The sequence below is a fragment of the Pongo pygmaeus genome, chromosome 1, assembly GCF_028885625.2.
Source record: "Pongo pygmaeus isolate AG05252 chromosome 1, NHGRI_mPonPyg2-v2.0_pri, whole genome shotgun sequence".
Classification (NCBI taxonomy): domain Eukaryota; kingdom Metazoa; phylum Chordata; class Mammalia; order Primates; family Hominidae; genus Pongo; species Pongo pygmaeus.
In genome coordinates this window covers 97,708,595-97,852,773 of record NC_072373.2, presented here as the reverse complement: position 1 = coordinate 97,852,773, position 144,179 = coordinate 97,708,595, and the positions used below count along the sequence as shown (strand labels likewise).

The window sequence follows — 144,179 nt, the reverse complement described above, 5'->3', positions numbered from 1 at the left end:
CTCCATCCTCTTTGGTCTCATTCTTTTCGATATTCTGATTCTCTACACCACCCTCAACAGAAAATGTGGGCTCCAGGGTCAAATCACTCCTCCCACAGTGTCATCCAAGAAAAGTCAGGCCTTTTTTAAGAGATTTTCACCAACCTGTCTCAACACCTCCCCTTTCTCCTACACTTCTATCCTCAAATCTCCCACAGGGACCCCCTCCATGAAGAAAAATCTGACCCTTTAATTTTCCAGCCACAAGCCAGTAGTATTCTGGATGCAGGGTGTGCTAGACCTTCAGGAGCTGAGGGAGGGGAGACCCACTGAGCAGCCTTCTGTGGAGCAGAGTGAAAGACAAGTGAGATACAGGTGCTGTTCAGAAGCTTTATTTCTCTGCATAATCAGACACAAGTGATAACATTGTCAGGAGGAAAGGAGGCTTCCACGATCTTGGAAAACACATGGGTGGAGACTTTTGGAAAAAGCACAATTCTTCCCCATGAGCGAATGATTAATTAGGATGTCTAAGAAAGGATCCATCAAGTTGGGACTTTTCCTTGGTCCTTGAGATACTTGTTTCCTCTAAAGTCACTTGTCTCAGCATCAGGAATTAGGTCAGCAGCAGCCTCCAGAGCCACAGCCACAGCCGGAGGCGCCGTCTTGCTGACCACTGGCCCTGTCACAGGAGTTGGAGCTCTGGCGCCGGCATCGGTGGGACCTGTGGCGTCTGTGGTGGCTCAGGCAGCAGCCGCCCTCAGAGCTGGGGCCACCGCAGCCCCCAGGGCTTGGAGCACAACAGGAGGAGGCTGGAGGCAGACACTGTGCTGAGCTCTTTGGGGGGCACTTGGGTGAGGGGCACTTGGGGGGAGGCTGGCACTGCTGCTGGTTCTGCTGGCAGGACATCTTGGCAGGAGGTGAGAGCCTGGATAGATAAAAGGAAAAGGTCAACGCAAAAGCTCCAGGCTAATATCTCCTCTACGAATGGTTTTATGAAGCCCTTACTCCTAAGACCAGTTGCTTCCTGAGATATACACTTCAGAAATAAAAACAGAAACTGATCTCAAGTAAAACTGGCCTACTAAGACATTTCCTTCCACTTTTCCCTCTTCCAGAAAAGAATGCTGATGTCTTCTAACTGGGTCCCAAGTCCTCCCGTCTTCACAGAAACACTGATGCAAAAGCACCTAATTGAGTAATGATTCTCAAACAATATCACTGGGCATGTATGCATCTCCCAGGAAAAGGTGGAGAGAATGCTGAGAGCCAAGGCTCTGGTGTGTCACAGACTCCCATGCACCCCAAAGAGGTTTCTTGCTCACTGCCCCTTCCCCTACCTTCAGCCGCCCTCTGAAGTCCTCTTCCTGCTGTCTGTACATCTGACACCTCTGCTTCCCCCTTCCCTAGTAAAATCTGGGCTTATCTTCCCCAGACACCCCCAGCTGAGGGTCCCCTGCTAGATACTTGCCAGATACAGAAGATGCTGAAGAGGAGAAGGCTGTTCTCTAGGAGGCTGTGGATGAGGAGCCCAAGATAAGAGCCTTTTTATCTTGTGCAGGGTTAGTGATGCACAGCCCAGGCATTCTGCTTTCACAACAAAGGGAGGTGGCAGAGCCAAACACTCCCATCCCAGGCCTCCAGCATCTTGCTTCATGCTTGCCAAGATGCCTGGCAAGAGGGAACCAGGAAGTCTTGATGACAGATTTCCATGTGCGTTGGGGACCTGTCATTTCTTCTCTTTTCACTCATTCAGTTCAGATGCTTTAGTTTGAGCTCTGCCCCTTGCATTTTGAGGGAGAATGTAGAGATGCATATGACACATTTCCTGACCTTGAGCCTTTCAAAGTTAACTGGACTAACATCAGAGATGTAAACATATGTGTCTGATATGATACCATGTGATTCGTCCTGGGTATCCCAGGACATCTTTTTTTGGACATCACTTCCCTATTCCTCTGCATATTCCCCAGGGGCGTGCTTTGTTGAGATGTAATTGGCTCCTGACTCTTGGGGATGTTGGGTGGTCTGAGATTATTGGACCCTGGGAGTGAGATGTATTAGGTAATGAATGGAGGATGGGACACGGGCCCTGTCTGGGGCAATTGGGGCCCTTAAGAGAATTAAGGTAGGATTATATGAATAAGCAGACAAAATCATTAAGGAACATACAATAGTTGAGATCACAAGACTCTTACTTAATATGAAAAAAGTCAGTTTGCCCATATTTAGCTTCCCGTGGGATATATGATACTGATTATAAGCAAATAAAATGGTCCATGAGCATAAAATATGTAAGATAACTGGTGTGAGTCATGAACATGATTTGTTCAATGTATTGCTGATGATGAGGTTAGTGATGGTAGTAACATCATGTGCATCACATTTAATGGAACAAACCTTATAAATTCTAAGGTTTCTGTAGGATGACATATAAAGTCTGATGCATATTTTTCCCATTCGATTTTATAATAGTTTTAGACATGAATTTTTCACTGAATTCATCTCTATTATTATAATACCTGAACTTTGCTATTTGTTTCTAAAAAATTAAAGTCAGAAGTATAACAGAACATTAACTTAAATGGTAATTTTAAATAATACATGTTTATGGTAAATGCCTGTTATTGCTCCCTGTACTTGATAGTTTATGGCTTTTAGACAACAAACTCCTTATCAGAGTATGCACTTTACAACTTACCCTCTTTAAAAAATGGTGGGAGTAAACTATCGCAAGAACAAAAAACCAAACACCGCATATTCTCACTCATAGGTGGGAATTGAACAATGAGAACACATGGACACAGGAAGGGGAACATCACACTTCAGGGACTGTTGTGGGTTGGGGGGAGGGGGGAGGGATAACATTGGGAGATATACCTAATGCTAGATGACGAGTTGGTGGGTGCAGTGCACCAGCATGGCACATGTATACATATGTAACTTACTGCACATTGGGCACATGTACCATAAAACCTAAAGTATAAAAAAAAAAAAAAAAAAAAAAAAAAAAAAAAAAAAATGGTGGGAGTTGGGGGGCAGAATTCTATGATTTATTTTGAGATATTTAAGAGAAAGTGAATCGTCTCTAGGAATGTGGCTTGGGAATGGAGGAAGAGGAAAAGGATTAGACTTGTCGTTGACTCTCTGATATTCTTCTGTCTGCAGAGGCCTCTTGCTGAAGGGATATTTTTGGGCTTACGCTAGATTTCCATTTCTTTTACATTCTTTAGAACCCACCAATTGCTAGTGCATTGGAAGAAATTACTCATGATGGTTGAAATGGGTACTTTCTCATTCCATACTGGTGAAGCTGAAGAGTAACACAATCTGTTGAAAAATTCAGTTAAAAAATTACTGGGGTTTAGACTTTGCTGCAAATCTGAACATTTATTTTTCTTTATCTTGTGTTTATCATAAGCAAGCCTTGTCCTCCCAACAGAGCAAGCATGATAGCCATTTTCCTGCATGGGTTGCAACCCTGAGTCATTGGCAGCTGGGGGAGGTAGGAGGTGGAAGCATTAATTGAGAAAGAAACATAAATCACACATTTTCGGCAAGTTTCAAAGGAACAAGACATCCTTGCCAGTGACATTCAATATATCGTCTTACCTCTGTTTTATAAAACACAATGGATGACTGTTAGGCTTTCCTCCAGCCCCATTCTTGACTGTCTGTCTTGAAAGCCTCCTCACAAGACCTGGAGAGCTCAGTAATCTCCCTTCTACCTTAGTGATTGTTCCTGTCACTCACTATCCTCCCCCTGAAATCAGGTGTCCACAGTCCTCACACGCACAGGATTTGTCCCGTGATGACAAAGAGTAGCTATAAGATCATGATCTGGTCACTTCCCCTATAGCACAAGGGCACCTCCCTGAGAATCACTAGTCCCAGGAGTCCCATCCTGAGGAAACTTGTCTTCCTGTGGTCCAAAGACATCAAGGAAATACAGAGATTGCTCTGGCTGGATGAATCCAGGAAGAATTTCATGACTTAGTCATTCCAATTGGTACTATGGGAACAGGTACTGCAGGAGCTCAGATTTAGCTCCTTGGAGTGCATTTTGGACATTCCACATCAGCAATCAAGGATGAGTAAACAAACAGAATTCTTCTTCCTCTGCTTACAACTCACCATTCCTTCTCCATTCTGTTCCTGCCATGTCTGTGACAATCAAATTCCATGGCAAGCAGCTAAGTCATTCTTAAGGAAAATGGGAAGCAGTAGCCAGAAAGTGCCATATACTTCCAACATGCCTAAGTTTCTTATATGGATTTGAATTTTTCCCTCAGATTAAATGGTATTTTGAGATATTTACACCTCTCTATTCTCCTGAGAAAGCTCTGGTAGGACCCAGTGTGTAAGATGTTAGACTCAAATTTTCTTCTTGTATTAGGATGTTGGCTGAAGTCAAAAGATGAAAATAGTAGATGCCTCTTATCCCCACATACTAAAGTAACCTTAGGATAAGCTGCTGAAAATCTCTGCAAGACTTGCTAGGAAAAAAATAGAACTCTATTTCTCTGGTACCGCTATATATTTGGAAGGCTGAACTTTGGTGAGAATTTTTTAGATAGGGAAGTTATTATCCTAAAAGACAATGTTGTAGTCTCCCCCTAATCTTGTACAGGGGAGGGAAACTGGTTGTTCTCCTACAACAGAAGTCACTTGAAATGGCAGGATTCACAATGACAGCTTGTAGATGTTAGAGATTCCTTCAAGAAAGGAAGACAGCGTTTTTATCCCTCAGCAGAACGTCTGCTGTAGTAGTAGACTTGATGTTCTAACCTCTGAGCCTATTGTTGAACAAAGAAAAGGAACTGAAGGGATAGAACAGGACATTGAGACATAACAGCAGATGACATCTAAGAAGGAAGCCAGCTTCCACAGTCTTGCTAGTGTTGTGCTTAGGATGGTTTTCTGTTGGGCAGAGAGACCTCATTATCGAGAAGCTATGGCTGGTGCCAATGAAGTTAGGAGCTTAGGTAGTATCTGAAGGGTTAAATCTGACTGCTCATCCCATGTCTGGAAATCATGCTGTTAGGAAAATCCTTGACGATACTCCAGGACTCACAAAAGCACCCTATAAGACAGCCTTCCTGCAGAACCTGCCACACAGAGGGAGGAGAAACAGCCCTCCTGCAGAACCTGCCAACAGAGGAGGCTAGTGGTACAGTCACATGTGTAATGATTCCCCCTCCCCTTTTCCATCTCCCAATACAACGGAGGAGGAAGGGGTACTGAGGAAGAAGGTGGAGGGGTGGTAGTGAATGAGAGAAAGAGCCTATCATATTCCCCTTACAACTCCAGTCTCCTGGGAGATACCTGGGCAATGCTTGCGTGCGAGGGAGAATTTGAGTTTCAAGTTTTGTTCAGAATTAAATTTAGCTGGTCTGGACTTTAATATCCATAGAAGTGACTGACGAAATGTGGAATTTCCCTGAGGTATTTTCAAGAGAGATTCAACAGAGCATAGGAAAAGACAATGCTTCATGTTTTTATTGTACTGACTTTAGACTGTTCAATACATAACTTAGTAGGCTCTTAGGTTTTTACAAGATAGGGGCAGTTTTGGATTCTTCCACCCTTTCTAGCATCAATCAAATCAATAAATGCCAAGATTTCAGGCCCCGAGGACAAACCAGAAGCAAGTTCAGGAATGTTGGTGGAAGCTTCATAATGACCACACACAGGTACTGTAAAGGCAACTGGAAGTAGAAACTGGGTAGTTACTGGAGACACGATGGGGTTTGGAAGGTCAGGGAGGAAGTCTTTCATGGATAGGAGTATCTTAGGAGATCAAGAGGGAGGACAGGTGGTTGGGTGTTGGTTGGTGAAAATATTCATGTGCTACTTACCTGTAGTCCATGGGGAAAAAGGAAAACTCTCTGGGAGGCAATAGAAGACCCTGACCAATATGACCCTTGTCAAATTCCTTTTCTTCAACACCTGCCATCTCTCTTGCCAATTCTTTGCTACAATTATCTTTTACCATGTTTTCTTTCAACTTTCTGCCTATCCTGAATGTGGAGAGAGGAGTGGACATACTAGGGGCATGAAGGGGGTGTGCTAGGTCCCAGGCAGCTGCATCACTTTAGTGACAAATACTCTGTGCTCAATGAATATACTTTGGCACTGAGGGAGGTCTCATCTCCAGGGGGCTTGGAATGGACACAGTCTTGTTCATTGTGGGATGCAAAACTGCAGCAGAGTGGTTGGGGGAAAAGTGAATGGAAGCATTGAAAGAGCTCAATGATATTTGACAGAGAAAATCGGGAGTGGGCACCACAAGAGTGTTCTGACTGAAACTGCACCTGGGCATCCTGTTGAGTAAGGATCTTTCTGGTAATAAGACCTAAGAAGGGATTACTAAGACAAGGATACGCTGAGTTAGAAACCAAACATTTGTTGATGCAAATGGCTTTGAAACACAAAAGATTAGGATTTATAGTACATGCCCAATTCTCAGACTATTAAGAGTGAATTCTACAAGGACATTCCCACACTTATCATCTTTACTAATGTCCCATGGGACTTCTCCACCAAGGAGGAGCAGAGGTGAGGGAAAAGGAAAATCACCACACTGGGAAGAGGCTTCTCTCTTTGCTTCACTGGATCATCCAACCCTGCTCCACTGTGGTTTTCAGCGCCCTGGTCACTGCATGAGTGACAGCATCCAGAGGGCTGATTCTGTGCCTAGTGGGATGTGTAAAGCCTGTGATGGCTCAAACAGGAGGGTTCTCCAGAGCTGAGGCTATGGCAGCCCCTAGAACTGAGGCTAAGTGGGAAGAGACTGCAGTGGACACTGAGGAGCAGGTTTGAGTACCCACTTTGAGGGACATTTGGGAGAGGCTTGAAGCTCCTCCTAGTTTTACTTCTAGGACATCTTGGGAAAAGTATAGTGACTATAGATGAAGTAAAAAGAGAAATAATAATAGGTAATTGTATTAATTTTTAAAATTGGATCTTTTTATGTTTATTTCAAAGCATATGTGGCTTTGAATCCACAACTTAGGAAAAATTCCCGAGCAGAGGAGAGCAGGAAATAGAAAGTAACTTGGGTTGAGATATCCTGATTCCAGTGAGGACTGAGCAAACCTTAGAGCTCTTTTTCTATTTTGTTTTGCAGGCAAGAAATGGGTGGTGGGATTGGGAGGGGTGAGAATGTGAGTCTCGTTTAGGAGTCAGCTTCTTTGCCTCTGTAGCCCCAAGGCCTCTGCATCTCCATGGCAGGTGTCAAGAGTTTTGAGGGGAGTGGGGATTCAAGAAACCCAATGACTATTCACATATCTGTGCCTCAGTCTTTCTGTAGGTCTGCAATTCTTTATTTTTCATTCATTAACATCATTCCTTCTTTAAACAAATTACATTGAGATGGTGACACTCACTGTGCTGGGCAAAGCAGATACAAGACTGAAGAAGATACCATCCCTACCCTTAGGCTGATGGGGTAGTGAGACTGACAGATAAGTAGGAAACTAAGCCTGAGCCAGGAGAGGGTGCTGGGATACAGTGTGTGGAAGTCCCCATGCCTGAAGTCAGGGTTTTGGGGCATTAGTCCCTTTTGGTTCTGTACTGACTCTGAATAAATGATGAATCCAGATGGTGTCACCTGCTGTCACTTTGGATTGTTCATTGGATGAGTAAGATGTGGAGCCTGTATCCATCCAAGGGCAGTAAACCCAGGCATGGCAACTAAGAGAAATTTGTGGACCCAAGAAACATCAAGGAGGTGCCAAGGAGAAAGAGACAATGCTGAGGTCGAGGTAGAACAGGGCTGAGGGGAGCACTGGGGACATGTACAATCTCGAAGGCAGAGAAATTTTCTCATTAAGAGCATCTGTTTTGGAGACAGGAACTTCCAGGTTTTAATCTTTCCCTGCTTCTTCTAATAGCTGCATTAAGGTAGAGATGTCTGAGGCAAAACAAATCTGTTTATATGGAGGCAAAATGACCCAGGAATATCACAGGTAAATTCAGAGACAAGTATAAGAAATCTACAATGGCGTTGGTAATATGCATCACGGATTAACATACATTTAAGGAACGTTGTGTCAGGATCTTAGTGACTGTACTATTGATTCTTTTTTTTTTTTTTTTTTTTTTTCCTTTTTTTTTTTTTTTTTTCAAACAATCAGTACATTTATTAACTCACATAACAAGAAATCTGGGATAAGGCCATTCGAGAGTTGCATAATTCAGTAGTTCAATGATGATTTTAAGGACCTTGGTTTTTTCTAGTTTCTTAGTTTGTTGACTTTATTCCTTTGAATAATTAGAAACTTAGGATGATGTCTCTTTTACATTGTATTCAAAATAAGCTTGGTGCTATAATAATTTCATTTGATTAAGTAATGACACTTTTGCACCACTAAACTTAGATGATTACATTTGTAGAATAATCTCACACTGCTAATCAGTAGAAGTAGGAATTACATCTTTCAAAACTTTCAGCTATTGTGTCCAATACAAAAATATGACTTCATAATTCTTTTTTTTTTTTTTTTTTTTTCATTTTCTGGGAAAATAAAAATATTTTTTTTTTCTTTTATTATTATTATTATTATTATTATTATTATACTTTAGGTTTTATGGTACATGTGTGCAATGTGCAGGTAAGTTACATATGTATACATGTGCCATGCTGGTGCGCTGCACCCACTAACTCGTCATCTAGCATTAGGTATATCTCCCAATGCTATCCCTCCCCCCTCCCCCCACCCCACAACAGTCCCCAGAGTGTGATGTTCCCCTTCCTGTGTCCATGTGTTCTCATTGTTCAATTCCCACCTATGAGTGAGAATATGCGGTGTTTGGTTTTTTGTTCTTGCGATAGTTTACTGAGAATGATGATTTCCAATTTCATCCATGTCCCTACAAAGGACGTGAACTCATCATTTTTTATGGCTGCATAGTATTCCATGGTGTATATGTGCCACATTTTCTTAATCCAGTCTATCATTGTAGGACATTTGGGTTGGTTCCAAGTCTTTGCTATTGTGAATAATAAGAGACCCAGGGAAAAGAGTGATTCAAATTGGATGGGATGACTAAAAGAGATTTGTCCAAATAGAAATGGTAATTGATGGGTGTGATTATAGTGAGGTTAATATGATCACCATGAGCACCTGATACAAAGTGGACCAAGGTTGTAGAGAGAGCACTAAACTCTATAGTACTTTTCCAATGCATTTATTATAACAATAGATATATATTTTACCCTGAATCATGATATATTAAAAGTATGTAAAAATGGAATACACATGTAAGTTTCAAACATATCCTAAAATGACAAGGTTTTGATAAAACATTGTTATTCCATTGAATGTGTCTGAGTATCCTGATACAGGGAAGGGTATAGGTATGACCATTTTTTTTTTATTTGCTCCATACATTATAGCTAAGTACCAAACAGAAGCACTTTTAAGATACTTGGGTGAATGGGGTTGTTCACTGAGAACTGGGAAGTGAGAAAGGCACTGGGAAGGGACACGGACTTTTCAACTTTTAAACAAACATTTCACCATTGGAATCACCCACCCACCCCTTGCCTCACTAATCTCCTACCTTTGATGTGGAAGCAACCTGACATTGGATGTCCTTTTTGTATTCACCCAAAAAATGATATCCAGTTCTCAAAAGTTTGCCCATGATGGGCGCCCTCACTGGGTTTAGCCACCCTTTACCAGCATCTGTCAAGTGCTCCAGAGTGGGAATCCAACTGAATATAGAACCATCTTTCTCTAAATCTGCTGACAGGCCAGGAAACCAGAAGATGTCTCCAATGGACCCACTGAAACATAAGCTCCCTGAGAGGGGACTTCATCTTGTTTCACACTGATCTAAACACCTAGACCAGTGCCACATAACTACGTGTTAAGCAGATAAATTATGAGTGAATGGGTGTTGGACTTGGTCTAGAAGTCATAACACAACATTCTTTATGTCTCCTGGGCTGATTTTATTTAAGAATTTCTCAATTTTTGAGTAGCAAGTGGTTGTTTTAGTGAATCAAAAGTCTATATAATAGGCTTTTATAAGTCCTACAGCTATGGTAACTTCTTAAAGAAATCTTTCTTAGCTAGTTGAATGAGTAAATGATGAATCCAGCTGGAGTAAATGATGAATCCAGATGGTGTCACCTGCTGTCACCTGGAATGGTTGATGGGATGAGTAATATGTGGAGCCTGTATCCATCCAAGGGCAATAAACCCAGGCATTGCAACTAAGAAGAATTGAGCTGGGCGTCGATCTAAACTCATCAGAGCAGTTCTGACATCAACTTCCTCATAGGATCCCTTTGGGTACCTTTTTCATCCCAATGAGTTAAGAAAATAAATATCTATGAACACAGAAGAGGGGAATAATTTTCATTTCCCTATTTCCCAAGAGCTTGGAAAAAAAGCTTCTAAAATTTAATATATTCACCTATTACTGGATACATTAATTTCTCTGTTGTATCTAGCCCTAAACTACTCTTAAGATCTGCTCTTTCACTTTGGCTCAGAGTTTATGAGGCCTCCTTGGATTGCTAGTATTTTCCTGATGAGCACCAAGGCTTGAATTTTTACTGAGTCTTTCTCCAGTTCATTAACATTCTCAAAATTGGTAGTGAAAGTGAATTGTTCTTTTAGCACACATCAAAAATAATGATTTTAATCCTGTGGTGCAGCTGAATACTACACTCTGGGTCCAAACTCTGGGAAGCGAACTCCTTAAAAGTGTGATTCATATGGTTTGGCGGTTTAGTGCTGTATAATTCAAACAACAAAATACTGTGGACTAAAATAATTTCAAAACAAATCCATTGTTTACTCACATCTCTTAAAACATTTCAGAAGAACTCAGAACACCACAGTCATCAGGAGCATAGGCTTCTCAGCAAAACTGCCAAGGTTTGCATGGCAGCTGTTGGGAGACCCTGGACACTCATTCCATGATGATTCCCATCTGTAAAATGGGACAAGGGTTGTATGTAACTTGAAGGACTGCAGTGAGGATTAAATTATTAACTGTATGTCAAGCCACTGGCACATCATGAGTAGTATGCAAATCATTGACCCCACGAATATATCCAGTTTACAACTCCTGCAATGATCAGATTTTTATTTTTCTTACTTCCTCTAAGTTCCTCTCAGTGTATACCTACTCAGACATCTCCATTTCTCCCCTTGCACCCATCAACTATTCAGCTTTCAAGGATCCCTTCCTACCTCCTCAACACCCAGATCTTCCATATAGAAATAAGGTGAACATTCCTCCCTGCAGCCATGTGGCCTTCTGTAGCCTCTTTCTAGCAGCAATACATAAAGTCCTCATGGTCTCCGTATGAGTGGAGAGAAGTGTTGTCTTTCATTCTTCTCATCCTGTGAAGCATTCATCTGGGAGATAAGGAGTGCGAGAGCAATGGAGCAGCCTTGGGAGGGGCAATATAGAAATGTAGGTGGGAAAGGGAAACTTTATTTTGTACAGAGTGGGACATAAGTGCTGCTAAGCACTGACCAGAACATGGATGTGGAGACAACCATGAGGGACAACCAGGGAGACCACTGGAGATCATTGACAACCCTTGTCAGGATGAACTCAGGAGCTCAGACCATGGGCAGGAGGTTAGGAGCAGGTACATCAGACTGAGGTTAATCCTGGGCACTTAGGGTCTCTGATTCCTCTAAAACTGCTTATCTCAATGCACTGCCCAGGTCAGCAGCAGTGCCCAAAGCTCTGGCAACAGCTGCAGCTGCCAGTGGGTAAACTCACAACAGTCATGTCTCTAATGCCTTTGCCAGTGGAAGAGACAGCACCTGTGGTGGCCCAGGCAGCAGCCGCCCCCTAAGAGTTAAAGCAACCCCTGGAGCTGGAGCCATAGCAGGAGAAGACTGAAGGTAGACTAGACATGGGACTCAGACTGGGTGGGGAACTCCGGAAGCCTTTGGAGGCTATCCCTGCTGCTCGTTTTGCTGACACGAAATCTCAGAAAGCATCAATGACTCCAGAGAGCATACAATAATGCAAATGAATCTTTGTAATGTCTCTTCTCTGATGTGTGTACTTCTGCACTAAGAAATATAGGGAGGAGGGCCGAGCGCAGAGGCTCACGTCTGTAATCCCAGCACTTTGGGAGGCCGAGGTGGGCGGATCACGAGGTCAGGAGATCGAGTCCTTCCTGGCTAATACAGTGAAACCCCGTCTCTACTAAAAATATAAAAAATTAGCCGGGCGTGGTGGCAGGCGCCTGTAGTCCCAGCTACTCGGGAGGCTGAGGCAGGAGAATGGCGTGAACCTGGGAGGCGGAGCTGGCAGTGAGCCGAGATCGCGCCACTGCACTCCAGCCTGAGTGACAAAGCGAGACTCCATCTCAAAAAAAAAAAAAAGAAATATAGGGAGGAAATGAAAATCAATTTGGTGTTAGTTTATCCTGGAAAGATGTTCTTTTCTCTCTGGTCACCTGCTACAAAATGATACTGGGTCTTTTCTAATGGAGCACCTGAGGTGTCCTATCTCCATGTAATCACAGAGGAGAATAAACCTGTTTGGGTAAAGCTTCCTTGATGATGTCTGGTGAGATCAGTGCATCTCTCAGAACATATATAGGAAGAAGATGAGGGTGTGCTGAAGATTCATGACCTTCACAGTCACAGGACACCTGATAAATCCCAGGAGGGTGTCCATTAACCCCACACTCTTCCTGCTGCCTCCATCCCATACCCTCTGCTTCCTTCTCCCCTGATGGAATAAGCCTGGGCTTGTCTTCCTAGGTCTTCCAGCTCAGGTCCTGTCTCCAGCTAGACATTCATCTGATTTCGTGGCAGCAAGAGAAAGCTTATTCAAAAGAAGTCCATGGTCTGGGAAGCCCAGGACAGACGTGCTAGATTGTGAGGGGCAGCATGAATGGGTTGCTCGGGGAGATGACAGCACCAAACACCCCAGCCCAGATCCAGGCCTTCACCATCTTCCCAGGAACAGGATGGCATGTTTGACACCGGAAGCCCTGGTTCTCACTTGTACACCTTCCACCCAGGCCTACATGTGTGCTTAAAATATGTCGTGCTCCATGCATTGTGGTGGAAGGTAGAGTTCAATATGACACATCACCTGACCTATAGAAATTAACTATAGGAGTAATTACATAAATCAAGTAAATCAAGAAAATAGGGAGCCTGCTTCCATGAGATAAGTACTGCAATGTAAATGACTACCCACAAAGTCCATGGTTCTTTGCCCATCTACTTTTTTCTGTAATGTTCCCTTAGGAAAATCAAGCACCAGATGTGATCAGCACTTGCTGTTGGGGTGGTGACTGAGCTAAGGATGCTGGACATTCAGAATGGGCTGTGTGTAAAACAGATGGAAGCATAAAGTCAGCAGAGATGAGGACTCTTGAAAGAGCCTCACTGGTACCCAGGAGGTAACATAGGCCCCTGGGCAGGAGAGGAGGAGAGCCAAATGAATACCCAATTGAGGGTCAAATATGGAGAAGGAAAGTACAACAAGTGGAGTGCCAAGAGTCACAGTAAGCACATTAAAAAGGCATGGCCTTCCGTCAAAATCCAGGGAATGTGTGCTCTTTATTTGAAGACGACCATGAAAACATCGAGGGAGAAGTCCTTCATCTGCTTGGACTCGAAATAAAGTCCTGCAAGCATGCATGATAATGGAAGGGCTTGATGAAGATGACTTTGGTATGTGTTGCTGCTTTTGAGGTTGATGGTAGTGCTGGGTGCATCTCTTGTAATGAAGCTGACCTGATCGTGTCTATGTTTTGAGTATGCAGAATTGATGCAAACTGAATGCTATTTCCCTGTTAATTTCATTTTAATTTTAAATGAATTTATCATTCAATTAATCTCTAATATTAAAAGACCTTTTGCTAGATATTTTTCAAGATAAATCACAGTCAGGACTATAACCAAACTTTAGCCATATTAAAATTATAATTTTCAAAGAAAATTAAATTATGTTCATTATCAGTGGGTGTAATTTTTCTCTTGTTCCACCTAAGAGTTTGCCCCTTTAAGTACATAGTGATGCCTGTAGGAGCATAAATGCACTGGGCTGTAGGGAGGACAGTGGTTCTAAGTGTGGATGGGTAGAGGGTGGGTGCAGATTTTGATATCCTCAGCATCCTTTTCCTGCCTCCAGCCCATGGTCCCTGCCTCTGGCTGGAAGGTATTTTCAGAATCATCTCCGGAACTACTCCTGAGTGGCCGTTTTTCTCATGTTGTTTAGGGTTTCTTCAGTAGACCCTGGCCTGCAAAAAGGCATGTAAGAAAGATGGACCAAGTACTTTCTCATGGTACGTAGATTGTGAAGCTGAACAAAGCTGGGTGGCCACTTTTGCTTCTTAGGAGTAGAATCTCTAGTCTTTGGGATACAACAACAGAGGAGTAAGTTCTAAAGTTTCAAAACACCCCAGAACTGTAGTGGTGGCCCTCCTTCTGTGTCATGGAATGCAGTAGATGTCTGCATACGGGCCTCTCCACAGCCCCACCCCTGATGCCTGGCTTGGGAGGCTCCATACTTGTCCTGGTGAGGATGCCCATCAACCTTTCTTCTCCTCCACGAGGAACTCCCACTTTTTGGCCCCTCTGTTTGTTATCAGAGCAGGAGCTCTGTAGGTTCAAGGCTGAGCAGGTGTCCTGGGATGACTGAGGCTTGGCTGGAGGACCACTGCCCTGCCGCTTACCCAGAGCATGACATCAGCTCTGTGAGGGTAATCTCTACCAGGAGTACCACCCTTAGATCTCTGGCTTTCTAAGGTTCTGCGAGCTCAGATGACAAGAGAACCTGGCCTGCCTGGATATATCTGGATAATTTCATGACTTAGTAGTGCCAATGGGAATGACGGGCACAGGTGGTATAATGGCTCAGGTTTGGCTCTTTGGAGTGCATTTTAATCAGGCCATATAAAATACATGTAAATGACAATCTAAATAACAAAAAGATCTTCTTCATTCCCTGCAGAACACAGCTTCCTTTCAGTTTAGGACCTTCCCATCCCCAAACCATTAGCATGACCATGGCAAGCAGCTGAGACAATCTGGGTTCTCAGTGTTATCCTTGTGTCCCTAGTGGAGACACAGGTACCACAGAGAGATGTGAAGCCCTCCATGTTGTGGTGGTTGGGAGTACAAGGGGAATGGGAAGAGAGCCTTACTAATGGAAAGGATCCAGGAATCCCCCAAACTGTCCAAATATCTGTTCTTTAAATCTTCTGTAGGCCTACCATCTCTTATTTTTCTTTTTGTCCTTCCTCCCCTCATCCCTTCTCTTCTTCCTTCCTGCCCTTCTGTCCTTCTCTTTCCCTTCCTGCCCCCTCCCTCTCTATTCCTTCCCCATTCCCTTTCCCTTTCCCTACCTTTCCCTCCTTCTGTCATTCTTTCCCTCTTTACTTTGGAATATGTTGAGCTGAACAGCTGTAATCTCTATTACTATGCCCTCTATATCTTCTTGGGCGGATGCTAAGAGTTTTCTTGTGAGGGAAGTCACAGGACTCTTGAAATTCCTGGGGCCCAGCGTTCCTGTAGGCCTGTCATTTTAATTTTTTCTTTCATTCAGTCATCCATTTATTCAATTATTCAAATGAGATGTGTTGCACTGATATGGCACACCAGGCATTTTGCTATACACAGGAGAGTTATAAATGAATAGGATTTGTTCTCTGTTCTTGAGTAGCTCACAGTGCAGTGGGGTAGACAGACAAATAACAAAATAAGCATGATCCAGTGTGGCAAGTACAGTAATACAGGTGTGTGGAATGTCCTTGGGCTCAAGTTCAGACCCTTTGGGTGTCAAACCCCTTTTACTTGGAGTGACTCTGTGGGGGAAAATGTGTCTAGATGTTGCCACATGCTATCATTTGAGGACGAGATCACTGGCGTTTGACAATAGTATTTGTGCAAGTAGCAGGAGCAGAGGTATAAATCCTTGATCTGTCTGTGGGCAGCCAGCCAAGATGGTGATACCAAGAGGAGCTAACGGAACCCAGCTAATGGAACCTCACCAGGAGGAAGAGATAATGCTGGTGCTAAGGAGAAGGGAGCTGAGGGGGACCCTGGGGGATCTAAGACAAAGTGGAGGGGGCAGGATAATGGGCTTGTTCAGAGCATTCATTTTGGACTCAGACATTCCTGAGTTTGAATCCTGCTTCCCCAGGTAGCAGCTGGTATGGTGGTGGGGAGCTATAAAGTGATAGAGGCACAATGGACCAAAGATGTGAGGGGCAAAATCAGAGAAAGAGACAGAAAGTCTATAGAGGCTATGAGGACATGGTTTACAAATTAAAGTATATCTGAGGGCCATTGTATCAGTATCTTTGTGACTGTGGTATTTACTCTAAGAGCTCCAGAGTAGTTTCAGGGAGGGAGTGATCCACCTTAGCTGGGGTGGCTAAGGGAAATTAGCTGAGCTGTGAATAATACTTCATGGATGTGGTGATGATGAGGCCAACAATGGGGAAGCTTGTGAACACTGAATGGGCAGTGATTGAACAGGATTTTGCAAATTGCAATTACATAAGCTATGTAGTATTTGTTCCATTGCATTTTACTATAACATTAGAGATGCATTGCCTCTGAAACACCACATTTAAAAATGGGACAAATCTTTTAAATCAAAAACACAAATTAAAATGATCACAAAATGTTACTGTCTTTTATAAACATTGATGAAAACTTTGTGTCTGGTTATCCTGTTACAGGGAGGCGTATAAGTGATGAAATCTCCATTAGATGATGAAATAGTTAATATTCATGGGAGTAAAAGAGAACCTGTGAGAAGAGGTTTATTCACAGGGCTGTGGAGAGAGGTAGGGAGATGGGGAAGGGCATGAGGAGAGAGGCCTGCTTGTGCAATAACTTTGTCCCCTTGGTAGTCATGATTTATCCTTTCTTCTTTCTTGGCTGTTGTCTTTTGATGTGGAAGCTAGAAAACACTTGATGCCCTTTCCTTTTGTCACCACCAAAGCCACCGTCTCAGAGCCTCAATATTTTGCCTAGGCTGAGTGTCTTCTCTGGGTTTATTAAATAAACACCAGTGTCCACTTACCTCCAGAGGCTGAGAGGCCAACTGAGGAGAAGGCCACGGTGATTCACTCTGCGATGCATGCAAAATCGGGAACTGTCTCCTTTGGACCAATTTTCAATGTGAGTTCCCAAAAAACGGAAATTTGTCTCTCTGATTCCTTATTGTGTCCCTAGTGCCTACAATCAAGCACATAATCAATGCTCAATAAAAATGTGTCAAGTGAATAAATGGGTCCAGGGCTCAGGACTTGGTATTGCCCAGATGCAGTCTGGGGCTCTGTTTTTCTCCACTGCTGGAAACTCCCTTATTGGACTCCATTTTTGAGAGGTCTTTTTATACTTCTTTATAGATTCCCAGGATCTCATTGGTTTGCCAGCAATGTTGACTCTGCTCCGTTTTCTCTCCACTCAGATTCAATCCAACCATAGCCAGAACCCCGTCATTCTTCAGTGTAGTGGAATGAGGTGCTCTGGGCCTCCAACCTTGTTCTGCAGCCCCTGACAGGAGGCAGGCTCTAATTCTCCAGTTTTGTCCAGCTTGTGTCATGCTGCTTCCAGGTCTGCACAGAGATGCTGGGTCTGCATGTGGGTATCGCTCACATTCCAAGTGTGGAGCTTTGCAGGCTGTATCAGCCATGGCACACTCTTCCCTGGAGGCCGGGCCTTTCACCCCCTTCACTGTCCCTGGGTGAGAGCTCTCCAGTGATTTCAAACCAAACTTAAACCAAAGGCCCAAAGCTGTGCCTCCTGCTTCAATTTCAACAAATTTCTTTTTTTTTAAATACCGTTGGTGTATATCCGAATATCTGATATTAAACTTCTCTCAGGGTCTTTTTTATTTCTTATTTTTGGAGATGGAGTCTCACTCTCTCACCCAGGCTGGAGTGTAGTGGCACAATCAGCTCACTGCAACCTCTGACTCCTGGTTCAAGCAATTCTTCTGCCTCAGCCTCCTGAGTAGCTGTGATTACAGGTGTCCGCCACCACGCCCAGCTAATTTTTTGTATTTTTAGTAGAGATGGGGTTTCACCACATTGTCCAGGCTGGTCTTGAATGCCTGACCTCAAGTGACCCACCTGCCTCGGCCTCCCAAAATGCTGGGATTACAGGTGTGAGTCACCATGCTGGGCCTCAGGGTCTTTTTGATCCCTAAATTTTAAGAATTAATTTATAGGATTTGACAAAATCCTTTTTTAGTTCAATGGACTTATAAGGTTATCCATCTTTATTTTTAACACCCCCCCTCCACCTGCTCTACTTAGCCCTCACATCAACTTCTCTTAATATTTGTAATTTGACTGTAGTGCTATGTGACACTTCTCTGGCTTTCTGGTAGTCAAAGTGAGATGTTACTCTTAGTTCACATAAAAAAACATTCCTTCAACCCCAGGAGCATCTCAGTTTCACAATTTAGGCCAAAACATGTGACTCCATTGAAGTTGTAACTTCCATGTGTTGATGTCAAGGTCGTGTAGTTACAAAATTAATAATTTTTTGCTTCTTTGGTATATCTATTTATAATTCCAGGGACACTTCTCATTTTCTGCCTTTTTCTTTTTCCTAAAATTCTCATTTTGCACATTCCAATCATCTCATTGACTAAACTCCCAGCCACATCTCTGCTCCATTATCTCATTAATTTAAGCACCTCTCTCAGCTTTCATCCCTTTCCCTGGATTTTCAGTCACTGAGTTATACTTCTTCCCCAGGCTTACATCTCTTCCCTCCATCTTTTGATTCTGCTTCTCCTCTCCCTATTTTCTGTTTCTTTGCCTCTTGATTTCCTGTTTCTTAGTTAGCACCCCAGAAACAGCCCATCAAAACAAACTAGTGGTCTTCTGTCATACACTGGAAATTCCCCAATTGTATTAATGTCCTCTCAGATTTTACAGGAAAAGTCAATTTTTGCACTGATACCCTCTTTGAGTTTGAGGTTGAGTTTCAGGGCCTCAAACCAACACAGCCTGTATCGTTCTCTCCCTCCCACTACAACATAAAACTCTCCCCTTCCCTCCCATCAGTGGAGCGGGGTCGGATCCACTATGCTTTCCTGGTGCAGAGATAAGCTTTGGCTCCTGAGCTGGGTTGTACTGACCAAAGAGCTGTGGAGAGAGACTGTGAAATGCCCAGTGAGACGCCGGTGGTAATGAGGACAAAGAACTTTATTTTTTTGATGAGGTTGGGCACAAGCACTGCCAATCCTTGGCAGGTACACGGGTAGGGGGACATATGACATCCTGGACATAAAACAAGAAGTGCCTTCTGGGGAGAGCTCAGATCCCCCACAGGAAAACCCCCAGTTCAGCCTGTGAAAGTCAGAAGAGGGTATATGGGAAGGCATGCATCAGGATGGGGCTCTTCCTGGCCTCTTGGGATTCTTGTTTCCTCCAAAGATTGCTTGTCTCAGCATCAGGATCTGGATCAGCAGCAGCCCCCAGAACTGTGGCAGCAGCCAGAGCTCCCGCCTTGCTGACCACTGCCCCTGTCACAGGAGTTGGACCTCTGGCGCCGGCATCGGTGGTGGCGCCTGTGGTGGCTCAGGAAGCAGCCGCCCTCGGAGCTGGGGCCACAGCCCCCGGAGCTTGGGGCACAGCCAGAGGAAGCTGGAGGCAGACACTGTGCTGGGCTCTTTGGGGGACACTTGGGTGAGGGGCACTTGGATGGGGGTTGGCACTGCTGCTGGTTCTGCTGGCAGGACATCTTGGCAGGAGTTGAGATGTCCTGGACAAAACAAAGCCACTTGTTAGTTCAAAATCTACAGTCCAATGTCTCTAAGACCAGCTGCCTCCTGAGGCAAGAGCTGCAGGAGGGTGAGGGAAGCTGATGTGGAGTTGGTGAGACATGCCAGATACTTCTCACATTGCTCTCCACCAGGGACAGATTGCTGCGAGTCTAAGTGGGCACGTGTGTTTCTGTTTCTCCAAAGAACCCCTAGGGGATGCACCCTTTTGGGAAAAAGAATTCTGTAGAATGGATGTTACAGGAAATGTGCCTGCCTGGGTAGAAAGAGGATGGGAGGGAATTGTGAGCTCTGTGGCCTTTGCAGGTCATGGAATTGCTGTCAGTTCCTGCAGGGTCTCCCTCCTGCCACCTTCCCCCATTGCTGCCCTCTCACAGTCCTGTATCTGGGTCTTTGTTTCAAACCTCTCTGTTTCCATCTCTTCTGCTATGGCCTTAGCTTTCTGTTCTAACATCCCATATCAAGCCCTGTCCCCTGCTGAATACTTACCAGGTGCAGAGGAGGCAGGAGAAGGCTGTTCCTGAGGAGACTGCGGATGAGGAACCCAGGGCAGGAGTGCTTTTATCCTGTGCAGGGTGTGTGATGCACAGGCTGGGCATGCTGCTGCTTTCACAACCAGGGGAGGTGACAGCCAGGTACACCCTTGGGACTATCCATTCATCACCTTCCTTTGCACTCACCAAGATGCCTGATAAGAGGGAACCAGGAAGGTCTGACGCCTGTTTACCTTCATCTCATTCAGGCCTGCTGGGGTTTGCAATCCTACCTTCCTTGAAGCAATTGTTTTTATCACCACCCATTAGTAGTCACTCGTCATTCCACATTGCCCCTCTGGCAGCCAGTAATCAATTTTTTGCCTGTATGGACTTGCCTATTCTGGACACTTCATATAAATAGAATCATATAATGTATGGCATTTTGCATTAGCTTCTTTCACTTAATATATTGTTTAAGATTTATCCATGTTGTAGTATGTATCAGAACTCCATTCTTTATGGTTGAGTAATATTTCACTTTATGAATTTAGCACATTTTATTTAACCATTCATCAAGTGATGGACATTTGAGTTAGCTCCAATTTTTGTTATTGTGAATAATGCAGCTAGCTACGAACTTAATCTTTATTATTTCCTTCCTCCTGCTTTATGTTTAGTTTCTTCTTTTTTTCAGTGTTTTAAGGCAGAAGGTTAGGTAATTGATTTGAGATTTTTCTTCTTCCTTAATGTAGGCATTTGCAGTCATATATTTCCCTGTAAGCATTTCCTTTGCTGTATCCCATAATTTTTGGTATGTTGTATTTTTATTTTCTTTTATCTCAAAGTATTTTCTATGATTCTTTCTATGATTTCTCCTTATGATTTCTTTCTGAACTCATTGGTTGCTTAAGACATTTCTGAATTTTCCAGTTTTCCTTCTGTTATTGATTTCTAGTTTCATTCTACTGTGGTTACGGATGATACTTTGTATGGTTTCAGTGTTTTAAAATTTAATAACACTCCTTTTATGACCCAACAAATGGTCTACCCTGCAGAATGTTCCATGTGCAATTGAGAAAAATGTGTTTTCGGCTATTGTGGTTGGAGTGTTCAACAAGATGTCTGTTAGATCTAATTAGTTTATAGTGTTGTTAAAGTCTTCAGTTTCTTTGTTGATTTTCTTCCTAGTTGTTCTTCCATTAATGAAAGTGGAGTATGAAAGCTTCAACTATTATTGTTAAATTGTTTATGAGTTGTCTGTTTCTCCCTTCAATTTTGTTAGTTTTTGCTACATGTAATATGGGACTCCATTGTTAGGTGCATATAAATGTATAATAATTATTTCTTTAATAGATATGGATCCTTTTGTCATTATAAAATGTCCTGTTTGTCTCTGCTATTAATTTCGTCTTAAAGTCTATTTTGTCCAGTATTGTATAGCCACTCCAGATCTCTTGATTACCATTGCATGGTGTATGTTTTTCTACCTTTTACTTTGAATCTATTTTGTCTTTGAGCCTAAAATGTGTGTCTTATAGACAGCATATAGTTAGTTCATGCTATTTTATCTATTTTGCCAGTCTTAGTCTTTTGATTGGGGTATTTAATCTATTCACAATTAATGTAATTACTATTAAGGTAGAATTTATATCTACCATTTACTATTTATTTCCTATATATTTCATATGTTTCTTTGCCCCTCTTTTTCTTCACTATGGCTTTGTTTTTTGTTGAACAGCCATTTTCTAGTGTACCCTTTCAATTTCAATGTTATATATTTTAGTATATTTTTTGAGTTATTTTCTTAGTGGTTTCCTTGGGAGTTCTTATTAACATCTTAACTTACAGTGATTATAACTCAGATCAATACCAACTTAATTTTGATAGCATGCAAAGCTTTGCTCCTGTGTAGGTTTCTTCCCACCCCCTTCTGTATACTGTTATTGTCATATAAATCATATCTTTACATTAGAAGGCCATCAATGCAGCTCTATAAGCATTTCTTTATGCAGTTGTCTTTCAAATCAAATTGGAGAAAAAAGACTTAAAAGCACAAAATGCATTTATACTGTCTTTTATATTTACCATGTAGTTAACTTTACCAATGCTGTTCATTTCTTCATAAAAATTTCAAATACTGTCTAGTGTTATTTCATTTCAGACTGAATTAATCCTTTTAGTATTTTTTGTAGAGCAGGGTTTCTGGAAACAAATTTTCTCCATTTTTGTTTATCTTGGAATGTCTTAATTTTTGGAGAATAGTTTCGCTGGATATAGAACTCTTGGTTTACTTTTTTTTTTCTTTAGCACTTTGAATATGTTATCCAACTGGCTTCTGTCCTCCATGGTTTCTGATGAGAAACCAGCTCTTAATGTTATTATCAATTTTTTTTTGTATTTGATGGCTCTTTTCTCTTTTGCTGTTTAAAAATTCTTTGTCTTTTGACATTTGAACTATGGTGTGTTTAGATGTGGAGATCTTTGACTATACCCTGCTAGGAGTTTGCTGATCTTCTTAGATGTGTAGATTAATATTTTTCATCAAATTTGGTAAGTAATTAACTGTTATTCCTTTGAATGTTCTTTCTGTCTTTTTATTTCTCTCTTCTCCTTCTGGGATTATTATTATAAATATGTTGGTGTGCTTGATGGTTACCCACAGGCCTCTGAGGCTCTGTTAATTTTTATTTAATCTCATTTCTTTCTGTTCCTTAGGTTGGATAATCACAATTGACCTATCTTCAAGTTCACTGATTTGTTCTTCTAGTTCAAACCTGCTGTTGAGCCTTTCTAGTGAATTTTAAATTTCAGTTATTATATTTTTCAAGCCTCGAATTTCTATTTGTTTGTTTTAAGAAATTCTTTTTAATTCTTTATTGTTATTCTCTATTTGGCAAGACAACATTCTTATGTTTTCTCTTAATTCTTAAGACATAGTCTATTTTAGTACTTTTCACAATTGACCTATCTTCAAGTTCACTGATTTGTTCTTCTAGTTCAAACCTGCTGTTGAGCCTTTCTAGTGAATTTTAAATTTCAGTTATTATATTTTTCAAGCCTCGAATTTCTATTTGTTTGTTTTAAGAAATTCTTTTTAATTCTTTATTGTTATTCTCTATTTGGCAAGACAACATTCTTATGTTTTCTCTTAATTCTTAAGACATAGTTTATTTTAGTACTTTAAGCACGTTTAAAATAGTTGATTTTTATCTTTGTCTAGTAAGCCCAATGTTTAAACTTCTTCAGGGACAGTCTCTCTTGACTGCCTCCCTGGACCTTGCCCCTTGTGTATGCCATACTTTCTTGTTTATTTGTAGCTCTCTCTTTTTTTTGGTTAATAAGTGGACATTTAAAATGATATAAAATCCTGGAAATCAAATTTCCCAACCCTCTCTGGGGTTTGTTGCTGTTTGTTTTCACTGTCCATTTGCTTCATGACTTTCCTGACCAATTTTGTAAAATCTGTATTCTTTATTGTGTGTGGTCATTTAACTGTCTACTCAGTTAGCTTAGTAGACAGATATTTCCTTAAATGCCTTGAGTTAATGTCTTTCAACCTTTGCTGAGGACCTCTGTGTGTATGTTGGGGCATGTTTTCAAGACTTCAGAAGACAGTTTACAAGTCTGTCTTAGGTTTCATTTCCTGCTTGTATGGAACTTCAAGATCAGTCAAAGTTGAGATATTAGGGTCTTCCCAGGTCTTTTCTGCGCATTCACACACCCTGTAAGTCCACATAGTCTCCTAGATTTCCAGAAATATGTCATAGATTTTTAAAACTCTCTATAAGAATCTCATTCCTCAGATTTTCCATCTAAGTTTTTGGTCAACTTCCGGTTTGCTCAACTATTATCACCATCACAGGCAGCTGTGATGCTAAACATTTTTTACTGATTGTTTTTGGCAAACACCCTGGGGTAAAAGCTGTTTTCAGTGAGAGAGCTCTGAGTCAATTGGAATGAAAACAAGCTTGGCCAGTTGGGATTCCTAGGGGAAATGGGAATGGGATCTTCATTATGTGCCATACAGTCAGATAATGACATTTCTTTAGGGATGGGGTTTTTAGATAGTTTCAGATATGTTCTGTTACCTCCATGTGCTACTAGCATTTTAGATTTCAAGACTATGATGGCACTGGGAACAGGGAGATGATAATAGGGCAAGTTAAAATGTCACAAAGCTCACTGCTCTTACCCATATTCAACTGCTTTTCTTAAGTGAACACTCTAATATTTTTGCAAGCCTTTGGTAAATCTCCAGAGTTTTGCAAAAGTTGATTTTCACAATTTTTCATTTTCAAGGTGTTTTTAATGGACGAGCAGATTTTTGGAGATCCTTGCTCAATCTTTCCCAATCTTGTCTTCTTAAGTGAAACATGTGTCCCTAGTTTGTCATCTGGGTCACAAACTTCACATCCAATAAGCATTATTATTTTGAGATATACAGCTCTTCTCATCACCACAGAGTTGCTTCCATATAATATCCAGGTCATATATGAGAAAGTAAGATTAAGCTTTTCTTGTTTTATTGAGATTTGACAAAAATAACTGCCAACTTTTAAACAATAGGCACAAATAACTCTCCACCTTATAAAGAGGTTGGACGGAGCCCTGAAATGCTATCACTCTTCCCTTGTTATAGTGATGAGAAGTTTCCAAAACTGGATAGAGTGCTGTGGATTTTCCCCTTACATTTCACATGCGGAAGCAACAGGTTATTACTCTCACCCTCCACTAGAGGAAAAGTCATAGGAATTTCAAGGGGACAAATTGTAGAACTTATCAATGCCTAAAAAACAGAAAGACTTGGCCAGGAGCGGTGGCTCATGCCTGTAATCTCAGCACTTTGGGAGGTGAAGGTGGGTGGATCACTTGAGGTCAGGAGTTCAAGACCAGCCTTGCCAATGTGGTGAAACCCCATCTATACTAAAAATACAAAAATAGCTGGGTGTGTTGGCTGGTGCCTGTAATCCCAACTACCCAGGAGGCTGAGGCAGGAGAATCGCTTGAACCAGGGAGACGGAGGTTGCAGTGAGCTGAGATTGCGCCACTGCACTCCAGCCTGGGTGGCAGAGTGAGATTCCATCTCAAAACAAAACAAAACGAAACAATAAAACACACACACACACACACACACACACACACACACACGCAAAACCCAGGAAGACTAAAATTTCAGGTCTCAGCGTCATCATTGGACTTGCTGAACAGTTCTCTGGCTATTCTGGAGAGTGAAAAATAATTGGAAAGAGAAAATGGAAAGGAGAATGGGGAAAAGAGAAGCAGCCAGTCCCTTACTGCTTGACATGGCCAGAGTTCATGAGTTTCCCTGAGCCAGTGGACAGTTTGGAGGGCAGCTAGGCATAGCTGTACTGCCACAGTCCTGCTAGGAATGTGGCTAGCAAGGCAACAGGCCTGTACCAATGGGGCTAAGAGTGTAGGGGAGTGTCAAAACAGGCCAAATTTTTCACATCAGGTCACTGTGCTAAAGGTTCCTTAAAGAAATCAGTCATTTATCTGGTAACAGAGCCCTCATAGGTCAGCACAAAGAGGATGCAGCCACCGAGTGACACTAGCAGTACCAGCCAAATATGAGATATTTGCTTCGTCCCCCCTTTTCTCATTCCAGCCTCAAAACAGTGTAGAATAAAGGGAACCCACAGGGGAGAGGAGGAGGTGGACAATAAATGATGGCGCTGACCATGTGTCTTTTCCACACACTAGATGCCTGTTTTCCACACAGTCCTTTAGGAGACAGTTGGGCTGTGCTGGGTTGGAGAGGGAGGAGTTAATATTCTTATTCTGAGTTATATCCAACTGGACAGGATAGGATGCTCCCTGAATACCTGAAAAATGATTAGAAAGGCCTGAAACACACTTGAGATATTATCAAAGTAGAGTCAGTATAACATAGTAGAAGACAGAGACTGGAGGAAAAATAAATCCCTATTTATATCTGACACTGAGTTCAGACTGCTTAATAAACTTGCAGAGGCCCTTGGAAGATTTTCCTGCCAAGGATCTCTCTTGGTTCTTCCTCTCTTTCCAATATCAGTCAATAAAATAAATCAATACTCAATTTCATGAATTGCATAATATTTTTTAAACTGCATTTAGGAAAACATTCCTTCTTGGAGCTAATCATCACCGTAAAATCAAGGCTTTGTGGTGAAAAATATGAAAGACTTCAGATGTCAACAATGAAAAGTTTTGTCTCCAAACCCCATGTCACCCTCAAACCATTCAGTTTCTGTGAGCCATCCTGGGTGGTCTGTGACATGATCTTTCTTTACTCTTGAGCTGGGCTCCAATTTTCAGTACAGGTCATGGTGGGCCTGGAGTGCTGAGGAATGGGTCAGACCTCCAATCATCCAGGGGGCTTTGAGTTGCTAAAAGTGGTGTAGCGAAGGCAGATAAAGTTGAAGAAAGTTTTGTTATTTCACAAAGTCACATATAGAAAGAGGAGATGGGGGTGGGGGAGGTAGGGAGAAGATGGGTGCCAGGAGATCAGAGAGGGTGAAATTTCTGGAGAGAAAAGAGAACCCTCTACCTCAGAAGTTCTCAGCTTTGGCTGCACATTGGCATCATCTCGGAGGGATTTTTAAAAATACGAAGCTCTGTGTTTCATCCTTCAAGACACTGGTTGGCTTCACCTAGGCATCAGGGTTTTAGTATCTCCCAGGTGATTCTAATGCACAGTCAGGTTTGAGAGGATCAGATCACATGAGGTGGAAGAGAAAGAATTGGAGGTTGGAGAATGAGATCACCTGTGGGCTTACATGCATATGTACATATTGTCCACAAAACAAACAAAAAATTCTTTGGCTACAGTACTAGTCTCTGGCTGGTCAGGAACTGGCTGATTTCTCTAGTCTCAACTTCTACTATCCTCTTCTACTTCTTTACCTGTCTTTGTCACACCAAGGGGTCTGAGGCTTCTGCCTGGGCCTGAGCTGGGGGGCACCTTAGTGACTGATGCTTGGTGCTCAGAGAGTATCTGTCTGAACACCTTGAGGAAAGAGGCAGATGTCTCAGGAAGTTCTAGTTCATAGACTGTCTGGACAGGATCTTGTTACCAGGGTCTATGTTGCTTGCTTATAGGCTGCAGGGTCCTGGTAGTAGGCGGGGGGCGGGAGGTGTGGGGGAGGAAAGAGTAAGTTTTTCTAAGAGAAGGATCTGGGATGCCCCAAGACTATCTGGGTACCTATTTCTTAAGTTTGTTGTTGGTGTGTTTTCTTCTCTTTCTCCCATCCTCTTTTGCTCTCCCCCTCTCTTGACATTCCTTCTTTACTTTCTTCTATTCTCTAAAAAACAAACAGATATTACACAGTGGGCATGGTGATAGATATGCAATCCATTGGATGGTGGACACACCTAATCATAAATAAATGAGATGTGGTTCTGGTTGAGTAGCTTACTGTGTAGCAGGGCAGACAGACAGGTGATCAAATGACTATGACCCAAGATGATGAAAGCTACATAAAACATGTGTTGGGTCCTGAGGCTTAGGCAAGAGCTTTTGGTTATCAGTCTCCTGTCTCCTCAGTGTGCCCAGAGGTTGTCATTCGGTATCACTTGAGAGTGGTTGAGGTGAGGTCAGCAGCCTATAGGAGCTGAAGATGGGCATGGAGCAGGAACAAAGGGATAAGGAGTCTGACCTCCCATGCAGCTTCTGGTCAGAGAGACACAGAGAAACTCATGAAACCTAGGAGGCAGAGGTGTCCCTGCAGAGAGAAGGGGGATGGACAAAATTCCTGAGGACAGAATATGGTGGATACAAGCAGCCAGAATAATAGGTTCAATAAGAACATAGGTTGGGGAGTCAGATATTTCGGGCTTTGTTTTCTTATTTCTTCAGGTGATAGTTGTCATAAGGTAAAGGTGTTTGAAGAGAGAAAAAACTACAATGGAATGAAAGCACAGTGGACCACGGATGTTAGAGCTGCAACCAGAGATGGAGATAAGAAACTAACCTACATCTGATGAACGATGTGCCAGTAAGCCACTCACTTTGTAAGTTTCTGAGTTGCAGACATGGGTCAGAGAAGAAGGTGATTCACCCAGGCTGGGATAGCCAGGGAGAATTTATCTGAAAGGTAAATTATAATTAATTGAAGGTGAATAATTATAGATACATTTGGTAGTGTTATTATGTATACCTGATGTAATGCAATTGATGTGTGACTAATGCCTGTAAAAATTGCATTTGAATCAGCTCTGTAGAATTTTCCTATTGCATTTTATTATAACAATAAAGATGCATTTTCTTCTGAAATATAAGCATACTCAAGAATAAGACAAATCTTTTATATCACACATGTAATTAAAAATATGTATTTTTTTCAGACAAATACACTGGTGGTTCAGAATAGAAAGCCAAAAAATAAGGCCACACACCTACAACCATCTGGTATTCAACAAAGCTGACAAAAACAAGCAATGGAGAAAAGACTCCTAGTCCATACGTGGTGCTGGGATAACTGGCTAGCCGTATGCGGAAGATTGAAACTAGACTCCTTCCTTACACCATATACAAAAATCAACTTAAAATGGATCAAAGACTTAAATGTAAAACCCAAAATTATAAAAACCCTGGAAGACAACCGAGGCAATACCATTCCAGACATAGGAATGGACAAAGATTTTATGACAAAGATACCAAAATCAATTGCAAAAATTGACAAATGGGATCTAATTAAACTAAAGAGCTTCTGCACAGCAAAATAAGCTATCAATACAGTAAACAGACAACCTACAGGATGGGAGAAAATATCTGCAAACTATGCATCTGACAAAAGTCTAATATCCAGCATCTATAAGCAACTTAAGCAAATCTACAAGAAAAAAAAAACCCAATTAAAAAGCAAGCAAAGGACATGAACAGACACTTTTCAAAAGAAGAGGTGCATGCAGTCATTAAGCATATTTTTAAAAAGCCCAACATCCCACTGGTCATTAGAGAAATTCATATCAAAACCGCAATGAGGTATCATCTCAAACCAGTCAGAATGGCTGTCATTAAAAAGTCAAAAAATAGCAAGTGTTGTGAGGTTGCAGAGGAAAAGGAATGCTTATACATTGTTGATGTGAGTGTAAATTAGTTCAACCACTGTTGGAGACAGTGTGGCTATTCCTAAAAGACCTAAGGACCGAAATACCATTCAACACAGCAATCCATTACTGGGTATATACCCAAAATAATATAAATTGTTCTATCATAAAGACACATGCACACATATGTTTATTGCAGCACTATTCACAATAGCAAAAACATGGAATCAACCTAAATGCTCATCAAAGAGAGACTGGATAAAGAAAATGTGATACATATACACCATAGAATACTATGCAGCCATAAAAAAGAGTGAGATCATGTCCTTTGCAGGAACATAGATGGAGCTGGAGGCCATTATCTTTAGCAAAGTAAGATGAGAAAAGAAAACCAAATACTGCATGTTGTCATTTGTAAGTGGGAGGTAAATAATGAGAACACATGGACACATAGAGAGGACAACAGACACAGGGACGTACCAGAGGGCGGGGAATAGAAGGAGTGAGAGCACAAGGGAAAATGAGTAATGGGTCATTTTCCCTGGTCTTAATGGGCTTAATACCTGGGTGATAAAATAATCTGTACAACAAATCCCCATGACACAAATTTATCTGTATAATAAACCTGCACATGTAACCCTGAACTTCAAATAAAAGTTAAATAAAAATGCACAGCTTTTGAGAAAACATTATTAGTACAGTAAATGTGTCTGTTTATCCTACTACAGGAAAGCCTATAGTCGTGGCTACCCACTTTGAGATAAGGTCTAACAGGAGGAAAATGAGAGTACCTTCATACTACTGGTGCAAACATTATTTTTTCCACTGGCAAGGGTCTGAGAACAAGGCTTTCTTGTGCACTAATATTCATCCCATCACCACTAGCAACTCATCCCTTATTCTTACTTGATTACTGCCTGTGATATAAAAGTAAGGTGTTACTACATGAGTTTTTTGCAGTAGCAAAGCCAGTATATTTAATCATCAATGTTGTTCTCAGGCTAGTGTCTTTCATTGTGTTTATCAAAGCTACACTGCTGCCTCCTCAACCCAAAGATATGGGAAACCAACTGGATAGAGGGGTGTTGATACCTTACTTTGCTGTTTTACAAGCAAATCAGAGGACTGTCTTGAATGGACCCACTAGATTGGAAGTTCCCTGAGAACATCTTATTTTTTCATTTTCTCTAATGTATCTCCAGTATCTATAGTGGTGTCTGTATATAGTAGATGTTTAATAAATAGTTTTTAAATAATGAATGATTAATTATTAATTATTGAATCCTAGGCTGGGTTGAGGTGGTCTTTATTAGTGACCTGTTGGTGTCCACTTTTAGGAGCAGCGTCATGAACTGCATAACATCTGTCTTTGACTGTCTTGGTATTGCAGGTTCAAACTTCGTAAGTTGGTCCAACTCCTATTTCTTCTCCCTCCTGAGTGGACTCACAGTGTGTGTAAGAATTGGCAGACAATTTGACATCAAGAGCTTGACCTTGATAGATGCTTGGAGCCTCCAGTCCTCTTTCCATAGACTTTGACAGATGGCAGGCTTTATTTCTTCAAAGGCTGGATCTTTTCTCTTGCAGGTGATATGCAGTTAGGAATTTGTCTCATGAATTCTAGTCCTGCTCTAAACAGTGATCCTCAGTTTCTGGACTAGTGGAGTGGTTCTGGCTAGATCTGTGGGTTCCTTGGTGTGCAGTCCATGTGGCAAGGCCTCACACACAGGGTAGCAACTCCAACCTCCCAGCCAACCTTATGCATTCTCAATATTTTTGAGACATATTTGAATTATAACTTGACACTGTTTCTGTCCCATGGTGGAGTGCTACCCAAGGATGTCTCCAGTTTTGAGTAACAAGCAGCTTGTGGTGATGAATCAAACAGGACAGCTGTGGTTCCTACCTTCAGCAACTGTGCTGAGCTGGAGAGTAATCAGAACTGGTTAAAGTATTTCTCACATCAGACTCCTTGAGAGCCCTTTTCTTTACTAAATTCCAGAGATTTTAGAATTCCTGAGTTCTTAGACTTTGCAGTAAAAATAGATAGGCAGTTTGACATTTTCAGAAGAATATTTTTGATTCAATAAACTCCTAATGTGCAATCTATATTTATTTATTTTTGCTTGTTGTACCCAGCTCCACTCAGAGTTCTCCCACATTTTCAATTTGTAATTTAATTCATGTCCTATGGGGTTCCTTTGGCTTATTCTAAGAACTATATGAATGGCTTTGATGAACTGTTTCTCTACGCTAGTATTTCAACAATCTGGCAGACAGAGTGAGACTCATCTCTAAGGAGGTAATTCAACCTACAGGGCGGTTAAGTATCACACATCCAAAACATGACAGAGAAAAATTTTTAAAAAGTTTTATTGAAGTTATGAGTCACATAGTTGGGCTCTTAGTTCTGCAGATTTAAAAAAATCAAACAAAAATAAAAACAAAACAGAGTTAAACAGGACAAAATAAATGTAAAGTAGAAAATACTAATTGTTTCTAAAGATCTCTTGAAAAGTCTCCAGGGAGGGACAAGTGGCATCAGCCAGGATCATGGACTTACTGGCTGTGTGGCCTGGGTCCTGTGCAGAACTGTTGGACCCACAATTTCCCTGTTTGTAAAATATGGTTATTAAGAGCACCTGGCTTATCGAGTTAGAAAATTGAGTTCATAGTAGTCACTTAGGGTTTTCTAGCACCTAATAAGCAAATAAGTTTTTGATCTTACAATTATTCTAATTTATAAGCCTAGCAATACTTCTCATTTTCTCTCTTCCTTTATCTTAATGGTCTCGGTCCACACCCTCCACATTACTACATTCCCTAAGCTCTCAGCTCCATTTCTCCCCTGACCCAGGACTTCTTAAGCTTTAATTAATTCTACTCCCTCCACCTTCTCTCTCTGAGAATTTAATTGTGTATATGGAGTTATCTGTTTTTCCTGAGACCGGCTTTTTCTTTTTTCTTTTCTTTTCGTTCTTTCTTTCTTTTTTTTTTTTTGAGATGGAGTTTCACTCTTGTTGCCCAGGCTGGAGTGCAGTGGCACAACAGGCTTACTGCAACCTCTGCCTCCCAGGTTCAAGCAATTCTCCTGCCTCAGCCTCCTGAGTAGCTGGGATTACAGGCATCTGCCACTATGCCGAGCTATTTTTTTTTTTTTTTGTATTTTTAGTAGAGACTAATCATATAACATGTGGTTTCATCATGTTGGTCAGGCAGTCTCAAACTCCTGACCTCAGGTAATCCACCTGCCTCGGCCTCCCAAAGTACTGGGATTACAGACAGCCGAGGCCATTTTTTTCTTTACCCGTCTTTTAATTTTAGTCTAAAGGTTTTCAGCCTTGCAATTATTGGACTTTTTGGGGCAGATAGTTCTCCACCGTGGGGCTGTCCTATGCTTAGTAGGAGGCTTAGCTGCATCCCTGGCCTCTACCCGCTAGATGCCAGAAATTCTCTTTCTACCTCTAAGTTTTGACAACAAAAAATGTCCCTTGGAGAGTCAAATTTACCCCTTTAGAAGAAATGCTAATTCTGCCTATTTTTTTGATAATTGCCTGCTACATCTTCACTGTTTTGTAATAGGGATGTCAGAAACATCTAGTAGCTCCTCCTATGACTGGGGAGTCCATTATGAGAGGAACACTCACATTTCAGTCATTCTTTTCTGACAGTTAGAGGCCTCACTACAATCCCTCTCATCACATCCTGTCCCCCACTGCCTCACAATTCCAGCAGAAAAAGACTCAACAGATTCCTGAATTTTGCAGACCTAGAGCTAGAATTCTGCATCTTCCCTGTGGTGGTGCTGGATGTCAGGGGCAGACAGGAGGGCACACTTCCAGCCCCACCTAGGGAGAGACAGAGTGAAATGCCAAGGGAGACACCGGTGGTAATGAGGACAAGGAGCTTTATTTTTTGACGAGGTCAGGCACAAGCACTGCCAATCCTTCACAGGTACAGGGGTAAGGGAACATGTGACATCCTGGACATCAGACAGGAAGTGCCTTCTGGGGAGAGCTCAGACCTTCCACAGGAAAACCCCCAGCTCAGCCTGTGAAAGCCAGAAGAGGGTATCTGGGAACTCATGCATCAAGATGGGGTTTTCCTGGGCCCTTGGGATTCTTGTTTTCTCCAAAATCACTTGTCTCAACATCAGGATCCAGGTCAGCAGCAGCCTCCAGAGCCATGGCCGCAGCCAGAGCCCCTGCCTTGCTGACCACTGCCCCTGTCACAGGAGTTGGACCTCTGGCGCCGGCATCGGTGGTGGTGCCTGTGGTGACTCAGGAAGCAGCCGCCCTCGGAGCTGGGGCCACAGCCCCCAGAGCTTGGGGCACAGCCAGAGGAAGCTGGGGGCAGACACTGTGCTGGGCTCTTTGGGGGACACTTGGGTGAGGGGCACTTGGGTGGGGGTTGGCACTGCTGCTGGTTCTGCTGGCAGGACATCTTGGCAGGAGTTGAGTTGTCCTGGACAAAACAAAGCCACTTGTTAGTTCAAAATCTACAGTCCAATGTCTCTAAGACCAGCTGCCTCCTGAGGCAAGAGCTGCAGGAGGGTGAGGGAAGCTGATGTGGAGTTGGTGGGACATGCCAGATGTCTCTCACTTTGTTCTCCACCAGGGACAGATTGCTGTCAGTCTAAGTGGGCATCCATGTTTCTGTTTCTCCAAAGAGCTTCTAAGAATGTACCCTTTTGACAAAAGGCATTCTGGAGAATGGAGATCATAGGAAACATGTGCCAGCCTGAGTAGAAAGAGGATGGGAAGGAATCATAAGCTTCTGTGGCCTTTGCAGGTCATGGAATTGCTGTCAGTTCCTTCAGGGTCTCCCTCCTGGCCCCACTTCCCGCATTGGTACCCTCTCTGCCATCCTCTCTCTGGGCTTTTGTTTCAGATCTCTCCATTTCCCTCTCTTCTGCTGTGATCTTAGTTTTCTGTTCCAACATCCCAAGTTGAGTCCCATCCCCTGCCACTCACCAGGTGCAGAGGAGGCAGGAGAAGGCTGTTCCTGAGGAGACTGTGGATGAGGAGCCCAGGGCAGGAGTGCTTTTATCTTGTGCACGGTGTGTGATGCACAGCCTGGGCATGCTGCTGCTTTCACAACCAGGGGAGGTGACAACCAGGCACACGCCCAAGACTAGGTTTGTAGCTTGGGTACTTTCATAATATCCAACCAATGACATTGAACCTGGAAGCAGGATCACTGTCCACATACCTCTCACCTGGGAGGCTACCACTGCTTCCTTTCTTCCTCCCTTCTTCCTTGTTTCAACTCACATGCTGTGGAGCAGAGTCTGTCCCTTACAATTTCCTGGGAATTAGTATGACATAATTCTTTTTTGAGTCATGACTGGAGAAATAATAGTCATTTCAACAAATAGAGCTGAAATAATTGGACATCCATATATAAAAGAAATCATACCTAATGCTAGATATAAAAATTAACAGATCATAATTTAAAAAATTAAACTATGAAACTTCTACAATAAAACATAAAAAATCTTTGTGACTTTCGGTTATGCAAAATTTTTCAGATATGCCAAAAAGGTACAATTCAAAAGAAATATAGGACTTCATCAAAATTAAAAACTTCTGCTTTTCAAAAGGCACTGCTAGGCAAATGCAAAGAAAATTCACAGATTTGGAGACAATATTGTAAAACACATATCTTATCAAGGACTTGGGTCATGAATTTTTTATTTTATTTTTATTTTTTGAGACGGTGTCTCGCTCTGTCGCCCAGGCTGGAGTGCAGTGGCGCGATCTCGGCTCACTGCAAGCTCTGCCTCCTGGGTTCTCGCCATTCTCCTGCCTCAGCCTCCCAAGTAGCTGGGTCTACAGGCGCCTGCCACCACACCCAGCTAATTTTTTTGTATTTTTAGTAGAGATGGGGTTTCACCGTGTTAGCCAGGATGGTCTCTACCTCCTGACCTGTGATCCACCCGCCTCGGACTCCCAAAGTGCTGGGATTACAGGCGTGAGCCACCGCGCCCGGCTAATATTTTTTAAATTCTCAAAAATAAGTAATAAAACAGAAAATATGGGCAAAGTATTTGAAGAGTCATTTTAACAAAGAAGATATGTGGGTGGCAGTTAAGCACATGAAAAGATACTCAACCTAATCAGTCATTAGAGAAACGCAATTTAAAAGCAAAGTGAGATACCACTCTATACACATTGGAATGGCTAAAATAAATGAAAATACCAAGTAATATGAGGGATGCAGAACAACAAGAAGCCCAAGTCATTGCTGGTAGAAATGCAAAATTACATTAGTTGGCAGTCTATCAAAAAAATTAAACATACAACTTACAATTTGCCCCAGAAATCCTATTCTTAGATATTTAGCCAAGAGAAATAAAGTTGTATATTCACAGAAAAACCTGTAGCCCAACATTTATAGTGGCTTTATTCATAACTGCCCTGAACTGGAAGAACCCCACATGCTCTTCAACTGATGAATAGAGTTTTTAAAATGGTATATTTATGCAATGGAAGGCTACTTAGCAATAAAAAAGGAATCAACTACTGATATATAAAACAACAGGGATGAATCTCAAATGCAAAAGAAGTCAGACTTTACATACTACATATTATTTAATTAATAATAATAATATAAAATAAATAATTTTAATTATAGGACGTTCTGGAAAAGGCAAAATTATAAGAACTGAAAATAGGTCAGTGGTTGCCAAGGGTTGGTATGAGGGAGAGGTTGATTTAATATGCACATGAGGGAATATTTTGAGGTGATAGAACTGTTGTATGTCTTAGTTGTTGTGGGGTTTACCTGACTATATATGTTAGTTAAAGCTCATAGAATTGGATAATTAAATGGATGATATTTTGGTACACAAAATCTCAAGAAATGAAACTTAAAATAGAAAAAGCAATTAAAATAACAATTTTTAGAAACAAAAAGTAATGAAATATACCAAAAGTGAAGCAAAGATTTAGGATCATGGTTATATTAGATGGGACAGGCAGGGACATGGGTGAAGGCTGAATTACATAGGTGCATGTAATTTACTATCAAAGTTATCATTTTCGCTTGGATGGTGAATTTTTGTGTGTTTGTTATTTAAATGATAGACAAGCAGGTAGGTACATTAATTAAGAAGGCCAAGCATGGATGAATTGTGAGCATATAATATGAACAGAAGATATTTGTTAATCTAATTTTGTGCTTCTGAAATCCAGTAGTAGGAAAACTAAATGACATAAACTCCACGACATCTTGGACAACTTCCCAAGTTGCCATTTTTGGCTTGCTCATCTCATCTTCCCCAAGAATGACTCAGCTGCTTTTCATAGCATCAGTCATATATTGCAAAGGAGAAGGGTTGATCCTTGGTTGGTTGTTTGTCCACTCATTTATTACTAATATGACTTCTCAGAAGATTCACCCTGGAACTAGACCTCAGATAAAGCACCTCCTGGCCCAGAGTCAACATGCTTGTTATTGGGTCATAACATCCTCATTTTGAGCCAGTCAAGTAAATTTCTTCTTCATTATCCCTGGTCCTCAGGATGTCAGGGATACTAAGAAGTTCTCACAGTGCAGAACATTTGGAGCTGCTCCATGCTCTGAGAGAAGTAACTGGGCTGTGGACTGTATTCTGAGAAGAACAAGTGGTTGGAGATTTCATAAGAGATATGTGAGATTAAGGAATTCCATCCCAAGAAGAAAAAGAATGTCTCCAAATCAGGATATGGAGACAGAAACTCAGAAAGGGACCCAGTGGTGGAGCTAAGAAAAAGCCAGCTGTAAGTCAGCTTAAATTCATGAGGAAAAGGGGACCCCTCTGCTGACAAGTTCTGAAATGCTTTCAGTCACACTGACAGGCGGACATGTGTTATACTCAAAATGAAGTCTTACAGCAATTCAAAGTTGTACATCATTAGGATTAAATATGGACTGTGTACTTATTTCTGGACAATGACTGTACATGGAAAAGTAATTATTCACTTCTGAAGCTAGGTTTGAACTCCAAGACAAAGATAGTTCTCTCACCCACACTATAATGTCTACATTTTGCCTTTGGGCTCAGTCATTACAGATATAAATACCATATTTGTGTAGTGTCTATGTTCTCTGCTAGGTTGTAAGGTCCCTGAAGAAAGTAAATGTGCCCTTTATTCACTGCTGAAACCCAAGCTGAGCAAGCCACTTACTGGCCTTAGCAGATATTCAGCTTGTGTTTCTCAAATAAAGGATGGTGAGAGTCAATTCCAGCATGTAAGATTGGTGATGGGATGTCGGAAGGAGAGAGGCTTAGGTCAAACTTTGGGCTTGAGGAGAAAAGTTATAGAGTGATGTCTCCAGTGAGGTTTGCAGATCAGGGGTCAAGGTAGACCCAACAGGGTGTCTGGGATTCTCTGGGAGCACCCTCTCACTCCTCTCACTCAGGCTGCTGCATCCCTGTTCTCTAGGCTTTAGGTCTGACACCACCGGCATTTTTTCCGATATTTTTTTTCCACTCTCTTGGTTCCTTTTCAGCCTCACCAACTAGTTTGACATAAAAAAGCACATTGCTCCTGTTATGGGACAGTCACTAGATGAGCTAATGGCTGCTCTCAGTGCAGCAGTTAAGCTGAAAATGCAAATACACTTAGAAACCCAGAAGGGAATGGGGATCTTATGTTGAAGACCAAGAGGACTTTGGTATATGGGGTGAGATAAGGGTCCAGTTTCATTCTTCTGCATGTGAATATCTAGTTTTCCCCAAACCATTTATTTAAGAAACTATCCTTTCTCCATTGTGTGTTCTTGGCACCTTTGTCAAAGATCAGTTAACAGGAAGTGCGTGTGTGGGTTAATTTATGGGCTCTCTAGCTCTCTATTCTGTTCCATTGATCTATGTGTCTGTTTTTTTTTTTCCATGCTGTTTTGATTACTGGAGCTTTGTAGTACATTTGAAATCAAGTGGTGTGTTACGTCCAGTTTTGTTCTTTTGTCCTTAAGATTGCTTTGGCTATTCAGGGTATTTTGTAGTTCCACATGAATTTTAGGATTTAAAAAAAATTCTATTTTATTTTTCAAGATGGTATATTGGAGGCTTTAGCATGGCTCTTCCACTTGGAAATAGCAAAATAATGCATAAAGATCAAAATTATGGCTTTAATTCAAGAATGAAAATGGGAATTCACTGGAATAGCAAAAGACACCACAGTTCCTAAGGAGGAGAAAGTGGGCAAACAACCGTTGTTATAGAGTCCAGCTGAAAAGTGAGTGAAGCCCCAATATGTGAGAGGGGCACACACTATGACTTAGCTTTCTAATGGGGATCCATGCAACTCAGGCCAAAGGAAAGCACCATGTTTCTCCCACGCCCTGGAGCTAGCTTGAGAAGAGGTTGGGAGACACTGAGAGGGAAAGACACTGGGAAAAGCTGCGGAGATTTTCCCAAACCCAGTACTGAAAGCAGGATGCTGTTTTTAATCCAGGCACGTACAAAGTCAGCCATTCTCTGATGACTTGGCAGTATGGCTGTGCAGGCATTTTAGTCTTGGGCCAGAGATTGGAGCACTTACCCTGGAGTGGGGTAGGGGTCTCTACAGCCAGAATCTAATGGCAAGTGTGGAAAGTGCCCCACAAGTAGGTGCTGGAACTGTGTTCTCCCCTATCACTGCAGTAGAACTACTGCAGCTGCTGTTTCTTCTGGGTGGTAAGACTTGCAGCCAGGGCCACCTGGCGTGGAGACCCAGAATTAGTCTGTATGTGACATTCATGCGTATTCCAGCCTGCTTCCCTGAGACTGTGCTGCAGCAGGGCAATTTCTGCTCCATGTTCCTACAGATCTTCAGACATTCAGGACTCCACTTGTCTGGATCAGCAGCCTGAGCTGCCCCATTCTTCCAGTGCAGATTGTGGTAAAGCAGGGCCCTCTATGCTCTATGTCCAGGCAGATATTCAGGCATCTGGAGCACCCACTCTCCTGGATTAGGAGTTCAGGCTGCCCCCCAACACTTCCATGCAGAGAACTTGGGGCCAAGGAGGTTTCCCAGCTCCAGGCCTAAGCACCCCACTGGGAGCCTTTCTCCCTTGGTGCTGGTTCTTGTGCCTGCCATTGGAGGATCTGTTAGGTGGGCTGCCCAATGTGGCTCCACCCATCTTTGTATGCCCTCAAGGACTGAGCAGGGAGCTCAAACCACTGATCACCCCACAGATCAGCCCATTGCCTGAGGCAATTCAGAGCTTCTGTCCATAAACAAGTATCAAATATATGCCTATTTGCATTGGCCACTGCTGGCTTTTACTCATAAGCACCATCTACTGGCCTGTAGGTCAAACTGATCAGCCCAAAATAAAACCTGCCAATAGAAATGCATAGGGCATAGGGCTACAGAAGTAGTCAAAAGACCCTAGCCAACATTTTCTACAGTCACACCTTCTAGGGAGGAAGGGGGAAGGAAAAACAAAAAGAACAAATCAATAAAATTATAGGGAAATAAATAAAGAACAAATCTTATCCACATGAAAATATTTACATAGAAGTGCTAGCTAGCATCACCAGATGAGAAAGAACTAGCACAAGGACTCTGGTACCATGAAAAGTCTGAATGTTGTGACACCTCCAAAAGATCTTCAGCAATGGTCCCTAACCAAAATTAAATCTCAGAAATTACATATAACAAATTCAAAACATGGATTGCAACAAAGCACAATGAGATCGAAGACAAGGTTGAAAATCAACATAAAGAAACATCTAAAGCAGTGCAGAAAATAAAGGAAGAGATAAAAAATCTTAAAGAAATCAATCAGAGATTCTGAATTTAAAAACTCACTTAAAGAAATTCAAAATATGATTGAAAGCTTTACCACTAGACTGGACAAAGCAGAAGAAAGAATTTCACTGGTATGAATACCAATCTTTTGAACTAATCCAGTCAGACAAGAATAAAGAAAAAAGAATTTAAAAAATGAACAAAGTCTTTGAGGAAGGATATTCTGTAAAGCAACCAAACCTACAAATTACTGGCATTTCCAAGAGAGAAGGAGAAAGAGTAAACAACCTGGAAAGTATATTTGAGGGAATAACTCAAGGAAATTCCCCTCATCTTGCTAAAGAGGTAGACATTAAGACACAAGAAATACAAAGAATGTGTGCAAGATACTATACAAAACAAACATCACCAAGGCAGATAGTCACCAGACTGTCCAAGATTAATGCTAAAGAAAAAAATCTTAAAGGCAGCTAGAGAAAAAGGTCAGACCACATACAAACGGAAGCCCATCAGGCTAACTGCAGACTTCTCAGCAGAAAACATACAAATCAGAAGACATTGGGGGCTCATTTTCAGCATCCTTAAACAAAAGAAATTCCAACCAAGAATTTAATCCCCTATCAAACTAAGCTTCAAAAGCAAAGAAGAAATAAAATCTTTTCCAGACCAATGATTACTAAGGGAATTTGTTACCACTAGACTAACCTTACAAGAAATCTTTAAGGGAGTTCTAAACATGGAAGCAAAAGAACAATACCTTGTCCACAAAAACACACTTAAGTACATAGCTTGCAGACCCCATGAAGCAGCTACACAATAGAAACTACAAAGCAGCAAGCTCACAACTTCACAATCAAAACTTCACATATCAATATGTGGGCTTGAGTGTAAATGGTCTGCATGCCCAATTTAAATGGCACAGAATGGCAGGTAGGATGAAAAAGCAAGACTTATCCATCTGATGTCTTCAAGAGACCCATCTCAAATGTAGCGACAATTATAGGCTCAAAGTAAGGTGTGGAAAAGGATCTATCATGCAAATGGAAAACAAAACAAAGTGGGAGTCAATATTCTTAGATAAAATAGACTTTAAATCAACAAAAACTAAAAAAAAAAAAAAAAAACAAAGAAGGCAATTACATAAAAATAATGCATTCAATTAAACAATAAGATTTGACTATCCTAAATATATATGCATTCAACATTGGGGCACTCCAGTTCATAAAACAAATACTTCTAGGTATATGAAAAGAACTTAGCCACACAATGATAGTGAGGACTTCAACACTCCATTGGCAGTGTTAGACACATCATCGAGGCAGAAAACTGACAAATTCTGGACTTAAATTGGACACTTGATGAATTGGGCTAACAAACTTCTACAGAGTACTTCACCCATTAATCACAAAATAAATTCTTCTCACCTGCACACGGAACATACTCTAAGATTAACCACATGCTCAGCCATAAGGTGAGTCTCAATAAATTTAAAAAAATTGAAATCATACAATTTATACTTTTGGACCACAGTGGAATAAAAACAAAAGTCAATACTAAGGAGATATCTCAAAACCAAACAATTACATGGAAATTAAACAACTTGTTTCTGAATGAATTTGGGGGAAACAACAAAATTAAGGCAGACATAAAAAATTGTTTGAAATAAATGAAAACAGAGATGAAACATCCAAAAAGTTAACAACCTAACATCACACCTAGAGGAACTAGGGAAACAAGAACAAATTAACCCAAAGTTAGAAGAAAAGAAATAACTAAAATCAGAGCAAAACTGAATGAAATTAACTTCCAAAACTACACAACTTCCCAAGACTAAATCAGGAAGAAACTGAAACCTTGACCAGACCAACACTGAGTTCCAAAATGGAATCAGTAATTAAAAAAACCCTACCAACCAAAAAAAGCTCTAGACCAGATGGATTCATCTGAATTCTACCAGCGGTACAAAGAATAGCTGGTACCCATTCTACTAAAACTATTCCAAAAAATTGAGGAGGAAGGACTCCTCCCTAACTCATTCTATGAGTCCAGCATCATTCTGATACTAAAAATCTGGGAAAGATACAATGAAAAAGAAAAATATAGGTCAGTATCTCAGATGAACAGACACAAAAATCCTCAACAAAATACTAGCAAGCTGAATCCAGCAGCATACCAGAAAGTTAATTAACCACAATCAAGTAGGCCTTATTCTTGGCATGTAGGTTCGGTTCAACATATGCAAATCAATATAAGTGATTCACCTCATAAACAGAATTAAAAACAAAAACCTTATGATTGTCTCAATAGTGCAGAAAAATCTTTTGATAAAATCTAACATCCTGTCATAAAAACCCTCCACAAACTAGGCATTGAATGAACATACCTCAAAATAATAAGAGCCATTTATGATGAACTCAAAATCAACATCATACAGAATGTGTAGAATCTGGAAGCATTCCCCTTAAGAACATGAACAAGACAAGTAGGCTCCTTCTCACCACTCCTATTAAATCTAGTACTGGAAATTCTAGTCAGAGCAATCAGGCAAAAGAAAGAAATAAAAGACATCCAAATAGGAAAAGAGTAAGTCAAATTATCTCTTTTCTCTGATTCTGTACCTAGAAAACCCTAAAGACTCTGCCCTAAGTCTGCTAGAACTGATAAGCAACTTCAGTAAAGTTTCAGGATACAAAATCAACACACAAAAATAAGTAGGACTTCTACTCACCAATTATGTTCAAACTAAGAGCCAAATAAAGAATGCAATCCATTTACAATAGACCTCCAAAAATACCTAGGCATACATCTAACCAAGATGGTGAAAGATCTCTATAAGGAAGACTAAAAATCACTACTGAAAGAAATCGTAGATGACACAAAGAAATGGGAAAACATTCCATGCTCTTGGATTGGAAGAATCAATGTTGTTATAATGACCATATCGCCTGAAACAATCTACAGATTCAATGCTATTCCTATCAAACTACCAATATAATTTTTCACAGAATTTTAATAAAAACTACTCTAAATTCAATATGGAACCAAAAATGAGCCAAAATAGCCAAGGCAATTCTAAGCAAAAAGAACAAATTTGGAAGCATCATATTACCCAACTTAAACTATACTGTAAGGCCACTAACCAAAACAGCATGGTACTGGTACAAAAACAGACATATAGACCAAAAGAACAGACAGATTACCTAGAAATAAAGCAATACTTCTATAGCCAGCTGATTTTTGACAAAGTCAACAAAAATAAGCAATAGGGAAAGGATTCCCTATTCAATAAATTATGTTGGGATAACTGGCTATCCATATGCGGAAGAATGAATCTGGACCCCTACCATTCATCATATACAAAAATTAACTCAAGATGAATTAAAAATGTAAATGTTATATCTCGAACTATAAAAATTCTGGAAGAAAACCAAAGAAATACAATTCTGAACATCAGCCTTGGCAAACAACTTATGATTAAGTCCTCAAAGGCAATTGCAACAACAAGAAAAGTCAAGTAGGACCTAATTAAACTAAAGAGCTTCTGCACAGCAAAAGAAACCATCACAGAGTAAACAGATAACCTACAGAATAGGAGAAAATATTCACAAATTATGCATACAACACAGTTCTAATATCCAGAATCTTTAAGGAATTTAAACAATTTGACAGGCAAAACCCACCCACAAATAACCCCATTAAAAAGTGGGCAAAGGATATGAACAGACACTTCTCAAAAGAAGGCATATAAGCGGCCAACAAACATTTGAAAAACACTCAATATCACTAATCATCAGAGAAATGCAAATCAAAACCACATGAGATACCATCTCACACCAGTTAGAATGGCTATTATTAAAAAGTCAAAAAATAACAGAGACTGGCAAGGTTGTGCAGAAAAGGAAATGCTTGTACGCTGCTGGCGGGAATGTAAATTAGTTCAGCCACTGTGGAAAGCAGTTTGGAGATTTCTCAAAGAACTTAAAACAGAAATGCTATTTGACCTGGCAATCTCATTACTGGGTGTATATCCAAAGGAAAATAAACTGTTCTACCAATAATTATAGTAATAATAATAACCCATACACTCTTAAATTCATCACAGCACAATTCACAATAGCAAAGACATGGAATCAGCTTAGATGACCATCAACAGTGGACTGGAAAATTATAAAGTGATTTTCCATGGAATATTACACAGCTATAGAAAAGAATGAAATCACGTCTTTTGCAGCAGTGTAGATCCAACTGGATGCCATTATCCTAAGAAAATTAATGCAGGAACAGAAAACCAAATACCTCATGTTCTCACTTATAAGTGGGAGCTAAATACTGGATACACATAAACATAATGATGGCAACAATAGACACTAGACAACTAGAAGGGGAGAGAGGAAAGGATGCAAGGAGTGGAAAACTACTGTTGGGTACTATGTTCACTACCTGAGTGAAGGGATCATTTGTACCCAAACTTTAACATTGTGTAACATACTAATGTAAACAATCTGCTCCTGTACACCTGAATCTAAAATAAAAGTTGAAACTGTAAAAACAACATCAAAATTTCTGTCAAAATGTCATTGGAATTTTGATAGACATTGCAGTAAATCTGTAGATTGCTTTGGGGAATATGGACAATTTATTCATTTATTTATTTTAATGTATATTATTTTTAATGGACAAACTAGAATTGTATTACATTTATTGAGTACAATGTGATGTTTTGACATTTTGTGTAGTGATATATTTGAAATTTGCTCTCTCTATTTTGAACTAAGCCACACATAATTATTGACTATATTCACTCTCCTGTGCGATAAATCTTAAAACATATCCCTGCTGTCTAGCTAAAAATTTTAAGTTTTTGATTAACTCCCCAAGTCCTTTGCTGCCCTCTCCCTCTAGCCTCTGTTAACCACCATTATACTGTCTGCTTCTATGAATTCAACTATTTTTAGATTCCATAAATAAGTGAGATCATGCATTGTCTTTCCATATCTGGCTTATTTCACTTAGTGTAATGTCCTTTAGGTTCATCCATGTCATCACAAATGACGGGATTTCCTTATTTTATAAGGCTGAGTAGTAGTCTATCGTGTACGTATACTACATTTTCTTTCTCCATTGATACACACAGGTTTATTCCATATCCTAGATACTGTAATTAATGCTGTAATAAATATGGGAATGTAGATATCCCTTTGATACAACGATTTCAATGCCTTGGATATATTTTCAGAAGTAAGATTGCTGAATCATATTTTAGTTCTATTTTTAGTTTTTTCAGGAACATCCATATCATTTTGTATAATGTTTATTATAATTTACATTCCTACCAACAGTGTATAAGTTTTCTCTGCATTCTCACCAACACTTTTCTTTTCTTTTCTTTTTTTTAATATATAAGCCATTCTAACAGGTGTGAGCTGTTATCTCACTGTGGTTTTAATTTGCATTTTCCTGATAATTAGTGATGCTGAGTTTTTTTTTTTTTTTCCCCTAAACCCATTGGTCATCCCTATGTCTTTGTTTGAGAAGTGTCTGTTAAAGTTCTTTCCCCATGTTCAAATTTTTTTCTTGCTACTGAGTTGAGTTCATTATGTATTTTGGATATTAACCCTTTATCAGATATATGGTTTGCAAATTTTTTTCTCCACTCTGTGGGTTGTCTGTTCACTTTGTTAATTGGTTCTTTGGCTGTGAAGAAGATTTTTAGTTTAACTAACAAAAGCAATCCAATTTTTCTATTTTTGCTTTGGTTGCCTGAGCTTTCAGGGTCATATTCAAAAAATTATTGCCCCGAGCAATGTCATGGAGCTTTCCCCCTATGTTTTCTTCTAATAGTTTTAAAGTTTCAGGTATTATGTTTATGTCTTTAATCCATTTTGAGTTTATTTTTGTGTATGCTGCAAAATAAGGGTCTAATTTCACTTTTATGCATGATAACCAGTTTTCCCAGCACCACTTATTGGAGAGACTGTCCTTTACCCACTGTGTGTTCTTGGTACCTTTGTCAAAAGTCAATCAACTGTGAACGCTTAGGTTTATTCCCTGGCTTTCTACTCAATTGTTCCATTTGTCTATGTGTCTGTTTTTATGCAAGCACTGTGCTGTTTTTACTACTGTAGCTTTGTAGTAGATTTCAAAAATAGGTCAGGTGATATCCCCAGCTTTGTTATTTTTGCTCAAGATTGCCTTGAACTGTTTGTGTTCTTTTGTGCTTTCACGTGAATTTAAAGATTATTTTTGGCCGGGCGTGGTGGCTCACACCTGTAACCCCAGCACTTTGGGAGGCCGAGACGGGCGGATCACGAGGTCAGGCAATGGAGACCATCGTGGCTAACACGGTGAAACCCCGTCTCTACTAAACATACAAAAAAATTAGCTGGGCGTAGTGGTGGGTGCCTGTAGTCCCAGCTACTCGGGACGCTGAGGCAGGAGAATGGCGTGAACCCTGGAGGCGGAGCTTGCAGTGAGCTGAGATCGCGCCACTGCATTCCAGCCTGGGCGACAGAACGAGACTCCGTCTCAAAAAAAAAAAAAAAAAAAAAAAATTTTTCTATTTCTGTGAAAATGACGGTGGAATTTTGATGGAAGTTGTATTGCATCTACAGATCACTTCGAGTAATATGAACATTTTAACAATGTTAATTTTTTCAAACCATGAACATAGATATTTTTATATGTGTTTTCTTCAATTTATTTGATCAGTGTTTTAATAGTTTTTAGTATACACGTTTTTCTCCTCCTTAGTTAAATTTACACCTAAGTATTTTATTTTCTTTTGTTGCTGATGTAAGTGGGATTGTTTCCTTAGTTTTCTGCTTGGATAACTCATTATTAGTGTATAGAACACTACTTATTTTCATATGTTGATTTTGTGTCCTGCAACTTTACTGAATTTATCAGTTCTAACAAGTTTTTGGTGGACTCTTTAGAATTTTCTTTATATGAGATTATATTGTCAGCAAATAGAAACACTTTCATTAATTCCTTTTGTCTTAGGATTCCTTTTATTTCTTTCTCTTGCCTAGTTGCTCTGGTTAGGACTTCCAGAACTACGTTGTAAAGAAGTTGTGAGAGTGGGCCTCCTTTTATTCCTAATCTTAGAGAAAAAGCTTTCAACTTTTCATGATTAAGTACGATGTTTGCTATAGGTTTGTCAGATATGGCATTTGATCAGGGCAGATGATTCGTTTGATATGTAGTTGCATTTGGTTTGCTAGTAGTTTGGTGAGGATTTTTGCGTTTAGGTTTATCAAAGGCATTGGCCTGCAATTTTCTTTTCTTGGAGTGTCCTTGTCTGGATTTGGTAGCAGAGTAATGTTGGTCTCGTAAAATGAGTTTGAAAGTATTCCTTCTTCTTCAATATGTTGGAAGAGTTTCAGAAGGATTGGTATACACTCTTCTTTAAGAGTTTGGTAGAATTTATTTTTAAAGCCACCCAGTCCTGGGCGTTTCTTTGATAGGAGACTGTTACTGATTTAATCCCTTATTTATTGCTGATTTAATCCCTTTACTCACTATTGGTCTGTTAAGGTTTTCTATTCATGAGTCAGTTTTGTTAGGTTGTATGTGTTTAGGAATTTATAAATTTCTTCTAGATATCCAATTATCTGGCATACAATTGTTATAATCATTTGTATTTCTGTGGCGTCAGTTATAATGTGTCCACTTTGATTTCTGATTTTTATTTCTTTGAGCCTTCTTTCTTTTTTTCCTAGTTAGTCTAGCTAAGGTTTGTCGATGTTGTTTATCTTTAAAAAAACACAACTATTTGTTTCATTAATTTTTTTCTACTGTTTCCCTAGGCTCCATTTTATTTATTTCTGCTCAGATCTTTGTCATTCCTTTCCTTCTCTTAACTTTGGGCTTAGTTTGTTCTTCTTTTTCTAGTTCCTTGAGATGTAACATTACATTGTTTATTTGAAATCTTTCGTCTTTTTGATATAGACATTTATTGTTATTATTTTCCCTCTTAGCACTGCTTTTGCTGCATCCCACAAATTTGTTTTGTTGTGTTTTCATTTTTGTTTATCTCAAGGCATTTTTTGATTTTCTTTTTTTCTTTCTTCTGTGACCCATTGGTTTTTAAGAGCATCTTGCTTGATTTTCACATATTTTAAAATTTTATAAGATTTCTCCTGTTACAGATTTCTAGTTTGATGTCATTGGTTGGTTGGTATAGTTTTAATCTTCTGAGATTTGTTAAGAATTGTTTTGTGGCCTAACATACAGTCTATTTTAGAGAATATTCTATGTGCTCCTGAGAAGAAAGTATATTCTGTTGCTGTTTGGTGGAATGTTTTGTATGTGTCTGTTAGTTCTCTTTGGTCTGAGGTGTAATTCAAGCCTAGTGTTCCCTTATTAACTTTCTGCTTAGATGAGCTGTCTGTTGTTGAAAGTAGAGTATTGAGATTTCCTGTTGTTATGGTATTGCAATCTATCATTCCCTTCAGATAATTTAATAATTGCTTTGGTATATATGTGCTCTTATGTTGGGTGCATATGTATTTACAATTATATTCTTTTGATGGCTTGGCACTTTCTATTGTTGTAAAATGACCTACTCTGTCTTTTTTATAGTTTTTGACTTAAAGTATATTTTATATGCTATAAGTATAGCTACCATGCTCTCTTTGTTTCCATTTTTATGAAGTATCTTTTCCCATCCCTTCATATTCAGTCTATGTATGTCCTTAGAAGGAAAGTGAGTCTCTTGTAGGCAGCATATGGTTTGATCTTTAAAAAAACTATTGAGCTCCTCTGTCTTTTGATTAGATAACTTAATTCTGTTACATTCAAGATAATTTTTGATAGTTATAAACTTACTACCGTTATTTTCTTAATTGTTTTCTGGTTGTTTTGTCGATCTTTTGTTTCTTTCTTAATTTCTTGTTCTCTTCCTTTATGGCTTGTAGTTTTCTGTGGTGGTCTTCTTTGATTTTTCTTTTTATATTTTGTTCTACAGGATTTTGCTTTATGGCTACCATGGGGCTTATATAAAACATCCTAAATTTGAAACAGGTTATTTTAAGCTAATAATAACTTTAATTACAAACAGAACTGCACATTAATTCCCTCCTTCCCCTTGTATACTTTTGATATTTACCTAGTTTTGTAATTTGTATCTCTTAATTATTTATTGTAGCTACAGTTATTTTTAATAGTTTTGTTTTTTTAATTCTCATAGGACAGATAAAATTGTTTTATGCTTCACCCTTACAGTTTTAGAATATTCTGAATATGATTACATAGTCGTATTACTTATACCATTGAGTGATTTACTCTTGTGTTTTATGTTATTAATTAGCAGCCTTTCATTTTAGCTTGAAGAACTCCCTTTAGCAATTCCTGTGGAGCAGGCTTAGTGATGATGAACTCCCTTAGCTTTTGTTTGTCTGAGAAAGTTTTTATTTCTGCCTAATTTCTGAAGAACAGACTTTCCAGGTAATGTATCCTTGGTTAGCACTTTTTTCTTCAGAATTTTGAATATGTAGTTCTACTTTCTCATGGCCTGCAGAATTTCTGCCAGGAAAGCTATTAACAGCTGTATTGGGACTGCTTTGAATGTGATGTTTCTTATCTCTTCGTGTTTTTTTTGTCTTTCATTTTTGATAATTTATTCTAGAATTTTTTGATAATTTTATTCTAGAATTAATCTTTGGGTTGAATTTACTTGGAGACTTATGAGCTTCCTGTACCTGAATGCTGTCATCTTTCTTCAGATTTGGAAAATTTTTAGTCATTATTACCATAAATGTGCTTTCTGGGCCTTTGTCTCTCTCTTGTTTTTCAGAAACTCCTATTATGTGGAGGTTAATTCTCTTAATAGTGTCCCATAATTTCTGTAGGTCTTTTCTATTCTTTTTTCTTTTTACTCCTCTAACTGGATAATTTCAAATATCCTATCTTCAAGTTATTCTTTCTTCCACTTGATCAAGTCTGCTGTTGAAGCTTTCTATTGAATTTTATAGTTCCGTTATTACATACTTTATCTCTAGGATTTCTATTTTTATTGTTTCTATTTATTTGGCAATCTCCTTATTTTGTTTTATAAATTGTTTTCCATGTTTAATTTAGTTTTTTATCTGTATTTACTTGTAGTCCCCTATAAGTAATACAACTATGTATCATATTCAGAATATTCTAAAGCTGTAACAGTGAAGTATAAAAAAACTTTATCTCTCTTGTGAAGATTAAAAAGACACAACTATTAAAAATAACTGTAGGTACAATAAATTATTAACGGATACATTTTACAAAACTAGGTGAAAAATTTTTTTTTTTTTTTGAGACAGAGTCTTGCTCTGTCGCCCAGGCTGGAGTGCAGTGGCACGAACTCGGCTCACTGCAACCTCTGCCTCCCAGGCTCAAGCAATTCTCCTGCCTCAATCTCCCAAGTAGCTGGGACTACAGGTGCATGCTGCCACACCCGACTAATTTTTTGTATTTTAGTAGAGATGGGGTTTCACTTTGTTCAAGAGAATTATTCTGAATTCTTCATCAGTCATTTTATAAATCTTCACTTCTTCAGGATCCCTTATTGGAGATTTATTAATTTCCTTATGATGATGATGTATTTTTTCAGATTTTTCATAATCCTTGTGTCCTTGCATTGGTGCCCAAACATTTGAGGAAATGGCCAGCTATTCCGCCTTTGTTTGTGTTATTTGGCCATGGTATACCTTCACTATTTGATCAAACCTGGAATTCTGATTAAGCAAGTTGTTGGTGACCTTGAATGGGAAGACCTTGCTGTCATGCTCTCTAGCTGGGCTGAACTATTAGCTGTACTGGTTGAATAGAATTTCTGGCTATGTTCCATGGTCTGGTGAGAGCACTGGCTGGACTCTATAATAAGACAGAGCTGCTGGCTGAAATTGCCTCTGATTGAGCAGTATTGTTGGTTGTCTTCCTTAGAGGCCAGTACTACAGTTTTGAATATGTAGTTGGGCAAGGCCATGTTTTAGGTGTCAAGGCTGAACAAAGACTCTGAGATTGCTACCTAACCATGCAGGGTGACAGGACCAGAGGCTGTGCTCCACAGATACACATGGGCATGGGTTCACCTCTAATCCTGGGATGACCTAAAGCAGAGCACCATGGCTTGATATATTAGCCACTTGGATGCTGGGCCTGGGTGGAACAGATGCTCCTTCTACAGTTAATTGCCACCATGCCCCTGTTTTCTGGCCTTAGGAAGCGTTAAGGCGCACAATGGGCGGGGCTTGACTGGGTGAAAGCTTGGCAGCTGGGAATGGTTGGGGCCAGATATTCTCTTTGCAGGTAATTGCCATCCTACCCTTATCTCCTGGACTGGGGAAGTTTCAAGGGGAGCACTGGGGCTGAGTGTGGAAGCTAAGCAGAGATTCAAGCCTGGGAGACTAATCAACTATGCTTCTTGTTGAGCACTGCAAGCCTCTCTTGTGGTGTACCTCTGCTGACCAGAATGCAGAGCAACTATCAAGACCCCTGAACTGGTCACTGTGAGTCTCACCCTGTTCTGAGTTTCTAAATAAACATTGCTAATGTTTCCTGTGGGATAAGACAAGAGAGTTTCTTCTGCGAAGGATTCCAGAATGGTGGGAAAGCTGAATGTTCATTCTCAACTCTCTCTTCCCTCTGTAAAAGCCATGGGTTCTAGGAATCCTCTTACGTGTGATGTGCTGGCTTGAGGGAGGGACAGTGTGGTCAAAGTAAAACCTCCTCTTGCTCTATGTGTGTGGTTTTTCTCAGTATTGTGGTCCAAGGGGATGTCTCACTTCAAGTTCTGAGATATTTACAAGGGTATTCTTGTCTGCTGTTGGTTGCTAGTTGGATTTATGTGGTGGGACTACTGGAGTCAGAGAATTCCTATTCTATTATATTTCTAACGTCTCCCCTAGTATGAACATTTTAGCAACATTCGCTTTTCCAGTCTGTGAACATAGAATATCTTTCTATTTGTGTCTTCATTTTCTTTCCTCAATGTTTTATAGTTTTTAGTACACAGATCTTTCACTTCTTTGGTTAAATTTATTCCTAAGTATTTTTGGATGATATTATAAATGGGATTTTTACCTTCTTTTTTGGATAGTTTGTTATGGTATGTGTAAGTAAGTGCTACAGATTTCTGTATGTTGATTTTGTATTAAAGTCTTAAACACAAGACCTGAAATTTTAAAACTACCAGAGTAAAACACAGGGGGAAAACTTCTTGACATTAGACCTGGGCAAATATTATTTTTGAATTTTGACCCTAAAAGCACAGGCAACAAAATAAAAAATAGACAAATGTGATTGCATCAAAGTAAAAAGCTTCTGAAAAATAAAGGAAACAATTAATGGAGTGAAGAGACAACCTACAGTATGTGATAAAACATCTGTTAACTACACATCTGATAAGGAGTTAATATTCAAAATATTTTAGAAACTCAAACAACTCAATAGCAAGAAAACACATAAACCAATTAAAAAAGTAGGCACAGGGGGTTTCCCAAAAGAAGACATACAAATGGCTTACAGTATATATAAAAAAGTGCTCAACATCGCTAATAATCAGGGAAATGCAAGTTAAAAACACAATATCAACTCACACCTGCTAGAATAGCTATTATCAAAAGACAAGAAATAACAAGTATTGGCAAAGATTTGGAGAAAAGGGAAACTTTTTACAGGATTAGTGGGAATGTAAAGTAGTATGGCCATTGTGGAAAACAGTATGAAGTTTCCTTAAAAAATTAAAAATGACACTACTATGTGATTCAACAATCCCACTACTGGGTATATATCTAAAGGAAATGAAATCAGTATTTTGAAGAGATATCTGCACTCCCATATTTATTGCAAAATTGTTTACTATAGTCAAGATATAGAATCAACCTAAGTGTCCTTTAGTGGGTAAATGGATGAAAAAAATGTTATATAAGTGTAATGGAATACAATTCAGCCTTATATAAAAAGGGAAGTTTCTAATTTGTGACAACATGGATAAACCTGAAAGATATTATGCTAAGTAAAATAAGCCAGATATAGAAAGACAAATATTCGTGATCTCACTTATATGTGGAGTCCTAAAAACTCAAGTGCGTGGAAGTAGAAATCATCATTATTAGGGGTTGGGTTGGGGAGTGGGGAAGAACTGGGGAGATGTTGGTCAAAGGATACAAAATTTCAATAAGACAGGAGTAATAAGTTCAGGAGATTTATTGTACAGCATGATGACTATAACAATGTATTTTATTTTTGAAAATTTCTAAAAGAGTAAACTTTGAGTGTTCTTATTACAAAAAATGGTAAGTGTGTCCAGCTGTCATTCCTGGAGAACACCTGAAAACCATCACCCTTTGGGACCATCAGTGCAATAGAGGACTGACTTACAAAGGCTGTGGTCTTAGGCTTGAAGTCTTTTTAAACACTTCTGTGATAGTGCTTATTTTGTCAGATCAAATATATTTACTTTTCTGAGTGATAGTCCATTTAGGCTGTAAGGTGCTCAATGGAAGAAATATCTCCGATACATCTCCGTACTACTACTGTTGAAAGAAGTAAAACGAACAGAGCCTGTGAATGAACAAGCAGAGGTGGGCAGGAGGTTCAGGGTGGACCAGAGTGGGAAGTACTTCTGCAGTCATGAGGACATCCTGGTTCCATCTTATTAAATCTTTAGGCATGTGCCCAGGAAGACACAGGGGTCATCTTATTACACCTTTAGGTACATGCTGAGGAAGCAGGCAACTGGGAAGTGTCTGGTGCTGTCACCTCCCTGGTTGTGAAAGCAGCAGCATACTCAGGTTGTGCATCATCGTGTATACTGCACAGGATAAAAGGGCTCCTACCCTGGGCTTCTCATCCACAGCATCCTTAGGAGCAGCCTTCTTCTCCTACCTCCTCTGCATCTGGTGAGTGGCCAGCAGGGGACAGATCCTCAGCTGGGAGTGTTTGGGAAAGAGAGGCCCAGAACTGAAATGGAGCCAACAGAAAGAGGCCCACAGTGGGCAGCAGTGGGGGAGGTGATGGAGAATAAGGAGACTCTAAGGCACATGTCAGGGACCCGTGAGCTGCAAAAGCCGCAGGACCTTAGGATTCCTTCACATTCTTGTTTGGAGCATGTTGTCAGGAATGCACGTAGATCCATTTTACATTCTTGAGGATGCTTTATCCAAATGCATGTGTAGGGTTCCCTCTACTACATTCCCATTTCTCTCCCACAGATCTTGGCTTAGAAAGTGGCTTCATCAAGGGGGTCAGTGTGTGACAAACCCAAAAATAAGGAGATGGTCTGAGGGTTCTGGGCTCAAATGTTTCTATTATTTTGTTCAAGGTTAAATTCCTGCAAAGATGTCCTGCCAGCAGAAGCAGCAGCAGTGCCAGCCCCTACCCAAGTGTGCCCCAAAGAGCCCAGCACAGTGTCTGCCTCCACCCTCTTCTGACTGTGCTCTAAGCTCCGGGGGCTGTGGCCCCAGTTCTGAAAGTGGCTGCTGCCTGAGCCACCACAGGCACCAGAGGTCCCATCAATGCCGGCGCCAGAGATCCAACTCCTGTGATAGGGGCAGTGGTCAGCAAGGCAGGGGCTCCTGCTGTGGCCATGGCTCTGGGGGCTGCTGCTGACCTGGATCCTGATGATGAAACAAGTGATCTTTGGAGGAAACAAGAATCCCAAGGGCCCAGGAAAAGCCTCATCCTGATGCATGCTTTTCCAGATACCTTGTTCTGGTTTTCACAAGCTGAGCTGGGGGTGTTCCTGTTGAGTATCCAAGCTGTCCGCAGAAGGTGCTTCCTGTCTGATGTCCAGGATCTCACAGTTCCCTCATCCCTGCCCCTGCCAAGGATTGGCAGTTCCCTGTGCCTAACCCTGCCAAAAAATAAAGCTTCTTGTTCTCATTACCACTGGTGTCTCACTTGTTAGGAAACTATCCAGGATTCATCCATGCAGGCCAGGTTCTCCTGTCACCTGACCTCACAGGACCTTAGAAAACCAGAGATTTAAGTGTGTTACCCCTGGTAGAGGTGACCCCAGAGAGCTGACCTCATGCTCTGGGCAAGTAGCTGAGCTGTGTTCTCCCAGCCAACCCTCTGTCATCACAGGACACCTGCTCAGCCTCAGACCTGTGTAGTTTTTGCTCTGATGACAAACAGAGGGGCCAGGAATTGGGAGCACCTCATGGAGGGGAGGAAAGGTTGATGGGCACCATCACCAGGATGAGTATGGAGCCTCCCAAGCCAGGCATCAGGGTTGGGGCTATGGAGAAACTCATGTGTGGACATCTGCTGCATTCCATAGGAACAGAAAGGCCCCCCCCACTACAGTTCTGGGGTGTTCTGAAACTTCAGAACTTACTCCTCTGTTGTTGTATCCCAATGCCTACAGACTTTACTCCTAAGAAGCAAAAGTGACCACTCAGCTATATTCAGCCCCATAATCTGGCTACCATGAGAAAGTGCTTGGTCTATCTCTTTTAAATGTCTCTTTGCAGGACAGAGGCCACTGAAGGGACCCTTAACATTATGAGTAAAGTGGCCACTCAAGAGTAGTTCAAGGGATAATTCCTGAAAATGCTTCCAAGACAGAGAAGAGTCATGTGCTAGAGGCAGGAAAATGCTGCTGAGAATATCAATACTTAAACGTACCCTCTCCCCAGTCCACATTCAGAGCCACCCTCTTTCCTACGGCCCAGTGCCTTTATGCTCCCATGGGCATCACTATTTCAGTTCACTCAGGTAGACTGTCAGGCAGAATGAGAAGACAAAAATTATAACCCCGATAGTGAATACAATTTAATTTTTGTTGACAATTATAATTTAATTTAAATATGTATAAAGTTTGGTTGCAGCCTGACTGATTTATCTTGAAAAATATCTAGCAAAAGGTACTTATTTTAATATTAGAGATTAATTGAATGAGAAATTTATCTAAAATTAAAATGAAATTCACAGGGAAAATAGCATTCAGTTTGCATCAATTCTCCATACCCAAAATATAGACATGATCAGGTCAGCTCCATTACATGAGATGCACCCATCACTACCATCAACCTCAAAAGCAGCAACACATACCAAAGTCATCTTCATCAAGCCCTTCCATTATCATGCATGCTTGCAGGACTTTATTTCGAGTCCAAGCAGATGAAGGACTTCTCCCTCGATGTTTTCATGGTCGTCTTCAAATAAAGAGCACACATTCCCTGGATTTTGACGGAAGGCCATGCCTTTTTAATGTGCTTACTGTGACTCTTGGCACTCCACTTGTTGTACTTTCCTTCTCCATATTTGACCCTCAATTGGGTATTCATTTGGCTCTCCTCCTCTCCTGCCCAGGGGCCTATGTTACCTCCTGGGTACCAGTGAGGCTCTTTCAAGAGTCCTCATCTCTGCTGACTTTATGCTTCCATCTGTTTTACACACAGCCCATTCTGAATGTCCAGCATCCTTAGCTCAGTCACCACCCCAACAGCAAGTGCTGATCACATCTGGTGCTTGATTTTCCTAAGGGAACATTACAGAAAAAAGTAGATGGGCAAAGAACCATGGACTTTGTGGGTAGTCATTTACATTGCAGTACTTATCTCATGGAAGCAGGCTCCCTATTTTCTTGATTTACTTGATTTATGTAATTACTCCTATAGTTAATTTCTATAGGTCAGGTGATGTGTCATATTGAACTCTACCTTCCACCACAATGCATGGAGCACGACATATTTTAAGCACACATGTAGGCCTGGGTGGAAGGTGTACAAGTGAGAACCAGGGCTTCCGGTGTCAAACATGCCATCCTGTTCCTGGGAAGATGGTGAAGGCCTGGATCTGGGCTGGGGTGTTTGGTGCTGTCATCTCCCCGAGCAACCCATTCATGCTGCCCCTCACAATCTAGCACGTCTGTCCTGGGCTTCCCAGACCATGGACTTCTTTTGAATAAGCTTTCTCTTGCTGCCACGAAATCAGATGAATGTCTAGCTGGAGACAGGACCTGAGCTGGAAGACCTAGGAAGACAAGCCCAGGCTTATTCCATCAGGGGAGAAGGAAGCAGAGGGTATGGGATGGAGGCAGCAGGAAGAGTGTGGGGTTAATGGACACCCTCCTGGGATTTATCAGGTGTCCTGTGACTGTGAAGGTCATGAATCTTCAGCACACCCTCATCTTCTTCCTATATATGTTCTGAGAGATGCACTGATCTCACCAGACATCATCAAGGAAGCTTTACCCAAACAGGTTTATTCTCCTCTGTGATTACATGGAGATAGGACACCTCAGGTGCTCCATTAGAAAAGACCCAGTATCATTTTGTAGCAGGTGACCAGAGAGAAAAGAACATCTTTCCAGGATAAACTAACACCAAATTGATTTTCATTTCCTCCCTATATTTCTTTTTTTTTTTTTTGAGATGGAGTCTCGCTTTGTCACTCAGGCTGGAGTGCAGTGGCGCGATCTCGGCTCACTGCCAGCTCCGCCTCCCAGGTTCACGCCATTCTCCTGCCTCAGCCTCCCGAGTAGCTGGGACTACAGGCGCCTGCCACCACACCCGGCTAATTTTTTATATTTTTAGTAGAGACGGGGTTTCACTGTATTAGCCAGGAAGGACTCGATCTCCTGACCTCGTGATCCGCCCACCTCGGCCTCCCAAAGTGCTGGGATTACAGACGTGAGCCTCTGCGCTCGGCCCTCCTCCCTATATTTCTTAGTGCAGAAGTACACACATCAGAGAAGAGACATTACAAAGATTCATTTGCATTATTGTATGCTCTCTGGAGTCATTGATGCTTTCTGAGATTTCGTGTCAGCAAAACGAGCAGCAAGGATAGCCTCCAAAGGCTTCCGGAGTTCCCCACCCAGTCTGAGTCCCATGTCTAGTCTACCTTCAGTCTTCTCCTGCTATGGCTCCAGCTCCAGGGGTTGCTTTAACTCTTAGGGGGCGGCTGCTGCCTGGGCCACCACAGGTGCTGTCTCTTCCACTGGCAAAGGCATTAGAGACATGACTGTTGTGAGTTTACCCACTGGCAGCTGCAGCTGTTGCCAGAGCTTTGGGCACTGCTGCTGACCTGGGCAGTGCATTGAGATAAGCAGTTTTAGAGGAATCAGAGACCCTAAGTGCCCAGGATTAACCTCAGTCTGATGTACCTGCTCCTAACCTCCTGCCCATGGTCTGAGCTCCTGAGTTCATCCTGACAAGGGTTGTCAATGATCTCCAGTGGTCTCCCTGGTTGTCCCTCATGGTTGTCTCCACATCCATGTTCTGGTCAGTGCTTAGCAGCACTTATGTCCCACTCTGTACAAAATAAAGTTTCCCTTTCCCACCTACATTTCTATATTGCCCCTCCCAAGGCTGCTCCATTGCTCTCGCACTCCTTATCTCCCAGATGAATGCTTCACAGGATGAGAAGAATGAAAGACAACACTTCTCTCCACTCATACGGAGACCATGAGGACTTTATGTATTGCTGCTAGAAAGAGGCTACAGAAGGCCACATGGCTGCAGGGAGGAATGTTCACCTTATTTCTATATGGAAGATCTGGGTGTTGAGGAGGTAGGAAGGGATCCTTGAAAGCTGAATAGTTGATGGGTGCAAGGGGAGAAATGGAGATGTCTGAGTAGGTATACACTGAGAGGAACTTAGAGGAAGTAAGAAAAATAAAAATCTGATCATTGCAGGAGTTGTAAACTGGATATATTCGTGGGGTCAATGATTTGCATACTACTCATGATGTGCCAGTGGCTTGACATACAGTTAATAATTTAATCCTCACTGCAGTCCTTCAAGTTACATACAACCCTTGTCCCATTTTACAGATGGGAATCATCATGGAATGAGTGTCCAGGGTCTCCCAACAGCTGCCATGCAAACCTTGGCAGTTTTGCTGAGAAGCCTATGCTCCTGATGACTGTGGTGTTCTGAGTTCTTCTGAAATGTTTTAAGAGATGTGAGTAAACAATGGATTTGTTTTGAAATTATTTTAGTCCACAGTATTTTGTTGTTTGAATTATACAGCACTAAACCGCCAAACCATATGAATCACACTTTTAAGGAGTTCGCTTCCCAGAGTTTGGACCCAGAGTGTAGTATTCAGCTGCACCACAGGATTAAAATCATTATTTTTGATGCGTGCTAAAAGAACAATTCACTTTCACTACCAATTTTGAGAATGTTAATGAACTGGAGAAAGACTCAGTAAAAATTCAAGCCTTGGTGCTCATCAGGAAAATACTAGCAATCCAAGGAGGCCTCATAAACTCTGAGCCAAAGTGAAAGAGCAGATCTTAAGAGTAGTTTAGGGCTAGATACAACAGAGAAATTAATGTATCCAGTAATAGGTGAATATATTAAATTTTAGAAGCTTTTTTTCCAAGCTCTTGGGAAATAGGGAAATGAAAATTATTCCCCTCTTCTGTGTTCATAGATATTTATTTTCTTAACTCATTGGGATGAAAAAGGTACCCAAAGGGATCCTATGAGGAAGTTGATGTCAGAACTGCTCTGATGAGTTTAGATCGACGCCCAGCTCAATTCTTCTTAGTTGCAATGCCTGGGTTTATTGCCCTTGGATGGATACAGGCTCCAAATATTACTCATCCCATCAACCATTCCAGGTGACAGCAGGTGACACCATCTGGATTCATCATTTACTCCGGCTGGATTCATCATTTACTCATTCAACTAGCTAAGAAAGATTTCTTTAAGAAGTTACCATAGCTGTAGGACTTATAAAAGCCTATTATATAGACTTTTGATTCACTAAAACAACCACTTGCTACTCAAAAATTGAGAAATTCTTAAATAAAATCAGCCCAGGAGACATAAAGAATGTTGTGTTATGACTTCTAGACCAAGTCCAACACCCATTCACTCATAATTTATCTGCTTAACACGTAGTTATGTGGCACTGGTCTAGGTGTTTAGATCAGTGTGAAACAAGATGAAGTCCCCTCTCAGGGAGCTTATGTTTCAGTGGGTCCATTGGAGACATCTTCTGGTTTCCTGGCCTGTCAGCAGATTTAGAGAAAGATGGTTCTATATTCAGTTGGATTCCCACTCTGGAGCACTTGACAGATGCTGGTAAAGGGTGGCTAAACCCAGTGAGGGCGCCCATCATGGGCAAACTTTTGAGAACTGGATATCATTTTTTGGGTGAATACAAAAAGGACATCCAATGTCAGGTTGCTTCCACATCAAAGGTAGGAGATTAGTGAGGCAAGGGGTGGGTGGGTGATTCCAATGGTGAAATGTTTGTTTAAAAGTTGAAAAGTCCGTGTCCCTTCCCAGTGCCTTTCTCACTTCCCAGTTCTCAGTGAACAACCCCATTCACCCAAGTATCTTAAAAGTGCTTCTGTTTGGTACTTAGCTATAATGTATGGAGCAAATAAAAAAAAAATGGTCATACCTATACCCTTCCCTGTATCAGGATACTCAGACACATTCAATGGAATAACAATGTTTTATCAAAACCTTGTCATTTTAGGATATGTTTGAAACTTACATGTGTATTCCATTTTTACATACTTTTAATATATCATGATTCAGGGTAAAATATATATCTATTGTTATAATAAATACATTGGAAAAGTACTATAGAGTTTAGTGCTCTCTCTACAACCTTGGTCCACTTTGTATCAGGTGCTCATGGTGATCATATTAACCTCATTATAATCACACCCATCAATTACCATTTCTATTTGGACAAATCTCTTTTAGTCATCCCATCCAATTTGAATCACTCTTTTCCCTGGGTCTCTTAGAATCAATAGTACAGTCACTAAGATCCTGACACAACGTTCCTTAAATGTATGTTAATCCGTGATGCATATTACCAACGCCATTGTAGATTTCTTATACTTGTCTCTGAATTTACCTGTGATATTCCTGGGTCATTTTGCCTCCATATAAACAGATTTGTTTTGCCTCAGACATCTCTACCTTAATGCAGCTATTAGAAGAAGCAGGGAAAGATTAAAACCTGGAAGTTCCTGTCTCCAAAACAGATGCTCTTAATGAGAAAATTTCTCTGCCTTTGAGATTGTACATGTCCCCAGTGCTCCCCTCAGCCCTGTTCTACCTCGACCTCAGCATTGTCTCTTTCTCCTTGGCACCTCCTTGATGTTTCTTGGGTCCACAAATTTCTCTTAGTTGCCATGCCTGGGTTTACTGCCCTTGGATGGATACAGGCTCCACATCTTACTCATCCAATGAACAATCCAAAGTGACAGCAGGTGACACCATCTGGATTCATCATTTATTCAGAGTCAGTACAGAACCAAAAGGGACTAATGCCCCAAAACCCTGACTTCAGGCATGGGGACTTCCACACACTGTATCCCAGCACCCTCTCCTGGCTCAGGCTTAGTTTCCTACTTATCTGTCAGTCTCACTACCCCATCAGCCTAAGGGTAGGGATGGTATCTTCTTCAGTCTTGTATCTGCTTTGCCCAGCACAGTGAGTGTCACCATCTCAATGTAACTTGTTTAAAGAAGGAATGATGTTAATGAATGAAAAATAAAGAATTGCAGACCTACAGAAAGACTGAGGCACAGATATGTGAATAGTCATTGGGTTTCTTGAATCCCCACTCCCCTCAAAACTCTTGACACCTGCCATGGAGATGCAGAGGCCTTGGGGCTACAGAGGCAAAGAAGCTGACTCCTAAACGAGACTCACATTCTCACCCCTCCCAATCCCACCACCCATTTCTTGCCTGCAAAACAAAATAGAAAAAGAGCTCTAAGGTTTGCTCAGTCCTCACTGGAATCAGGATATCTCAACCCAAGTTACTTTCTATTTCCTGCTCTCCTCTGCTCGGGAATTTTTCCTAAGTTGTGGATTCAAAGCCACATATGCTTTGAAATAAACATAAAAAGATCCAATTTTAAAAATTAATACAATTACCTATTATTATTTCTCTTTTTACTTCATCTATAGTCACTATACTTTTCCCAAGATGTCCTAGAAGTAAAACTAGGAGGAGCTTCAAGCCTCCCCCAAATGTCCCTCAAAGTGGGTACTCAAACCTGCTCCTCAGTGTCCACTGCAGTCTCTTCCCACTTAGCCTCAGTTCTAGGGGCTGCCATAGCCTCAGCTCTGGAGAACCCTCCTGTTTGAGCCATCACAGGCTTTACACATCCCACTAGGCACAGAATCAGCCCTCTGGATGCTGTCACTCATGCAGTGACCAGGGCGCTGAAAACCACAGTGGAGCAGGGTTGGATGATCCAGTGAAGCAAAGAGAGAAGCCTCTTCCCAGTGTGGTGATTTTCCTTTTCCCTCACCTCTGCTCCTCCTTGGTGGAGAAGTCCCATGGGACATTAGTAAAGATGATAAGTGTGGGAATGTCCTTGTAGAATTCACTCTTAATAGTCTGAGAATTGGGCATGTACTATAAATCCTAATCTTTTGTGTTTCAAAGCCATTTGCATCAACAAATGTTTGGTTTCTAACTCAGCGTATCCTTGTCTTAGTAATCCCTTCTTAGGTCTTATTACCAGAAAGATCCTTACTCAACAGAATGCCCAGGTGCAGTTCCAGTCAGAACACTCTTGTGGTGCCCACTCCCAATTTTCTCTGTCAAATATCATTGAGCTCTTTCAATGCTTCCATTCACTTTTCCCCCAACCACTCTGCTGCAGTTTTGCATCCCACAATGAACAAGACTGTGTCCATTCCAAGCCCCCTGGAGATGAGACCTCCCTCAGTGCCAAAGTATATTCATTGAGCACAGAGTATCTGTCACTAAAGTGATGCAGCTGCCTGGGACCTAGCACACTCCCTTCATGCCCCTAGTATGTCCACTCCTCTCTCCACATTCAGGATAGGCAGAAAGTTGAAAGAAAACATGGTAAAAGATAATTGTAGCAAAGAATTGGCAAGAGAGATGGCAGGTGTTGAAGAAAAGGAATTTGACAAGGGTCATATTGGTCAGGGTCTTCTATTGCCTCCCAGAGAGTTTTCCTTTTTCCCCATGGACTACAGGTAAGTAGCACATGAATATTTTCACCAACCAACCCCCAACCACCTGTCCTCCCTCTTGATCTCCTAAGATACTCCTATCCGTGAAAGACTTCCTCCCTGACCTTCCAAACCCCATCGTGTCTCCAGTAACTACCCAGTTTCTACTTCCAGTTGCCTTTACAGTACCTGTGTGTGGTCATTATGAAGCTTCCACCAACATTCCTGAACTTGCTTCTGGTTTGTCCTCGGGGCCTGAAATCTTGGCATTTATTGATTTGATTGATGCTAGAAAGGGTGGAAGAATCCAAAACTGCCCCTATCTTGTAAAAACCTAAGAGCCTACTAAGTTATGTATTGAACAGTCTAAAGTCAGTACAATAAACACATGAAGCATTGTCTTTTCCTATGCTCTGTTGAATCTCTCTTGAAAATACCTCAGGGAAATTCCACATTTCGTCAGTCACTTCTATGGATATTAAAGTCCAGACCAGCTAAATTTAATTCTGAACAAAACTTGAAACTCAAATTCTCCCTCGCACGCAAGCATTGCCCAGGTATCTCCCAGGAGACTGGAGTTGTAAGGGGAATATGATAGGCTCTTTCTCTCATTCACTACCACCCCTCCACCTTCTTCCTCAGTACCCCTTCCTCCTCCGTTGTATTGGGAGATGGAAAAGGGGAGGGGGAATCATTACACATGTGACTGTACCACTAGCCTCCTCTGTTGGCAGTTTCTGCAGGAGGGCTGTTTCTCCTCCCTCTGTGTGGCAGGTTCTGCAGGAAGGCTGTCTTATAGGATGCTTTTGTGAGTCCTGGAGTATCGTCAAGGATTTTCCTAACAGCATGATTTCCAGACATGGGATGAGCAGTCAGATTTAACCCTTCAGATACTACCTAAGCTCCTAACTTCATTGGCACCAGCCATAGCTTCTCGATAATGAAGTCTCTCTGCCCAACAGAAAACCATCCTAAGCACAACACTAGCAAGACTGTGGAAGCTGGCTTCCTTCTTAGATGTCATCTGCTGTTATGTCTCAATGTCCTGTTCTATCCCTTCAGTTCCTTTTCTTTGTTCAACAATAGGCTCAGAGGTTAGAACATCAAGTCTACTACTACAGCAGACGTTCTGCTGAGGGATAAAAACGCTGTCTTCCTTTCTTGAAGGAATCTCTAACATCTACAAGCTGTCATTGTGAATCCTGCCATTTCAAGTGACTTCTGTTGTAGGAGAACAACCAGTTTCCCTCCCCTGTACAAGATTAGGGGGAGACTACAACATTGTCTTTTAGGATAATAACTTCCCTATCTAAAAAATTCTCACCAAAGTTCAGCCTTCCAAATATATAGCGGTACCAGAGAAATAGAGTTCTATTTTTTTCCTAGCAAGTCTTGCAGAGATTTTCAGCAGCTTATCCTAAGGTTACTTTAGTATGTGGGGATAAGAGGCATCTACTATTTTCATCTTTTGACTTCAGCCAACATCCTAATACAAGAAGAAAATTTGAGTCTAACATCTTACACACTGGGTCCTACCAGAGCTTTCTCAGGAGAATAGAGAGGTGTAAATATCTCAAAATACCATTTAATCTGAGGGAAAAATTCAAATCCATATAAGAAACTTAGGCATGTTGGAAGTATATGGCACTTTCTGGCTACTGCTTCCCATTTTCCTTAAGAATGACTTAGCTGCTTGCCATGGAATTTGATTGTCACAGACATGGCAGGAACAGAATGGAGAAGGAATGGTGAGTTGTAAGCAGAGGAAGAAGAATTCTGTTTGTTTACTCATCCTTGATTGCTGATGTGGAATGTCCAAAATGCACTCCAAGGAGCTAAATCTGAGCTCCTGCAGTACCTGTTCCCATAGTACCAATTGGAATGACTAAGTCATGAAATTCTTCCTGGATTCATCCAGCCAGAGCAATCTCTGTATTTCCTTGATGTCTTTGGACCACAGGAAGCCAAGTTTCCTCAGGATGGGACTCCTGGGACTAGTGATTCTCAGGGAGGTGCCCTTGTGCTATAGGGGAAGTGACCAGATCATGATCTTATAGCTACTGTTTGTCATCACGGGACAAATCCTGTGCGTGTGAGGACTGTGGACACCTGATTTCAGGGGGAGGATAGTGAGTGACAGGAACAATCACTAAGGTAGAAGGGAGATTAATGAGCTCTCCAGGTCTTGTGAGGAGGCTTTCAAGACAGACAGTCAAGAATGGGGCTGGAGGAAAGCCTAACAGTCATCCATTGTGTTTTATAAAACAGAGGTAAGACGATATATTGAATGTCACTGGCAAGGATGTTTTGTTCCTTTGAGACTTGCCGAAAATGTGTGATTTATGTTTCTTTCTCAATTAACGCTTCCACCTCCTACCTCCCCCAGCTGCCAATGACTCAGGGTTGCAACCCATGCAGGAAAATGGCTATCATGCTTGCTCTGTTGGGAGGACAAGGCTTGCTTATGACAAACACAAGATAAAGAAAAATAAATGTTCAGATTTGCAGCAAAGTCTAAACCCCAGTAATTTTTTAACTGAATTTTTCAACAGATTGTGTTACTCTTCAGCTTCACCAGTATGGAATGAGAAAGTATCCATTTCAACCATCATGAGTAATTTCTTCCAATGCACTAGCAATTGGTGGGTTCTAAAGAATGTAAAAGAAATGGAAATCTAGCGTAAGCCCAAAAATATCCCTTCAGCAAGAGGCCTCTGCAGACAGAAGAATATCAGAGAGTCAACGACAAGTCTAATCCTTTTCCTCTTCCTCCATTCCCAAGCCACATTCCTAGAGACGATTCACTTTCTCTTAAATATCTCAAAATAAATCATAGAATTCTGCCCCCCACCTCCCACCATTTTTTAAAGAGGGTAAGTTGTAAAGTGCATACTCTGATAAGGAGTTTGTTGTCTAAAAGCCATAAACTATCAAGTACAGGGAGCAATAACAGGCATTTACCATAAACATGTATTATTTAAAATTACCATTTAAGTTAATGTTCTGTTATACTTCTGACTTTAATTTTTTAGAAACAAATAGCAAAGTTCAGGTATTATAATAATAGAGATGAATTCAGTGAAAAATTCATGTCTAAAACTATTATAAAATCGAATGGGAAAAATATGCATCAGACTTTATATGTCATCCTACAGAAACCTTAGAATTTATAAGGTTTGTTCCATTAAATGTGATGCACATGATGTTACTACCATCACTAACCTCATCATCAGCAATACATTGAACAAATCATGTTCATGACTCACACCAGTTATCTTACATATTTTATGCTCATGGACCATTTTATTTGCTTATAATCAGTATCATATATCCCACGGGAAGCTAAATATGGGCAAACTGACTTTTTTCATATTAAGTAAGAGTCTTGTGATCTCAACTATTGTATGTTCCTTAATGATTTTGTCTGCTTATTCATATAATCCTACCTTAATTCTCTTAAGGGCCCCAATTGCCCCAGACAGGGCCCGTGTCCCATCCTCCATTCATTACCTAATACATCTCACTCCCAGGGTCCAATAATCTCAGACCACCCAACATCCCCAAGAGTCAGGAGCCAATTACATCTCAACAAAGCACGCCCCTGGGGAATATGCAGAGGAATAGGGAAGTGATGTCCAAAAAAAGATGTCCTGGGATACCCAGGACGAATCACATGGTATCATATCAGACACATATGTTTACATCTCTGATGTTAGTCCAGTTAACTTTGAAAGGCTCAAGGTCAGGAAATGTGTCATATGCATCTCTACATTCTCCCTCAAAATGCAAGGGGCAGAGCTCAAACTAAAGCATCTGAACTGAATGAGTGAAAAGAGAAGAAATGACAGGTCCCCAACGCACATGGAAATCTGTCATCAAGACTTCCTGGTTCCCTCTTGCCAGGCATCTTGGCAAGCATGAAGCAAGATGCTGGAGGCCTGGGATGGGAGTGTTTGGCTCTGCCACCTCCCTTTGTTGTGAAAGCAGAATGCCTGGGCTGTGCATCACTAACCCTGCACAAGATAAAAAGGCTCTTATCTTGGGCTCCTCATCCACAGCCTCCTAGAGAACAGCCTTCTCCTCTTCAGCATCTTCTGTATCTGGCAAGTATCTAGCAGGGGACCCTCAGCTGGGGGTGTCTGGGGAAGATAAGCCCAGATTTTACTAGGGAAGGGGGAAGCAGAGGTGTCAGATGTACAGACAGCAGGAAGAGGACTTCAGAGGGCGGCTGAAGGTAGGGGAAGGGGCAGTGAGCAAGAAACCTCTTTGGGGTGCATGGGAGTCTGTGACACACCAGAGCCTTGGCTCTCAGCATTCTCTCCACCTTTTCCTGGGAGATGCATACATGCCCAGTGATATTGTTTGAGAATCATTACTCAATTAGGTGCTTTGGCATCAGTGTTTCTGTGAAGACGGGAGGACTTGGGACCCAGTTAGAAGACATCAGCATTCTTTTCTGGAAGAGGGAAAAGTGGAAGGAAATGTCTTAGTAGGCCAGTTTTACTTGAGATCAGTTTCTGTTTTTATTTCTGAAGTGTATATCTCAGGAAGCAACTGGTCTTAGGAGTAAGGGCTTCATAAAACCATTCGTAGAGGAGATATTAGCCTGGAGCTTTTGCGTTGACCTTTTCCTTTTATCTATCCAGGCTCTCACCTCCTGCCAAGATGTCCTGCCAGCAGAACCAGCAGCAGTGCCAGCCTCCCCCCAAGTGCCCCTCACCCAAGTGCCCCCCAAAGAGCTCAGCACAGTGTCTGCCTCCAGCCTCCTCCTGTTGTGCTCCAAGCCCTGGGGGCTGTGGTGGCCCCAGCTCTGAGGGCGGCTGCTGCCTGAGCCACCACAGACGCCACAGGTCCCACCGATGCCGGCGCCAGAGCTCCAACTCCTGTGACAGGGCCAGTGGTCAGCAAGACGGCGCCTCCGGCTGTGGCTGTGGCTCTGGAGGCTGCTGCTGACCTAATTCCTGATGCTGAGACAAGTGACTTTAGAGGAAACAAGTATCTCAAGGACCAAGGAAAAGTCCCAACTTGATGGATCCTTTCTTAGACATCCTAATTAATCATTCACTCATGGGGAAGAATTGTGCTTTTTCCAAAAGTCTCCACCCATGTGTTTTCCAAGATCGTGGAAGCCTCCTTTCCTCCTGACAATGTTATCACTTGTGTCTGATTATGCAGAGAAATAAAGCTTCTGAACAGCACCTGTATCTCACTTGTCTTTCACTCTGCTCCACAGAAGGCTGCTCAGTGGGTCTCCCCTCCCTCAGCTCCTGAAGGTCTAGCACACCCTGCATCCAGAATACTACTGGCTTGTGGCTGGAAAATTAAAGGGTCAGATTTTTCTTCATGGAGGGGGTCCCTGTGGGAGATTTGAGGATAGAAGTGTAGGAGAAAGGGGAGGTGTTGAGACAGGTTGGTGAAAATCTCTTAAAAAAGGCCTGACTTTTCTTGGATGATACTGTGGGAGGAGTGATTTGACCCTGGAGCCCACATTTTCTGTTGAGGGTGGTGTAGAGAATCAGAATATCGAAAAGAATGAGACCAAAGAGGATGGAGGGTGTGGAGGCAGGAAGAAAGGTCTGAAGGATGAAGATCAAGTCAAGCTGCACATAATGGACTTTACAGAGGGAGGTGAGCTGAAGTCAGTAAATTCTGAAGCAATTGGAATTGAAGTTTTCTCTGACGGGAATGCTAATGAGGGGCTCTGTGCTCTGAGAAAACAGAAAAAAGAGGACACGATGAATGTTTCCGGGGGTACAGATTTCATATCTGTAAATTTCTTTTAAGAGATTTGAGATAGAATTGAACTCATTATTATTATTATTTTCTGTCATGCGTTACTTTTTGAAGTCAACAATAATTAGACACAGCCATATTATAGTTACCATTGGACACTAACTGGGGAGCTCCTGCCCCAGCACTGGAATATGGCAATGTTTTATCTCTACTCCAAACCAAAGTGATTGATGTGAATCATCAGCGCTGCTTCATTTTGATAGCTGGATTTTGGAAATAATGTTGCAAAACAGGGGGCTGTTCAACCCAAGCCATGATGGTTCTTCAGATAACTTCAGAAAGATGAAAATAAACCATACAGCTGTGGCTACAGTCAAAGCAGAAATTTTTGAGGGAAATCAGAGTTTGAGCATGAACATTTTAGACAGAGAATAAAACCTATATGATACTTTGGGAATTCAACTAATTATAATACTTTTTTTAAATTTCATTTTTTAAAAGTGGCAAACTGGAAATCAGTTTTGCTCCAATATACTTGGACACATTATTTCTTAAGAAACTAGAACGAAAAGTGTCAAAAGGAACCATAACTGAAAGTTGAAGTCAAATCTGTTCTGCTAGTCAAATCACTTAACTGGCTGAGAAGGGTTCTCTGAGAAAGTGAACAGAGATATGAAACTTAAATTGAGTAGACTTGAATCAATGTAATAGGCTTCTTGCTCTGGTACACTTAAGACATGCTTGGGAAGTACTTTTTAAAAGTCAGAATTAAAACACATAACGGAGAAAAAAGAAAAAGGATGGGCAAGCTCCTTACAGGAACACCTAAGTCCCACATTCAGCTAAGTTGTACATACAAAGCCACAAGCATTGATGAAGCTAGTTGGCCTAAAATTCATAGGAATTGTGTGCATTTCAGGGTGCATAGAGACTGAGATTGCACAAACATCTGAGGAGTGTTGGGGTGATCAGACCCAACACCAGGCTGGGGGGGCTACGAAATCCGGCAGAGTCAAAGGAATGAGAAAAGACAAGTTAAGAGAGAAAGTGGGACCAGGGGGCCAACGCTAGTATGGAGGCTGCAAAGGCCCCGAGCTCTGGGAGCCCATGCTATTTATTTGTGATCAAACAAAGAAACAGGTGGTGAGGATGTGAGGGTTGAAAGGAAGCGATGTATTAAGCGAATGAGCTACAGCTGTGATGGTTTAGCATTTTCTTTGAAACATATGGCTACTTGCAATAATGGGAATGCTAGAAGCAAGGAGCCAGCAAGTCTAGACACATTCCAGAGGCCACGAGGGGTTTTAGACCCTGGACCCCAGACATGTTCCAAGCCCTGCCTCAGCTTGTCTCCCAACACTCAGCTTTTCTCCCAACAATGAGTGTATCTCCCATGCCAGGTGCCGCTTTAGGCATTGTAGCTACAATGGGAACAGATGAAGTTTCTTTTTACTTGGAGCAGACATTGACTGCGCATGTTGTAGGCTGACATTTTCCTTGCTCTGCATTCAGGTGGATTCTCATATCCTGTGTATCATGAGTGTCAGTGTAGGTGGTATAAACCTAGCCTTGGAAAAACATTAAGGCATGAAAGCGCTGAATTTTGGGGGGACTAAGAAAGCTATCTAGTGGCTATTGGCACCTCAGCAGAGCTAACAACTTTAGAAGGAAGAAGGTAAGTTTCTGATGGCAGAAAATCAGCGGGTATCCTATTGTTACATAACAAATCACCTCAAAACTTAGTGATGTGAAACAATACACTAAGTGATGTGGAATGACAGCCATCTTGGTTTTCTCACAATTTTATGGGTCACAAATTCAGAAAGGACTCAGCGGAGCAATTCTCATTTCATGCATTTGTCATCAGATACTGATTGGAGCTGTTGTCATTTGAAGGCTGACTGGGCTGGACATCCGAGAAGGCTCACTCAGATTGTTGGCTGTTGATGCTGGATGCCAGCTGGGACCTCTTCTGGGGCTGTCACCTGGAGGACCTACATCTGGCCTGTCTTGCATGATGGTCTTAGAATAGCCAGACTTTTTACATGGTAACTGGCTTCCCCAGAGACAGCCTCCTAAGAGGACCAGGTGGAATCTGCATGACCTTTTGTGACCCAGCCTTTGAAGTCACATAGCATATTTCAACCGTATTCATTTGGTTAAAGGAGTCACAAGCTCGCTTAGATTCAAGGTAAGTGGACATAGGCCTAACTTCTAAATGAGAGGAATGTCAAAAAACTTTGAACCATGCTTTAAAACCATCACAAATAGATATTAGCCAAATCCTCACCCTCTTGTCAGTTCACTCCACATATTGCTGAAGCCCTAGTATAAATTAACATTCCCACAGTGTTTTGAAAAGACTCAGATTTTGGTAATGGTTGTAATGTATTCAAGCTTTGAAGAGGGTGGCCGCTCCTATAACCTTTATGGAACTAGAATGTCCAGAACTATTGCTGCAATAATGATGTCTTACCAAAAGATATCAAAGTTATTTACATATGCCAAATAATTATCTAATTCCTGGACAACATGGTGAAACCCCATCTCTACTAAAAATACAAAAATTAGCCAGACACGGTGGCTCATGCCTGTAGTTCCAGCCACTCAGGAGGCTGAGGCAGGAGAGTCACTTGATCCTGGGAGGTTGCTGTGAACAGAGATTGCGCCACTGCACTCCAGCCCTGGAGACAGAGTGAGACTCCACCTACAAAAAAAATTAAATGCAATGGGAAAATATTTTACAGCTGCTATTTATATTCAGCAGAAACACTGGTGAAATAAACTTAATTAACACTATTATCCATCACTTTATTATTTCTCCCATCAATTATCATTCAATCCCTCCTTTTTCCTAAAGTGTTTTGGCCAGTGTGATATAAGCATCCCTGTGTCTGAACCATTCCTATCTCTTTGATCAACAGTGCAGTCAAGTAAATGCTGAAGCAATGTCTGTCATGTCACGGATCTAGACTGCTAGATTTGAAAGTCTGTCATGTCACAGATCTAGATTGTTAATTGGTGGCTCTGATTTTAATTCCAGCATTTCTGGTTCATTTTGCCTTTATTTTTTAGTTTTGTTTTTCCCTAGACACCTCAAGGTTTCTCCCAGTATTTATGGACTTCCCACACACTGATGTAATAGTCCATATCATTCCAGCTCATAAGTGGATTGCTGACTTGTCAGTCAGCATCTCAAGGATGGGAACCATATTTTACACATTTCTGAGTCCTTTGTGTCAACATATATCTGAACTGTGTCCTCAACTCCTGTTGTTTGAATTAATTAATAAATAAAATATTATAGACAATTGACAATTAGTTTTCAACAGTCCTGATGATCAAGGCCAGATATTTGGGTATTATAGGGACTTCCTGGTTCCCTTCTATCAGAAAACATCTGGGCATCTACTGAATAATTGTTGAATTTCCTACTGAGGGGCTAGAGTTTGAAGAGCTGTTACTTGGAGTAGAACCCATCACCATCATCACTCTCCATGTCCCATCTCCTTTTTTTCTGATTCTAAATCAAAGTAGGAAGAGAGAATATCTTGATCAGCAAACACCCTGAGCCAATTCATCCCTGCCCAAGGCCCTGTTTCCCTGCTGCCCTTAGGTTATCAAAACTGTGAGCTTAGGGTCATAGGGTCAGGGTCTGAGAAAGATGGTGAGGGACAAGGGGAGAAAGAAAGAAAGAAAAAGAAAGAAAGAAAGGAAGAAAAAGAAAAGAAAGAAAACAATGATTTACTTTTTCATTTCTTCCAGGGATCACTGAGCTGAGATGTCCTGAAAGGAAAAACTAACAGCACTGTCAGCCCCCTCCCAAGTGCCTAACCCTCAAGTATCCTTTTGGTTCTTTGCTGCCAGTCTATTTCTGTTGTGGTTCCAGCTCTGGGGGAAGCTGCTACCGGAGTCACCATGTGCCCACAGATCCCACTGACATGGCCACCAGAGCATTCTGGAGGCTCCAGTTGCTGCCACAGCTCTGGGGGCTACGGTGGTCCTGGGTAATAAAGACTGCAGAGTATCAGAGTTGGAGGAACCAGAAGACCAAGGACCTGCTCCTGTCTGGAGCTTCTCCTCTTCTTCTCTGCAATGCCTAAGGTTGAGCTGCCGAAGTGTTTTCTGAAGGATCTGAACGGGCCCAGTAAGCTCATTCCTTTTGCTTTCCAGAGCTCTGTGTTTATTCCCAACTCATGCTTCTGTCTTTGACCTCGTGAAAGACTGCTCACCTGATTCCCATCCTAATATACAACTCCCCTAAAGGGTTTTATGAGTTGAGGGGTGTATGACCCGCTTGTGTCTGTTCCTAAGATAGGCCTATGTACCCAATGTGGGGCAGCCTCTGTAGGGCAGACAGGAACACACTGGACAGAGGGTGCAACGAGAAAGCACAGCTTTGTTCTTCACAGCACAAGGATATTAAAGAAGGATGGGAAACACTGAGACCAGCAGGATAAATCCCCTGGGGGGAGTATCTGAAACTCTTCAAGGAACACCTCAGTAAGAAAGAGGGGACAGGAGCAAAGATGCACCAGGCTAGGGCTAGTTCCAGTCATTTTGGCACTTTCTTTTCTCAAATGTTTTTACTTAATCTGGTGGCTCAGGTCAGCAGCAGCCCGCAGAACTGTGGCCACAGCTGGAGCCCCTGCCTTGCTGACCACTTTCCCTGTCACAGGAGTTGGAGGTCTGGCGCCGGCAACGGTGGGATCTGCGGCATCTGTGGTGACTCAGGCAGCAGCCACCCTCGGAGGTGGGGCCACAGCCTCCAGAGCTTGGGGCACAGCCGGGGGAATCTGGAGGCAGACACCGTGCTGGGCTCTTTGCAGGGCACTTGGGTGAGGAGCACTTGGGCGGAGGCTGGCACTGCTGCTGGTTCTGCTGGCAGGACATCTGGGCAGGAGGTCAGGGAGCCTGGGCAAAACAAAAGCAAAGCAAAATACGTGTCAATGCAGGTTTCAGGCCAGGGCCTCCTCATGCTTTGGTTTAATTGTGGATCCCTTCCCCTAAACTCAGTCTGCCCTCTAGCCGAGACCTGGGGAAGGGGAATGCAAAGTGATCTGAAGTTAAACCGGCCTGATACTGCCCCTTCCTCCGGCCCTCTCCTCTGCCTGGGAGGCAGCTGACACTCCTGGTTGGGCCTCTGGGGCTTCTACGCACGCCCTGTGGGGCCTGTCACACCTCCGGACCAGATGCAAACAGCGCCCCCTGCAGGCGTCCTGTGCACACAACAGGGTACCCTGCAGGGTAGCGTCTCTCTGGACGCCTGTGAGGAGTGTGAACATCACGGAGGGTGTGAGGAGGCAACGCATCTCTGGGCACATGAAGAAGGGAGTGTCCTGAGGTCGCAGCATCGCGGAGCCCCTGAAGTGGTTGGCAGACTCGTCTTTCTCACAATCCCGTCCATCTCCCATCCCAGTCCCACCCTGCCCCCCACCGCAGGCTGTCTGCCTCCTCCACCCTGTCTGCCTCCACCCCTCTCCTTGTTGAAGCATAGACGGGTTTGCGCAGCCCTTTCAGCCCAGGTCCTCTCGCCAGCTGGACGCTCACCTGGTTTGGTGGAGGCAGGAGAAGGTTCTTCTTGAGGTGATTGTGAACTGAGGAACCCAGGGCCTCAGCCCGTTTATCCTGGGTATTATGATGCACAGCATATCCTGGGTATTATGATGCACACTATGTGTCCTCTTTCGCTCCCCAAAGGGAGGGGAAGCACCACACACTCCCAAGGACCAGGCTTTCAGCATATTCTTAAGGCACATATCTTGAGGAATGACAAAAGGGAAGAAGGAAATCTCGATGACGGTCCAATTATCCACCGTTCAGGCCCTCTGGCTGCTGTTCCACTTTTTTTGTTCATTCAGCTCACATGCTCTGAAGTCAGGGTACGTCCTTTGTGGGCCCGGGTAATATGGGGACAAACAGAACACATTTCTCTCCTTGACTAGCTCACAGCTTTTCAGAAGGCCAGATGGACAACTGAGCAATTAAATCACATCCTATGTGCTAAGCAATGCAGCAAAAGTGTGCACAAACACGGCCGGCCTGGGGTTACTGCCTTTGGGTGTCAATCCCCATTGCTTTGTGGATTCCTTTAGATGGATGATGGAATCAGCCCCTGTCTTGGGGTGTTGGCTGCACTGAGCTCACTGGACCTTGGGAATGAGATATGGTTGAGTAAGGGGTGGAAGAATGGAGCTAGGGCCATGGCTTGAGAGGTAGTGCCTTCAGAAAATATCATGGCATCTTACAGGTGGCATAGGGCACTGAGGGGGGAGAGAAGTAGAGTGGAGGGAGGAGCAGATGGTATACAAATGTGACCTCCATCTGTGGGGTCAATAGAAATCACACTTAATGGGAAAAAAGGGGCATCTGTTTTTGGCTGTCTGTGAAATGTGTAAGGCTGAATTTAATCCTGTATATTATGTTAGTAATTCATTAAAATTTTGTTGAATTTGTTGATAATGATGAGGTTGATGGGTTGTATGCATTTCACTTAATGAATACCCGTCATAATGCTTAAAGTTTGTATATGATGAATTCATATAAATTGAATATTATTTACCATTTGGTTTTAGTTATATCAGTGATAAATGTATCAGTGAATTCATCTCTAATAATATAATACAATATGCTATAGTCTCTAAATAAAAACCACTGTCATGAATTTTTAAATAATCTTTATTATACTATATATTCTTCCAAGGAAAATAATCACAATTGAAACCATATTAAGTTTTTAATAATCATGTATTTAAATTATATTATAATTTTAAGCAAAATGTTATTTTGATCAGAGTATATGAAAGCCTGAAGATGCTTGTTCTTTGGCACAAAATACACTGCTAGAGGATATTAGTTCCTTCTTCCCTTTGCCTATCACTCCACTTTGAACAATTGCAATACCATGCATTCTTTTAAGAGTCCTGTGAGGTCAGGAGTTCAAAACCAGCCTGTCCAACATGGCAAAACCCCGTCTCTACTAAAAATACAAAAATTATCTGGGTGTGGTGCCGGGTGTCTGTAATCCTAGCTACTCGGAAGGCTGAGGCAGGAGAATCGCTTGAGCTGGGGAGGCAGAGGTTGCAATAAGCCAAGATCACACAACTGTACTCCAGCTTGAGTGACAGAGCAAGACTCTGTCTAAAAAAAAAAAAAAAAAAAAAAAAGTTCCGTAGAATTATGAATGGAAGAGTGGGAATTCTGGGTGGAAAGCTGGTGAAAGGCTAGGACGGGTGTGCCAGGCGCATGTTTTGAGGAACATGCTCCTGTTTGCTGAATGGGGTCCTCAAGGCTTTGTTAAGTTTTAGTCGCAGTGGTATGCTGGAAATAATTTTGCCCTTATATCCTTAAGTACTCCTACTTTCTTCCCTTAGAGGATATAATAATAAAAAGAGACAATTGCAAAGGATGTGAATGGGCACTTGTGGAATGCTACAGTGGGTGGTGTGAATGAGAAGAACGTAAAGGAAACATAGATCTATTCGCACTGCTGCACTGACTTTACTGGTGAAATGGGTGTGAGAGAAGGACAGAAGGAGGGGGTCACCTTGAGGGAAGCATGCTATTAGAGAAATCTGGGCCTCCTGCTGACTTAATCCTTGTCTGAACCAAATGCCTTCTCCAGACATAGCCCAAAAGGTTGAGGAGAATGGGCTGTGATACCTTCAGAGCAGGGAAAACTTATCTCTTGGACTGTTGGTTCACCTAATGCTCTTCTTCTGAGACTGCCAGGCCCACATCAGCAGCAGTCACTGACCTGTGGCAGCAACGGAAGCTCCCACTACTGACCACTGCAATACCATGACCATAGGTGGTAACATTGGTGGGATCAGCTCAGGCATCTGAGCTGCTCCTAGAGCTGGAGCCATGGTGAGATGAGCCTGGAAGAGGACTTGGAGCTGGTCAAAGGTAGTCACTTTAGAACGCACTTGGTGAATTACTTAGGAGTGAAGCACTTGATAGGTGTTTGGGATGGCTGATGGTTTTATTGGCAGCTTGTCTCAGCAGGATCTATTTAGCACATATTTAGATGCATCAAATAATAATAAAAAAAGTTTCCTTTTGAAATTAAAATCACATTATGTAGACAATATATACGTAAAATAAACAAGTTTCAGAAAGAAAATTTTTTACCCAGGTTAATTTCTGTGAGAAGACTTCTTTGTCTCTAAATAAATATAGATAGGTAGCCATGTACATGTATTCATAGATCTACATGGCCTGGGCCAGGCTCTCGGCTACTTGCAGAAACTCAGCCAAGGGAGGTTGAACAGTGGCTGGGCTGAGAGTCACTTTGCCCTGGCCTTTAAGGCTATACAATTCCAGGGCCAGTTCCTTCTCTATCTGGACTTCTCTTTATTCTCCAATCTCTTTCCTTTTTTTTTTCTTGTTCAGTCATTTTCACCTTTTCTTCTAAGACTTGTGAATCCTGCCACAGAGAAACTTCCCTGGTTTCAGACAAGAACTCCTACCTGTGGAGGCAGACTGGAGGAAAGGCTCGTGATGAAGCCCCCTTTCCTGGGAGATCCCAGGGCTGGGCTCTGAGGTGTGACATGGCTATTGGTGGAGCAGGTCGAGCCTCTTACACTTGCAGAGCAGGTAAAGGCCCTTCCTGGCATCCTGTGCTTGCTCATTCCTCCTGTGATGGCCCCATGGAAACTCCCAAGGGGTTGCTTTCTGTTGCCAATGAGGAGATGAAGCTTCGCCAAGGAACACCCTTTCCTCAGGCTTAGTCCCCATTGAGCAGCCTGGGGATTCCCAAGGAGCCCGTCATTGGATTAGAGATTATGGGACTCCAGGTATCCGTGTGTCTATTCCTTCTTAGGAAACATCTGGTCACACCCTCTCCTTTAACCTATTTGAAAGAGGGCAGGAGGAAAGGAGATCAGTTGCTGGCCAGGGGACTGAGAGAACAGAATGGATTTGTAGAAAAGCATATTCAAGACTTAGTGACTCATTGTCTGTGCAAGATGGAGGATATGAATGAGCCAAGATTAAGTTATTAACTCTCCTAATGATTAGGAGCATAGAAAGCTCTCTTTAGAGAATTTTGAGCTTGAGATCACAGCAGGACCCCGAAGTGGATATAGGTTCAGGATGTTTGAAGAAATAGTGGAGACTTGTGATCTACTGGTCAAGAGAGTCCTGGAGGGAAACTTCTGAATCACACTCTGATTATTTTCTTGTACTTCTCCTCCTTACTTCCATCCCTCCCTCTTTGCCTCTATTCTTTTCTTCTTTCTTCCTCCTTCCCTCCCTCCCTTCCTTTTCCCTCCCTTCCTTTGCACCGCTAACCAAGAACGAATTTGGTCTATGAGACCAAACAAAGCCAGTGAATAACATACATGATGTTTCTGTTGTCATTGCAGCACCAATCAGCTAAGAGTGGTGGGTGGTTACAAAAGTGTCTAAAACTTTAAATCACTGATGTGAAGATTCATGGAGGCAGTGACCACCTTGTCAACAGCACAGTGTTCCTAATAGTTCCCAGTTTATGGTACAATGGTGATTGTTCCTGGGCATTATGGGACATATGGCTATGTACTAGAGACTTTTCATCCTTCTGCTCTGAGCACACCCATCTACACACATTCACCACATATCCGTACACATACTGATGCTCTGTTATGACTATTCCTGTCAAACGGAATGAGGGAACCACAGATGACATCACAAAGGCCATTTTTAGATGATTCAGTGTCTTGACTATCTCATTGGAAAACAATAATTCAAACTTCAAACCTGTGCAACTGTCCCTTCCTTCCTTTGTTCTTTCCTTCCTTCCTTCATTTTTTCTTCCCTCCCCCTTTCCTTCTTTCTTTCTTTTTCTCTTCTAATTATTATAAGATGGTTTTCAAATATTCCACTGAACTTTGAAAAATTTGGGGGAGATCCTTATGTTATCACCGTTGAATTCCTAAGCAATGATGAACTGAGAATTGTCTTTATGGAAGGTGTTTAATTAATCTTTGCTGAATTAAACCCACAGTTCTGAGAGGATAGTGGCCATATCTAGGAACAGAAAATCAATGAGAACTTGGAGACTGAAAAAAGAAGAGTCACGGAGGCCAAGGGTTTGGCTAATGTCAGGAATTCCCACGGCACGTGCTCTTGTTCTTGGCCCATGTCTGGCTTCTGACAGCTGAGTACCCTTGCCCCATTAACATGCTCTGTTCTGCTTATGACTACTGCATCTCCATGCTCCCCAGATGAGACTCAAGGCTCAGCAGGGATTTGGATCTCAGGGCTGAGCATGTCCCCTCCACCTCATCAAAGAGCCTCCTCCTTGCTCTGTGCTTGGGAAATGCTATGGAGAATCCAGCCCAGAATAGAATCAGGGGATCTGACAGGAGAGATCCTGTTCTGGCCCAGGAGTGGGGCCAAGGGGGAGCATCTGTAGTGAGCTGAGGAACCTCCTCATTGGGATATTCACAGGAACCTAGCAGGTGAGAGACAGAGAGGTCTAAGGAGGCTGAAATCTAATTTGAGGCTCTGGGAGAGGAGCCTTAAAGAAATCATGTAATCTGAACCCCCTCAGGAAAGGTGTGGATGCCTGAAGATGTCAAGACCCTGTTTCTTCAGAGTTCCCTCACATGGACACAGGAATATCCTGCTTCTTTATTCCATTTCCTAGGAGTGGGATCTTATGGATTCAACTTGATGAGAAAATAAGTGTTAGAGAAAGAGTTGCCTGGATGTAACTGAGCAATTTCTGAATGCTTTCTCAACCATATGAGGAAATCTATGGAGTGAGATTGGACTTCCCTGAGAACATCTGTGTTCTGTAGCTGCTATGGGTCATGGTTGAACTGACTGCATATTAAAGGCATGGGGAGGGGGAAGGAGTTAGGGGTGAAAGGTGTGGGGAAGAGCTAGATAGGATCTGAGGCAAATATGTGGGGGTGGGGGGTTCTCTATTACCTTCTGTAAATTTACTCTCTGTAAATTACTTAACTTCCCAATGCCTCAATTTCCTTATCAGTAAAATAGGGATTAACCTGATGGTATAGAATATAAGTATCAATTAATGATATAATAAGCAAGGCAGTGGGGAGAGGTGGAGCAAGATAGTCAAATAGAAGCCTCCAGCAATTTCCCCTCTGCAAGAACACCAAATTGAACAACTATCCACACAAGAAACCACCTTTATATGAACCAAAAATTAGGTTAGCAATCAGAGTACCTGGTTTTAACATCATGTCAAGGAAAAAGGCACTGAACAGGGTAGGAAAGACCATCTTGAACGGCTGACACCATGTCTTCCTCATCCCATGGCAGCAGCTGCATGGCATGGAGAGAGATACTGTGTGCTTCGAGGAAAGAGAGTGCAGTGATTGTGGGGCTTTGCATTGAAACTCAGCTCTGCCTTGTCACAGTAAAAAGAAACATGGGGTAGAATTCAGCTGATGCCCATGGAGAGACCTTTTAGACCAGCCCCAGCCAGAGAGGAATTACCCATGCTAGGGGTTGAAATCTGAGTTCTGGCTAGCCCCACTACCATGGGCTAAGTGCTCTGGGATTCTAAATAAACTTGAAAGGCAGTCTAGGCCACAAGGACTGAAATTCCTGAGCAAGTCCTGGTGCTGTGCTGGGCTCGGAGCCAGTGGACTTGGGGTGCACATGACCTAGTGAGACACCAGCCAGGGCAGCCAAGGGAGTGCTTGTCTTACTTCTTCCCCAACCCTAGGCAGCAAAGCTTACAGCCCTGGGAAAGTCTCCTTCCTGACACTTGAGGAGAGGACAGAAGAGAGTAAAGAGTACTTAGCCTTGCAACTTGGATAGCAGCTCAGCCACAGTATAATAGGGAACCATGCAGTGGCCTAAAGCTCCCATTCCCAGCCCTAGCTCCCAGTTGACAATTCTAGACACAGTCTGGGCCAGAAGGGAACCCACCGTCTTGAAGGGAAGGACCCAGTCCTGGCAGGATTCATTACCTGCTGACTAAAGAGCCCTTGGGCCTTGAATAATCATCCGTGGTAACCAGACAGTTTTCACCTCAGGTTTTGGGTAAGACCCAGGGCTGTGCTGGCTTCAGGGGTGACCCAGTGCCTTTTCAGCTGTGGTGGCTATGGGAGAAGACTCTTTCTGCTTTAGGAAAGGAGAGGAAAGAGTAAAGGGAACTTTGTCCTGCAGCTTGGGCACTGGCTCGACCACAGTGGGATAAGCACCAAGCAGGCTCCTAGGGTCCCTGATTCCAGATCTTGGCTCCTGGACAGCATTTCTGGACCTACCCTGGGTCAGAGAGGAGCCCATTGCCCTGGAGAGAGAGACCCAGGCCTGGCAGCATTTACCACAAGCTGACTGAAATGCCCTTGGTCCTTGAGTGAACATCAGTGGTAGCCAGGCAGTATTCACTGAGGGCCTGGAGTGGTGGTGGCCATAGGGAGAGGCTCTTTCTGCATAAGGAAAAGAATAAAAAGAGTGGGAAGGACTTTAGTGGCTTTGGTGCCAGCTATCCACAGTAAAATAGAGGACCAAGTAGATTCCTAAGATTCCCAACTCTAGTCTCTGGCTCCTGCATGGCATCCTGGGGCCTGCCCTGGGCTGGGGTATAGCTCACTGCCCTGAAGTGTAGGACACAAGCCCAGTTGGATTCACCACATGCTTACTGAAGAGCCCTTGGGCCTTGAGTGAACATCAACAGTAGCCAGGCAGTGGTCACTGAAGGCCTTGGGTAAGACCCAGTGCTGTGCTGAACTTGAGTCTGACCCAGCACAGTCCCAGTGGTGGTGATCGCAGTGGTGCTTATGTCACTCCTCCCATAGCTCCAGGAAGTTCAGCACAGAGAGATTCTGTTTGTCTGGGGGAAAGTAAAAGAAAGAGAACAAGAGTCTCTGCCTGGTAATCCAGGGAATTTTCATAGATCTTACCCAAGACCACCAAAACGGTACCTCTACGACTCTGCAAAAGTCACAGCATTGTGGGGCTTGGGGTACCCCCTAATGCAGATACTGCTGCAGTGACCAAAGATTTAGATCACAACACACAATTATCTTTGAAAATTTGGAAACTTTCACAAGGACAGGGCGATGTCCTGTCTGTCTTCAAAAGCCCAGACTGCAAAGTCTACAATAAATACCTAACTCTTCGGTGATCAGACGTGAATAAACATCCACAAGCATTAAAACCATCCAGGAAAATATGACCTCACCACATGAACTAAAGAAGGCACTAGTGACCAGTCCTGGAGTGACAGCAATATGTGACCTTTCACACAGAGAATTCAAAATACCTGTTTTGAGGAAGCTCAACAAAATTCAAGATAACACAGAGAAGGAATTCAGAATCCTATCAGATAAATTTAACAAAGAGATTGAACTAATTTTAAAAATCAAGCAGAAATTCCAGAGCCGAAAAACTCAATTGGCTTACTGAAGAATGCATCAGAGTCTCTCAACAGCAGAATCAGTAAAGCAGAAGAAAGAATTAGTGAGCTTGAAGATGGGCTGTTTGAAAATACACAGTCAGAGAGACCAAAAAAAAGAAAAAAAAAATGAAAGAAGTGTGCCTACAAGATCTACAAAACAGCCTCAAAAGGGAAAATCTAAGGTTTATTGGCCTTGAAAAGGAAGAGAGAGAGAGAGAGAGAGGAGGAGAGAAGAGAATAGAGATTGGGATAGAAAGCTGATTCAAAGAGATAATACAAAGAACTTTCCAAACCTACCCCAAGCAATCTACTGATTCAATGCAATCTTTATGAAAATACCATTGACATTCCTCACAAAAATGGAAAAGACAATCCTAAAATTTATGTGAAACCACACAAAACCCAGACTAGCCAAATCCATCCTGAGGAGAAAAGCAAAACAAAACAAAAACCTGAGAGAACCAAGAGGAAACCAATCCCAAAGCTATCAGAAGACAAGAAATAATCAAAATCAGAGCTAAACCGAAGGCAATCAAGACACACACACAAAAAACCATTCAAAAGATCAACAAATCCAGCAGTTGGTTTTTTGAAAAAAATTAATAAAATAAATAGACCACTAGCTAGACTAATAAAGAAAAGAGAGAAGATCCAAATAAACACAATCAGAAACAGCAGGGAAGGTTACCACTGACCCTACAGAAATATAAACAACCATCAGAGGCTACAATGAACACCTCTATGCACACAAACTAGAAAACCTGGAAGGGATGGATAAATTCTTGGACACATACAGTCTCCTAAGACTGAACCAGGAAGAATGGATTCCCTGAACAGACCAATAATGAATTCCAAAATTGAATAAGTAATAAGCACGCTACCAACCCCCAAAAAAAGCCCAGGACCAGGTGGATTCACAGCTGAATCCTACCAGAAGTACAAAGAAGAGCTGGTACTATCCCTACTGAAACTGTTCCAAAATATTGAGGAGGAGGGATGACTCCCCAACTCATTCTGTGAGGCCAGCATCATCCTGATACCAAAAAACCTGGCAGAGGCACAACAAAAAAGAAAAATGCAGGCCAATATCCTTGATAAACATTGGTGCAAAAATTCTCAACAAAATGCTTACAAATCAAGTGTCAAACTACAAATGACATTCTTCACAAACTAGAAAAAACTATTTTAAAATTTAAATGGAACCAAAAAAAGCCCAAATACCCAAAGCAATGCTAAGCAAAAAGAACAAAGCTGGAGGAATGACATTACGCAGTTTCAAACTGTACTACAGAGCTACAGTAATCAAAACAGCATATTATCGGTACAAAACCAGACACATAGACAAATGGAACAGAGTAGAGAGCCCAGGAATAAGGCTGCACACCTATAGCCATCTGATCTTCAATAAAATTGACAGAAATAAGCAATGGGGAAAGAACTATCTATTCAATAAATTGTGCTGAGATAATTGTCTAATCATAAACAGAAGACAGAAACTGGACCCCTTCCTTACACCATATACAAAATTCAACTCAAGATGGATAAAAGACTTAAGTGTAAAATCTAAAACTATAAAAACCTTGGAAGACAACTTAGGCAATACCATTCTGGACATAGGAATGGGCAAAGATTTCATGATGAAGATGCCAAAAACAATTACAACAAAAGCAAAAATTGACAAATGGGATCTAATTAAATTTAAGAGCTTCTGAACAGTAAAAGAAACTATAACAGAGTAAACAGACAACCCTACAAAATGGGAGAAAATTTTTGCAAATTAAGCATCTGACAAAGATCTAATATCCAGCATCTATAAGAAACTTAAACAAATTTACAAGAAAAAAGCAACCCCGTTAAAAAGTGGGCAAAGTAAATGAACAGACACTTTTCAAAAAATTACATACATGCAGCCAGCAACCATGTTAAAAAAAAGTTCAGTATCATTGACCATTACAGAAACACAAATCAAAACCACAGTGAGATGTCATCTCACACCAGTCAGAATGGCTACTATTAAAAAGCCAAAAAATAACAGGTGGTGGCAAAGTTGCAGAGAAAAAAAAAATGCTTATACTCTGTTGATGGGAGTGTGAGTTAGTTTAACCATTGTGGATAACAATGCAGTAATTCCTAAAAGAGCTAAAAACAGAACTATCATTCAACATAGCAATCCCATTACTGGGATATACCCAAAGGAATATAAATTGTTCTACCATAAAGACACATGCACACATACGTTCATTGCAGCACTATTCACAATAGCAAAGACATGGATTCAACCAAAATGCCCATCAATGACAGATTGGATAAAGAAAATGTGGTACATATACACCTTGGAATACAATGCAGCTATAAGAAATAATGAGATTATGTCTTTTGCAGGAACATAAACGAAGCTGGAGACCATTATACTTAGCAAACTAATGCAGGAACAGAAAACCAAATATCACACTTTCTCACTTATAAGTGTGAGCTAAGTGATGAGAACACAAGGAGGGGAACAACAGACACTGGGGCTTACTTGAGGCTGGAGGGTAGGAGGAGGGAGAGGATCAGAAAAAGTAACTATTGGGTGCTAGGCTTAGTACCATGGTGATGAAATAATCTGTACAATAAACCCCTATGGCATGAGTTTACCTATATAACAAACCTGCACATATACCTCTGAACCCAAAATAAAAGATAAAAAGTAAAAAACTAGAGGAATCACATTACCTGACTTCAAATTATACTACAGAGGTATAGTAATCAAAACCATATGGTACTGGCATAAAAACAGACATATAGACCAATGGAATCAAATAGAAAATCCGGAAATAAATTCATATATCTCCAGTAAACTCATTTTTGACTAAGGTGCCAAGAATATACATTGAGGAAAGGACAGTCTCTTCAATAAGTGGTGCTGGAAGAACTGGATATCCACATGCAGAAGAATGAAACTCAACCACTATCTATGGCCATATAAAAAATCAAATCAAAATGGACTAAGACTTGATGGACTTAGACCTCAAAATATGAAACTACTATAAGGAAACATTGGGGAAACTCTCTAGGATGTTGATCTGGGCAAAGATTTCTTAAGTAATATCCCAAAGCACAGGCAACAAAAGCAAAATGGACAAACTGGATCACATCAAATTAAAAAGCTTCTGCACAGCAAAGGAATAATCAATGAAGTGAAGAGACAACCCACAGAATGGGAAAATATATTTGCAAACTATCCATCTGAAAAGAGATTAGTAACAATAATATATAAGGAACTCAAACAACTCTATAGGGAAAAAGTCTAATAATCTGATTTTATTTCATTTATTTATTTTCTATTTTTGGGATAGAGTCTTGCTCTGTCACCCAGGCTGGAGTGCAGTGGCATGATCATGGCTCATTTCAACCTCTGCCTCCCGGTTCAAGTGATTCTCCTGCCTCAGCCTCCCTAGTAGCTGGGATTACAGGCCCATGCCAACACACCCAGCTAATTTTTGTATTTTTAGTAGAGATGGGGTTTCGCCATATTGGCCAGGCTGGTCTCAAACTCCTGACCTCAGGTGATCCACCTGCCTTTGCCTCCCAAAGTGCTAGGATTACAGGAGTGAGCCACCATGCCTGGCCTAATAACCTGTTTTTAAAATTGGGCAAAAGACCTGAATAGACATTTATCAAAAGTGGATACACAAATGTCAAACAGGCATATGAAAGGGTACTCATCAGCGCTTGTTAGAGAAATGTAAATTAAAACTGCAATGAGATATAATCTCACCCCAGTAAAAATGACTTTTATCCAAAAGACAGGCAATAATGAATGCTGGAGTGGATGTGGAGAAAAGGGAACATTATTGGTGGGAATTCGTAAACTAGTACAGCCACTATGGAGAACAGTATGGAGGTTCCTCAAAAAACTAAAGATATAACTACCATATGATCCAGCAATCCCACTGCTTGGTATTTCTCCAAAGGAAATGAAATCAGCATGCCGAAGAGATATCGGTGCTTTTATGTTTATTGCAGTACTAATCACAATAGCCAAAATTTGGAAGCAACCTAAGTGTCCATCAACAGATGAATGGATAAAGAAAATATGGTACATATATACAAGGGAGTATTATTCAGCCATAAAAAGAATGAGATCCTGTCATTTGCAACAACATGGATGGAACTGGAAGACATTATGTCAAGTGAAATAAGCCAGGCACAGAAAGACAAGCTTCTTATGTTTTCACTCATTTGTGGAATGTAAATATTCAAGCAATTGAATTCATGGACATTTTATATACCATTAGATGTAAAAGAAAAGACCTGCTTTTGGAAATGGAAAAGTAGGTTGCTTTATACAAAATTTCCACAGAGAATAACTGTAAAAGCTAGAAAAGACAAAATAAAATATCTGTCTAAATATGTCATCAACCTATCAATTCAGTGAAGATTTTTGGGACCAAATTCTAAAAAGCAGAGAAGCCAAGAGACAGCCTAGAATGTAACACAACTTTTCTTTTGATACATTTGCCAATTCTGAAAAGCTGTAGCTGAAAGTTGAGAATATGAATATATCTTTCAGAAAATTCATGGGGGTCAGGGAGGAGGGAGGACAAAAATTAGAACTCAGGGCTGTCGAGAAGGAGGGGTTCTGGTAAACACTCCAGGATTTGGTTGGAGCCAGAAGGGCTATAAACTACGAATGAGAAGAATCAGAAATAGAGCAGCATCCTGGCAGGGCACAGTAGCTTATGCCTGTAATCCCAGCACTTTGGGAGGCGGAGGTGAGAGGGTCACTTGAGCGCAGGAGTTGGAGTCCAGCCTTGGCAACATGGTGAAACCCCGTTTCTACTAAAATCACAAGAATTAGCCACAAAAATTAGCCGGGTATGGTGGTGTGTGCCTGTGTTTCCAGCTACTTGGGAGGCTGAGGCAGGAGAATCATTTGAGCCTGGGAAGCAGAGGTTGCAGTGAGCCAAGATCGCACCACTGCACTCCAGCTTGGGAGACAGAGCAAGACTCTGTCTCAAAAAAAAAAAAAAAAAAAAAAAAGCAACCTGCAATTCTGCAAAGAGACTGAAGCCAGGCTTTGAATGATCTTAGTCCCTGATCAGATTAGTATTACCTGGGAGTGTTAGTGCTTCCAGCCTAGATGCTTGCTAGAAACAAAATAAAATCAACATTTAGAGACTAAATGACTTCTATAAATTTTTCATATAGAGCTCTACAATTAATGAAAAAAAAACCCAATAGATTTTTAAAAATTTGACTAGAAAAAGTAAGAGAAAACAAGCAATGCAAACAGACCGAGGATATCTAGCTAGTATAGTTATGAGATACAGATTTGAAAATATCTATGATTAGTATGCTGAATAAATTAAAAGGCAAGGTGGAAAACTTGCACAGGGATCTAGAAATTCTAAAAGGTAACAACATGGAAGTCTAGACCTGAAAAATTAATAACTGAAATTAAGAACTCAGTAGAGAGGTTAAATAACAGACTGAGCACAACAGAAGAGATAATTAGCAACTGTTAGATTGGACAGAAGAAAATATTGAAGCAAGGGAAGACAAACAACCAGAAAATACAAAAAAAAAATACAAAATATGTATGGACTATAGTGAAAAGTTCTAATATCTAGATAATAATACTTGGAATCCCAGAAGAAGAGAGAGAACAGAAATAAGCAGTACATGAAGAAATAATCGCTCTGAATTTTGACACACTGACAAAAGATATCAAACCAAAGTTTCAAGAATGATTAGGCATTCCATGCACAAACTTCTTCTACTATTAGTGTTTGGGGATCCACCTGAGGCCTGGTGTTTCCTGCACTCCTTCTTGTCAAGCTCTGAACTTCTTCCTAGTGAGATGCTGAAATCTTGATTTGGCCTCTCATCTTCTTAGCCACCACTTTCACTTTCAGCATTCACAGATGGCTGCAGGGAATACATGTCCCAAATACCTGACCCACCCTGCTTGGATCCCCTCTGTTTCCAGGTCTTGACATCGTCTGTTTTCACTGCCTTGGAATAGGCTTTCAAGATAAAATATAAGATGCCCAGTTAAATTTAAACAATGGATAAGCAGCAAATACGTTTTTAGTGTACGTATATACTATATAGTATTGGAGATTTATACTAAAAAGTTGTTGTTTATCTGAAATTTACATTTAATTGGGTGTCTTGTATTTTTATTTGCTAAATCCAGCAATCTACCTTAGTGCCTCTTCTGGGCCTTCAAAGGAGTTTAGAAACACATTGTCCACATATTTTAGCTGTTCTTATTGGGAAGCTAAAACAACCTAGTTGGCTATTGCTGGGAGAAAAATTCCTGAGTTTTAAAAGATAACTTAATTGAAGTATTACATGCATAAAGCAAAGCACACAATCATTGTATACAGCTTGATGCTTTTTCAAAAAGGTAACACACTTAAATAACAACACCCAGATCAAGAGAGAAATGATTACCAGCATCTTAGAAGCTCTCCTTACTCCCCTTTCGAGTTACCGTTATTCCCATCCACACCAAAGGTAACTGTTATCCTGATTTTTAACAGTATGGATTAATTTTGCTTGTTTTCAAACTTCATAGAAATGAAACCATATGCTAAGGTGCTCTTTTGCACCTGGTTTCTTTGCTCAGCATTATGTTTATGAGACTCATCCATAGTGTTATGTGAAGTTATAGTTTGTCAATTTTCATAGTGATATAGTATTTAATTGGGTAAGCATTCCACACTTAATTCTCTGATTAAAGGACATTTGGTCAGGTTTCAGTTTTTTGTTTGTTACAAGTAGTTCCGCCATGACCATTCTTATATATGCCTTTGGTACATATACATGTGGATTTTGGAGGATTATGTTTGGGGAATAGGTCACAAGTTGTGCATATGCTCAGTTTTAGTAGATACTACCAAGTAATTTTTGAAAGCGTCTGTATGAGGGTTATTGCTCTGTATTCTTGGAAGTCCTTGGCATCATTTGTGTCATCATGTTACCCATTCTTAGTGTTTGTCTCAATGGCAGTGAAAGTCTGCCTTGTGTCTGTGATGGGTCTTGGGCAGCAGAGAGGTGGTGTAGGCTGTTCTCATTGAGAAGGTACTCTTATTAGCTAGCTCCCTTCAGTCCTACATGGACTATCTTGGGTTATCTTACTATACACTCCCACAGTCCACATTTTGTAGTAATTTCTTGCATAATTGGCTGCTTTAGCCATGAGTTTGTTACCTCCATGAGGATAGAGACTAAAATTGTTTTGTTTATATGCTATAGTTTAAATGTCCCCTCCAACACTCATGTTGCAATTTGGTTGCCATTGTAACAGTGTTGAAAATTTGGGCCTTTCAGAGGTGATTGGGCCATGAGGGCTCCACTGTCATGAGTGGATTAGTGCTGTTGTCATGGGAGTGGGCTAGTTGTTGCAGGAGTGGGTCCCTGATAAAGGAATAAATTCAGTCCCCATTTTCTCTCTGTCTCATATATTCACTTGGCCTTCTGCCTTCTGCCACAGAATAACCCTTACCAGATACTAGCCCCATGCTCTTGGACTTCCCAGCCTCCAGAACTGTAAAACAAATAAACTATTGTGTTTAAATTATCCAGTCTTTTTTTCCCCCTAACTTTTATTTTAGGTTTAGGAGTACATGTGCAGGATTGTTATATAGGCAAATTGCATGTTATGGGGGTTTGGTGTACAGATTATTTAGTTGCCCGGGTGATAAGTATAGTAGCTGAGAGGTACTTTTTTTGATTCTCTCTCTTCTCCCAGTCTCCATCCTCAAGTAGGCTCTGGTGTCTGTTGTTGTCCTCTTTGCATCCATGTGTTCTCATTGTTTAGCTCCCACTTACAAGTGAGACATGAAAAAAATTAACTAGTGTTTGGTACTCTGTCATGGCAGCAGAAAATAGACTAAGAAGTCACTTAATAGTTTCTGGCATAAATTTGGCACTCAATAAATAACTGGTCAATGAATAAATGGATGAGATTTTGTTGCGCCTCCCACCAAAAAAAATTTTAGAAATATATTTACTATTTAAAGAGCTGCCCCCTTATGTTGATGATATTTAAGATGTCAAAAGTGATGATATTGACAAAAACCCCATGTCTAGGTGCCATCTTATGATGTGGTTGTGGGGTTAGAGTGTTTAATTGGCATTCTTAACCATAGAAATGTCCACATTCCTTTATATCTTTCTATTTTTTTTGCCCCAACAGCAAAACATTAACAATTAGTATGAGCGTCTTCCATATATGGGTCCACTGTATGTTACTGGAGAGAAGCTTTTGAAGGGACTCATGGCAACCAATTGACCAATCAGCATATCTTCTCCTTGGCTCTGTACTCAGGTCTGTGCTAGAGCTGGGTGACAGAGACAGTTTAATAGGTCTTGATTTCTGCCCTCAATGAGCTTTGACTAATTGGAGGCAGTAAATTTTTATTTAATTAAAATTAAAAGGGAGGAAGGTTTTCAAGGCCCAAAGATAGCATGAGTTTGTGCCTGAAGGCAGTAGGATGAAAGGTGTGCTCTGGTACAAATAAGCAGGGGTGTCAATAGTACTATCTGGGTGGCAGGATATGTGGGGATGATTATTAATCTATTCTTTCTATATCCCCATAGTTTCCAAATTATTTTTACAATTTTAAAGTTGATTGAAAAAGAATCCTAAATGGTTACTGTTGCAGTACGGAAGGTTTTTTTTTTTTTTTTTTGGTTGGGGTAAGCTATATGTAGAATGGCCACCCAACCAGTTATTTTTCTAGTACAGGAGATAGGCAAAGGCCAGTCTGTGGCATGTGCAGTGGGATAGGGAGGAGCAGATAGCTGTATAACATGCAGAGCCACTCTGTTATCAGAATCTCAGCCCAATCTGGGTCTAGAATTTTCTCTACAAAGACTCTTCTCAGTTTGACACTAGGGAAAGTTGTCTTTATTTCCCTGTTGGTACTTGAGCCATTTCCCCAACATTTTCCTGAGTCATAGGCCCTATGATGTCCAGAGGATTAAGCTTGGAAAGAAAGCAGATATTCTGGTTGGATCTTGAGGGCTGTGGGTGTTCTAAAAATGTATTCTCAGTTCTCACCTGTTCTTGGCCCTGGCAAGCAAGAAAAGCAACAAGGGTGACGGACTTTAGCTTTGGCCTCCTGTGGTGGGTATGATTGTTGAGTAAGTCCAAATGGAAACGAGACATTGGTTCAGCTTCCTAGTCCAGACTTTCTGGCAACCCAGACTCACTTTTCACAGCAAAACACCAGCAGCAACAACAACAAATAATTATACAGGCTTCATTTTAGGACAGTCTCTGCTGTTAGCATGTTACATATATTAACCCATTTAACTCACAACAACTCTTCAAGGAAGACATTATTATTATCATTCCCATTTTACAGATTAGTAATCTCAGGCTCAGAGAGGTTCACACAGCTACTAAGTGGCAGGACTGGAATTCAAACCCAAGAAGTTTGGTTCAGAGTCTATGCTCTTAACCACCAGGTAATAGGCCAGACTAGACAGAGACACATAGGCATCTGGACAAACTCATTTTACAGGTAATTTCAATCTGGTATTGTGCAAATATATATTCAACACAGATTGAGAAGAGAGATTGAGCTCTGTAATAGGAGAAGGTTTAAACAAAAGGATGTTTCACCAGCGGCAAAATAAAATTCTACAATTAACTGGATTTACTCTATAGGCATATTTCGAAGATACTGTGGGTTCAGTTCCAGACCACTGCAGTAAAGCAAATATTGCAATAAACCAAGTCAAACGAATTTTTTGGCTTCTCGGTGCATGTGAAAGTTATGTTCACATTATACTACAGTCTATTAAGTGTGCAATAGCATTACATTTAAGAAATAATGTGGATATCTTAATTAAAAATACTTCATTTCTAAAATAAACACCATAATGTGAACCTTCAGTGAGTTATAATATTTTTGCGGATGCAGGGTCTTGTCTTGATGTTGATGGCCACTGATTGACCAGGGTGGTGGCTGCCGAAGGTGGGGTGGTTGTGACAATTTTCTGAAATAAGACAACAATGACATTTGTTGCACTGATTGACACTTCCATTCACAAAAGATTTCTCTGTAGCATGTGATGCTGTTTGATAACATTTTACTTACAGTGGAACTGCTTTCAAAATTTGAGTCAATCCTCTCAAACCTTGCTGCTGCTTTATCACAAAGTTCATGTAATATTTTAAATCCTTTGTTGTTATTCAATAATGATCACAGTATCTTCACAGGAGTAGATTCCATGTCAAGAAACCACTTTCTTTGTTCATCTGTAAGAAGCAGCTCCACATCTATTCAAATTTTGTCATAAGATTGCAGCAATTCAGTCCCATCTTCTGACTCCACTTGTATTTCTCTTCCTATTTCCATCACGTATACAGTTACTTTCTCCGCTGAAGTCTTGAATCCCTCAAAGTCATCCATGAGGGTTGGAATCAACTTCTTCCAAACTCTTGTTCATGTTGATATTTTGACATTGTCCTATGAATCATGAATTTTCTTAATGGTATCTAGAATGGGACATCCTTTCTAGAAGGTTTTCAATTGATTTAGCTCAGACCCATCAGAGGAATCACTGTCTATGGTAGCTATAGCCTTACAAAATGTATTTCTTATATAATAATGATGATTAAAACTGAAATTACGGCCAGGCGCAGTGGCTCACGCCTGTAATCCCAGCACTTTGGGAGGCCGAGGCGGGCAGATCAGGAGGTCAGGAGATTGAGGCCATCCTGGCTAACACGGTGAAACCCCGTCTCTACTAAAAGTTCAAAAAATTAGCTGGGTGTGGTGGCAGGTGCCTGTAGTCCCAGCTACTCAGGAGGCTGAGGCAGGAGAATGGCATGAACCCAGGAGGCGGAGCTTGCAGTGAGCCAAGATCGCACCACTGCACTCCAGCCTGGGCAACAGTGTGAGTCTCTGTCTCAAGAAAAAAACAAAAACAAAAACAAACAAACAAAAAAACAAATTACTTCTTGATTCATGGACTTCATAACAGATGTTGTCTTAGTAGGCATGAAAACAAGATTAATCTTGTACATCTCTATCAGAGCTCTTTGCTGAATAGGTGCATTGTGAATAAGCTGTAATATTTTGAAAGGTATCCTTTGTTCTGAGCAATAGGCCTCAAAAGTGGGTTTAAAATATTCAGTAAACCATGCTGTAAACACATGTGCTGCCATCCAGGCTTTGTTATTCCATTTTATAGAGCACAGGCATAGTAGATTTAGCATAATTCTTGAGGACCCTAGGATTTTTGGAATTATAAATGAGCATTGACTTAGACTTAATGTCAACAGCTGCATTAGTCCCTACCACAAGAGTCAGCCTTTCTTTGAAACTTTGAAGCCAGGCATTGATTTCTCCTCTCTAGCTATCAATGTCCTAGATGGCATCTTCTTCCAATATAAGGCTGTTTCACCTACATTAAAAATCTGTTGCTTAGTGTATTCACTTTTATCAATTATCTTAGCTACATCTTCTGGATCACTTGCTGCAGTTTCTGCGTCAGCCCTTGCTGCTTCACCTTGCACTTTAGGTTTTGAAGATGGCTTCTTTCTTTAAACATCATGAACCAACCTCTGTTAGCTTCCAACTTTTCTTCGGCAGCTTCCTCACATTTCTCAGCCTTCATGGAATTGAAGAGAGTTAGAGCTTTGCTTTGGAATAGGTTTCGGCTTAAGGAAATCTTGTGGCTGGTTTGATCTATTATCCAGACCACTAATTTTTTTTTTTTTTTTTTTTTACCATATCAGCACATATCAGCAATAAGGCGGTTTTGCTTTCTTACACTTTTGTGTTCACTGGAGTAGCACTTTTAATTTCCTACAAGAACTTTTCCTTTGCAGTCACAACTTGGCTAACTGGACCAAAAGGCATAGCTTGGCTTTCCACATGCCTTTCTTATTCAGCTTAATTATTTCTAGCTTTTATTTAAAATGAGAGATTTGTGACTCTTCACTTCACTTGAATGCCTAGAGACCATTGTAGGGTTACAAACTGGCCTAATTTCAATACCGTTGTGTCTCAAGGAATAGGAATACCTCAGGAGACAGAGAGACAGGAGAATGGCCAATAGGTGGGGCAGTCAGAACACACACAACACTTACTGATTAAGATTGCTGTGTTATATGAATGCAGTTCATAGTGCCCCCAAAGTAATTACACTGATTCAAAGGTCACTGATCATAGATCACCATGACACATATAATAATAATGAAAAAGTTGAAATATTTTAAGACTTTCCAAAATGTGACAAAAAGGCACAAAGAACACATGCTCCTAGAAAAATGACACTGACAGACTTGCTGGATGCAGGGTTCTGCAAATCTCAATTGTAAAAAAAAAAAAAGCAGTATCTGTGACAAACACTAAAGCTATTTGCAATGACAGGTATGTCTATAATTAGAAGACTGCTTATGAACCTAAACTGCGATGAGATAGCATATTTTCACTTCTATCTGCTTTCCATTTCTTCTGTTACATAAGCTCACTCCTCCAAAGAAGCTCAGCTGAGTACATATTCCTCAGTGTCACTACACTTCTCGTGATGTTTTCTTTTTTTTTTTTCTTTTTAAAATTTATTTATTATTATTATACTTTAGGTTTTATGGTACATGTGCGCAATGTGCAGGTTAGTTACGTATGTATACATGTGCCATGCTGGTGCGCTGCACCCACTAACTCGTCATTTAGCATTAGGTATATCTCCCAGTGCTATCCCTCCCCCCTCCCCCCACCCCACAACAGTCCCCAAAGTGTGATGTTCCCCTTCCTGTGTCCATGTGTTCTCATTGTTCAATTCCCACCTATGAGTGAGAATATGCGGTGTTTGGTTTTTTGTTCTTGCGATAGTCTTATATCTCATATTTAACACACACACACACACACACACACACAAACCCTGGGAAGCTGCCCAGTTACCCACCCCTTAGTCAAGCTCTGCCTTGGCCTCAGGCTCTCTGAAGAAGGGCTCACTGATGATTCTGGACTATGCAGGGCTGAGAGAGTGACCGGGGCACACTTTAAGTAGGAAACAGGAACTTTATTTTTGCAAAGAAAATGGAAGATAAGCAGAATGTTCTACGTGTGGAAATGCCTGAGTTAGCTTTGCGATCTACCATCCCCAGGATGTTGAAATGAGGGAATGGAAGAATGAGAAGCAAATTGTTTGATGCTTTGTCCCATGTGTACTTCAGAGGTCCTCAGGACCCAAGTCAGCAGCAGCTCCCAGAGCTGTGGCAGCAGCTGGAGCCCTGTGAAGGCTCACATTCACAGTAGCTGGAGCTCTGGGGTCTGTGGCAGTGGGACCTGTGGCACCTGTAGTGCTCAGGCAGCAGCCACCACCTCCTGAGCTGCAGCAGCCCCCAGAGCTGGAGCCACAGCAGCCCCCAGAGCTGGAGCTGCAGCAGGAAGAGACTGGGCATAGTGCTGTGCACTGGGATGGACACTTTGGGGGGCATTTCAGAATACACTTAGAAGGGCACTTTGCAGGGGGCTGACACGGCTGCTGGTTCTGCTGGCAGGACATCTGGGCAGGTGTTCAATCAACCTGGAAGAGAATAATGACATGGTATGGATTAGTTAAATCAAGGGGCATGTTTTTTACCTCCTCTAGAATCACTATGAAGGGCGATAGTAAATGATATTTAGAAAACATGAATAAGCATCCAGAGGAAACATATAAATGTTTCCTCTAATTAAAAGTACATGGATTTAAAATGCAGATGTAGTAAACAACATCTTATTCTCCTTTATAAAAGGACACAAGGATTTCTCAGTCTTCATAGTCCTGCATGCAGCATTCAAAACTCTCTGAAGTGCCACCATATTATTATAAAAACAAGCCCCTAAAATAGATGAGGTTGGCAAACTTGCCTTTTGGCCCAGGGCAGTTTCCAGAGTGGCAAAGTGCCACTGACATCTTAAGCCACAAGGCAATAGTTTCCTCTCCCTCTGAATTTTATTCCTGTTCAGTAGGGCAGAAATCAAATGCATTTGATTTCTTTTCCTAAGACTCTTTACTTCCTCCAATCTCTCTGTCCTTCTCCAACCCCTCTGGTCTCCCAGGTTCTCATTCATCCTGGTCACACAAAAGAGCACAGGCATGTCCCTAGGGAGTCAGAGCAGATGAGGTGCTGGAGCTGGGTATGTGTCTTTTATAGACCCAGGCTTGGCTCCAGTAAGAGCAGGAAGTGGCTCTTGCCCAACCAGGCATGTGCTGGGTGATTTGTGATGTTTCCCTCTCTCCTTGTCCCTGCAAATCAAGGAGGACTTGGGAGCTCCCAGGACCTCTCTCTGGGGCTAGGGTCTAGACACCCTTTATCCAGTTGCACCCTCTTCTAGGCTGGAGCTCTGAAGAGTTAACTTGGGATGCACAGGGAGCCAATGTCTGGATAAAGATGCTATTTGTTCTTTGGGAAAACTCAGGTCAAAGCCACATTTTATTTTTTATTTTTATTTTTCATTGTGGAAGCATTCCATTCTGATTTTCCCCACATTTGGAGTTTGTCTTTGAGGTCCTGCTTTAGGTAACAGCCATTCCTAGGCTGGTTGTTCTGGAGTTTTGAATTAGGAAGAACCCTCCCCACCCAGCCATCCTTCCTGGAATCTGTCCTTCAGGGTGGACTTTGGGTCTCTGCTTCTCCCTCAGCTGTCCTCTGAGAAGCAGCTGTGCTCTTCGGATTTATTTTAGTTGTGAGGATAGTGATGACTGAGCTGATTTAGTCAAAACAATTAACTCTTACTTAATTTGGCAAGAAGAAGAAAGGCTATAGAGGTCAGGTCTCTGTAACTACAGTCAGGGAACCTGGTGTCAATTCTAGCTGTAATTCATGACCTTTGAAATGTCACTCATGTTTCCTAGGCATCTGTGTTCTTTTTTTTAATTTTATTATTACTATACTTTAAGTTTTAGGGTACATGTGCACAATGTGCAGGTTAGTTACATATGTATACATGTGCCATGCTGGTGTGCTGCACCCATTAACTTGTCATTTAGCGTTAGGTATATCTCCTAAAGCTATCCCTCCCCCCTCCCCCCACCCCACAACAGTCCCCAGAGTGTGATGTTCACCTTCCTGTATCCATGTGTTCTCACTGTTCAATTCCCACCTATGAGTGAGAATATGCGGTGTTTGGTTTTTTGTCCTTGTGATAGTTTACTGAGAATGATGATTTCCAATTTCATCCATGTCCCTACAAAGGACATGAACTCATCATTTTTTATGGCTGCATAGTATTCCATGGTGTATATATGCCACATTTTCTTAATCCAGTCTATCACTGTTGGACATTTGGGTTGGTTCTAAGTCTTTGCTATTGTGAATAGTGCCACAATAAACATACGTGTGTATGTGTCTTTATAGCAGCATGATTTATAGTCCTTTGGGTATATACCCAGTAATGGGATGGCTGGGCCGAATGGTATTTCTAGTTTTAGATCCCTGAGGAATCGCCACACTGACTTCCACAATGGTTGAACTAGTTTACAGTCCCACCAACAGTGTAAAAGTGCTCCTATTTCTCCACATCCTCTCCAGCACCTGTTGTTTCCTGATTTTTTAATGATTGCCATTCTAACTGGTGTGAGATGGTATCTCATTGTGGTTTTGATTTGCATTTCTCTGATGGCCAGTGATGGTGAGCATTTTTTCATGTGTTTTTTGGCTGCATAAATGTCTTCTTTTGAGAAGTGTCTGTTCATATCCTTTGCCCACTTTTTGATGGGGTTGTTTGTTTTTTTCTTGTAAATTTGTTTGAGTTCATTGTAGATTCTGGATATTAGCCCTTTGTCAGATGAGTAGGTTGCAAAAATTTTCTCCCATTTTGTAGGTTGCCTGTTCACTCTGATGGTAGTTTCTTTTGCTGTGCACAAGCTCTTTAGTTTAATTAGATCCCATTTGTCAATTTTGGCTTTTGTTGCCATTGCTTTTGGTGTTTTAGACATGAAGTTTTGCGCATGCCTATGTCCTGAATGGTACTGCCTAGGTTTTCTTCTAGGGTTTTTATGGTTTTAGGTCTAATGTTTAAGTCTTTAATCCATCTTGAATTAATTTTTGTATAAGGTGTAAGGAAGGGATCCAGTTTCAGCTTTCTACATATGGCTAGCCAGTTTTCCCAGTACCATTTATTAAATAGGGAATACTTTCCCCATTGCTTGTTTTTCTCAAGTTTGTCAAAGATCAGATAGTTGTAGATACGTGGTATTATTTCTGAGGGCTCTGTTCTGTTCCATTGGTCTATATCTCTGTTTTGGTACCAGTACCATGCTGTTTTGGTTACTGTAGCCTTGTAGTAGAGTTTGAAGTCAGGTAGCGTGATGCTTCCAGCTTTGTTCTTTTGGCTTAGGATTGACTTGGTGATGTGGGCTCTTTTTTGGTTCCATATGAACTTTAAAGTAGTTTTTTCCAATTCTGTGAAGAAAGTCATTGGTAGCTTGATGGGGATGGTATTGAATCTATAAATTACCTTGGGCAATATGGCCATCTTCACGATATTGATTCTTCCTACCCGTGAGCATGGAATGTTCTTCCATGTGTTTGTATCCTCTTTTATTTCCTTGAGCAGTGGTTTGTAGTTCTCCTTGAAGAGGTCCTTCACGTCTCTTGTAAGTTGGATTCCTAGGTATTTTATTCTCTTTGAAGCAATTGTGAGTGGGAGTTCACTCAGGATTTGGCTCTCTGTTTGTCTGTTACTAGTGTATAAGAATGCTTGTGATTTTTGTACATTGATTTTGTATCCTGAGACTTTGCTGAAGTTGCTTATCAGCGTAAGGAGATTTTGGGCTGAAACAATGGGATTTTCTAGATATACAATCATGTCATCTGCAAACAGGGACAATTTGACTTCCTCTTTTCCTAATTGAATTCCCTTTATTTCCTTCTCCTGCCTAATTGCCCTGGCCAGAACTTCCAACACTATGTTGAATAGGAGTGGTGAGAGAGGGCATCCCTGTCTTGTGCCAGTTTTCAAAAGGAATGCTTCCAGTTTTTGCCCATTCAGTATGATATTGGCTGTGGGTTTGTCATAGACAGCTCTTATTATTTTGAGATACGTCCCATCAATACCTAATTTATTGGGAGTTTTTAGCATGAAGGGCTGTTGAATTTTGTCAAAGGCCTTTTCTGCATCTATTGAGATAATCATGTGGTTTTTGTCTTTGGTTCTGTTTATATGATGGATTACATTTATTGATTTGTGTATATTGAACTAGCCTTGCATCCCAGGGATGAAGCCCACTTGATCATGGTGGATAAGCTTTTTGATGTGCTGCTGGATTCAGTTTGCCAGTATTTTATTGAGGATTTTTGCATCAATGTTCATCAACGATATTGGTCTAAAATTCTCTTTTTTTGTTGTGTCTCTGCCAGGCTTTGGTATCAGGATGATGCTGGCCTCATAAAATGAGTTAGGGAGGATTCCCTCTTTTTCTATTGATTGGAATAGTTTCAGAAGGAATGGTACCAGTTCCTCCTTGTACCTCTGGTAGAATTCGGCTGTGAATCCATCTGGTCCTGGGCTCTTTTTGGTTGGTAAGCTATTGATTATTGCCACAATTTCAGAGCCTGTTATTGGTCTATTCAGAGATTGAACTTCTTCCTGGTTTAGTCTTGGGAGAGTGTATGTGTCGAGGAATTTATCCATTTCTTCTAGATTTTCTAGCTTATTTGCATAGAGGTGTTTGTAGTATTCTCTGATGGTAGTTTGTATTTCTGTGGGATAGGTGGTGATATTCCCTTTATCCTTTTTTATTGCATCCATTTGATTCTTCTCTCTTTTCTTCTTTATTAGTCTTGGTAGTGGTCTATCAATTTTGTTGATCCTTTCAAAAAACCAGCTCCTGGATTAATTAATTTTTTGAAGGGTTTTTTGTGTCTCTATTTCCTTCATTTCTGCTCTGATTTTAGTTATTTCTTGCCTTCTGCTAGCTTCTGAATGTGTTTGCTCTTGCTTTTCTAGTTCTTTTAATTGTGATGTTAGGGTGTCAATTTTGGATCTTTCCTGCTTTCTCTTGTGGGCATTTAGTGCTATAAATTTCCCTCTACACACTGCTTTGAATGTGTCCCAGAAATTCTGGTATGTTGTGTCTTTGTTCTTGTTGGTTTCAAAGAACATCTTTATTTCTGCCTTCATTTTGTTATTTACCCAGTAGACTTTTAGGAGCAGGTTGTTCAGTTTCCATGTAGTTGAGCGGTTTTGAGTAAGTTTCTTAATCCTGAGTTCTAGTTTGATTGCACTGTCGTCTGAGAGACAGTTTGCTATAATTTCTGATATTTTTCATTTGCTGAGGAGAGCTTTACTTCCAACAGTGTGGTCAATTTTGGAATAGGTGTGGTGTGGTGCTGAAAAGAATGTATATTCTGTTGATTTGAGGTGGAGAGTTCTGTAGATGTCTATTAGGTCCGCTTGGTGCAGAGCTGAGTTCAATTCCTGGGTACCTTGTTAACTTTCTGTCTCACTGATCTGTCTAATGTTGACAGTGGGGTGTTAAAGTCTCCCATTATTATTGTGTGGGAGTCTAAGTCTCTTTGTAGGTCACTCAGGACTTTATGAATCTGGGTGCTCCTGTATTGGGTGCATATATATTTAGGATAGTTAGCTCTTCTTGTTGAATTGATCCCTTTACCATTATGTAATGGCCTTCTTTGTCTCTTCTGATCTTTGTTGGTTTAAAGTCTGTTTTATCAGAGACTAGGATTGCAACCCCTGCCTTATTTTGTTTTCCATTTGCTTGGTAGATCTTCCTCCATCCCTTTATTTTGAGCCTATGTGTGTCTCTGCACATGAGATGGGTTTCCTGAATACAGCACACTGATGGGTCTTGACTCTTTATCCAATTTGCCAGTCTGTGTCTTTTAATTGGAGAATTTAGCCCATTTACATTTAAGGTTAATATTGTTATGTGTGAATTTGATCCTGTCATTATGATGTTAGCTGGTTATTTTGCTCATTAGTTGATGCAGTTTCTTCCCAGCCTCAATGGTCTTTACAATTTGTCGTGATTTTGCAGTGGCTGGTACCAGTTGTTTCTTTCCGTGTTTAGTGCTTCCTTCAGGAGCTCTTTTAGGGCAGGCCTGGTGGTGACAAAATCTCTCAGCATTTGTTTATCTGTAAAGTATTTTATTTCTCCTTCACTTATGAAGCTTAGTTTGGCTGGATATGAAATTCTGGGTTGAAAATTCTTTTCTTTAAGAATGTTGAATATTGGCCCCCACTCTCTTCTGGCTTGTAGAGTTTCTGCCGAGAGATCCACTGTTAGTCTGATGGGCTTCCCTTTGTGGGTAACCCGACCTTTCTCTCTGGCTGCCCTTAATATTTTTTCCTTCATTTCAACTTTGGTGAATCTGACAGTTATGTGTCTTGGAGTTGCTCTTCTCGAGGAGTATCTTTGTGGCGTTCTCTGTATTTCCTGAATCTGAATGTTGGCCTGCCTTGCTAGATTGGGGTGGGGAAGTTCTCCTGGATAATATCCTGCAGAGTGTTTTCCAACTTGGTTCCATTCTCCCCGTCACTTTCAGGTACACCAATGAGACAGAGATTTGGTCTTTTCTCATAGTCCCATATTTCTTGGAGGCTTTGTTTGTTTCTTTTTATTCTTTTTTCTCTAAACTTCCCTTCTCACTTCATTTCATTCATTTCATCTTCCATCACTGATACCCTTTCTTCCAGTTGATCACATCAGCTCCTGAGGCTTCTGCATTCTTCACGTAGTTCTTGAGCCTTGGCTTTGGCTCCATCAGCTCCTTTAAGCACTTCTCTGTATTGGTTATTCTAGTTATACATTCGTATAAATTTTTTTCAAAGTTTTCAACTTCTTTGCCTTTGGTTTGAATTTCCTCCTTTAGCTCAGAGTAGTTTGATCATCTGAAGCCTTCTTCTCTCAACTCATCAAAGTCATTCTCCGTCCAGCTGTGTTCCGTTGCTTGTGAGGAGTTGCGTTCCTTTGGAGGAAGAGAGGCGCTCTGCTTTTTAGAGTTTCCAGTTTTTCTGCTCTGTTTTTTGCCCATCTTTGTGGTTTTATCTACTTTTGGTCTTTGAAGACAGTGATGTACAGATGGGTTTTTGGTGTGGATGTCCTTTCTGTTTGTTAGTTTTCCTTCTAACAGACAGGACCCTCAGCTGCAGGTCTGTTGGAGTTTGCTAGAGGTCCACTCCAGAACCTATTTGCCTGGGTACCAGCAGTGGTAGCTGCAGAACAGCAGATTTTCGTGAACTGCGAATGCTGCTGTCTGATCATTCCTCTGGAAGTTTTGTCTCAGAGGAGTACCTGGCCGTGTGAGGTGTCAGTCCACCCCTGCTGGGGGGTGCCTCCCAGTTAGGCTGCTCAGGGGTCAGGGGTCAGGGACCCACTTGAGGAGGCAGTCTGCCCATTCTCAGATCTCCAGCTGTGTGCTGGGAGAACCACTGCTCTCTTCAAAGCTGTCAGACAGGGACATTTAAGTCTGCAGAGGTTACTGCTGTCTTTTTGTTTGTCTGTGCCCTGCCCCCAGAGGTGGAGCCTACAGAGGCAGGCAGGCCTCCTTGAGCTGTGGTGGGCTCCACCCAGTTGGAGCTTCCTGGCTGCTTTGTTTACCTAAGCAAGCCTGGGCAATGGCGGGCGCCCCACCCCCCCTGCGGCCTGTCTGCCGCCTTGCAGTTTGATCTCAGACTGCTGTGCTAGCAATCAGTGAGACTCCATGGGCGTAGGACCCTCCAAGCCAGGTGCGGGATATAATTTCCTGGTGTGCCATTTTTTTAAGCCCGTCGGAAAAGTGCAGAATTGGGGTGGGAGTGACTGGATTTTCCAGGTGTCGTCTGTCACCCCTTTCTTTGACTAGGAAAGGGAACTCCCTGACCCCTTGTGCTTCCCGAGTGAGGCAATGCCTTGCCCTGCTTCGGCTCGTGCATGGTGTGCTGCACCCACTGTCCTGCACCCACTGTCTGGCACTCCCTAGTGAGATGAACCCAGTACCTCAGATGGAAATGCAGAAATCACTCGTCTTCTGTGTTGCTCACTCTGGGAGCTGTAGACCGGAGCTGTTCCTATTCAGCCATCTTGGCTCCAGCCCTGTGTTCTTTTTTAAATGATCAATGAGTACCCTAATACTCATTAATTTGAACATTAAGAAAGAAAATATGTAGCATATGTTTGGTACATAGAAGATGCTCAATAATGCATGCTAAAACAAATGAACAGCATCTAGGCCTTATGGGGCGGTCAAAAGATGGTCACTTATGGTTGCTACTTTTAAGGAGCTTATCCCTAAACTCTGACAAGTGGCCTGAGAAGGGCTTGCCATGCTAGGGAGCTTCTAAATCTGGAGTCCAGTTATCCCTGGGAATGAGGAATGGGAGATGACATTGACTGAGGGATTGAGTACAGCTTGACATTGAAAAATCAGGGAAGAGTTTGAGTTAGACAGATTTTTTCATTTATTGAAGGCAGTCATTGTACCATTCATTGTTTGAGAAGCAGAATAAAGCTGTGAACTAAATGGCAGTGGCCACTCCCTCACTGAGGTTCCCAAATAAGGAGAAACGTATGACCTCAAAAAGTCTCTTTTAGAGGTGCTCCATTCTCAATTTATTTATTACCTATTTTCGGACAAGGTCCCTACCCTCCACAAGCTTTCAGGCCAAATGTAAAGTGGATAAAAAAATGAACAAAGTGTTTGGTTAAATGGACATTCATTTAGCACACCAGATGAGGTCTGTGGACATCAGTCTGGAATTTGGGATTTGGAGGTGAATCAGACACAACCTCTAACCTTGAGAGGCTCACAGTCCACTAGAATCTCTGAAGCACTTCTTTGCATGAGAAAAGCTCATAAGGTCCAAAGCAGGTGGCTCTGAATTTCATCTCCTGAATCATTACTTTGCAATGAGATATGTGAGATACTTTGCTTAGTCCAACTTTTTCTTTGGTGTTGTCAGCCTGAGTTTCCTCATTCTCTGTGAAGAGATGTTTGTAGCAACCATGATGGAGTGAGAGGCAGGACTGAAGTGTATGGGCACTTACATGTGGTGTGTGTGTGTGTATCCATGCATGTACACACACAAACACACACACACTTATATACTTAATTGGCGGTGAGTACTAAAGCACAAAACAGCCAATTCCCCTGGTTTTTGGTAGCTGGGGGATAGAGAAGCACTTCATTACACCCACCGGTGTCCAAGTTTTTTTAGTGTGCCTTCTCACTGTTCCATGAAATGAAATGCATATGAAACAGCATACTATTTCACAAAGTTGTCCCTACTCCATAAGATTTCTTACTAGTATTTTAAAACATTATAAAATATGTGTGTTTATCTCTACAATTCTGATCCTATCAGAATGTGAGAGCTCCTGAGTAAAGAAAACCTGTACTCATCCTCTTGGTTCCCTGTAAAGTGGTTGTTCAAATAAATAAATAATTATGTTAGATGGATGAGTAAATAATGATGAATGCCAGGGTGATGATTTCAGAAGTTTATCTCCAAGTCCCTTTAGACTGGGAATCGATAACCTCCAAGGTGGTATCTCTAAATGTCTCCAGAACCTCTTCATTCATCAGAAGGTCTTGCTAGGACCTCAAATCTACACCCCTCCCAATATTTGTTCTCTTTCCACCATATGATCATTTCTCTGGTCAAGACATTTGATATCTTGGTATAATCTTTGATCTATCCCTTTTCCCCATCATATATACACAAAGGGACATCCAGTCTTGTAGATTATTTTGAAAAAACTCTCTTAAAGTTTTCTATCCTCTCTTTCCTATTTGTCTCATCTAAGCCCCACCTCACAAAGCCTGGCAAGAAAGACGTGACCACCTATTTCATGAGAAGGGACTGGCACGCAGCAACCCGGGCCTTAGAGCCTCAGCCCAGTGACCAGGTTCTTGGGATCTCAGGCCATCTGAGGCTTATATTTGGGAAAGGGTGTGACCTATTGAAGGCCCACAGGTCTTGGGCCCCAGTGAGAGGCCGGAGTGCTACTGCAGCTCTTTTGGAAGGAGAATGTCAGGAATGGCCCTAAGTGTTCCTTGGTTGTGAGAGATTTTCTCCTGCTCTTTCCAGAGACAAGGCTCATCTCTGAGCCCAGCCTGGGGACTCCTCCTATGAAAGGTGTCCCTGGTTCTTCTTCTTCATCCTTTTGGACACCTCTGCAGCCTGAGCTAATTCTGAGACTCTTCCTGGTAAGTGTGTCTGTGCAAAACCAAAGGACGTCTCTGGATTTGGCAGTTTTGTGGTTTTCAGATGTTTACTCTAAGCATTCTTGTACATGTCTTCTAGGAGCAGAATTGCTGAATCTTGGTGTATTTAGTAGCTAAGAATTTAAATTTATAATGGAGTGCTAATCTGCTTTTCCAAATGATTGAATTTTTATGCCCAATATGCTTAAATAAATTTGAAACAATCTACTCCTTTATAGTTTTGTACTGTTTGCCTAGAAAACAATTTTGGCCATTGTTTTCTATGTTTCTTAATAGTACTTTAGTTTCTCAACTAGTTATAAGAGAATTCATACTTTTTGTCTCTTCTTGAGCTTATTTTACTAGACTATACTTTTTAATGTATGTTTTCCATTTTGTCTAAGCTTTCAACGTTGGCAGTGTATAGCTATTGACAGTCTTTTATTTTTATATTTTGTTCTCTGCTTTATTACTGTTATGAAGATACATAACTTTTTAATTTATAATATTTGATGATAACTTCTCTTTTTTTAACCTAGATTAGTCTTGCCAGGATGGGTTTTCTGGGTATTTGTTGTTGTTGTTGTTGTTTGTTTGTTTGCCTATTCTGGAATTGGGACTCCTCTATTTAAAAATATTTCTCATTCTTAAGGATGAGAGTTCTTGGCAAGTTTTCCTTTCAACTATTTTCAGACCCCAGGGTATGGTGGTCAGGGAGCTACCACGGAGGATTAAGTTCCCTCTTGAGTAAAGCCAGGGAAACATAGAGAAACCCTGCTCTTGTGAAGAACTCAGGAAAAGGGTTGGGAATTAAATTAGTTTGAGTTTCACATCCTCATCCCTCTTTCTCCGACCCCCTAGAAGGTGGTAGACTACAATCTGAAAGGTAGGTAATATTTTTTGCCAGGGTGGGGGAAGGAGAAGTACTGAGGTAAAGTCCTCACCTGATGAGCTGGTTTCCTGATGCTTGGACTATAAACTGGGGCCTTGACCTCACTGGGGGCTTGACAGAGACACTGGAGCCTTTCCCTTGTAATTATTTCCAGTCAGAATCTCTAATACTCCCTAGCAGAGTATGAATTCACAGGCTTAAATGATAAGAACATAAAGTCACAAGCATTTAAAAAGATTCCATTAACATCAGAGGTATTAGAAATAATTCACCATTGTTTAAAATGAATACATAAGATTCTTTGATATTCTATGAAGTAAATTCTTAATTCATCAGCGCTTTTTGCCCCTAATACTTTTTAAAAAAAGTATTATAAATATACTGAATATGAAAAGAAATTGAATCAAAAGACAAGAAAAAAGAAATTGAATCAAAATACAAAACTCCTTATGAGATGTCCAAGGAATAATAAATACAACTAAATGTACAGTAAGGGACCCACAAGTTAGAAAATATAAAAGAATAACAACAACAAGAAAAACCCCTAAAGGGTAAGACAGAAGGTAATGAATATAGAAGACAGACAATGGAGATCTAATTTACATATAATTTGTATACCTGAAGAAGGAAAGGAAGACAATGAATTAGAATAAATACTTCACATTATAATTCAGAGACTTTTATCTATGTATGGAGTAAAATTCTCTTTCTTCCACTCAATGCAACCATAAAACCTGGGAAGACTGACAGGAACTAGCTAGTTGGGAGCTAGAAATCACAGCAGACAGACAGGGGAAGGACATGAGAATTCAAAAGGTAGAACTGAAAAGGTGCATAGCTTCCCTTTTCCTCCTTTGGTTTCTCCTGGCCTGAACTTAATGCAGGTGGAAACCTGGAAATGAGCGCTGTGGGGCAGATACAAAGTTTTTGAAGAAGTCAGCTAGTTCTGGCTTGAGGAGCAAAAGGGTAAGCCCATAGAAGATGTGGAAGTCTCCCATTTCAATCTCCTTGTTCTTTCATACCCCATATCTCAGGCAACTCCATGGTGGATGGCAGTGACAGCAGCTGATAAGGGAGCTAGCAGGAGTATAATGTGAGAAGAGGAACTCCTTCTCCATTTCATGGAGCTGTAATCCCAAAAGGGTGGGGCCAACTCCTATTGCTTTCTTTCTCTCGCTGTCTTCCCAATTCTTGGTCCTAGACATGGGCCTAGTCATATAAATGTGTGGCAGAGAAGGGCAACTAGAGGCTCAATTTCTGGCAAGAAGACCATGAAGGTGAGCCTCGCTGAACCTGAAAGTACTGAGGAGATTGCAGAGGGAGAGACAGAAGCTCAGGAAAGAGCCCCCATAAAATTGTTTATGAATTCCAGAGTTTGCTACAAGGACACATGTGCAAGGATCTGATCCTCATTAGCAGACAAAAACGTGATAACTTATTAATAGAGGTTCTACTTCCCAGATCTCAGGCTGATGCTGGTTGGCACTCACTCTGGACAGTTATGAACAGCACTACAAAAATTTCAAAAACTTAATTGATAATTGGAATAGTTTTACATAGAAGGTTGCCCGTTAAAATGAAAACATCAACATTTTCCACCAAATTTAAACAAGATCCAGAGTCTTGGTTAGAATGTTAAAAATATCCAGTATACAAACGATTACCTTACAAAAGAAGAACCATGAAAATGTCACTCACACGGGAAAAAACAATAAACAGAAACCAATGCTCAGATAACACAAATATTGAAATTATCTGGCAAAGACTTTAAAGCAGCTGTTATACGAATGCTCAAATGAGCAATTATAAACACTATTGAAATAATGTTAAAATAAAAAGTCTCAGCAAAGATAATAATATAAAGAAGAACCAAATACAAATGTTAACACTAAAAAACACAATAATTAAATTTTCAAAAAGCCACTGGATAAATTTCATAGCAGAATGGAGATGACAAAGAGTCAGTAGACTTGAAAATGGATCAAGAGAAATAATCTAATCTAAACAACAGAGAGAAAAACAAACAAGAAATTAGCAGAGCATCAGGGATCTGTGAGACAATAACAAAATCTATCATTTATGCCATTGAAATCCCAGAAAGACAGAAGAATGAGTGTAGAACTGAAAAAAATGTGTGAAGAAATAATGGTTGAAACTTTTCAAGTTTAGTAAAAGAAATAAACATACAGATTCAAGAATCAGAGTGAACCCAAAACTCATGAAATCACCAAGAGTGATCCCAAGCTAAGCTCAAAAAACCCTGGTAACATCAGCTGAAAACTAAAGACAAAGGAGTAATCTTGAAAACAGCCAGAAAAAATGATGCATCACTAAAACAGGAGCAAACATTCAAATCATTGCAGATTTCTTATCGGAAATCACAGAGGCCAAAAGAAAGTAGCTTATCGTTTTTAAAGTACTGAAGGAAAACAACAAAAATGACAATTGTCAACTAGATATTTATGTGCGGCAAATAATCTTCTGTCTTTCAACAATGAAGGTGATATAGAGACATTCTCAGATGGGAGAAAACTAAGGGAATTTAGGACCTGCCCACCTGGACATCCCTAGTACTTCCAGCTTTCTGCATGTATGGGCAATGTGGCTCCAGAACTCAAGGGCAGCCTAGATACTGATGAAGAGCTGCAGGTGCTGGCTGTTGAAGGTGAGAAAACACCAGAAGGTGGGGGGTGGGGTGGTCAGTGTGCAGAAGAGCAGTAAAACGGGACAAGAGATAATCCAGGTAGTACATGCATGTTGACTGCCAAAATTTCCCCTGAAGTATGTTCTTTATATTTTAAGAATCCTAACAGAAGACTTATATTGCTCATTTCCATTCTTCATTTAGACTAACTATGCATACATATCAAAGTTCATTTGTTCACAATTAGTTGTCACTCATATACATTTTTGCTTTATTTATGGTAAAATTTTTCATATTGTGTGCCGTCTCATTTTATTGCATTGTTTTCTGGGTATACACATTTATGTTTTCCTCAATTTTAAATATTTAAATTATTTTTTCACTCAGATAACATAATATATATTTGCTTTTATTTTTTCTGAATAAAGATATATGCTTTTCTTCTCCTTTCAAGTCTTCGATAAACCTAGAATTTGTCTGAAGTATTTGGTGATGCCTCCCCTCCCTTGGTTTTCCATGGTAGAGATAGATTGCATTGTTACCAGTATTCATGCCCTTATGCATTGTGACTTTGCAGTTCCCCTCACTGAGGAGCAAAATATATTTCCTAATCCCTTGACCTCGAGTTTGGCCTTCTGGTTTTCTTTGGTCAATAGAATAAGGCAGCAATGATGGTATCCCACGCCCACAAGGAAAACATGTCCAAGATAGCCTACAGGCCCCAAAAGGAGGAATGAAAGACCTGTGGAGCAGAGCTGAGCCACCAGCTGAGACCAGCCTAGGTCTCCATCACCCTGAAGACCTGCACTCTCACAAACTAAATCAATAATTGTTCTATGTATTTTGTTTATTACTTTGTCGTTGTGCGCTATAATTGAGGCCATAGTTAATGGATATATTCCTGAACTCTAATCTTCGTCTCATAAACCACGAAAAGCTTTGCAACATCTTAGAGACTTCCCACTTAGGTTTTAGCTTATTGTCCTACATATCCCCGACTTGTCAAATACCTTAGGGGAAAACTAAGTGTGCACTTGAGGGCCTCCATGTCTCTGCTACAGGCTCAGTTGATTTCTTTGTCTCCCAGCTATGTTATTTCCATGCTTAAAATCTGGATTCTCAGTGTTTTACCTGCCCAGAATTGACAAATACTCTCAGGATTAAAAGTGGTTGCAGAAGTCAGCTCCTCTCCCTGGAGTCTTAGCTCCTCCAGTTCACACTGCCTCAGCACTTCTCTGCTGCCTTCCAAAACACAATTTCTGGTTTAATCTGAATTTTATAGTTATGTTAGTTAGGAGAACTGGTCTCTCAATAACTATTTCATCTTATCCAATGAGGAAAGTTTTCAAGGGAAGGTATGTTTTGTAATTAGAAAATCTACCAATGTAATCAGTGTATTTACAGATTAAAGAAAAAACAAAAAGATCATCTCAATAGATGCAGAAAAAAACATTTAACAAACTTTAATACCATTCTCAATACAGACCTCTGAAAACCTGTAATCAAAGAGAATATTCTTATTCCACTAAACAGTAATTAGCAAAAGTCTGCAGCACGTGTTCAGTCAGCCTTCTTGAACTGGAACTCAGAAGTTTAGGTTATTTTTTCTTCATTTTGACTGACACTAGAATTTTATTAAACTTTTTTGTTATCAAAAGACATTTTAAAATCTATTAGAGCCAGGCGTGGTGGTGTGTGCCTATAGTCCCAGCTACTCGGGAGGCTGAGGTGGGAGGATTGCTTGAGACCAGGAGTTTGAGACCAGCCTAGGTGACATAAAAATATCTCTTAAAAAAGAAAATATATTAGGATAATCGTGCTTCTTCTCCTTGTTGGAGCTGCAGATAGGCACTTTTAAAAAAAACATAAAACTGCTTTCATTATATCGCCATTACATTTTTAAAGTCAGAGGGACCTTAGATGGAGAAACTGATGCTCATAGAGGTGAAGTGACTGATCCCAAGTCACAAATGAAAATGCAGGCAAAGCCAGAGCTAGAGGACTTTTTTTTTTAATTCCCAGTCTACTGTTGGACCCTAAACACTTTGAGGCTTGCACAAAAGCTTGCACTGTCTCCTTACTACCGATAGAAGGAAGTCAATTAAATAAAAATTTTTCTCCTAATTTTCAGCTTCATCTGCTGACTACAACTTGGCTTTTTAATATAGTCTTCCTCCTTCCATTTTTCAGCAATGCAAACCCTCAACTGGAGTCACATAGATCTACTTACTATGCATTTACTCACTTTAGTTGCACTTTTAAAGTGTGGAATCATGCATGCATCCCTCCTTGAAACATGTTTCTCTATTTTCTCCATCTACCCCAGCAGCTGTCTGTGGACTGATAAACTCTTGTCTGTCAGCTCCAAACTACCCTTCGGGGCTCTACTTCGTGATGTTGGCCTGGGCTTTGCAACTGTGGTTCTACTTTGCGGGCAGTCCTCTATTAGGTTTTGTCACTAGGGGGCGCAAGAGACGCGGAAGTCAGGAGAGAAAGAAAGGCCTGTGTCACCCCATAGATTTTTTTTTTTTTAAATCTGGCAGCAGCAGTTGGTTCCTGTTCCCAGTTTTCTCCACACTTCCAGAACCATCCTCTTCTCCTTTCCTCAGAAGCACCGACCCCACTAGCCAGTGTCCCACCTCAGAAGTTTGGGTTCTTGCTCTGCAGGTCTGTCCTCTAAATTCCTAGGTTTCAAGAAGTCCAACTCCTTTCCCTTGTTCCCTATCCTTAGTGTGGCAATAGCCACTCCGTGTGATGCTAGAATTCTCCATATTTGCCTTTTCAATCCTCTAATACCTGTTTAATCCAATGCTTATTGTTTCTGTCAAAATAAGGAGTGTTTCTGTTTTCCCGAATGGACACAGACTGATACAAATCTCTAATAGGTTAACATGGAGGAACTGATGGACAAAAAGAATATCCTGAAATAATAATGTACTTATTTCATTTTGTGAACTTGTAACAATTTTACTGGCAGAAAAATGTGACTTATAAAGTGAAAATAGGTCTATATAGTTCAAAAGCAATTGTACCTGATGTTTTAAGAAATCTTAGATATTTATACTCTTTCTTGCTAGCAGAAAGGCATTGAAATGTCAAATGTTTAAGTAAAATGTAAGAGCAAAACATAGTTTCTTAAAATTGGGAAGACTTTATGAAGGGAAAGAGTGTTAAGTATCCAGTTCTTACAGAAGATCTTTGATAGACACGGAGAACACCAACATTCAATGAATGCAATAGGATCCCTTATTTTGAAAAAAAATTTTAAAAAATAGTCCTCTTTAAAAAGTTATAGTTAATATATGTTTTTGAAAAGAGAAAGAGAAAGAGAGCGAGAAGCTGGATCACAGACTGAATTAGGAAGAAAGGAAACTTATTCATTTATTTCCAAGAAGGAACAGGACCATAGAGTCTTGAGAAAACAGATTCTTGTCTCAAGGGTCAGGAATCCTATGCTGCTTTATGGAGTCCCAGCCTAGGAAATAATATACTTTGATGAGATTTCGTTCTCTAGCTTCAGAAGAGTAACTCAGTATCTCCCTGGGAAGGATGGTTTGAAGAGACAGGGAGGGAAATGTCAGGAATTACCCTGCAGATGCCTCAGTATGGGAGGAACCACTTCCTGCTCCACCCAGAACCATGGCTCACTAAGGCCCAGTCAGGCGAGTGCCTGCCTATAAAATGTGTGTCAGGACCCCACTTCTTATCTGCCCTGACACCCTGGGGACTGCCTGTTCCACACTGGGTCTGACCAGGGTGAGTGGATCTTTTGGAACCTAGACAGAGCACAACTGAAAGGGTAAGTAGCTGTTGAAAATCACAGGCGGAAAGGAAAGACAGGAAAAAAGAGGGTAATAGGAGTTGAGATGTTGGCCTAGGAAGATCCAGCCTGGGAATTAAGAGTCCCTGGGAATTAGAGGGATTAGCCAGTCCAAATTCTTGCCAATGTCTGGCTTCTGGCAACTGAGTCAGCTGGCTGGGGAGGGATTATTCCACGATATTCACATCTCATAGATCCATTTCTAGATGCTTAGAGAAGATGGCAGAGGCACACAGAGAAAATGGCAATACCCAATATTACCGTGAAATGCCAACTGCTATCCTTTCCTCTACCTCAGATATAATTCCCTCCCTCCTTCCCTTCCCCAATCTCTTCCTCCCTCCCTTCTTGGCTACCTTTCTTTTCTCATTTATTTATTCATTCATATATTATTCCTATATCACCAACTATATATTGAGCTCCTACTAATTACCTGGTGTTATTCTAGACATTGGAATATGGAAGTATGCAAAAGAGGGGAGGATAATCCCTGCTCTTATGGTGCTTCCATTTCAGGGGGAAATCTACATTTATTGGACATCATATATGTGACAAGAACTGTGCCATATCTTAGAGACAGAGAAATGAACAAGATGGAGGCTTTGGCTTGACTGTGTGTGTGGGGGAGGGTGGGGGAGTTATGATTTGTTCAATATATCAGCAGCCCCAGGGTAGATTCCAAAGGAGGAAACAGTGATCTAAGATTTAACAAGTCTATAAAACACCTGTATTGGCTTTTAGGTTGACTGAACTCCCACAAAGATGTACTGCCAGCAAACCCAGCAGCTGTGCCAGCCTCCTCTTAAAGGACCCACTACCAAGTGCCCCCCAAAGTGTCCCCCTAAGGGCCCTCCTAAGGTGCCCTGTTCAAGTCTCTTCCTGCTGTGGGCCTAGCTCTGGGGCTGCTGTGGTCTCAGCTGATGATGGCATCAGGGCTCCAGCTATTGCTTTGGGGCTGCTGCTACCAGGACTTTGAGCATCACCTGAGTGACCGAAATACCAACAACCTGCACCAGTCTCATGCATCTCGTTCATCAGTGCCTTTCATCCCTTCAAGAGCTCTTGCCTCAGAGCATTGCTATGCCTGAGCTGTGTCTCAGAAGCAGCCATTGGCACAGTGACTTGAGGCTGGGCTCAAAATTTGCTCTCTTGAGGTTTGGATGTGATTGCTCTGAACAAGCTGCTTTGCCACAATAAATATTTTCAAGTTTCCTTGCTTCTATTTTTAAATATTTTATGTTTCCATCTACTTACCAATTCCCATTTCTTCTTCCTGAATACACTACTAAGGTTCCTAACTTTGGATGAATAGAAGAAAAATCAACCCTCCAACATAAAGAAATTAACTTTTAAAAATACGTAAATGCTTTGTTTTAATAAATAAAATAAGACGAAATAACCTAAAATATGAACACACCATTGAAATAAATAAATTAAGGATATAATGGTGTATCAGGGAAAATATTACTGTAATATGTTCAAAATATTCCTTTAAATAATTGTCTTTTAGGTGACTATGAAAGAAAATGTCCTTTCATATAAAAAGACATTGTTTCCTAAATGCTCTTATAATAAAATATGAGATAAATGTACAATTTTGTGCTCAGTCTCTGTGGCGGACCTAGCTGTTACATAAAAGAGGATTTCTGCAGAGGACTGCCATGGTTTCCCTGAGTCCAAATGAAGGAAGCATATTATCCCCTGCTCTGATTCTTTGTTCCTTCTCATGCACAGGTAAAGCTAATTGAATTAAGCCCTCTTGACATCCACACATCAAAATAGAAGCCCATTTCCAAATGTACAGTGATCCGGAGAGGATGCCTATGTGGTTCTTCCTCGTCCTTTTCACTCTTACAGCCTCGGGGTGGGGATGTCTCAAAGACACCCAGCTTACAGTTTCTCCAGCCTACAGAGACCCTTCTGATTGATGTGGTGGAGAGCTATTAAGCAATCTTAGTACCCACCTCTGTTGGACCTCCAGAATAGTCAGTCAGGAAAGGCCTTGAGAAATAAGGTTGGGTCTCAACGGGAATTCCTAGCAACATTTGAAAACCTGCAATGGGATAGTTCCACCCGCCTGAATGCCTATACAGATGTTCCTCAATTTATGATGGGTTTATGTCCAGATAAACCTATGGCGAGTTGAAAAATCCTAAGTCAAAAACACACTTAATATAACTAACCTACCAAACATCATAGCTTAGCCTAGCCTTCCTTAAACAGGCGTAGAACACTTACATTAGCCAACAGTTGAGCAAGATCATCTGGCAACAGCGTACACCATAGGGTATTGACTGCTTATGCTTGCAACCCCATAGCTGACTGGGAGCTGCAGCAGTGTGCCAGGCATCAACACAGACTTTCATTCACAGGATGTATTGCTAGCTTTGGAAAACATCAAAATTCAAAATCCCAAGTATAATTTCTACCAAAATAATAAAGTTGAAAAATCCTAAGTTGAACCATCATAAATTGAGAACCATTTATAATTAGTAATTATATATATTTTTTTATTTGTCAAGCTTCTGTCTCTACACTGAAACATAGTCACAGTGGGGAGAGATTATATTTCTTTCATATCATGTTGTATCTCCGGAGTTGGCCACATAGTCAACAATACTTGCTGAGTGTATGTGAGAGTGAATTAATGAACTCTGATTTTTGAACTTACTAATGGAGGACAGTCCAGGAAATCCTCAAATTGTTTTCTCTTTAGAGATGTTCTGTTTTTTTTTTTTTTTAATTCAGCTGATCATATCCTTCTCTCATTTACTCTTGTAAGACCTGCTTAATGATTACCTAATTTGCTCAGCACAGAATCTTTGAAAATAGTTCTTTGCTCTGGGAAATCCCAAGGCATGGATATGCAGTGATTACAATTATAATATTTAATTAATGTGACCTGTTCATCTAACACTGAAATTCTTCTAATTCCAGTGATTAAAAAGATAGGAATACTGGATATAAATGGACATAGGCAGTGAGGTTGCTGGTGTGTGTGTGTAGTGATCATATGTAATTAACATAGTTTTATCCCATGATAGTCTATAAATAGTGCTGTCTGGGTCATGAAAAATGATGGGTTCTGTCTTAGTTTTGATTGGGAAGTAAGTGCATAGATATTGCATAAAACTAGGAGGACTGGAGAGAGGGAGCACAGCATTCAGCTGGGAAGGCCCTTGGTCTTTGCACTTTGCACTTTGGTTCCACAGAGATATAGTCAGTACAGCACAAACAAGGCTGCTGACACTGCACAGTAGCTGGAGCTGCTTCCCATGCAGGGTTCAGTCACACAGGAAGAACTGGAGGTGAACATGGGGTGTGCACTGGAGTGGCACTGTGGAGGGCCCTTCAAAGGCATTGGCATTGCTGGTGGTGTTTTGTCAAGGTATCTGAGTTTGAAAGTGAATTGAATAATAAGTCAGAAAAATTAGAGCCAGGACGGGAATAATTTTGCCCTTTTAAACCTATTCACGGTGTGCTGGCAGACAGTTTATAAAATACATTAGTATCTAGTTAGTACCTGTAAAGAAACATATTACCCCAAGTTAAAAGTGTTAGAAGTGACATTCCTGAAAACAGAACTAATGCTAAATCAATGTTAATTTCTATCTCTCATCATTTCATTTCATATCTACAGACCCAATTCCTACCTACTGTATTTCATGAGCTTTAAGAGGGTATCAGTTGTAAGGGGCACCCTTATTTCATGCACCATAAGGAAAGAGAAAAATGTTGCAAATTCAACTATTACATGCCACCAATCATATGCTATATGCTGATTTAAGGGCTGTTAACAAATGTAAGAAGAGTGTATCATGGAATTGATGAATTAAGTATAAAACCCATCTTCTTTAGCTCATATAAATATGTATGTAAATACTAGACGGGCCATTCTTGCTTTGCCCAGAACACCCCTCTGTTGTCCTGCTCCCTATCGCAGGGCCCTCTTCTCCTCTCGTATTCCATACTCCTGGTGTTGCTCTTTAGACTCCCATGTGGTTCTGTCGAGAGCCAGTTCAATGGCCCCCAGTGGTAAACTCACTCTGGCAACCAGCTAAGGAAAATGGCAGGTCCCAGATGAGGCAGAACAGATGCAGGGCAGTGTTAGGAAATCTCTTAAAAGTTATGCTAATATTAAGATCTGAAATGAGTCCCAGTTCTTGCAGGACCACGACATGTGAATTCTCCAACAGTTCTCTGCCTGGAGTTCATGCCCCTCTAATGTCTATCGCCAAATATGACTTCAGCAAGGAGCCATTCTGGACCTGGGTTCTGAAGCCCCACTTTCCTGTGAAATCATCTCTTGTTAAAAATTAGGGGATAAAATTGTCCAGAACTTAAAATTAAGCCAAAAAGTGATTTCTGATCAGTCTTTTAAATTTTCACTTCTTCCTAGTAACTAACAACCTTGCCTAAGATTTATAAGACTCTAGGTTTTTTTTAAAAAAATTGGTGGGATGATTTTGCTTACTATATATGGTGTTGATTAAGGCTCAGACTCTGTAAAGCTAGATTGAACTTACAGAAGATTTATAACCTCATGGTTTCATTGCCTTTTAAAACTGTAACCAGTATGTATCTAAATTTGCAATCTTGTTTTAGAATTTTTTCCTCTGACTGTATATACTTTGTTATCTCCAATTCTTTGAACCAGCATTACCATCATGCTGGTTCCCATATTAACGAGTGAAAAAAATCTTTGATATATGTCTGCTATATATTAACATATATAAATATACTTTTAACTTTTTGGAAGTTATAGTTAAATAAACCCTTATCTCCACACTTACTCTTTTGGGAGTGAAAACAGGCCCAAACCAGACAGTGCCAGACAGTATCGACAAGAAGATCAAAAGGGCTACAAAGATATAGTAAAGGGAAAATTTGGACTAGTGAATCTATTAAATAAGGTGAGATACATCAAGATACATGGTAAGGCTTTTCTTGTACTGTGGCTAAAATAAATTTCCAGCATTTTGTGGGGAATAATTTTCTGGAATATATGGAGTTTAAGTTCCCAGGGAGACAAATCAAGGAGCTACATGGAGAGACCAGCCTGCAGGATACTGACTTTCCAGGTGAGGTGAACTTCAGATGAAATGTCTGAAATCACCCCCAGGCCATTCTTCTCATGACACCTATGTGCTCCTTCATGAGGTCTTGCAATCATGCATTGATCCTGCCAACATTCGTGTGGCAATGGTTTGGCTGGTCCCTGAGGGAACATGGGCAACTTGACACAGGGTCTCCTGGCTCAGAGGGATCGCATATGATGGTGTGAGGACTGTGGAGGCAGAAGCAAGAATACTTGCAGGCAGGTGTTTCTTCAATGACTTGTGAACCAATTCTCAACATGTCTGATATATAAAGGGACAAAGTGGATATGTTAAAGAGCTGCTTATCTCCCAAGTCTGGTTTCCCAGGGGATCAGATCCCATTAGCTCTTCCATCGCTTATTCAACCACTCAATACAGATGTTCATGTATGTGCATGTTCATTTCACTTGCACTTTGATATGAATGCAGCATACACACATACAGTGCACACACGCACACACACACAGGCTTGCCTCCCCTACTTCCTCACTTACAACATTGTTACAAATATCTTTGTCAAAGAGTATGAGGAAGCTGAGGGTGATATCACCAAGAAGACAGTGGAATGAACTAACATCTTTTAACCACATTGGGAAATAGTAACTCAGGAGGTCCAGGCCCCAAACATCATCTTCTTTGGTACCCATGTTTGTCTGCAGTCATCTTCAAAAGGGCCAAAATTCTACAGTCCTTGAGGTCATGGGCTACGTATTATTCACCTCTATATCCGTATGTTTGGACATACATGATCCAAGAATGTTGTAGGCTTTCAAAGAATGCCTTTTGAATTCACTGCCCTGGTCACACTGTTGACTTACTTTATCCTTCAGGTAAAAGCTCCCTGAGAGCAGGAATCAGATCTGATAATAGGATTGGATAACTAAGAGAACAGAATCCCTCAGTTAGAAGCTGAATGGGAAACTATGCTTTCTCCGCATCCTCCCCTCCCCCACTAAGTAGGCATTAGGCAATGTGAAGGCGCAGTCTGTTTCTGTTTTAATCAGAGGTGTGAATATTTTTTTCAATTCTAACATCTTCATTGAGACGTAATTCACATATTGTATAGTTCATTTGTTTAAAGTGTAAATTCAATGGTTTTCAGTATATTCATAGAGTTGGACAATCACCACCACAATTTTAGAACATTTTCATTACTCCGCAAAGAAAACCTGTATCCCTTGGCAGTAATTTCCCAATTTCTCCCAGCCTGCTAAAGCACCTGGAAGCCACTGATATTTCTCAGAGGACAGGCAGAAACGTAAAAGGAGATACAGGGAACAGAATCTTGTCCAGGCTCTTGTTCCTCCTTTACCTCATATTGTAATAAAGCTCTGATTTCTGACTCACTAAATGTCTTGGTCATTCTCTTCTCTTCTGAGATTTCTAATGTCTTCCAAAGGTCAGGGCCCCAGAGAAATTCTCTTCATGAGGCAAGGACAGGACATGAATAGGTGATACATGAAAGGCTGCTCCGAGGAACTGATTACCCCAACTGCAGAGTAGATGGAGCTCCAAGAGGATCACCTCTGGCAATGGCAGCTTTGACTTTCTCCCCACTAAGCCAGACATATGTTCTAATTTTCTGTGTATTCCAGACGTTGGGAAGGTTGGGAAACTCTGTAGACTTGTTCTTCTGGGAGAAGAACACGTCTCTATGAAGCAAAACTTCCCTGCTGTTAGAATCAACAGTTGAATAAAATGCTTGAAACGAATGTTGAGACCCCTCCTCCTGCAAAGTACAGCCCATGTTCAGTGAACTCCCGTCCCAGGAGGGTGAGTCTGGTTAAGATCCGCCTTTTGACTTGCTCCCTCAGACACCTGGCGTCTCTTCCTCTCAGTGTTAAGGGAAAAGGACACAGCAGGGGGAAATAAGGACTAGTGCTTCTTAGGTTCAGGCTGACAGGTGTCTAAATGAAGATGATGGATTCAGTGCAGAGAGGTTCTGTCAGAGGTGGAGTCTCTTATTAAGATGTTCATCTGCCTCCTCATCCTTACTGCTGCTAAGACAAACACCCAGCTGTTTAACCAGTCTGAGATTCTGTACTCTCTGCATTTTAAATCACCCACTGCACTGAGTCAGTTTATTTGACTTGATGCTTTTCATTATTTTTGCCAGTCTCATTATTAACTGAATTTTCAAGTCCCTGACCAGTAGTAATTTTGAGCTTCTAAAAATATGTACATTGGCCATTTCTACAAAATTTGTAATATGATATTAAATTTTCTTTTCAATTTTCAAGAGCTCTTGATATATCATGGACATTAACCTTGATCTGTGTTTATTAAAATATTTAATGCATCAGATTTAATTGAATCTGTTTATAATAGCTTTTGCTATGGAAACATTTTTAGTTTTTATACACTCAAATATGACTTTCTTTGCTTTTATAGCTTCAGGGTTTCCTGAGTTGGTTAAGAAGTTTTCCCTTGTCCTTAGTGTTTACATGTGAGCAGAAAACAAATGAAAAAACCAAACAGTACAAAATGGACTGCCAAGCATGGGACCTAAGGTTGCCCGGGGCAGTTGAAGGCTGGACTACAGAGAGGTGGACACCCAAGTGTGCTTTCAGGGACCTCTGCCTTAAGTAAGAGCAAACCACCAGCCATTCCCTTCCCCAATGGGCCTGCTATCTGGGCCTCCATGTGCTCCTTTCACGGTGAGCAACTTCCTTTCTCTATCTAACCCTCCATACACAGAATAATTTCCCATCTAACTGTTTTTTTTTTTAAATTATTCTTTAAGTTCTGGGATACATGTGCAGAACGTGCAGGCTTGTTACATAGGTATACATGTGCCATGGTGGTTTGCTGCACCCATCAACCCATCGACTACATTAGGTATCTCTGCTAATGCTATCCCTCCCCTAGCCCCCTACCCACTGACAGGCCCTGGTGTGTGATGTTCCCCTCCATGTGTCCATGTGTTCTCATTTTTCAACTCACACTTATGAGTGAGAACATGCAGTGTTTGGTTTTCTGTTCCTGTGTTAGTTTGCTGAGAATAATGGTTTCCAGATTCATCCATGTCCCCCCAAAGGACATGAACTCACCCTTTTTTATGGCTGAATAGTATTCCATGGTGTATAAGTGCCATATTTTCTTTATGCAGTCTAACATTTGTTTTTAGTTGCATCTTACTTTGTGTTTGGCATGTGTGCAGGTGTGTTAGAAATTATGCTCTGATGCTATCAGAGGAACTCAAAATTACAGCAATTTAAAAAGGAAAGCAGACTATTTCCACTCACATATGATGAAGTCAGAGGTCAGTAGTCCATGGCTGGTATGGTGGTTCCCCGGAGTCTTCAGAGATGGATACCCCTCTGTGTTGTCAATTCATTGTTAGCAGTTGTTTCCTGGGAGGCAGTTGGTGATCTCGAGGTGCCTGATAGAGTTCTGATCTGCAAGACTGTGCTTCAGGTAGGAAGAAGGAGAAAGGGTGGGTAAAAGGCCCTGACCCCAGTAAAGCCTCTTTCTTACCTGAGCTTTCCTAAAGTCCCAACAATTTCCTAAATCTCACTGGCTGCTTGTACATACAAGGGGGAGGGAGAAGTGTAAATTTTGATATCTGAACATGATTTGGTTCTGGTCCAAATTTAAAGATATAAGTTAAGAATGAAGGGGACATGTATATTGGGCACTATCCAATTAAGTAATTTTCTATACAGTTTGACCTGCTGAGTAAAGACAGCTGGATTGCTGGTTATCTCGAAATAGTGACACAGAGTCTCTGAGTGCACTTCAGTTACCTCTTAACACAAACATTCAGGAACGTCCTGCCCACAGTTCCACCTCCAAGGGCTCTGCTGTATGCCCTGAGGCAAGCCTGCATGGAAGGTTGATTAGGCAGGGGAATTCCCTGCCTGAGGCTGAGGTCTGGAGTGCTGTGGGGAGCTCTCTGAAGACAGGCACAAGACCTGGCTTATGGACGTCTGGGGTAGGCTCAGAGTTACTTCTGCCTGTCTCCCCACCTCTAATCTATCCATCACCCAGCTGTGGGCCAAGAACCAGGGGTCTGGATCATCTCTCAAGGGCAGGAAGAGGGTGAGACTCTGAGAAGAAGTGTGCAAGAAGAAAACATATTTGGTGTTATGGCTTCATCTCTTTCAAAGGTATTGAGAGCTGGAGGGTGACAGATGATTAACTCTGAGATGGGTTATCTGAAATATGACCCAAGTGAGGAGAGTCAACAGTAACCAGAACACATTATGAAAAGGAAAATGTCGATGTATTGTCACCTGGGCCAGAATCCCCAGAGAGCACTTTCACCTCCACATCGAGTGAAAATTCTACCTGGTCACTCTCTTGTGTCCCCAAAGGGTCAGCCCAGGAAGAGGGAAGAGTAGAAAAGGAGTTTTGGGCCAGGATGGATTCTTGAGTGTGTGGTTATCCCAACTCGGACCCTCTGAGATTCACAGCAGTGCCCGAGAGCTGCTGCGCTTCTCTCTCACTGACTTCCCAGGCTCTGTCACTGCTGCTGCAGCAGCTCTGCAGTTAAAGTCAGCAGCTCTGTGGTGCCCATGCTAACTCCAGGAGCAGCTGCTCCCAGAGCAGGATGAACAGTATCTCCAGTGCTAAGAAAAACTTGAGACTGAGGGATGAGTATATTGGCAGACTCTTGGGAGGGAGCCTGCTGCTGGCTCAGTTTTCAGGATATCTCAACATGAGTTAAGCTGAGAGTGAATTCAGCAGTAGACCACCTGTGTAAACCTAGAATAAGGATACCTTTGCTTTTTCTAAACAATTCTCCCTCTGCTCCTAATTAATTGGCGAAGCCATTAATATTCAGAAAGACATTCCCCATGTTACCACTTCATGGTTGCTCTTTGGCCTTGCTAGGTCAGATTTCAATCCTAGTCAACCCTCATTCTGGTTGCATTGCTGCAGCTGCACACCTAATTCAGAACTCTGTACAGTAATTGTAGAATTAGGTAATTCTAAACTTTTGTACTTGTTATAAAATATGTACTTTTATAAGTGTTTTATGTGTAACTCAACCAAAGGATCAATTAATTCACACAATGTTGCTATTAGGTAATTACAGTTATTTTCCACACTTCATAGATGAGAAAACAGAGGCACAGACAACTTTGAGAACATTTCTAAGGTTCTAAGGCAAGTACCTGGTACTCAGAATATAACTCTAGGTGATATAGCTACTTAGTCTGTGATCTGAACCATTTCTCTGGAGTTAAACTGGAAAGGCCTGCATTATTTACCATGTGTGAAATTGAAACAGCTCATGGTAAGATCTTCTCAACAAGCTAGACTTAAAGCAGCTATCCCCTAATTTTCTTGCCTGATATACTAATGTTTCTGGGCTAGTTCCCATACTGCACAAAAGAAATCTCTATTTCTCATACCTTTCTCTTCACCCATGTGCCTCTGTCCTTTCTGAAGAATATAGTCACAGTGGGCAGAGATTATATTTCTTTTATATCATGTTGTACTCCAGAGTTTGCCACATAGTCAGCAATACTTGATGAGTGTGTGTGAGAGTGATTTTTGAACTCTGAACATTGAACTTACTAATAGAAGACATTCCAAAAAAATCCTCAATTTTTTTTCTCTTTAGTGATATTCTGTTCTTTTAATTCACCTGATCATATCCTTCTCTCGTTTACTCTCATAAGGCTGCTTAATGTTTACCTAATTTGCTCAGTACCGAGTCTTTGGAAATAGTTTCTTGCTCCAGGGAGTCCCAAGGCATGGATAGACAGTGATTGCAATTATAATATTTGATTAATGTAACCTATTCATATAACACTAAAATTTTTCTAATTCTAGTGATTAAAATGATAGAAATACTGGATACAAATGGGCATAGGCAGTGTGGGCACTGATGTGTGTGTGTGTAGGGATCATATGTAATTAACATAGTTTTATCCCATGATAGCCTATAAATAGTGCTGTCTGGGTCATGAAAAACGATAGGTTCTGTCTTTGTTTTGATTGGGAAGTAAGTGCATAGATATTGCATGAAAGAGAGGTTACATGGACAATGAGTTTGTCAGGGACTTGGTATGAGAGAGAGATTTAGAAAGCATAGTTATAAATAATCTGGAAAATTCATCCCACCAAACAAAATAATTGGCTATCTGGACCAGACAGTTGGTCTGACACTGTGTGTGTGTGTGTGTGTGTGTGTGTATGGTACTGTATCTAAGCTGTGTGTAAATTTGTTCTCAGAAATCTGTTGACCTTATACTAAAGTTCTCAAAATTTTTTTTGGTTAAATTTTCTGAACTTTATTCCCAGCTGTGTGAAGTTGGGCTATTTGTTTAGTCCTAGGAGTCTTGGTTTTCTCATTAGTATAGTGGGGATATTAATACTACCTACATCACAGGATTGGCATGAGGATTAAATGAGATAATGTGTGTAAAACAATTAAATAACACCTAGAACAAAATAGGTGGTCAACAAGCATCAGTCATTATGTTACATTTTGTTATTTTTATCATTTGTACAGACACGTGTGTGCATATATGTATATATACATATGGAAGCAGTTGACCCAAAAGTACAGTTCCACTCAATCTATACCTCAGGGGAAGACATGGAGGTAAGGAGAACTGTATTAGTTAGGGATTTCCAGAGAAATAGAAGAGACGGAGGGAGAAATTTATATTAGGAAATTGGCTAATGTGATGACTGTGGGGGCTGGCAAGTCTGAAATCTTGCCAGACCCCACAATCATCGCATGATAATTGCAATGAATATGCAGGCCAGCAGGCTGGAAATTCAGGTAACAGTTGATGTTGCAGCCTTGAGTCTAAATTCTGCAAGGCAGTAGTCTGGAAACAGGCAGAGTTTCTATATGGCAGTGTTGATGACAATTGCTTCTTCTTTGGAAACCTCAGTCTCTGCTATTAAAGGCTTCAGCTGATAGGATGAGGCTGACGTTGGGAAAGATAATCAGCCTACTCAGTCTACTGATTAAATACACACAAAGCAACATCTGGACTGGTGTTTGATCAACAACTGGATATCATAGGATAGCCTGGGCAAAATTAACCATCACAGAGACTGAGAGGATACATGGAGGTCATTAGAGATATGATCCAACAGACAGAAGAGGGTCAACAGTGACCAGGACACACTAAGAACATGCCATGATGGTTTTATTTTCACTTAGGATAAAGGCAAATTTCTGGACAGACCTTTGGAGAATATTGGGAAAACAGAACCTTCTACCTGGTAACCCCATGAGTCTCAACAAGGCTGTGATGTTAGGAGGACTGGAGGGAGGGAGCGCAGCATGCGGCTGGGGAGGCCCTTGGCCTTTGCACTTTGGTTCCACAGAGGTGTAGTCAGTACAGCACAGACAAGGCTGCTGACCACTGCACAGTAGCTGGAACTCTGGGAGCTGATGAAGCTGTAGCTGCTTCCCATGCAGGGTCAGTCACACAAGAAAACTGGAGGTGAACATGGGCTGTGCACTGGAGTGGCACTGTGGAGGGCCCTTTAAAGGCATTGGCATTACTGGTGGTGTTTTGGCAAGGTATCTGAGCTTTAAAATTAATCGAGTAATAAGTCAGATAAATTAGAGCCAAGATGGGCATAATTTTGCCCTTTTAAACCTATTCACGGTGTGCTGGCAGACAGTTTATAATATACATTAGTATCTACTAGTACCTATGAAGAAACATATAACCCCAAGTTAAAAGTGTTAGAAGTGACATTCCTGAAAACAGAACTAATGCTAAATTAATGTCAATTTCTGTCTCTCATCATTTCATTTCATATCTACATGCCCATTTCGTACCTACTATATTTCATGAACATAAAGAGGCTATCAGTTGTAAGGGGCACCCTTATTTCATGCACCTCAAGAAAATAAAAAATTTTGCAAATTCAACTATTACACACCACCATTCATATGGTATACACTGATTTAAGGGCTGTTAAACAATGTAAGGAGTGTATCATGGAATTGATGAATTAAGTATAAAATTCATCCTCTTTAGGTCATATAAACATGTATGTACAAACTAGACAGGCCAATTCTTGCTTTGCCCAGGACACCCCTCTGCTGTGCTCCTCCCTATCGCTGGGCCGTCTTCTCCTTTCATATTCCATACTCCTGGTGTTGCTCTGAAGACTCCCATATGGTTCTGCTGAGAGCCAGTTTGATGGCTCCCCATGACAAACTCACCCTGGTAACCAGGCAAGGAAAATGGCAGGTCCCAGATGAGGCAAAACAGACGCGGGTCAGTGTTAGGACATCTCTTATAAGCTATGCTAATACCAAGATCTGAAGTGAATCCCAGCTCTAGCAGGACCATGACACGTGAATTCTCCAGCAGCTCTCTGCCTGGAATTCATGCCCCTCTGATGTCCATCAGCCAATATGACTTCAGCAAGAAGCCATTCTGGACCTGGGTTTTGAAGCCCCAGTTTTTTGAGAAACCATCTCTTGTTAGGAAATTTTGAAGCCCCAGTTTCTGAGAAACCATCTCTTGTTAGGAAATTGGGGGTTAAACTTATCCAAAACTTTAAGCAAAAAAGTGATTTCTGATTAGTCTTTTAAATTTTTACTTCTTCCTAGTAACTAACAACCTTGCCTAAGGTTTATATGACCCTCTAGGTTTTTTTAAAAAAATGGTGGAATTATTTTACTTAATATATTTGGTATTGATTAAGGCCCAGACACTGTAAAGCTAGATTTAACTTATGGAAGATTTATAAGTTGAAAATTATTTTGTGTGCTCTAGAAAATGTAACCTAATGGTTTCATTGCCTTTGAAAACTTTAACCAGTTTTGTATCTAAATTTGCAAACTTGTTCGAGAATTTTTTTGGTCTCTCCTATTCTTTGAACCAGCATTACCATCATGCTGATTCTCTTATTAACAAGTGAAACAAATCTTTATAATATGCTTGCTATATATTTATATGAGTCATGCTTTTAACTTTTTGGAAATTACAATTCAATAAACCCTTATCTCCACACATACACTTTCAGGAGTGGAGACGGCCAAAATCAGAAAGTGCCAGACAGTATTGACAAGAAGATGAAAAGGACTACAAAGATATAGTAAAGGGAAAATTTGGATTAGTGAATCTACTAAATAAGATGAGATACATCAAGGGACATGGTAAGGCTTTTTCTTGTACTGTGGCTAAAATAAAGTTCCAGCATTTGGTGGGGGTTAATTTTCTGGAATATATGGAGTATAAGTTCCCAGGGAGACAATTCAAGGAGCTACTTGGAAATATCAGCTTTCAGGAGACTGACTTTCCAGATGAGGTGAACTTCAGATGAAATGTCTGGAATCAATCCCAGGCCATTCTTCTCATGTCACCTATGTACTTGTTCATGTGGTCCTGCAATCATGCATTGATCCTGCCACCACTCATGAAACAATTAAGTGTTTGGCTGGTCCCTGAGGGAACATGCACAGTGTGACACTGGGTCTCCTGGCTCAGAGGGATCACCTATGATGGTGTGAGGGCTGTGGTGACAGAAGCAAGAATACTTGCAGGCAGGTGTTTCTTCACTGACTTGTGAACCAATTCTCAACACTTCTGAGATATAAAGGGACAAAGGGGACATGTTAAACAGCTGCTTATCTCCCAATTCTTGTTCCCAGGGGATCGGGTCCCTAATGGGACTTATTCATCTTCCATCGCTTATTCAACTTCCATCGCTTATTCAGCCACTCGATACAGATGTTCATGTATGTGCATGTTCATTTTACCTGCATTTTTATATAAATACAACATACACACATACAGAACACACACGCACACACACACACACAGAGACACTGGCTTGCTTCCCCCACTTCCTCACTTACCACATTGTTACAAATATCTTTGTCAAAGAGTATGAGGAAGCTGAGGGTGATATCACCATGAAGACAGTGGAATGAACTAACATGTTCTAATCACACTGGGAAATAGTGACTCAGGAGGTCCAGGCCCCAAACGTCATCTTCTTTGGACCCATGTTTGTCTGCAGTCATCTTCAAAAAGGCTACAAAAATTCTACAGTCCTTGAGGTCATGGGCTACTTATTATTCACCTCTATATCCCTATATTTGGATATACATGATTCAAGAATGTTGTAGGCTTTCAAAGAATACCTTTTGAATTCACTGCTCTGACCACACTGTTGACTTACTTTATCCTTCAGGTAAAAGCTCCCTGAGAGCAGGAATCAGATCTGATAATAGGATTGGATAACTAAGAGAACAGAATCCCTCAGTTAGAAGCTGACAATGGGAAACTATGCTTTCTCTGCAGCCTCCCCTCCACTACCAAGTAGGCATTAAGCAATGTGAAGGCGCAGTCTGTTTCTGTTTTAATCAGAGGTGTGAATATCTATTTTTTTCAATTCTATTTTTAACATCTTTATTGAGACGTAATTCACATATTATGTAGTTCATTTGTTTAAAGTGTTAATTCAATGGTTTTCAGTATATTCATAGAATTGGACAATCACCACCACAATTTTAGAACATTTTCATTACTCCGCAAAGAAAACCTGTATCCCTTGGCAGTAATTTCCCAATTTCTCCCAGCCTGCTAAAGCACCTGGAAGCCACTGATATTTCTCAGAGGACAGGCAGAAACGTAAAAGGAGATACAGGGAACAGAATCTTGTCCAGGCTCTTGTTCCTCAGGTGCCCTGAGTCAGCTCTTCAGGGGTCCAGCCTGGGAGAGGCTGTAACTGGCTAAAGCCTCATCCCCTTTCTATTTCCAGAGATTTGCCTACTCTACACATTTCATATAAATAACATCATACAATATGCAGTCTTTTGTGACTGGCTTCTTTCACTTAGTGTAATGTTTTCAAGGTTCGCCCTCAATGTATCTGTTTAAACTAAATGAATAAATGAATGGGTAACTCTGTCTAGTGCAACCCAGAATCAGAACTCTGAATAACTAGACCCCTGGCTGACCCTGTACTTCCTGGTAGGAAAGGAGTTCCCTCTCCATAGGAGCCCCAATAAATGATGTCTACTTCCCAAGAGAGGTTTCAAATAATTGAAGTGTCTGGTTGAGTTAAGCTCTCTGAGGGTAAGGGCTCTATATGGGCAATTAATGACACATAAGACCTGGGCAAGTATCCAATACATAGCATTAGTTTTTCTTTTAAACATATATTTATTAAGGGTCTATCAGGCACAAAATGTCATACTTAGCTCTTTCTTACTTCTCACTTTACATTACAATACATATACATAGGTATACATATATATACATATATTTATACATATATATACACATATACATATATACACATATATATACATATATATACATATATATACATAGGTATACATATACATAGGTATAGGTATACATATACAATAGATATACATAGGTATATCTCACTGCTAGGTTTATAATGGGCATTACATGTGAGAACTGACACTCATAGTAAGTATGATAGTAATACTCTAGCAATTATTGATAATTGTTACAGCAACTTCCAGAGATTACCCAGTTATCATATGCAAGTTTTCTGATTCCAGTAGCACATTCAATACAAGTCCTCCGACTGAAGGAAATGTTTAGATTTTAGAGGGAATTGTTTATTCTCAATCATATCCTTTGCTCTAGACCACAGAATCAACTCAGATTTAATCCACTGAATCTGCTTGCCATGGTGAGTTGGAGGAAAAGCAGAAACACAGAGGCCAGGAGGAAGGGCTGAGAGCCTAGGCAAGGGAGGGATGCCTAGAAAGAACCAAGGCTGTAGAAGCCCCCTGGGATGGCTGGATCCACAGCAGGACATGGAAGAGAAACTGCTCAGGGTGGAGGGAGTCATAATGGAACATTTCCACAAAGTCAGGGAAAGCTGTGGCTCAGAACTCATGTTTCCTCAGAGGACATGCATTAAAAAAATGCAGGGAACAGAATCTTGTCCAGGTGTGGGTCCCTTGGGTACCCTAAGTTAACTCTTTAGGGTTACCACCTGGTGGAGGCTCTGACTGGCTAAAGCCTCTCTAGACCACAGCCCCAGAGAGGAGTCCTGGAAGCTCCTGAGGCCTCTTTGGATTGCAGGGACTAGGAGGCAGGAGAATGTCAGGAATGACCCAGCACGTGCCTGGTTGTGCAAGAGCCACCTCCTGCTCTTTCCAGAGCCAAGCCTGGGCCCTATAAAAGACACATCCAGCTTCAGCACTTCATCTGCTCTGACTCCCCAGGGACATATCTGTGCTCCTGCGTGTGACCAGGGTGAGTGGCAACCTGGGATACCAGAGGGGTATGAGCAAGGCAGAGGGATGGGGAGGATGGAGGTAGGCTGGAGAAAGAGTTGTGTGCTTGTGTTCTGCCATACTGAGCAGGAATGGGACTCAGTCTGCCTCGAATCTGTTGAGGCTCTGAGGCCTACCAGAACTCATATAGGTGGGGAAAGCTAACTGTGCACATCTTTTCCAATTCTGTGTTCAGTGACTTCATGTTGGTAACTTCAAAACTGCCATGTTGGACATATTTACACTATGGAAACTGGCAAAGTTTACATATTTACATATGGAAACTGGCAAATACTTCAAGCCAGGCCCTTTTATCTGGAGGTTTCATTGCAAAATATTTTCCAGAGGACCACTTGGTGTGTCCTGCAACACCCAGCTGGTCCTTAGGGCTTGTATTAAAGGAATAGGTACTTCAGGAAGCTGTGAATACTCTATTCAGGCTTGTGAGGATAGAGCAACCCATTTCCCCTGAAAGGAAGAGTAAGAAGCTCATTCTGTTGATTTTTTATCTATGTACTTTTATCTGGAGGAAAGATTCAAGCTGTTTCTTTCAGGTTACTGATGTGACTGTATTATCTAAATATCCTTCTTCTTCTACACATGCACTGATTTTAGAAGAGGTATAATATGATCCTTGGTTTGAAATATTTAAAGAGTTTCATTATTATCTTTTAGGTTGACTAAACTCCTGCCAGCATGTCTTGCCAGCAAAACCAGCAGCAGTGCCAGCCCCCTCCCAAGTGTCCTCCCAAGTGTACCCCAAAATGTCCACCTAAGTGTCTCCCCAAATGTCCACCCCAGTGCCCAGCTCCATGTTCCCCTGCAGTCTCTTCTTGCTGTGGTCCCATCTCTGGGGGCTGCTGTGGTCCCAGCTCCGGGGGCTGCTGCAGCTCTGGGGCTGGTGGCTGTTGCCTGAGCCACCACAGGCCCCGTCTCTTCCACCGGCGCCGGCACCAGAGCCCCGATTGCTGTGAGAGTGAACCTTCCGGGGGCTCTGGCTGCTGCCACAGCTCTGGGGGCTGCTGCTGACCTGGGCTACAGAAGAGCTCTTGGTACTGAATGGCCAAGAACCTGCTACAGCCTGATGGATACTCTTTCCACTTCCTCTCATTCCAATCATTGGTCAGCAGAGACCACAAAGACTCATGGGGCTTCCCTGGAAGAACTTCGTGCTTGATGTAACACCCCAATTGCAAGTCTTCTTTTCCTCCTTTACCTCATGTTATAATAAAGCTCTGATTTCTGACTCACTAAATGTCTTGGTCATTGTCTTCTCTTCTGAGATTTCAAATGTCCTTCAAAGGTCAGGCCCTCAAAGAAATTTTCTCCATGAGGCAAGGACAGGACATGAGTAGGTGATACGTGAAAAGCTGCTCCGAGGAACTGATTCCCCCAGATGCTGAGTGAATGGAGCTCCAAGAGGGTCACCTCTGGCTATGGCAGCTTTGCCTTTCTCTCCACTAAGCCAGACACATGTTCTAATTTTCTGTGTAATCCAGACGTTGGGAAGGTTGGGAAGCTCTGCAGACTTGTTCTTCTCTAAGGAGAAGAACACATCTCTATGAAGCCAAACTTTCCTGCCATTAGAATCAATAGTTGGATAAAATGCTTGAAACGGATGTTGAGACCCTTCCTCCTGTAAAGTACAGCCCATGGTCACTCAGCTCCTTTTCATGAGTCTGGTTAAAATCAGCCTTTTGACTTGCTGCCTTGGACACCTGGCTTCAGTTCCTCACAGTGTTAGATCTGAGTCCCAGGATGCTGTCCTGCCACTTGGCCCATGTGCTGGGCAGGGGAGTGATGAGTGATGGAGATATTAAATGAAAAAACATGGAAGTGTTACTTAGAAAATACAAAGAATATAAGGAATATAAGAATACAAAGAATACAAAATGCTGTACGAAAGAATAGAACTTTCCTCCTTCAATACTTATCTTCTTTGCCAAGCCACCCTCAGAATGTGAGGGGGGAGAAGTGCCAGGATGGGTGGGGCATCTTAAGTATTAATAGAGGAAGGGGAGGGAAGCAGGGGCACAGCAGGGGAAATAAGGGCTAGTACTTCTTACGTTCAGGCTGACAGGTGTCGACATGAAGATAATGGATTCAGCAAAGATGGATTTTGACAGAGATGGAGCCTCTTATTAATATGTTTAGCTTCTTACTTACCCTTAGTGCCACTAAGACAAAAACCTGGCTGATTAACCAGTTTGAGATTCTGTACTATCTGCATTTTAAATCACCCTCTGCACTGAGTCAGTTTATTTGACTTAATGCTCTTTATTATTTTGCCAGTCTCATTATTAACTAATTTTCAAATCCCTGACCAGTAGTAATTTTGAGCTTCCATAAATATGTACATTGGCCATTTCTACAAAATTTGTAATAGGATTTAAAATTTTCTTTTCAATTTTCAAGAGCTCTTGATATATCAGGGATATTAACCTTGATCTGTCTTTATTAAAATATTTAATACATCATAATTAATTGACTCTGTTTATAATAACTTTTGCTGTGGAAATACTTGTAGTTTTTAAATACTCAAATATGACTTTCTTTGCTTTCATAGCTTCAGGGTTTCCGGAGTTGGTTAAGAAGTTTTCCCTTGTCCTTAGTGTTTACATGTCAGCAAACAAAACAAATAAAAAAACTCAAACAGTATAAAATAGAACACCGAGCAGGGGACCTAAGGTTGCCTGGGGCAGGTGAAGGCTGGCCTGTGGAGGGGTGGACACCCAAGTATGCTTTCAGGGACCTCTGCCTTAAGTAAGAGCAACTCACAGGCCCTTCCCTTCTCCAGTGGGCCTGCTATCTGGGCCTCCATGTGCTCCTTTCGTGGTGAACATAATCCTTTCTTTATCTAAACTTCCATACACAGAATAATTTCCAATCTGACTATTGGTTTTTACTTGCATCTTATCTTATGTTTGGCATGTGTGCATGTGTGTTAGAAATTACGTTCTGCTACTATCACAGGAACTCAAAATCACAGCAATTTAAAAAGGAGAGCAGGCTATCTCCACTCACATGTGATTAAGTCAGAGGTCAGTAGTCCATGGCTGGTACGGTGGTTCCCCAGAGTCTTCAGAGATGGATACCCCTCTGTCTTGTCATTTCATTATTAGTGCTTATTTCCTTGGAAACAGTTGGTGATCTCAAGATGCCTGATGGAGTTCTGATCTGCAACACTGTACTTCAGGTCTGAAGAAAGAGAAAGGGTGCGTAAAAGGCCCTGACCCCAATAGAGCCTCTTACCGGAGCTTTCCTAAAGTCTCAACAATTTCCTAAATCTCACTGGCTGCTTGTATGTACAGAAGGGATAGAGAAGTATAAATTTTGATATCTGGACGTGGTGTGGTTCTGGACAAAATTTAAAGATGTAAGTTAAGAATAAAGCGGAGCACACACATTGTGTACACATCCAATCAAATAGTTCTTGATATAGTTCAACCTGCTGAGTAAAGACAGCTGGATTGCTGGTTTCTGGAAATAGTGACACAGACTCTCTGGGTACACTTCACTTACCTCTTAACCTCTTAACACAACATTCAGGAACGTCCTGCCCACATTTCCACCTTTATGGTCTCTGCTGTATGCACTGAGGCAAATCTGCCTGGAAGGTTGATTAGGCAGGGGAATTTACTGCCTGCAGCTGAGGTCTGGAGTGCTGTGGGGAGCTCCCTGGAGACAGGCACAAGACCTGGCTTATGGAAGCCTGGAGGAAGCTCCAGGTTACTTCTGCCTGTCTCCCCACCTCTAATCCGCCCATCACCCAGAAGTAGGCCAAGGATCAGGGGTCTGGATCATCTCTCAAGGGCAGGAAGAGGGTGAGACTCTGAGAAGAAGTGTGCTGTCCAATCAGAAACCATTCTTGGTGTTATGGCTGCATCTCTTTCAAAGGTATTTAGAGTGGGAGGGTGACAGATGATTAACTCTGGGTTATCTGAAATATGACCCAAGTGAGGAGAGTCAACAGTAACCAGAACACATTGTGAAAAGGAAAAGGTGGATAGATTGTCACCTGGGCCAGAATCCCCAGAGAGCACTTTCACCTCCACATCGAGTGAAAATTCTACCTGGTCACCCTCTTGAGTCTCCAGAGGGTCAGCCCAGGAAGAGGGGAGAGTAGAAAAGGAGTTCTGGGCCAGGATGGATGCTTGTGTGTGTGGTTATCTCAACTCGGACCCTCTGAGATCCACAGCAGTGCCTGAGAGCTGCTACGCTGCTCTCTCACTGACTCCCCAGGCTCTGTCACTGCTGCTGCAGCAGCTCTGCAGCCAAGGTCTGCTGACTGTGTTTTGCCTGTGCTAACTCCAGGAGCAGCTGCTCCCAGAGCAGGACCAACACTACCCCCAGGGCTAAGAAAAACTGAGGGACAAGCATATCGGCCGGCTCTTGGAGGGACTCTTACTGTTGGAGGGACTCTTACTGTTGCTGGCTCAGTTGGCAGGATATCTCAACATGAGTTCAGCTGGAAGTGAATTCAGCTGAACAGAACACATGTGTAAACTAGGATAAGGCTACTTTTCATTTTCTAAACAATTCTCCCTCTGCTTGTAAATAATTGGCAAACCCATTAATATTCAGAAAGAAGTTCCCCATGTTACCACTTCATGGTTGCTCCTTGACCTTGCTAGGTCAGATTTCAATCCTAGTCCACCCCCGCACTGGTTGCATTGCTCATTCTTCACACCTAATTCAGAACTATGTACAGAAAGAGTAAAACTATGTAATTCTAAACTTTTTTACTTGTTATAAGATATGCACTCTTATAAGTGTTTCAGGTGTAACTCAACCAAAATAACAATTAATTCACACAATATTGCTATTAGGAAATTACAGCTATTTTCCAACTTCATAGATGAAAAGACAGATGCACAGACAATTTTGGGCACACTTCTAAGGTTTTAAGGCAAGTAACTGGTTCTCAGACTCCAAATCTAGGTGATTTAACTACATTTTGTGGTCTCAACAAGTTCTCTGGAGTTAAACTGGGAAAGCATGCACTATTTACTGTGTGTGAAATTCAAACAGCTTATGGTAAGTTCTTCTCAACAGGCTAGACTTAAAACAGCTATTCCCTGCTTTTCTTGCCTGACATACTAATGTTTCTGTGTTAGTTCCCACACTGCACAAAATGAGCCTCTATTTCTCATGCCCTTCTCTTCATCCACGTCCCTCCATCCTTTCTGAAGAATATAGTCACAGTGGGCAGATATTATATTCCTTTCATATCATGTAGTATCCCCAGAGTTGGCCACATAGTCAACAATACTTGCTGAGTGTGTATGAGAGTGAATTAATAAACTCTGATTATTGAATTTACTAATGGGAGACAGCCCAAGAAAATCCTCAAATTGTTTTCTCTTTAGAGATGTTCTTTTCTTTTAATTCATTTGATCATATCCTTCTCTCATTTACTCTTGTAAGACCTGCTTAATAGTTACCTAATTTGCTCAGCACAGAATTCTTGGAAATAGTTCCTTGCTCCAGGGAATCCCAAGGCATGGATAAGCAGTGATTGCAAATAGAATATTTAATTAATGTGCCCTATTCATCTAACACTGACATTCTTCTAATTCCAATGATTAGAAAGAAATACTGGATATAAATGGACATAGGCAGTGAGGGTGTTGGTGTGTGTGTGTAGTGATCATATGTAATTAACATAGTTTTATCCCATGATAGCCTATAAATAGTGCTGTCTGGGTCATGAAAAACGATGGGTTCTGTCTTGGTTTTGATTAAGAAGTAAGTGCATAGATATTGCATATAAGAGAGGTACACAGACAATGAGGTTGGCAGGGAATTGGTATGGGAGAGGGATTTAGAAAGCGTAGTTATAAATGATCTGGAAAATTCATCTCACCAAACAAAATAATTGACAATCTGGACTAGACAGATGGTCTGACATTGTGTGTGTGTGTGTGTGTGTGTGTGTGTGTGTACGGTAGTATATCTATGCTGTGTGTAAACTTGTTCTCAGAAACCTGTTGACATTATACTAAACTAATTGAAATTTTTTTGGTTAAATTTTCTGAACTTTATTCCCAACTGTGTGAACTTGAGCTATTTGTTTAGCTCTAGGAGCCTTTGTTTTCTCATTAGTACAGTGGGAATATTAATACTACCTACATCACAGGAATAGTATGAGGATTAAATGAGATAATGTGTATAAAACACTTAAATAATACCTAGAACAAAATAGATGGTCAGTAAGCATCAGTTATTATATTACTTTCTGTTATTTTTATCATTGTACACACATGTATGTATGCATATATATACACACACACGGAGGCATTTGACCCAAAAGCACAACTCCACTCAACCTATACCTCAGGTGAAGATGGGGAAGTAGGTAGACCTGAATTGGCTAGGGTTTTGCAGAGAAACAGAATAGAGAGATAAATTTATTTTAAGAAATTGGCTTATGCGATGACTGTGTGGTCTGGCAAGTCCAAAATCTTGGCTGGAAATTCAGATAACAGTTGATGTTGCAGCATTGAGTCTAAATTCTGCAAGGCAGTAGTCTGGAAACAGGCAGAGTTTCTACATTGCAGTCTTGAGGATAATTTCTTCTTCTTTGGGAAACCTCAGTGTCCATTATTAAAGGCTGCAGCTGATTGAATGAGGCTCATGTTAGGGAAGATAGTCTGCTTACTCAGTCTACTGATTAAATACTTACAGAGAAACATGTGGATTGCTGTTTGATCAAACAACTGGGTAACACAGCATAGCCTGGGCAAAATTAACCATCACAGAGACTGAGAGGATACGTGGAGGTCACTGGAGATATGACCCAAGAGACAGAAGAGGGTCAACAGTGACCAGGACACACTAAGAACATGCCATGGTGGTTTTATTTTCACTTAGGATAAAGGTAAATTTCTGGACAGACCTTTGGAGAACATTGGGAAGACAGAACCTTCTACTTGGTAACCCCATGGTAAGCCCAACAAAGCTGTGATGTTAGGAGGCCTGGAGAGAGGGAGTGCAGCATGCGGCTGAGGAGGCCCTTGGCCTTTGCACTTTGGTTTCACAGAAGTGTAGTCAGTACAGCACGGACAAGGCTGTTGACCACTGCACAGTAGCTGGAGCTCTGGGAACTGATGATTGCTGCAGCTGCTTCCTATGCAGGGATCACACAAGAAGATTCAGAGGTGAACTTGGGCTGTGCACTGGAGTGGCCCTGTGGAGGGCCCTTTAAAGGCATTGGCATTGCTGGTGGTTTTTTGGCAAGGTATCTGAGTTTCAAAATGAATTGAATAATAAAGTCAGATAAATTAGAGCCAGGACGGGAATAATTTTGCCCTTTTAAACGTATTCTTGGTGTGCTGGCAGACAGTTTATAAAATACATTAGTATCGAATTAGTACCTATGAAGAAACATATAAGCTCAAGTTAAAAGTGTTAGAACTGACATTCTTAAAAACAGAACTAATGCTAAACCAATGTCAATTCTGTCTCTCATTTCATTTCATATCTACAGACCCACTTCCTACCTACTGTATTTCATGAGCTATAAGAGGCTATCAATTGTAAGGGGCACCCTTATTTCATGCACCGCAAGGAAAGAAAAAAATGCTGCAAATTCAACTATTACGTGCCACCAATCATATGATATATACTGATTTAAGGGCTGTTAACAAGTGTTAGAAGAGTGTATCATGGAATTGATGAATTAAGGTAGGTATAAAACCGATCCACTTTAGGTCGTGTAAATATGTATGTAAATACTAGACGGGCCAATTCTTGCTTTGCCCAGAACACCCCTCTGCTGTGCTCCTCCCTATCACTATGTCTAGCACTAGACAGTGCTAGACAGTATTGACAAAAAGATCAAAAGGCCTACAAAGATATGGTACAGGAAAATTTTGGATTGGTCAATCTATTAAATAAAGGATGACAAATAAAAAGACATGGTAAGGCTTTTTCTCGTACTGTAGATAAAATAAAGTTCCCACATTTGCTAGGGAGTGTTTTTCTGGAATATATGGAGTTTAAGTTCCCAGGGAGACAAATCAAGGAGCTACTTGGAGAGACCAGCCTGCAGGAGAGTGACTTGCCAGATGACATGAACTTCAGATGAAATGTTTGAAATCACCCACAGGGCATTCTTCTCACGACACCTACATGCTTGTCCATATGGTACTAAAATGATGCATTGATCCTGCCAACACTCATGTGGCAATTAAGTATTTGGGTGGTCCCTGAGGGCGCACAGGCAATGTGACCCACTGGGTCTCCTGGCTCAGAGAGATCACACATGATGATGTGAAGACTATGGAGACAGAAGCAAGAATATCTATAGTCAGGTGACTTGTGAACCAATTCCCACCATTTTTTGAGGTATAAAGGGAAAAAGTGGGCATGTTAAAGAGCCGTTTATCTCCCAGTTCTGGTTTCCCAAAGGATCGGTTCCCATTAGTCCTTCCATTGCTTATTCAACCACTCAATACAGATGCTCATGTATGTGCATGTTCATTTCACTTGCACTTTTATATGAATACAGCATACACACACAGTGCACACATGCACACACACACACACAGGCTTGCCTCCCGTATTTCCTCACTTACAACATTGTTACAAATATCTTTGTCAAAGAGTATGAGGAAGCTGAGGGTGATATCACCATGAAGACAGTGGAATGAACTAACATCTTTTAATCACATTGGGAAATAGTGACTCAGGAGGTTCAGGCCTCAAACGTCATCTTCTTTGGTATCCAGTTTTTCTGCAGTCATCTTCAAAAAGGCCACTAAATTCTACAGTCTTTGAGGTCATGGGCTACTTATTGTTCACCTCTATATCCCTATGTTTGGACATATATGCTCCAAGAATGTTGTAGGCTTTCAAAGAATGCCTTTTGAATTCACTGCTCTAATCACACTGTGGACTTACTTTATCCTTGAGGTAAAAGCTCTCTGAGAACAGGAATCAGGTCTGAAAACAGGACTGGATAAATAGGTGAGTAGAATCCCTTAGGTAGAAGCAGACAATGGGAAACTATGCTTTCTACCTAACCGCCCTCCACCACCAAGTAAGCATTAGGCAATGTCAAGGCACGGTCTGTTTCTGTTTTAATCAGAGGTGTGAATAACTATCTTTTTCAATTCTAATTTCAACATCTTCATTGAGACATAATTCACATATTATATAGTTCATTTATTTAAAGTGTTAATTCAGTGGGTTTCAATACATTCATAGAGTTGGACAATCACCACCACAATTTTAGAACATTTTCATTACTCCAGAAAGAAAACCTGTATCCATTAGTTGTAATGTTCTAATTTCTCCCAGCCTGCTAAAGTACCTGGAAGCCACTAATCTTTCCTCAGAGGATGTGCATAAAAGTAAAAGGAGATACAGGGAACAGAATCTTGTCCAGGCTCTGGTTCCTCAGATGCCCTAAGTCAGCTCTTCAGGGGTCCAGCCTGAGAGAGGCTGTAACTGGCTAAAGCCTCATTCCCTTTCTAGTTCTACAGATTTGCCTACTCTACACATTTCATATAAATAGGATCATAAGAAATGCAGTCTTTTGTGGTTGGCTTCTTCCATTTAGCATAAGGTTTTCAAAGTTCATCCTCCATATATCTGTTTAAAATAAGTGAATAAATGAATGGGTAACTCTGTCTAGTGCAACCCTGAATCAGAACTCTGAGTAAGTAGACCCCTTTCTGACCCTCTACTTCATGATAAGAAAGGAGTTCCCTTTCCATAGAAGCCACAAGAAATGATGTCTACTTCCTAAGGGAGTTTTCAAATAAGCTAAGTGTCTTGTAAGGGTTCTATATGGACAGTGAATGCCACATAAGACCTGGGTAAGTATCCAATACATGGCATTAGTTTTTCTTTTAAACACATATTTATTAAGTGTCTATCAGGCACATAGTGTCACACTAAGCTCTTTCTTACTTCTCACTTAATATTAAAAACAGCTCAGCGAGAAAGGTATACCTGGTTTATAACGACCATTACATATGAGAACTGATACTCATTGTGAGTATCATAGTGACACTCTAGCAATTGTTGATAATTGTTGTAGCAATTTCCAGTGATCACTCAGTTAGCATAGGCAAGTTTTCTGATTCCAGTAGCACATTCAATACAGTTCCTCCGACTAAAGGCAATATTTTGATTTTAGAGGGAATTGTTTATTCTCAATCATATTCTTTGCTCTAGACCACAGAATCAACTCAGATTTAATCCACTGAATCTGCTTGCCACAGTGAGTCGGAGGAAAAGCAGAAACACAGAGGCCAGGAGGAAGGGCTGAGAGCCTAGGCAAGGGAGGGATGCCTAGAAAGAACCAAGGCTGTAGAAGCCCCCTGGGATGGCTGGATCCACAGCAGGACATGGAAAAGAAACTGCTCAGGGTGGAAGGGGTTATAATGCAACACTTTTACAAGGTCAGGGAATGTTGTGGCTCAGAACTGATGTTTCCTCAGAGGACACGAATACAAAAGATGCAGGGAACAGGATCTTGTCCAGGCATGGGTCCCTTGGGTACCCTAAGTTAACTCTTTAGGGTTACCGCCTGGTGGAGGCTCTGACTGGCTAAAGCCTCTCTAGACCACAGCCCCAGAGAGGAGTCCTGGAAGCTCCTGAGGCCTCTTTGGATTGCAGGGACTAGGAGGCAGGAGAATGTCAGGAATGACCCAGCACGTGCCTGGTTGTGCAAGAGCCACCTCCTGCTCTTTTCAGGGCCAAGCCTGGGCCCTATAAAAGACACATCCAGCTTCAGCACTTCATCTGCTCTGACTCCCCAGGGACGTGTCTGTGCTCCTGCGTGTGACCAGGGTGAGTGGCAACCTGGGATACCAGAGGGGTATGAGCAAGGCAGAGGGATGGGGAGGATGGAGATAGGCTGGAGAAAGAGCTGTGTGCTTGTGTTCTGCCATACTGAGCAGGAATGGAATTCAGTCTGCCTCGAATCTGTTGAGGCTCTGAGGCCTACCAGGGCTCATACAGGTGGGGAAAGCTAACTGTGCACATCATTTCCAATCCTGTGTTTAGTGACTTCATGTTGGTAACTTTAAAACTGCCGTGTTGGGCATATTTACACCATGGAAACTGGCAAATACTTCAAGCCAGGGTCTTTTATCTGGGGGTTTCATTGCAAAATCTTTTTCCAGAGGACCTCCTGGTGTGTTCTGCAACACCTAGCTGGTCCTTAGGGCTTGTATTAAGGGAATAGGTACTTCATGGAGCTGTGAATACTCTACTCAGGCTTGTGAGGATAGAGTAATCCCAGCTTCCCCTGAAAGGAAGAATACGAAGTTCATTCTGTTGATTTTTAAATGTATGTGCTTTTATTTGGAGGAAAGATTCAAATTGTTTCTTTCAGGTTACTGATGTGACTGTATTATCTGAATATCATTCTTCTTCTACACATGCACTGATTTTAGAAGAGGTATAATATGATCCTTGGTTTGAAATATTTAAAGAGTTTCATTATTATCTTTTAGGTTGACTAAACTCTGCCAGGATGTCTTGCCAGCAAAACCAGCAGCAGTGCCAGCCCCCTCCCAAGTGTCCTCCCAAGTGTACCCCAAAATGTCCACCTAAGTGTACCCCTAAATGCCCACCCCAGTGCCCAGCTCCATGTTCCCCTGCAGTCTCTTCTTGCTGTGGTACCAGCTCTGGGGGCTGCTGTGGTCCCAGCTCCGGGGGCTGCTGCAGCTCTGGGGCTGGTGGCTGCTGCCTGAGCCACCACAGGCCCCATCTCTTCCATCGGCGCCGGCACCAGAGCCATGATTGCTGTGAGAGTGAACCTTCCGGGGGCTCTGGCTGCTGCCACAGCTCTGGGGGCTGCTGCTGACCTGGGCTAAGAAGAACTCTTTGGACAGAATGTTTAAGAACCTGCTACAGCCTGATGCTTAACTCTTTCCATTTCCTCTCATTCCATTCATGGGTGGATAGGGACCACAAAGACTCATGGGGCTTCCCTGGGAGAACTTTGCACTTGATGGAGCACCTCAATTGCAGGTTTTCTTTTCCTTCTTTACCTCATGTTATAATAAAGCTCTGATTTCTGACTCACAAATTGTCTTGGTCGTTCTCTTCTCTTCTGAGATTTCAAACATCCTCCAAAGGTCAGGGCCTCAGAGAAATTCTCTTCATGGGTCAAGGACAGGACCTGAGTAGGTGATACAGGAAAAGCTGCTCCGAGGAACTGATTCCCCCAAATGCAGGGTGGATGGAGCTAGAAGAGGGTCACCTGTGGCTATGGCAGCTTTGCCTTTCTCTCCACTAAGTCGGACACATGTTCTAATTTTCTGGGTATTCCAGATGTTGGGAAGGTTGGGAAGCTCTGTAGACTTGTTCTTCTCTAGGGAGAAGAACACATCTCTATGAAGCCAAACTTTCCTGCCATTAGAATCAATAGTTGGATAAAATGCTTGAAATGCATGTTGAGACCCCTCCTTCTGCAAAGTACAGCCCATAGTCACTGAACTCCTTTTCAGGGAGGGTGAGTCTGGTTAAGATCAGGCCATTGACTTGCTGCCTCAGACACCTGGCTTCAGTTCCTCACAGTGTTAGATCTGAATCCCAGGATGCTGTCCTGCTACTTGGCCCATGTGCTGGGCAGGGGAGTGATGAGTGATGGAGATATTTATTAGAAAAAACACGGAGGTCCCACTTTGAAAATACAACGAATAAATGGTACAAGATGCTGTAGGGAAGATTAGACATTTCCTCCTTCAATACTTCTTTGTCCAGCCACCCTCAGATGTGAGGGGGGAGAAGTGCCAAGATGGTTGCGGGATCTGTAGTATTAATGGGAGAAGGGGAGGGAAGCAGGGAAACAGCAGGGGAAATAAGGGCTAGTGCTTCTTAGGTTCAGGCTGACAGGTGTCAACATGAAGATAATGGATTCAGCAAAGAGAGAATCTGACAGAGATGGAGTCTGTTATTGAGATGTTCAGCTGCCTCCTCACCCTTACTGCTGCTGAGAAAAACACCTAGCTCTTTAACCAGTCTGAGATTCTGTACTCTCTGTGTTTTAAATTACCCTTTGCACTGAGTCATCTTATTTGATTTAATGCTCTTTATTATTTTTGCCAGTCTCATTTTATTTTTTTCTAATTTAAGTTCTGGGACACATGTGCTGAATGTGCAGGTTAATTACATAGGTATATATGTGCCATGGTAGTTTGCTATGTCTATGAACCCATCATCTAAGTTTTAAGCTCCACATGCATTATGTATTTGTCCTAATGCTCTCCCTCCTCTTACCTCCACCCCCAATATGCCCCGATGTGTGATGTTTCCTGCCCTGTGTCCATGTCTTCTCATTGTTCAGCTCTCACTTTTTAGTGAGAACATGCAGTGTTTGGTTTTCTATGCCTGTGTTAGTTTGCTGAAGATGATGGTTTCCAGCTTCATCCATGTGCCTGTAAAGGACATAAACTCATTCTTTTTATGGCTACATAGTATTCCATGGTGTATATGTGCCACATTTTCTTTATCCACTCTATCATTGATGGGCATTTGGGTTGGTTCCAACTCTGCTATTGTAAATAGTTGTGCTATAAACGTAAAGTATGCATGTGTCTTTATAGTAGCATAATTTATAATCCTTTGGGTATATACCCAGTAATGGGATTGCTGGGTCAAATAGTATTTCTGGTTCTATATCCTTGAGGAATCACCACACTGTCTTCCACAATAGATGAACTAATTTACAGTCCCACCAACAGTGTAAAAGCATTCTTATTTCTCCGCATCCTCTTGAGCATCTGTTGTTTCCAGACTTTTTAATGATCGCCATTCTAACTGGTGTGAGATGGTATCTCATTTTGGTTTTGATTTGCGTTTCTCTACTGACCAGCGATTATGAGCCTTTTTTCATATGTTTGTTGGCCGCATAAATGTCTTCTTTTGAGAAGTGTCTGTTCGTATCCTTTGCCCACTTTTTGATGGGGTTGTTTGTTTTTTTCTTGAAAATTTGTTTAAGTTCCTTATAGATTCTGGATATTAGACCTTTGTCAGATGGACAGATTGCAAAAATTTTCTTCCATTCTGTAGGTTGCCTGTTGACTCTGATGATATTGTTTTTTGAAAAGATTAACAAAATAGATAGGCCACTAGCCAGATTAATAAAGAAGAAATGAGAGAAGAATCAAATAGACACAATAAAAAATGATAAAGGGTGTATCACCACTGATAACACAGAAATACAAACAAACTACCATCAAAGAATACTATAAACACCTCTAGGCAAATAAACTAGAAAATCTTGAAGAAATGGATAAATTTCTGGACACAGAAACCCTCCCAACACTAAACTAGGAAGAAATCGAATCCCTGAATAGACCAATAACAAGTTCTGAAATTGAGGCAGTAATTAATAGCCTACCAACCA

General features: G+C 41.3%; 8 protein-coding genes across 12 annotated transcripts; 4 read left to right on the top strand and 4 right to left on the bottom strand.

Moving 5' to 3' along the window:
* Positions 1-448: 448 nt before the first annotated feature.
* LOC129016826 (late cornified envelope protein 3B) lies at positions 449-888 on the bottom strand. Its single transcript, XM_054456534.1, has one exon. It carries the CDS (start codon positions 886-888, stop codon positions 601-603), a length of 288 nt encoding a protein of 95 aa, XP_054312509.1. The 3' UTR covers positions 449-600.
* Positions 889-19,144: 18,256 nt separating this feature from the next.
* LOC129013034 (late cornified envelope protein 3E) lies at positions 19,145-20,274 on the bottom strand. The gene is made up of 2 exons (XM_054449337.1): positions 20,230-20,274; positions 19,145-19,721 (listed from the first exon to the last, which is right to left on the bottom strand). The coding sequence occupies exon 2, from the start codon at positions 19,698-19,700 to the stop codon at positions 19,422-19,424; it is 279 nt and encodes a 92-aa protein (XP_054305312.1). The 5' UTR covers positions 19,701-19,721; positions 20,230-20,274; the 3' UTR covers positions 19,145-19,421.
* A 12,877-nt stretch (positions 20,275-33,151) lies between these two features.
* LOC129012868 (late cornified envelope protein 3D) lies at positions 33,152-34,285 on the bottom strand. The gene is made up of 2 exons (XM_054449020.1): positions 34,238-34,285; positions 33,152-33,728 (listed from the first exon to the last, which is right to left on the bottom strand). Exon 2 carries the CDS (start codon positions 33,705-33,707, stop codon positions 33,429-33,431), a length of 279 nt encoding a protein of 92 aa, XP_054304995.1. The 5' UTR covers positions 33,708-33,728; positions 34,238-34,285; the 3' UTR covers positions 33,152-33,428.
* A 19,506-nt stretch (positions 34,286-53,791) lies between these two features.
* Positions 53,792-54,853, top strand: LOC129015660 (late cornified envelope protein 3C). Its single transcript, XM_054454032.1, has 2 exons — positions 53,792-53,868; positions 54,291-54,853. Exon 2 carries the CDS (start codon positions 54,308-54,310, stop codon positions 54,575-54,577), a length of 270 nt encoding a protein of 89 aa, XP_054310007.1. The 5' UTR covers positions 53,792-53,868; positions 54,291-54,307; the 3' UTR covers positions 54,578-54,853.
* Positions 54,854-67,562: 12,709 nt separating this feature from the next.
* On the top strand, positions 67,563-67,877 carry LOC129017201 (late cornified envelope protein 3B). Its single transcript, XM_054457461.1, has one exon. The coding sequence runs from the start codon at positions 67,563-67,565 to the stop codon at positions 67,848-67,850; it is 288 nt and encodes a 95-aa protein (XP_054313436.1). The 3' UTR covers positions 67,851-67,877.
* A 5,163-nt stretch (positions 67,878-73,040) lies between these two features.
* Positions 73,041-74,243, bottom strand: LOC129016202 (late cornified envelope protein 3A). 2 transcript variants are annotated; one of them, XM_054455341.1, is made up of 2 exons: positions 74,181-74,243; positions 73,041-73,544 (listed from the first exon to the last, which is right to left on the bottom strand). In XM_054455341.1, exon 2 carries the CDS (start codon positions 73,521-73,523, stop codon positions 73,239-73,241), a length of 285 nt encoding a protein of 94 aa, XP_054311316.1. In that variant the 5' UTR covers positions 73,524-73,544; positions 74,181-74,243; the 3' UTR covers positions 73,041-73,238. The 2 variants fall into 2 exon arrangements, with proteins under 2 accessions (XP_054311316.1, XP_054311325.1); XM_054455350.1 differs by lacking the exon at positions 74,181-74,243 and adding an exon at positions 74,106-74,167.
* A 66-nt stretch (positions 74,244-74,309) lies between these two features.
* Positions 74,310-131,058, top strand: LOC129016189 (late cornified envelope protein 2B). 4 transcript variants are annotated; one of them, XM_054455309.1, is made up of 6 exons: positions 74,310-74,512; positions 105,033-105,151; positions 108,541-108,705; positions 126,565-126,697; positions 129,615-129,788; positions 130,484-131,058. In XM_054455309.1, the coding sequence occupies exon 6, from the start codon at positions 130,505-130,507 to the stop codon at positions 130,835-130,837; it is 333 nt and encodes a 110-aa protein (XP_054311284.1). In that variant the 5' UTR covers positions 74,310-74,512; positions 105,033-105,151; positions 108,541-108,705; positions 126,565-126,697; positions 129,615-129,788; positions 130,484-130,504; the 3' UTR covers positions 130,838-131,058. The 4 variants fall into 4 exon arrangements, with proteins under 4 accessions (XP_054311284.1, XP_054311293.1, XP_054311273.1 ...); XM_054455318.1 differs by lacking the exon at positions 108,541-108,705 and having other exon boundaries at positions 129,693-129,788; XM_054455298.1 differs by lacking the exon at positions 108,541-108,705.
* Positions 131,059-140,566: 9,508 nt separating this feature from the next.
* LOC129016187 (late cornified envelope protein 2D-like) lies at positions 140,567-141,853 on the top strand. The gene is made up of 2 exons (XM_054455284.1): positions 140,567-140,611; positions 141,280-141,853. The coding sequence occupies exon 2, from the start codon at positions 141,300-141,302 to the stop codon at positions 141,630-141,632; it is 333 nt and encodes a 110-aa protein (XP_054311259.1). The 5' UTR covers positions 140,567-140,611; positions 141,280-141,299; the 3' UTR covers positions 141,633-141,853.
* Positions 141,854-144,179: the final 2,326 nt, after the last annotated feature.

Excerpts from the sequence above, each read along its gene's own strand:
- LOC129016826 (XM_054456534.1), bottom strand. The coding sequence starts at position 888 with ATGTCCTGCCAGCAGAACCAGCAGCAGTGCCAGCCTCCCCCCAAGTGC.
- LOC129013034 (XM_054449337.1), bottom strand. The coding sequence starts at position 19,700 with ATGTCCTGCCAGCAGAACCAGCAGCAGTGCCAACCCCCATCCAAGTGC.
- LOC129012868 (XM_054449020.1), bottom strand. The coding sequence starts at position 33,707 with ATGTCCTGCCAGCAGAACCAGCAGCAGTGCCAACCCCCACCCAAGTGC.
- LOC129015660 (XM_054454032.1), top strand. The coding sequence starts at position 54,308 with ATGTCCTGCCAGCAGAAGCAGCAGCAGTGCCAGCCCCTACCCAAGTGT.
- LOC129017201 (XM_054457461.1), top strand. The coding sequence starts at position 67,563 with ATGTCCTGCCAGCAGAACCAGCAGCAGTGCCAGCCTCCCCCCAAGTGC.
- LOC129016202 (XM_054455341.1), bottom strand. The coding sequence starts at position 73,523 with ATGTCCTGCCAGCAGAACCAGCAGCAGTGCCAGCCTCCGCCCAAGTGC.
- LOC129016189 (XM_054455327.1), top strand. The coding sequence starts at position 130,505 with ATGTCTTGCCAGCAAAACCAGCAGCAGTGCCAGCCCCCTCCCAAGTGT.
- LOC129016187 (XM_054455284.1), top strand. The coding sequence starts at position 141,300 with ATGTCTTGCCAGCAAAACCAGCAGCAGTGCCAGCCCCCTCCCAAGTGT.